The sequence below is a fragment of the Pseudomyrmex gracilis genome, unplaced genomic scaffold (assembly GCF_002006095.1).
Source record: "Pseudomyrmex gracilis isolate BER0280 unplaced genomic scaffold, ASM200609v1 scaffold_42, whole genome shotgun sequence".
NCBI classification, from domain to species: domain Eukaryota; kingdom Metazoa; phylum Arthropoda; class Insecta; order Hymenoptera; family Formicidae; genus Pseudomyrmex; species Pseudomyrmex gracilis.
In genome coordinates, this window is record NW_018020626.1 from 175,725 (window position 1) to 314,016 (window position 138,292).

The 138,292-nt window shown below is 37.2% G+C and overlaps 16 protein-coding genes across 46 annotated transcripts in view; 7 read left to right on the forward strand and 9 right to left on the reverse strand.

The window, feature by feature from the left end:
• LOC109853046 (short transient receptor potential channel 5-like) overlaps positions 1–1,887 on the forward strand; it is a 7,364-nt gene extending 5,477 nt beyond the window's left edge. Inside the window, exons 7-13 of the mRNA XM_020424756.1 lie at positions 1–23; positions 112–217; positions 360–661; positions 790–1,041; positions 1,154–1,269; positions 1,427–1,574; positions 1,721–1,887. The exon at positions 1–23 is cut by the window's left edge and continues 248 nt beyond it. Coding sequence (XP_020280345.1) covers positions 1–23; positions 112–217; positions 360–661; positions 790–1,041; positions 1,154–1,269; positions 1,427–1,574; positions 1,721–1,887 — 1,114 coding nt within the window. The remainder of the gene's footprint in view (positions 24–111; positions 218–359; positions 662–789; positions 1,042–1,153; positions 1,270–1,426; positions 1,575–1,720) is intronic.
• A 4,755-nt stretch (positions 1,888–6,642) lies between these two features.
• On the reverse strand, positions 6,643–10,237 carry LOC109853033 (max-like protein X). Of its 5 annotated transcripts, none has more exons than XM_020424731.1 (5): positions 9,767–10,237; positions 7,984–8,133; positions 7,515–7,909; positions 7,317–7,430; positions 6,643–7,225 (listed from the first exon to the last, which is right to left on the reverse strand). In XM_020424731.1, exons 1-5 carry the CDS (start codon positions 9,801–9,803, stop codon positions 7,169–7,171), a joined length of 753 nt encoding a protein of 250 aa, XP_020280320.1. In that variant the 5' UTR covers positions 9,804–10,237; the 3' UTR covers positions 6,643–7,168. The 5 variants fall into 5 exon arrangements, with proteins under 5 accessions (XP_020280320.1, XP_020280321.1, XP_020280319.1 ...); XM_020424732.1 differs by having other exon boundaries at positions 7,515–7,894; positions 9,767–10,233; XM_020424730.1 differs by lacking the exon at positions 9,767–10,237 and adding an exon at positions 8,223–8,864 and having other exon boundaries at positions 7,515–7,891.
• A 1,793-nt stretch (positions 10,238–12,030) lies between these two features.
• On the reverse strand, positions 12,031–18,551 carry LOC109853031 (F-box only protein 28). 10 transcript variants are annotated; one of them, XM_020424721.1, is made up of 7 exons: positions 16,627–17,385; positions 16,474–16,537; positions 15,516–15,799; positions 15,160–15,408; positions 14,896–15,091; positions 14,471–14,826; positions 12,031–14,330 (listed from the first exon to the last, which is right to left on the reverse strand). In XM_020424721.1, exons 3-7 carry the CDS (start codon positions 15,756–15,758, stop codon positions 13,947–13,949), a joined length of 1,428 nt encoding a protein of 475 aa, XP_020280310.1. In that variant the 5' UTR covers positions 15,759–15,799; positions 16,474–16,537; positions 16,627–17,385; the 3' UTR covers positions 12,031–13,946. The 10 variants fall into 10 exon arrangements, with proteins under 10 accessions (XP_020280310.1, XP_020280314.1, XP_020280309.1 ...); XM_020424725.1 differs by lacking the exons at positions 16,474–16,537; positions 16,627–17,385 and adding an exon at positions 18,361–18,551; XM_020424720.1 differs by lacking the exons at positions 16,474–16,537; positions 16,627–17,385 and adding an exon at positions 18,204–18,551.
• A 304-nt stretch (positions 18,552–18,855) lies between these two features.
• Positions 18,856–27,377, forward strand: LOC109853072 (carbonic anhydrase 2-like). 2 transcript variants are annotated; one of them, XM_020424815.1, is made up of 9 exons: positions 18,856–19,028; positions 19,814–20,065; positions 20,729–20,844; positions 21,424–21,764; positions 24,869–24,910; positions 24,991–25,152; positions 25,684–25,931; positions 26,160–26,396; positions 26,546–27,377. In XM_020424815.1, the coding sequence occupies exons 4-9, from the start codon at positions 21,716–21,718 to the stop codon at positions 26,801–26,803; spliced, it is 996 nt and encodes a 331-aa protein (XP_020280404.1). In that variant the 5' UTR covers positions 18,856–19,028; positions 19,814–20,065; positions 20,729–20,844; positions 21,424–21,715; the 3' UTR covers positions 26,804–27,377. The 2 variants fall into 2 exon arrangements, with proteins under 2 accessions (XP_020280404.1, XP_020280405.1); XM_020424816.1 differs by lacking the exon at positions 20,729–20,844.
• Positions 27,343–28,132, reverse strand: LOC109853073 (coiled-coil domain-containing protein 12). The gene is made up of 3 exons (XM_020424817.1): positions 27,911–28,132; positions 27,675–27,813; positions 27,343–27,607 (listed from the first exon to the last, which is right to left on the reverse strand). The coding sequence occupies exons 1-3, from the start codon at positions 28,036–28,038 to the stop codon at positions 27,434–27,436; spliced, it is 441 nt and encodes a 146-aa protein (XP_020280406.1). The 5' UTR covers positions 28,039–28,132; the 3' UTR covers positions 27,343–27,433.
• Positions 28,133–28,340: 208 nt separating this feature from the next.
• On the reverse strand, positions 28,341–32,032 carry LOC109853071 (SWI/SNF-related matrix-associated actin-dependent regulator of chromatin subfamily A-like protein 1). The gene is made up of 12 exons (XM_020424814.1): positions 31,589–32,032; positions 31,102–31,494; positions 30,925–31,040; positions 30,726–30,835; positions 30,511–30,645; positions 30,272–30,449; positions 30,019–30,182; positions 29,777–29,941; positions 29,536–29,694; positions 29,325–29,432; positions 29,049–29,223; positions 28,341–28,950 (listed from the first exon to the last, which is right to left on the reverse strand). Exons 1-12 carry the CDS (start codon positions 31,590–31,592, stop codon positions 28,519–28,521), a joined length of 2,139 nt encoding a protein of 712 aa, XP_020280403.1. The 5' UTR covers positions 31,593–32,032; the 3' UTR covers positions 28,341–28,518.
• A 141-nt stretch (positions 32,033–32,173) lies between these two features.
• On the forward strand, positions 32,174–37,614 carry LOC109853070 (thyroid adenoma-associated protein homolog). 2 transcript variants are annotated; one of them, XM_020424811.1, is made up of 14 exons: positions 32,174–32,438; positions 32,604–32,744; positions 32,818–33,552; positions 33,642–33,748; positions 33,811–34,120; positions 34,196–34,441; positions 34,522–34,884; positions 34,971–35,252; positions 35,324–35,518; positions 35,671–35,861; positions 35,945–36,500; positions 36,637–36,790; positions 36,880–37,139; positions 37,224–37,614. In XM_020424811.1, the coding sequence occupies exons 1-14, from the start codon at positions 32,220–32,222 to the stop codon at positions 37,527–37,529; spliced, it is 4,065 nt and encodes a 1,354-aa protein (XP_020280400.1). In that variant the 5' UTR covers positions 32,174–32,219; the 3' UTR covers positions 37,530–37,614. The 2 variants fall into 2 exon arrangements, with proteins under 2 accessions (XP_020280400.1, XP_020280401.1); XM_020424812.1 differs by having other exon boundaries at positions 32,252–32,438; positions 32,609–32,744.
• Positions 37,615–38,362: 748 nt separating this feature from the next.
• Positions 38,363–93,746, forward strand: LOC109853060 (uncharacterized protein CG43867). 10 transcript variants are annotated; one of them, XM_020424776.1, is made up of 21 exons: positions 38,363–38,688; positions 43,260–44,589; positions 77,399–77,461; positions 84,134–84,301; positions 84,626–84,811; positions 84,957–85,168; positions 85,790–86,021; positions 86,218–86,389; positions 86,486–86,722; positions 86,952–87,243; positions 87,341–87,614; positions 87,724–88,113; positions 88,268–88,441; positions 90,590–90,882; positions 91,077–91,410; positions 91,552–91,791; positions 91,885–92,015; positions 92,128–92,257; positions 92,356–92,565; positions 92,631–92,766; positions 92,891–93,746. In XM_020424776.1, exons 2-21 carry the CDS (start codon positions 43,549–43,551, stop codon positions 92,953–92,955), a joined length of 4,980 nt encoding a protein of 1,659 aa, XP_020280365.1. In that variant the 5' UTR covers positions 38,363–38,688; positions 43,260–43,548; the 3' UTR covers positions 92,956–93,746. The 10 variants fall into 10 exon arrangements, with proteins under 10 accessions (XP_020280365.1, XP_020280366.1, XP_020280368.1 ...); XM_020424777.1 differs by lacking the exon at positions 38,363–38,688 and adding an exon at positions 43,068–43,133; XM_020424782.1 differs by lacking the exons at positions 38,363–38,688; positions 43,260–44,589 and adding exons at positions 63,570–63,860; positions 68,193–68,552 and having other exon boundaries at positions 92,891–93,743.
• A 1,474-nt stretch (positions 93,747–95,220) lies between these two features.
• Positions 95,221–96,917, reverse strand: LOC109853063 (N-alpha-acetyltransferase 20). Its single transcript, XM_020424790.1, has 6 exons — positions 96,505–96,917; positions 96,373–96,397; positions 95,931–96,021; positions 95,696–95,825; positions 95,465–95,601; positions 95,221–95,397 (listed from the first exon to the last, which is right to left on the reverse strand). The coding sequence occupies exons 1-6, from the start codon at positions 96,555–96,557 to the stop codon at positions 95,312–95,314; spliced, it is 522 nt and encodes a 173-aa protein (XP_020280379.1). The 5' UTR covers positions 96,558–96,917; the 3' UTR covers positions 95,221–95,311.
• An 87-nt stretch (positions 96,918–97,004) lies between these two features.
• LOC109853062 (probable signal peptidase complex subunit 2) lies at positions 97,005–98,412 on the reverse strand. 3 transcript variants are annotated; one of them, XM_020424786.1, is made up of 4 exons: positions 98,304–98,412; positions 98,105–98,219; positions 97,645–97,949; positions 97,005–97,454 (listed from the first exon to the last, which is right to left on the reverse strand). In XM_020424786.1, the coding sequence occupies exons 2-4, from the start codon at positions 98,183–98,185 to the stop codon at positions 97,211–97,213; spliced, it is 630 nt and encodes a 209-aa protein (XP_020280375.1). In that variant the 5' UTR covers positions 98,186–98,219; positions 98,304–98,412; the 3' UTR covers positions 97,005–97,210. The 3 variants fall into 3 exon arrangements, with proteins under 3 accessions (XP_020280375.1, XP_020280376.1, XP_020280377.1); XM_020424787.1 differs by having other exon boundaries at positions 98,129–98,219; positions 98,304–98,409; XM_020424788.1 differs by lacking the exon at positions 98,105–98,219 and having other exon boundaries at positions 98,269–98,405.
• A 278-nt stretch (positions 98,413–98,690) lies between these two features.
• On the forward strand, positions 98,691–108,468 carry LOC109853053 (DNA polymerase theta). Of its 2 annotated transcripts, XM_020424763.1 has the most exons (22): positions 98,691–98,801; positions 98,904–99,345; positions 99,615–99,845; positions 99,935–100,188; positions 100,308–100,440; positions 100,501–100,702; positions 100,902–101,097; positions 101,190–101,359; positions 101,562–101,829; positions 101,995–102,325; positions 103,002–103,143; positions 103,222–103,465; positions 103,555–103,696; positions 103,783–105,658; positions 105,794–105,999; positions 106,194–106,395; positions 106,494–106,675; positions 106,769–106,888; positions 107,083–107,418; positions 107,574–107,838; positions 107,925–108,148; positions 108,324–108,468. In XM_020424763.1, exons 2-22 carry the CDS (start codon positions 99,043–99,045, stop codon positions 108,459–108,461), a joined length of 6,165 nt encoding a protein of 2,054 aa, XP_020280352.1. In that variant the 5' UTR covers positions 98,691–98,801; positions 98,904–99,042; the 3' UTR covers positions 108,462–108,468. The 2 variants fall into 2 exon arrangements, with proteins under 2 accessions (XP_020280352.1, XP_020280353.1); XM_020424764.1 differs by lacking the exons at positions 98,691–98,801; positions 98,904–99,345; positions 99,615–99,845; positions 99,935–100,188 and having other exon boundaries at positions 100,317–100,440; positions 100,542–100,702.
• Positions 108,469–109,273: 805 nt separating this feature from the next.
• LOC109853044 lies at positions 109,274–111,911 on the forward strand. Of its 3 annotated transcripts, XR_002250073.1 has the most exons (7): positions 109,274–109,444; positions 109,976–110,154; positions 110,251–110,415; positions 110,563–110,848; positions 110,931–111,193; positions 111,432–111,500; positions 111,589–111,911. XR_002250073.1 is itself a non-coding variant. In XM_020424753.1 (6 exons), coding segments are annotated over exons 1-6 (1,428 nt in total). In that variant the 5' UTR covers positions 109,274–109,443; the 3' UTR covers positions 111,816–111,911. The 3 variants fall into 3 exon arrangements, 2 of the variants coding, with proteins under 2 accessions (XP_020280342.1, XP_020280343.1); XM_020424753.1 differs by having other exon boundaries at positions 110,931–111,500; XM_020424754.1 differs by lacking the exon at positions 110,251–110,415 and having other exon boundaries at positions 110,931–111,500.
• A 3,218-nt stretch (positions 111,912–115,129) lies between these two features.
• On the reverse strand, positions 115,130–124,944 carry LOC109853055. The gene is made up of 5 exons (XM_020424768.1): positions 124,707–124,944; positions 119,683–119,843; positions 119,320–119,483; positions 117,389–117,557; positions 115,130–116,154 (listed from the first exon to the last, which is right to left on the reverse strand). The coding sequence occupies exons 1-5, from the start codon at positions 124,716–124,718 to the stop codon at positions 115,962–115,964; spliced, it is 699 nt and encodes a 232-aa protein (XP_020280357.1). The 5' UTR covers positions 124,719–124,944; the 3' UTR covers positions 115,130–115,961.
• Positions 124,945–125,362: 418 nt separating this feature from the next.
• On the reverse strand, positions 125,363–130,436 carry LOC109853054 (nucleolin 1). 2 transcript variants are annotated; one of them, XM_020424767.1, is made up of 4 exons: positions 130,221–130,436; positions 127,925–129,556; positions 127,658–127,744; positions 125,363–126,823 (listed from the first exon to the last, which is right to left on the reverse strand). In XM_020424767.1, exons 1-4 carry the CDS (start codon positions 130,320–130,322, stop codon positions 126,668–126,670), a joined length of 1,977 nt encoding a protein of 658 aa, XP_020280356.1. In that variant the 5' UTR covers positions 130,323–130,436; the 3' UTR covers positions 125,363–126,667. The 2 variants fall into 2 exon arrangements, with proteins under 2 accessions (XP_020280356.1, XP_020280354.1); XM_020424765.1 differs by lacking the exon at positions 127,658–127,744 and adding an exon at positions 126,924–127,460 and having other exon boundaries at positions 126,736–126,823.
• Positions 130,437–130,942: 506 nt separating this feature from the next.
• LOC109853043 (mitotic spindle assembly checkpoint protein MAD2A) lies at positions 130,943–132,602 on the forward strand. The gene is made up of 3 exons (XM_020424752.1): positions 130,943–131,159; positions 131,381–131,746; positions 131,843–132,602. The coding sequence occupies exons 1-3, from the start codon at positions 131,087–131,089 to the stop codon at positions 132,040–132,042; spliced, it is 639 nt and encodes a 212-aa protein (XP_020280341.1). The 5' UTR covers positions 130,943–131,086; the 3' UTR covers positions 132,043–132,602.
• A 100-nt stretch (positions 132,603–132,702) lies between these two features.
• LOC109853047 (protein vein) overlaps positions 132,703–138,292 on the reverse strand; it is a 290,727-nt gene continuing 285,137 nt past the window's right edge. The window contains exon 9 of the mRNA XM_020424757.1: positions 132,703–137,788. The gene's annotated coding sequence lies outside the window, so the exon portion shown is untranslated. The remainder of the gene's footprint in view (positions 137,789–138,292) is intronic.

Genomic DNA, 138,292 nt, shown 5'->3' on the forward strand with positions numbered 1-138,292 from the left:
GCTTCGTGGTCCACCCAATACTGGTGTGCGCCTGATAATTTTTATATAATTTAAAAAACTCGACTTTTCTCTTTCAAATAAATATATTCACAGCAATTTCGTTCTTTTCAGGATACGAAGTGGTTCTCGCTGTCTACGTAATATCGTACATACTTGCGTTCATTCGATTATGCATTACGGACGGTCCGGGCAGATGCTTCAAATCGCGCGCAAACTGGTAAGAATATAGACGACGTTTTGTTTTGCGTAATTTTTATCGAGAATAATTTTAATTTTTACACAAATTCAAAATCCATAAAAAAATGCACGATTTAAATATCTTCAATAAATATGATTCTTGTTGGGCGCGATATATACAGGTATGAGTTTATAATGCTCGTGCTGTTCGTTTTGACGTTTCTCTTCTGGATAGTTGCCGCTTTGGACGTCAGAATAAACGGTCAGCGTGATCTAGAGAGAAAGTATTGGCACAAGTACGATCCGACTTTAATAGCAGAAGGAATATTTTGTCTCGCGGCGATCATGGCGTTCTTTAAACTGTTATTTATCTGCCAGCTGGACTACGATCTCGGACCGTTGCAGCTTTCTTTAATAAAAATGATCAGAGATGTCATGCATTTTGTTGTGATATTCGGTATCATGATTATAGCTTTCACCGTTGGTAAGATACGCAACATTCAATCAAATGTATAAAAAAGCAACGAGCGGACAACAATTTCGTGTGTTTTTCGTTTGCATATATAATTCAACGTCGACGTATAAAAATAATCAACTTGAATCCTTTTTCAGGACTGTGTCATCTTTATCAGTATTATGACGGCATGGTGCAGACGGATGACGAGTCGAAACTGAAGACAGAACAAGAGAGTTCCTTCGTCGACTTCAAGTCCACCTTAAAGACTCTCTTTTGGGCGATTTTTTGCATGAGTCCGGTAGAAAGCGCCGATGTGATAATCGAAAACCTTCCGGGTGAAAGGGAGTCTGAAACAATAATCAATCGTCACAGCTTCACCGAATTTATCGGTTATCTTTCTTTTGGCAGTAAGTGCGCGTGTTTTTCTCTTCGTTCCTCATCAGCTAAATAATATTACTCATAAAATCACTTATAGCCGATGCGAGTCGCATTAATTATCACTTGTTTCGCATTCCCCAGGCTTTCAGTTTATTTCCGTGGTAGTCGTTTTGAATATGCTAATCGCGTGTATGGCGAACACCTTCACCAGAGTGACCGATAACGTCAACATAGAGTGGATTTTTGGCCGAACTGAAGTTAGCGAATTCTCATGCTTGTCATTTCTAAATTTATTTCTTACATTTTTAAATACGTTCTTACGCTCTCTCAGGATTTATAAAAAAAAAAAAAAAATGCAAAATTTTATTTAAATAAAAAAGAGAGAGATAATAAATATTAAAATAATTTATTCAGGCTTATGTTGATTTTATGCTGACGACCACGCTTCCACCTCCATTCTTCATATTCTCGATATTCACGGGGTTAAAGCCGATTATCGAGTACATTAAAGTATTGATTAAGCCACCACCCGGCAAACGAGCACGATGGGACTTTACAAATTGTTGATTCAAAGTCAGAATGAATCTGAGACAAAAAAACACAAAGTAAAAAAAAAAAAAAAAAAAAAAAAAAAAAGAGAAAACGAAAAAAAAAACATATTGCGTGTTAAATGCTTCATTTATTTTATAATACACTTCACACAGGAAGATTTAGAAGAAAAGAAGGACCATCATTTCGCATCGATTATGGCACAACTGGTGCAACGTTATTTCCGTCAGCATAGAGAAGCGGTAGAAGAAACGGACATGCAAAAATTGAGAAAGGAATTGATGGAATTCAGCAATATTCTGAAGGAAGCTCTTAGTCCGTCTTAAGGAACATCTTCGCGCGCGTTCTCTACAATATTATTTCATAATCTTTTATTCATACAGCAGTCAGAAAGCACAACAAGAGACACTCAATCTCTGTGTAATATTCAATTTTTAAGGATTAAAATGTATTTTATTGAGATATATAAAAATAAAGGTAGCTTTTTAGTATGGTAACAGTGTCTTATTGCAAAAATATGCAAAGAAATATTGCTGCATGAACGTTTAATCGAGTTGATTGCGGTTGCGTATTAGCGTATTACTCAGCATAGCCTTGAGATATTATCCGAAGAAAAAACGATGAAATACGCGTTGTGAATATTATACGTGCAAAAAGCGAGATAAAATTAGCAAGTTTACGTCGTTATGCAAAAGCAATTTCTTAGATCGAAAGATAGGTAATTTAATTCGTATGTATTTTTTATTCAAGAAATGTTAAAAACAGAAGGACATCTTCAACGAAGCAGGTGATAGGGGGAGGAGTCGCCTTTGATATCTCCAAGCATCCGTAACACTCATTAATAAATTCATATTTTTTGTTGTTGTTTATACATTAGTTGCTTCTTCATGTTTTCTTTGCTTCATTGTCTGTATTTTCTTTTTTCTTTGCTGGAATAACAAATAATTGTCCTTCAAATTTTAAAAGTTTATTCTTACTTGTACATAAGAACATAATAAAAATAAATATAAAAGTAAACATTAAAAACAATTCAGGACGATAATTACTAATTTTGAGAAATTAGTTTTTTGTTTCTCTTTCTCTCTCTCTCTCTCTCTCTCTCTCTCTCTTTTTTTATCGAAAAATAAACTAAGCCCAAAGAAAACGTTTTTTTTATCCCAAAAACGTGTGCGTTACATCTTCGTGATCTCGTTGCGAAACAGATCTTCTAGGATTCACCTCACGTTCGAGCGACCCTCGGTAATAATTTGCGGACGAACAATGCGTACGGCAATACATTTTACAGGTTCTATGTGTGAGATACTAACGAAGCATATTATGTGTACGTTTGTGTTAACTCCTCCTACAACTACCCTTAATAGACGTGATTGTTTCGTAATTTCTGCTTCTTGTTTCTATGTAATATCCATCCTACATACACACTGTAACCTGCCCTTTACTGATCGAAAGCATCTGTAAATTTGATTCTACGAATGTACGTGTATACGTGTGTGTTCGATCTCTTTCTAAAGTAAAAGTTGTCTAAATATTTACACGACATATATAAGTTTTCTTTTTAGTGTGACGTAAAAACAACTTACTTCTAAAGTTTGTCCGAACATTTTAGCTGTGACCTATGGCCATCAGATAACCGTGGCAACTTACTATCATTTTTTGAGTGTATTTGCACGAAGATATCATTTCGTCCTTTGACATTCTCAGTCACATAGTCTGATTCCCAATCTCACTTTACCTCTGTTTCGGGAGACATTCAATTGAGAATGTCACCCAAGAGAAACTGACTCTTTCTTTCTCTCTTTCTTTCTCTTTTTTTCTCTTAAAGAACTTTTTATATAGAAACAAGGGCGGACAACTAGATGAGATGTGGGTGGGGAGAGGAATAGAAAGAGCTTGTGAGGGTGCGCGCCGCGATGGACCGATGTCGCTGTCAGTTTGCACGCGACTCCCGTGCTATAAACACATGTTGGTGTCTATCATCGAAAAGCAAAATGCTATACCTCCTAAACTGCATAGTAATTTATTAACAACACAATCACGACTCAAGCAACTCAGATATTTCCTGCTAAAAAAATATGTCTGATATACAATATATGTTTGTATTATAGTTTCCCGAATATTTCAAAAGTTAAATATATGTTACTTTGTGATTCTCGTGTATGTGCAAGAGAAAAAAAAAATGATAGATTTGAAAGAAAATTGGGAACTTATTTAAGTGTTGCTGCTGCGGTTAACTACCGCGTGAAATTTTGACAATACAATTTTCCTTGACATCTAATTATCTGAACATCATGAGTTCAATAAACTGTACGATAGTATCTGAACGCGAATAATTTTCAACGAGCAGATTTGAGGAATGGTAGAATAGAATACGAATTGTGCGTTTAAGATAAGAGAAAGAGATCAACGTGGACGGGTGCTTTGAAATGAAAAGTCTGATGACACTCAATTTGAGTCTGTAGTGAACGAGAGAACAAGACAAAGATCGGTGATGCACACAAATCGAATATTCTTTCATTCATGAACCGTATTAGAATAATGAAAAACAAAATTCGAGAAGAACATTTGAAGTCTTAACGGCGCGAGTAGGTAAGAGAAAATTCTGACACGTTTAGTAATTATAAAATAAATATGTGGCAATTTTTTAATTTTTATCATATTTAAACTTATATTAAGAACGATATTTGTGCTTATCTTAAGTGTCTCATTTTGCGTTAAAGGTATTTAAAGTAACCCTCAACATAAGCTATTCCTCGATATATACATATTAAAGTAAAGTGCTTACAAGACGGATATCACGTTCCTCTTAAAGTAAGTTTTCCTACTATCATCAATCTTTCCATGATAGATATGACGCGGGTTATAGATTACACTACGAGAGAGAATTCTATTAATTATACAAATAACGCAAAAGACTCCTGTCTAAAAATATTTCCATTAAGAAATTCGAAATCTGAGGGTGGATTTTTGGTCGAACTGAAATCAGCGAACTCTCATGCTTGTCATTTTTACATTTATTTCTTACACTTTGAAATATGTTCTTACGCTCTCTCAGTTCTTTGTAAAAAACAAAAATGCAAAATCATTTCATTTAAATAAGAGAAAGACGCGTATAAAATAATTTGTTCGGGTTTATGTATAATTAAAATAAAATATATATGTTCTCCATATATTTTTTCAATACGTAAGTAATTGTTAAAGAGAAAAAACAATAGCATAGTTTTTCAAACCAAATGCGAAAGATGCGTGTATTGTTTGATGTTTTTGTGTGCAACTAAAAGAAACGCCGATATTTATGAGGAAAAGAATTCAGCGACTCTGCAAAAGCGGGATTTTTATGTATAAGAGAATGACGAGTCGGAAGTTCTCGTAAACATGCTGTCTACCACACAAAGAATTCCGCGTGTCATAGCATAATAAGGAAGTTGATGATCCCCTTGCGATCTCTGAAAGGTTTTATGCGAAAAGAGCTTACTGTTGTTTGCACGATTTTAATTTTTCACGAAGCAGGATGTTTCCGGAGCGTTAAAAGTATTATAAAAGCAGAGTAAAACTCGTAATTTTATTTGAAAAGAAAGAAAGTTTATTGCAACGTACTTCCCATTTTGCAATAATTTCCCAAATCTTTATAATTAATCACTGAATTAATCAAAAAGTACAAATAACGTATATATATATAACGTACATATATATAATAAAATTTTATTTTTCTAGTGCTTTTTATTTAAAATGCAAATTTTCTTTAAATGAGTATATAGCTCACAGTTTGTTTCTCTTTCAATATCAATTTCAATTCTTCAGATATTTTTGCGGTTTGTTAAAAAAAGTGTTCGATTTCACATCTTATAAGGTTTGCATATAGTTTAGCGTCAAGGACTACTCATTATGGCAGAATTTCTTTACATCTTATAAGGCTTTTGACCCGATGTATTATTGCAGTGTGCCCGACATAAAATTTCATCATAAAATTTCTCGAGCGTTGAAATATAGGAGATATTACTTTGACGAAGAAGAAAAGAAAGAAAAGGAGAACGTTTGCTATTTCACACAAACATTACTCTCTTTCTCTCATAAGCCAAGGAAACTCAATAAATTTTTATATTAAAAGAAAGATTAAATTTATGAAAAAGATTAAAATGCGTCGAATTTCTGTTGCAGTAATCAACAGCGCTTAAACCGACGAGATAAAATGGACGACAGGATTTCTATTTTTCTGGTTGTCATTCTCGCAATTGGCGGTCTAATGATGGTGACAATACTGCTGGCCTGCTACGCGTGTGTCTTTCGCGATTTGTGCTGTCGGTCGGAAAACAGATCCAAAAGGCGGCGCCATCAGAGTTCCCGGCGAGAATGCGATAATCCCAACAAAGCGAGATTAGACACGATACCATTAAACGATTACACGCAAGCGGATAGTATGCCCACCGAGTCCGAAAAGGTTTAAACAAAATCAGAAAGTTAAATGTTGAAAAACTTAAGTACATATTTTTTTCAGCAATATTTTTTATTTATTTTGTAAATATATGTAAATCTATTATATATATATATACATATATAACCACATATATATACATACATACATATATATATACAATATATATATGTTATTAATGTATTGCAAGGTACATGCAATAAAAGATCTGATAGAAATATTCAACATATCAATATAGTCGCTTATAACAACCCTATATCAATCATATCCTCTCTGTCTGTTACACATCTCTTTTCCATTATATTTATATAAAATAAACTTTTATTTATATTTTCTCCCGTTCACGCAGTCAGTCCTTTTTAAATATACCCGTAATGCATGCAACGTACATCTCTTCTGGTAACTTTTTATACGTTATTAATTTAAATTTTGTAGAGCAAAAGACAAAAATCTCTCATTTTGCAACATATGTTATTCAATAATTATCGTCACTATTGCGAATGATGATAAAACACTAATTTATAAATTGAGAAAAAATATGTTATTTGCTTGCAGCTCGTATGCAATTTTAAAGCAAGAAAAATCAAAGAATTCGCTGTAAAGGAATATTCAATATATAATTTTTTAAATATAAATTATATAAACTACTGTGTGATTTTAAAAATATTTTTTAGATGTCAGATACATTGCAAATAAATATCAGGCAATTGGTATCAATTCAACAGAGCTGCCCGGAGGAGTTAAACCGGGATGTCAATTACAGACCTTGAAGCTAGTGTTTGTTCATAACAGGTATATAAAATATACACACACTGTTATATAAATCCCTTCAAAATTTGTACATGATAACTAAAGCAATAACGTCACACACATATTGCATCAATGTAAAAAAATTTAACAAAAAAATTTCTAATATCTCGTATTTGAATCAGTTTTTCGATTTTGATAAAAAAAATCTCGCATCAATTACCAAACACTCAACTGTTACTAATCACTGATTAATAATCAAATAGAACAGTAATCAAATAAAAAAATAAAGAATTGTATTTCTCACTTCATTAAATCTTCCGCATTATTTCTAAATGTCAACATGTGTGTTCTTGATAGACTAAATAATATATATCGTAAGTTTTTTGGAAACTTTGTGCGATGTGTACTTTCTTCGAAGATGTATTCGACTAGCTGATTTGACTATTGAGCTGTTGTAGTACAGAAAGTACCACTTCACGCAGAGTCTGTATGTAGAGAGAAGAAAACAGTAATAAAAAAGCATTAGACAAATAAATATACAATGAAAAAAACCATACAAAACGAGGTTACTATTACCTGAGGTTTACAATGCTCTTCCAGCCAACTGAACACGCAAGCAGATAATTCCGCAAAGTTGGCTACGGAAACATTGCTAAACGTTTGAAAAAGACGATCCATTATTGCCTGGAACTGCAAGAAAATATTATAAGTATTTAGACATTACAACTTACTAGAATCATTTAGTTTACAAAGTAAAAGTAATTTATGTCTTACCACTTGAAATTTCATCTCGTCCGAAATCCGCATTTCCGCGTGTCCCGGTTGTGCCTGATGTGCTTTGACAATTTGCTCGTAATTGGCCTGCATAATGCGTAGCGCGACAACTTCTTTTCTCAGCGCGTTACGCTCCTCCTCCTGCTTCTTTTTCTGCTGCAGGAGAAACTGTATGTAATCGATGGACTTCTGAAGCACCGTAGCCTTGGAGATTTTATAGCCCGAGGAGTCTGTGTGCTGACAAGACGGAACCAAGTCCTGAAGGGAGTCGTAACCCTTCTTGATGGCATCTCGTCGTTTTTGCTCGGCCTGAGTGTGAGCCTCCCTCCTGCGCTCCTTGTAGCTTATAGTGGAGTTTTTGTTATCGCTATCCTCGTCTTCTGAACATTGTATTGCTTATTCGTATTGTTATTGCGCGCCCTTGTTACATCCGATTGAACGAATTGACGGTAAACCATCGTGCGCTTACCTGTATTGTGAGCAGACGAGGAAGGCGTGTTAACCGAACCCGTACTGCCACAACGAGAGAAGGTGTACTTTTCCGTTGGACTGGACGGCTCCAGCTTCATCTCGCTGTCCGATCCTATATTCCCACTGCCAGCACGCATACCCAAGCTAGCTGCTTTCAAATAAGAAAAAATAAAACCAAATATACGTATAAGAAAGATAAATTTACTCTTACATATATATACAATACATAAGCCTCACGTGTGTTGGTCGCATTAATAAAAATCACAGGCGAAAATATCGCAGCAGGTACAGAAACAGTAAACATCGGAAAGAATATTGCCAACATACACTGTGTTAAAAAGGTACATACACACACACAGAGTAGCTTATTATGTAATCAGTAAAATAAATATTTAAAAGAATTATTAATTATATACGTGTATATATATGTGTATATATATTGAATAAACACTGTTTTCATAAGTGCATAGGAAGCGCAATTTACATTACTGTGTTAATATTGTATATTGCGCGTTTATTTGAGATTGGAGCAATATATATCAGCGGTGTTTTATTTTTATCATAACGACTGTTATCCGCAGATAAGGATGTCGCGGTCACGAAAAAGCTATCTCTCTTTTTGTAACAACATACAACATAACATATCGTAAGAATCAAGGATTTCTTCCTTCCCTCGTTTTATTTCTTTACACACTTTCTCTTGAAAGAATTTTCTTTCAGGTAGCACGATGTTCTCAATATCATCGTATACAGAAACGTCGCATATATTGACGACAACGTATCAATATCTGGATTTCTTCTTTCTCTCCAAATCAATAACATTTGCTTTTCAAACGCAGTTTTTACATTTTACAAAACTCCTATGAAATTTCTCTTTCTCGATGAAAATACAATTTCTCTTTCTGTAATTTTTCATTAATTTAAAAAATGACTTAAAAGTTTACACATTGATAGAATAAAAAAGAACAATATCTTATTGATTCCTAATTTAAAAAATATGTATATATGTATATTTAAATGTGTTAGTAAATATTTTTGTTACTATCCAATTCTCTGCGTATGTTTAAAAATATTTAAATTTGCTCTTTTGTTGAATACGTGTAATAATGGAATTTGCGTGAAATATAGCGTACTCGATGCATTACCATAAATATATTGTTATACACAAATAACAAAACAAAATAAAATATACAAGTGTATTACAAATAATAAAACAAAATATATACATAAACATTCTACAAGAGCATGCGCCGTCTGTACGTAAATTTACTACCGAAGCAATTATTTGGTCAGTGGCGTGATAAGTATAAAAGATATTTTGTATTGAAATGTCGTGTTTATTTCACATTAATCAGGTGGGCAATTTTCTGATTGGTTCTGCTGTTATTGTATTATTATGCGTAATATAATATCTTCTATATTTACATCGCGGTCTGTGCGCGGATTTTCGATGTCGGACACATGGTGAAGGGAAGAGGGGGAGGGAGGACGATCATCTGTGCCGTCAGCAGGGAACAATGGCTGCGCTCGGAGAACACAACAATGCCGCACAGAACGTGTTATGATCGATCACGAATGTTTTCACTTCTACAGTCGAGTGGATGTGATTTGAGAGATTGCAATTGGATTGCATTCGATGATTTTTACTTCAGTGGGTTTTTTTCAAGCGCAGCCATCGCTCTCAAGTGTAGAAGGTGCAAAGCAGTGTAATATTACAGACGCAATTTTCGGAAAATCCGTGCGACACAAAACCGTTAAAGAAAAATCGATTCTTCACTCACGTGTCTCATATCCGTCCTTATGAAATGAATCAGCCATGGTTTTTGCGAGCCGATTGTCTTTGATTAAAGGGACAGGGAGTTAAAGCGCGCACATGGACGGTTACAATTGGAAAATGATACTACGGGTGAAATATCGAATGGGATATCTGGACATCACAAATTGGAAAAAATTGAGGATAATTATTGGTACAGGTGCGACGACAAAATTTCGAAAAGTTGAGGAACATTGAATGGCGCCAAGTTTTCCGATCACATCTAAATCACGACACTGCAAACAATTTCGATGTGCCTGTTTCACAACGACGCTTCTGCTCGGTGTCCACCATCTTTGACGGAGATGAAAACACTAGTGATTAGTACTAGCGGCAAAAATAAGAGAGAAGTCTCTCTCTCAGATACTAGTTCTTTCTAGTTTAACATGTCATTTGTATTTTATGTGTATCTATTCAAGATGAGATAAGTAAAACAAATATAACAAAAAATAAAGAAAAATTGAAAGAAAATACAACATAATGTAAACTAAATACAAATTATATTAGTGTGCGAGTTTCTTTATGTTTAAAATTTCATTTTTTTACTCTTTGTTTTTTTTTTTTTTTTTATCTCCTGAATACAAAATATATCTTATTCTTCTCAGAATGTAAAAAAATAAAAGAGAAAGGAGAGTAAGATTTCATTTTTATGTATATTATATATAAAAAAAATTTGTATTTGATATATGTATATTGATGTTTTTATCACTTTCGTGTTAATGCATAACTGCTCTTTTGTTAACATAAATGCCAAAATTTGCACAATAAAATTTAAATACAAATAGAACTAAACTTTACTACTTAACTTTTTAAGTTTTTAAGAGAAAGTTGAAGAGAAACGCGTCAAAATTACATTAGATCTAATGTAGACAAATGATAATTCAATATATTATAACTTTGTGTGTGTAGTTGGATATAATAATAAAATGAATATTCGCAACATTATGTTAAATTATGTTTATTGTAAGGTGTATCTAATATATATATATATATATATATATATGTATATGTATATATATATTTATTTACAATTGTCTTTTAATATACACGTAAAACCATTTAAGATAATATATTTTTCATACACTCTCTTCCGGCGTTACAGCGCTGCCCGTAACGCTCTGGCAAATTGTGTTTCTATATATCGTTTTGTTTTTTTTTTCGTGAAGTGTACACGATTCCGGTTTCATTGGGTATTTGTCTGTTGTCTACCTGAGGCAAGGACTGTCGCTTGCATCATATGCTTGCGGATAACAGGCTTCGGGATGAAGCGGATAATACCGGCAAAATTGTTTTTCTCTCTCTTTCTCTCTCACACAGCTTCTTCCCTCCACTCCTGCAAACACAGCATTCTACCGTCTAGGAAATTAATCTACTCCTAATCGCGGCGTATATCAATTGCTATACTCGATCATACGTCTAACTTAGATCCATATATGTAGCATACAGTTCTACGTTTGTATCGTTTCGGGGACGGATTATGTCGGAAAGCCGAGAAAGAGCGTAAAACTATTTAAAACGACGACAACGTGCGGACATTCTTTGAGATGTCAACGTGTAAAGTGGGTGTAAACGTGAGGTATGTTTAAAGCCGAGTTGTGCACCGACAATAGTTGACCAACTCCGGTTAACATTGACGCACTCGACCACTGTGAGGATTACAATCCTAAGTTCATATTCGTTTTTTTTTTCTTTTAGGGGCCCGAATGACAAGAGACAGTCTATGCAATTTTTATTTTCCGAGGATTTTATCTCTTCCATATGTGCAAGTATACATATATGTATATATGAGAAATCTTCCGCCACTATTTGGACTTTTATAAGCGTTTCGAAATTTCCGACATATGCGATTTAGCTACGCCCGCCCCCGCAATGTGCTATTCAACGTAACATTAAGTGAAGTTTATATGCTTGTTTTGTAGCCAGAAACACCTCACGTGTATTTTTATTTTCGGATAAAGGTCACTTTCCCGCAGTTAAATCGATAAAGCATCACATCTTAAATTCTCAAGTTCAAATTTTAGTATTATTCCATATAATATCTCTCTCATTCTCTCTCACATACATGCACACACATCACACATATGCAACGCGCGTTCTCTCCCCGTTATATACTTATCACACTCTAAGTTACCTCTGTTTTCATCTTTTCTCTAATTTCCCTTTTTTTTTTTTTTTTTTTTTTTTTTGACATCGATAAAAAATTATATATATGTATATATTTATATATCATATATATTTCAATAATTATTTTATCGTTAATTAAAAATTGTTCAATCAATTAATTAATTGTTATAATCTTATTGTTCTTTTATAGTATAAACTAAAGTATTTTGCGTGGTCTACGTATCTCGACAAGTACCACTCATAATATATATACATACATATATAAATATATATGTATATTTTTATAATGTCATTTACTTATTTATCTTTATTTTTCACTTTTTTTTTATAAGTAAAATCATGAATAAATCACAATATTTAACTACACTTTGAGATAAATTGGATGATCGGTGCAAATAAGACCGTTAATTGCTCCTATCCAATAATCATTCCTCCCCGCAAGGTAAAATCGTCAAAGTTCCGGAAATGTCGCAATGTACTCTCAATTGTTGCAATTTACGAACATCGTATGAACGCTCATCACATACTTTTTTTTTTTAAATTATAGTATCCAAATATATATTCTCATAAATATGAAAAAATTTTCGACAATTTTATTAATAACAAAAACTCTTCATTTCCGCATTTTAATGTACAAAAATGGTATGATACCCAATTTGTTATCTAAATAGAATATATCTATAAATAATTGTCTACTTCTCTATTAATATATTGCAATGTGTACACCATCTTATTTAAGTGCTTGCGAATAAGATGGCGCATTCATAAAAATAACTAACACCCCTTTCGGGTGATATTCATCAACATTTTACTCTTTTATAATCTGAACTCGCATCAGACATTTTCTGGTCATCTCGTGTCGTAAGACTGGGACGAAACTTTTTTTTATCGTACAAGTGTTTTTTTGATTTCATCTGACTACGTGAACTCACTCGATCTAAAGAACGCGGTTGAACACAAACTATACTTGTATTATAATCAGACAATTAAAATCTAAAACGGCACATCTCTAAACGTTTGTTTCAATCAATTTTACAAATTGAGCGAGCTTAAATACTCAGGATGAATTGATATGATTATTTAGTGCATTTGTAGTACCTGCGCGAACCAGTCTTAATCAGTCCTCTCAGGTACTTTTTTTTTTAAATCGATCAGCGAAACGAAATTTGCTTGAGGCTAGATTTCAACTTTGTACGCGAGTTACCACAAGCTATGTTGTACAATTTATACACCATAATAAAAATGATAAATAAAATGCACAAAAAAAATTAAATATACAATTTCCTCAAAAAGTTAATTTTGAAACAAATATGCTAATTTTTCTATAGAAGCCAGCATCATGAGATTTAAACAGTTCTCTCTTTCTCTTTTTCTGTCTATTCTCGTATTGTCCTATTCCGCCATACATCAGTAAAAATGCAATGTTTAATTTTTGTTCTAGCAAAGAGAGATGATGTACCATTCCGAAAATCAAGATAAAAACATTTTTAATTGAAGAGCAAAATGAAAGGCGAATATCTCGTCATCTCACTAACGTTGATATTTAAATATTATGTGATATCGTTATTAAATGCATGACAAACGCGATTTGAATCCTCTCTGTTACCTTTGAGTGTACCGCAGCATTAATTGCAAAAGAATTCTAAGAATTCAGAAAAAATTGATCAGACGTTACTTTACGAGCAAAGCGAATGATCTCGGCTAGGCTTCTTTAGAATATTCATATCAACACGCGCCGTGTGTGTCGGCGGTAATAAACTTCGTCCGTGAGATAATCAAAAAATCCACCTTATAACTGTAATCTCTACACTCGCGGCAATCAATTACGGTTAGAATTTCCAAAACGAGGTTCGTTGCGCGAAATGCAGGACGTTCAGTGAGGAATTTTGTACTTTTCTAAGATCATATCGGCTTGCTGGCATAAAGAAACGCGCGTAAACCATTATTAGAAAGTCTCCCATCTTCGGAAACCTATTGGAGAGACTGATTGAACAGATATTTGTACCATGATCAGTGTTATCAATTTATATTTTTGAGCGCTTGGCCTGACGAGACTTGGCAGTGCGACGTGATTTTTTCGCGGCATCGCTCGAAGTTTCCTCTACGGTAGTGGATTTCCGTTTGAAGGATATTGAAGGCACAGGAGCCTTTGGGGGTGCCATTTCCGTCGGCGTCGACGTGGATTGCGTAACTATGGGTTGCAGTGCCACCTCGGTAGGTCTGTGAGCATCCGGGATGGGAATAAAATCGTGCTCCTCACCAAGCGCATTCGACAACACTCCCTGATTGGCTAAAGCGTGCAGATCTTCCGTAGGAACTGGCATTGACTGGCCACAGCCTACGCACACTGGTATTGCTGGTGACTTGGATCGCCAATACTGTAACTCGGTTTTGCATTTGTTCAATTCCTAAAAAAAAAAAAGACAATTTATAAGTGTTTTTTAAACAAAATATTCTTCTTGTATTTGCATTTAAGAGATCATAAGAGTAAACCATGTTTAAATACAAACTATTCCATCTTCGATTAGATACATTTTTGTAAAAATACCTGTAGGAGTGTGCTGAATTTTCGCGATGTCTCTTCATTTTTCTTATCATTGTCATCCAGTCGAGTGGCGTACTCGAGAATCTGTTTCTGTTGTTCTGCAATTTTTGCCTTGCAACTTCTCAAATCCCTGCGCATTAATGTCAGCTGATTGTTGTATCGTCTCATGCCCTGTTTGATTTTGCGAATCCGTTTTCGCAAGACCATATTTGATTGCGGTGGCGACACATTAGAATCCAAGAGAGCAGGATCGTCTGACGGAGAACCCTCTTCTTCACCAGTATCGCCCGTTTTTCCACCGCTGACGGTCAAAGGCGCAGAATCCAAGCGCATAAATGATTTACTTACACTAGAAGAAGCTACAACACAACAGTTATTTTTAATAAAACCAGAAAAACAATGTTAAACATATCAGCAATTTCACTCACAAGAAAACGTTCCTGCAAGATCGAGAAAATCAGCACCAAAGTACGGTATTTCCGGTAATGTCGGTTCGATGTGTTCTTTGAAGTATTCCATGGCCATAGTACTTAGATCAAACAATTCGTCAGTAACCTTGTAAGGTTTCGATAATTTTGGAGTAACTTTTATATAATGTAAGATGCGATAAACTTCGTCTAGTATCTGAAAAATCATGTTAACATTAATTGAAGGTTTTCTATAATCATCTTTTAAACATTTCTTGCACTTACTTCACCCGGGAAGAAGCAACAGTGCTTTCGCTCGATATGCTTGCCGAAGCTCATTTGTAATAAGGTAAGTCGCATGTGCAAAGTCTCTATGATGTCCGACTCGCATGCCAACGGATGAGTACGACGCGCGGATTCACGTCTGGGCATTTGCGCTTTGATAGCCTGAAAACGGCTCAGCATTTGACCTTGTAGCTTTTGAAATGTCCAGTTTAGTATTGATCCGCAAATGCGATCAAATTGATGACAAACCTACAATAAAACAAAAAATTGCTTGATCATACATTTGCTTACCGAGCGATATAATCAAGAAAGATATCGAATAAAAATATTAGCAACTGCATTTAAACCTGACTTACCAAGCGCATATGAGCCACTGTATTGTAATCTAAATAATTAAAGATTTTTTGCAGAATTTCGAGAGGTAAATCCAAGAGATTTACATTGCGCACTTCAATGGATTTTCCATTAGATGTACTGGACGTGCTTGCTGATGGCTGTTGTTTCTTTAAGGAACTTGTTTCTACAACTTCACTCACTGATCCACCACTGCTGCTGCTGCTGCTGCTTCCCATGTTACTTGACTGACGAGTTGATACCATTTTGTTGCTTTTCAACAAGTTTCAGTAACTGTACTCAAAATCTAAAGTAATTCAAACAAGTTTTTCTCCAGAATAACGCACATCAAAAGTAAGTAACAAAATGAGAAAAAAATATGTATATACATACACATAAATAGAAAAAAAGAAAACTATATACACACATATACACCATTGGATAAAAAACATTAAGTAGAAAATTAGTCAGGTAGACAAATAAAAATTTCAAATGTTATTAATTTCACATATTTTTAACATTTTTCTTTAATTTCTTTAATTTAATCCTTGATTTACAATTAAAAAACAAATTTATGAAATTTAAAACAATAAAATTATTATTTGAATAGAAATACATGTTTCTGAATAGTGTCATTTTATATATAAAAAATAATTTTTTGTGTTTATATAAAAACATTTCCTCTCCCAAAAGAATGTGAAATGAGAAGAAATTAATTTTAACAGCAATCTGTTTTAATTATTTCCAAGAAATTTGTGAAATGTTTCTTCTTTCTGCAGAAGTTGTTCAATTTGACCGTAATAAGTCACTGAACTTGCTGTTATCAGATCTAGAGACTATACACAAACATGTAGCAGATAAGCCAATATTCAGAAAAACGCAAATTGAACGTAATTATCTACCTAAAACAGACAAAAAGCCAGAAAGTTTGCACGAAATAATTACATCTCTGACTGAATTAGTTGGAACAATGATTCTTACGTGAGAAAACCGATTGTGCTTTGTTACAGGATTCGTTTTTAATAAAGCATCGCGACCGTTTCGCCTTCAGCATAAAATTATTATTCATAATAACTGTACTCGAAACGAGCAAGCTATCGCAATAATATCGCGAAAACGATTTGTGCGAATCACCTGCTCGTTACGAATGTTCCGGTCTGGTGTGTGTGAGCATATTTCAACCTTGTACTAGAATATACATGTTCCAATCGAAAATGAGATTGGAAGAGTCAACTCTTCGCGCACACGATCCGACACGCTCGGAACATTTCGACCGGTAATGCGTGATCGAAGAACATTCGGTAAACATTGAATTGAAATTCGATAAACAACGGCAAACACTTTAAAAAGCAACATCACGTAAACAAAGACATTTAAAAAAAATGGTCACTCGTGAATGTTCACTATACTGATCATCGCGCGTTCGAATCGACATTTCCCGAGCTCCAAATCGCTCCGACGTTGTTTCGATCTTGGTTGATCAGGTTTTTTTTTTTTTTTATCCTCGATCAATTTTTTTAAGCAGCCACTGTGAGGATAGACAATCAGTTGTCGATGTTAATTTGCTGATGCGGTGAACAAACGATTCCGATTAGTCACATGCTTTGTGTAAAGCTCGCATATCGCAAACAGAGATCTAACGAGGAGCGATGCGGCTAAGATCGCGGTTAATTATCCAGATCGTATCGGTGCAAGGCGACATTAACGGTCACGAGAAGATGTTTGCGAAGGGTCGAGGGGGGGTACAACATAAAGAAAGAGAGAAAGAGAAAGAGAATGAGAAAGAGAGAGAGAGAGAGACCGAGTTGCAACGAACAAAAGGTCGGAGTCGAGGGACAGGTTGCGACCAGCCGTCTTTTTTTTTTTTTCTTTTTTTTTGTACTATAAATGCGAAAAAATCATACATCTTGTATGTAAGCGGAACGGCTGTTCCCTGATTGCCAGTACCTGGAGTGTATCGGCGTCAGGAAAACGATCCCCGAGGTATATCTCTCGATCGCCGAGGTATCTTTCCCGGCTATCGCTCGTAGAGAACAGCGGGGTTCGCGGCCTGAACCGAAGAGGTATGATCTTTTTGCCCGCCACCGAAGATGAGAGAGAAACGACGACCGAGACGACGACGACGACGACGAGACGTGTAGGGAAACAAATGCGGGGAAACAAACCGAGTGACCGTGCGCGAGTAAAATCGATGCACTCGCGATCTTCTCTTTCTCCGTTGCAACCGTATAGCTGGTCGTTGAGAGCGAGATCGGAAAGAAGAGAAAGAGAGTGAAAGAGAGCGAGAGGCTTGAGAACTTGAAGGGAGACGATGTGCCCCCCGAGTTAGGCAAGCGGCAACGATCACTGTATCCGCGTTGGCGTTTTCAGCGACATTTTGACGGAGAGACTTCCCCCCGTCTCGCTACTCCCCGCTGCCGTGTTCGTTCTCGCTTCGTTTCACTATCGAGCCCTCTCCTGCGCGCTCTCTCTCTCTCTCTCTCTCTCTCTCTTTCCCTCTTTGTCGATCTTCTTTCTCTCGTCCTCTTTCGCTCGCACGTTTACTCTTTCGCGTTTCCTTTCTCTCTCCTCTACGTTCGAAAGGCTCGCGCAATTATGGCGCGCGCAATCACACACATAACCACACAATAACCCGGAAAAAACATTGCGCGTTCAGCACATTTCGATCTCTCTTACCCTATCCTTTTTCACTCGCACTCGCAACTCTTTACCTGCTCTGCCCGTTTAACTATCCTCGTAACGCGCTCTCCTAAGGGTGCCCCCCCGCAGTGTGCGCTGCCGCGATTTCGAGACAGAGCACCGTTTCTCTTTCTCCCCCTCTCAATCTCTCTCTCTCGTTCTCTCTTTCTCTCTCTCTCTCTCTCTCACTCTTGCTCTGTTCCTTTCTCTCTGTCCCTTCAGGAGAGATTGTGGGTATCGAAAATAAACGTTGTCACTGGCTGGCTCCTCGCGCGCACGCAATATCGCGGACAATGGGAAGTACGCGGGATCCACGCGCCGGATTCCGCGTGTGGCGGCCGTTGCTACGCTTCGAAACGGCGTACCGAGGCAACGCCGACGTCGACGCTGACGACGAGCAACGGCAATGCGCACATATGTATGACTGCGACGAGAATACGCTCGCGCGGACACGCGTTGATGCGTGTTGTCCCGCGTGCGAACGTCCACACGAGACACGCGTGCGCCTCTTGATTGGTCGCCGGTCGCGCTTTGGTTAACGTTTCAGGATCCGCGTGAAGATAGCGACACAAGTCGACTCGCGCTTCACATAGGGAGGTTTTCGTTCGCTGTAGTGCCCGCTTGCGTTTGATGCGTGCGACATCTTGATCCGATTTTTTTTTGTTACATTGAAAACGGAACAACGCGAAGTAGAGATCGGCATCGAACAAAAACATCGACGACGGATAAGAATATCGCTAAAGGACGAACATGTCAAGTTGAAAAATGTCAACGATACTCGATTTTGTTACTACTCCAAAAAAACTTTGTCTCCGCAAAACTTGACGAGAAGTTTACAAAACAAGTTTCTCACACATGTATGGGCAAGTAAATTAATTTAATTAATTTAACTTTTAAATAAAATATTTTTACAACAATTGTTTGCAATAATTCGTTTAATGATAAATGAGAAGAAAACGACTATACAATACGTAGATGGAGTTTCCGTATATCACGCGTTTTTTCAAGTGATATTTTTCTCTTATCGCAAGAATGTTAATAAATCTTAATCAATCACCGAACGTGGACGTGTGATTGATCGCTACGGGGCGCAAACAAAATTATTTTGAAATTATTCTTTTATTTGATTTATCTGTGTATATATAATCGACCATATATATATATTAATACATCGTAATAAATCGTTTAAATGTTATATAATACACACTGCGCGGAGTGTGTTATATAAAATTCAAATTACGATGCGTGATAAAAAAAAAAAAAGAAAATAATATACCGGCGCGAAGACATCATGTGAATTTGACTGATCGCGATATTAATTATCGCGCACACAAGCATGAGGATATCGTGTGGCACACGATTTATAATTACTAATTACTAACTTCACCTCTCGTCACTTCTCGTTTGTAACCACCAACTCGTTCGCCAAATGCGAGAAACTACATCACGCACCACACCGATGTATCAACAATCGAAATAGCCACAAATTGCAAACTACATCGTGCGCACATTAGCCACACGATTGTTATCTCAATTTCTGACGTTGTGCAATCGCCGAACAATAGTCGAGCAAGCAAACACTATGCGCCTTCGTCGTTCACTTATGTATTGTTAACCGTGACCAATTGCGCTAATTTTCCAGAATTTTACCAAGCAACCATGATTCGTTCCGTCGTCAAGACATCTGACTGGATTTCCTAAACCTAAACGGCGTGATGTCTCACGTTGCACGTGTGCAAGACCGATTAATTCCTCTGCTCTTCATCGGCTGCGCGAGGCGCTCGCGTGTGTTTGAGAAGTTCGAGTTGCATTTAAAAAGCCAAGGACACCGAACCGAAGAAACTATTTAAATAATGGTTTTGAGTTTAACGCGCGCAACAGCGATCCTCATCGCGTAAGTACAATAATAATATGAACGCGTTTCGCTCCCAACGTGCGTGCGTTTCCCCGTATCTTTTTAACACACGCAGAAAACTTATAAAAATTCCATCTTACGATTTCCAGTGTAAAATCAATGACCGCCTTGAACAATAATCCGTCCTTGCTTTTGTTTTCCATGTGCTATAACGCCAGCAGATTTCTACTATAATATTTATTATTGCGAAACACTTGCGAAATCAGACCTGTTGCCTGCGCTGCTTTCGATTATGAAAAGTTCCTGTGCGTCATTTAGCGCCGCCGCGAAACCCGATCATCGATATTTTCCACAAGAAAAGATCAAAATTTTACTTAACTAACACGACGCTTCATATCGCTCTCTTCTTCTTATTTAAACGACATAAAAAAAAAAATTCACGTAAAACACAATAAGTACTTATCGCAGTGCGCGTAATTTTAGTAGCAAAAGGACATTTTGCGATCGATTATAACATTATGTCACACATACTTGTTGCGTATCTTTCAAATGAGTATACCATATATTTACATACATACCATACAATCGTATTTTAATGCGTCCTATAATCGCAGCTCGTCATTAATGAAATTTGACGATAGAAACGTGGTTACATTTTTTCATATTGATGATAAAAACAGGATGTTATTAATCTTTCAATAGCCAATTTGGAAAATGAGATCGAGAATTGTATAACAAATCAGTCGGGAATTACACGATCGCTAAGAAGAAAACCACAAAGAATTATTTCGCGGAAACGGAAGTTGAAATATTAAAAAGTAAGAATATAAGAAAACTAAGTAACATAAGTTATGTATTAGGTCTACCAGAAAGTTCTGTCCGTTTTTGGAATAAAACAAAATACAAATTTTTCTTATCGTCAATAAACTTTATTAAATAATATAATTGCCATTATTATTAATGATTTCTTGTCAGCGTGAGGGCAATTTGTATATCCCATTTTTGAAAAATTAAGAAAAATTTGTATTTTGTTTTATTCCAAAAACGGACAGACCTTTCCGGTAGACCTAATATTTATCATCACATATTACCCGGATATATTGGACAAATTCCTGCTTGTACTATCAACTAACGTTTAAGATAAAACAAACGTTTACATATAAAAATAGAAAGCAAAATGACTTACAAAATAACTTACAAAACGTACTATAACTACAGTTGTATCGTGTATAGAGAAAAAAAATACAATATGTAATAATTTAAATTAATATAAGAACATACATTATTGTGTGCAAGAAACACGAAAAAGGTGCGATTTATTATCAGCCGCTGATTCGTTAATTTAATGTTCGCGAGATGATTTTTCTTAATTGCTCTTTGATTCTCTTTTTTCGCAGAGTTGGAATCGCCCCTCGTAATCATTACCCTCGACATTAATTTCATGTCATCATGAAGCAAATCGTTTTTCCCTTCCTTCTGTCGACGTGGTCGTGCGGAGTCGATCGCACGCCGCAAAATAGAAGCGACTCTTATTTAACATGGTCGACCGAGCCGGCAGCATTCAGTCTACCACCGGCCGCAAGAGAGCATCGGTATTTCTTGGTTGATTCCTCGACGAGAGTCAGGATTCAGTGAGTTGCCACTAGTGCCTTGGAATTTCATGGTGTAAGCCTGACGGGGTGAACGATCATGGTGTTGCTGTTCTTGCTTATTTCGCTTGGCCTCTTTCTCCTTCCAAGTGAGTCTCCGCTTGAATACTTATTAGCAATCGGATAGGATACATAACTCTTTCGCTCCGGACTTGTCTCAATATTGTCCCTTTTACAAATCTGTTCTTCCTTGGAGTTCGACAGTTTCTTTGTTAAATTGTGTCTCGAATCTCTGAACTAGAGAAGCTGCGCTGTCTCTCTGTCTTACTTGTCATACTTTGTTACTTAACATCGATTATTTTACATTTTACCATTTTGTTATATAGATTATCGTGTAATTTCTTGCAATTATCGTTAATTTATGCGCAATCGTATCGTAAAGTAAGATTGGCGAGAGCGAAGCGTGTTAACTTAAACCGTCATATCATCGTAATATGAGAAGAATAACAAAATTATCCGGAAGATAATGATATTCTAAGAAATTTATATAAAAGTGAGCTCTAAATGTGTAGCGTGATGACAACAGGATGTATCGTAACGTAGAAATCATTAATCGTTATTTTTTAAAGGTAATTTTTCTTATTTTTAGTAATAAAAATTTTAAAAACTTTTTTTAATAATAAAAGGAGATTTTTTTTATTTGTACATAAAAAAACAAAAAAAATAAAAATTAAAAATAGAAACTGTCTGCTCTAGTTTCGATGAAAATCAATGTACGTATAGAGATAGTCGAGTTAAATTTGTAATCAGAGAACATTGTTGCTACGATGAATAATAATATGTATGTGTATTATGAATTAAGAATTTTTTCAAATGTATTGCATAACGCAACATTGTTGCTACAATGAATAACAATATGTATGTGTATTATGAATTAGGAATTTTTAAATATATTGCTTAACGCAACATTGCATGGATGCGCATTGAAATTATCGCCGCGAATGAAAAACAGAGCATCTGGCAAAGAATACAAAAGAGAAGTTAATTAACAATTCCAGCGTTGATTTTCAAATTTATTCTCAATATGTATGTGATCCATTCAATTTAATATTCATATAACAAAGAACGCGATATTGTTTAACAACTCCTCTCACGTCTTTCATATAAGTTTTTCGCATAAATTGTATCCCAAGGTATAAACAAATATATAGGAATGTAGCTAATGATAAGAATAATAATGATATCATACGCACACGCACACGAGCTCGCGGAAGATGAATTTGAAATAATGAATTCTTCGCGTTTAACCGTGTCGGGATTGCGTAGTTTCTGAGATTTAAATTCGCGACATTGCGTTTGTGCGCTTCTGCCTCGGAAAATAAGAAACGTTCCGATGGAAGATTATAGAAGATTCAAGAAAATTTTCTTCCATCGAAAAGGAACATATTTGAAGTTGAACAAAATTGATCCAAAGCCGTTGCAGTTTTCGTAATCTATCGCGCATATCACGAAATGGGTGTTGGTTGGTTTTTTTTCAGATAATTTGATATCACACACACACACGCATCTTTTCTCGTCGTAAATTGATAAAAGTCAAGATCATCCGAATATGATGCACTCTTTAACATTATCGTTTATATATCAATTTTATCCGATTGGCTGTTGTTTTATAAACACATATTTGTTTTATAAATATATATTCAAGACTACAATAAAAGTCTATAATTTAAAAGAAAAGATTCTAAAGAAAAAATTCTGAGTAGTCACATAATCTCCAGTGATTATCGGCTTACGTCGTAAAGCAATTCTGTTTCACTTTTGCCGCGACTATATCGTTAAAACTAAGTCTGTTTGAATTCTAAAAAAAAAAAAAGTGTATCATTCATATGTAGATGTCACCTTATGAAAGACGTTTAATGAATAAGCGAGCGGAACTTGAAAAACTTACTAAAAAACCTTTACTTTGCTTTACTTTAACAAACTTAAAACAAACAAACTTACTAAAACAACATGTTTTACCGAACATTACTTTGCGCTTATGTGATGCAAATTTTCGATAAAGTAAAACTAATTATTCGTCGTTATAAAAAAACAAAAAACTAACTGCGTTTAACGGAAAAAGAAATTTTATCAATAAGAACAAAATCATCTACAATATAATGCACAATTCACCCGATCCTGTCAAATCCAATGTCACAGGCACGAAAATGACAATTCGCATAGACACGTAATATCGATCTCTACGTTATTTTATTCTACAAAATTCATGAATGTGTTATTGTGCCTTCACGCGAATATTCATCGTCCTCCAAGTTAAATATTCGTCAATTATCTATTGTTAGAAAGACTCTATGTACGCAGTAGTCTTTTTCACAAAATTGGTTTGTGACTTAATAAACATTGGTTATCACTCACGTTTTTCTTTCTTACGTCAATATGATACGTGTATTCACGGACGATAGGTAGGTATTCATTCATTCTTTCCGAATATTATTATTTGCGATTAGTTTATTATATCTCAATAAAACGTTTTCATCGATCAACACTGAAGTGCGATCGGAAAAGAAATGTTTACCCCCCTTGTTAGATATAAACCGATATGTTTCCTGTATTACGCGCCTCACGTAATCGCGCAACAATATAGATTTTGCATAATGGAAGGATGGACGTCGAGGATGCTCATCATTCTCAAGACAATCGCTTTAAATCAGCCAAGGAGTTTCAAGCAATGTCCCCGTTGATGGTCCCCGCGTGACCATTTGAACTAAAGCGAAAGTCGAGTGTGTTTCTCGAGCATCATCACTTCGTCGCAAGTGTCGAGCAGATGTGAATCGCAACAACGTAGGATGCCTATACCAAGCGGAAAATCGCACGTTAGAAAAGAATTAATTAAGACCGTTTTCTTACGCATAACGAGCGCATCGGCAATGACTAATTTGTATTTCGAGACGAGGAATTCGAAATGCGCTTTCAACTTCTGAGAAAATTTTCCAACGTATTTCACAGACTGTCTGTTCGTTATCATTTGCTCATAAAGTGTATCATTTACGCACGTGTAAGAGTAAATCCATAGTGTTTTCTTTTACTAACTGCGCCAAGTATTTATTTGAACACATAAACACATTTATAAATTTTCTTGGAGGAAAAATGCTAAGTAATTTAATTATCCACATTATGTACGCGGTTTTTTCTTAAACTTTCTAATTTTCTAATGTGATTCATAAACTTTATTCTAACAAATATTGTTTCGCAGGATTCTGCCTCGGTCATGACTTTAGCTACGACGGGAGTCACGGTAAACAGTTCGAAATTTGCTATTTAAAGTTCAAATTTACACTTATATTTTTATATGTGTGAAACGATCTCTTTCTGTAGGTCCGTCGCACTGGGGCGAGGACTATCACGCGTGCATTGGAAAACACCAATCGCCCATTAACATAGAGGAGCACAATGTCAAGAACGTCAGTCTGCCGCCATTGAAATTGATCGGCATTGACAGTCCGTGCTTGTCGTTTCTGACGAACAATGGTCACACAGGTGAGGATTTCACGGCTCGTCTGATCGCATTCGATACACCGGGAAACATTAGATTTGTCATTTTTTTGACCGATGTCATGTACAGGCTTCTTGCGTCTATCTTTAGATATGGGAAATTTGAGACGTGATCGTGTTCACGAGTACGTGAAGTAAAAAGAAAAGAAAAAAGAACCGTCTCTTCCCAGTGTAATCAGAACGAAACGAAGAAAGAAACGGTGTACCATATGATTACGATTATTGTAGTCTATAAAAAAAAGTCAGGTGAATTGTGTGTGAACGGTGAACGGAGGAAACTTATATATAGCTATATATACAAAAAGTTTGTATGAGCGGTCGTTTCTCAACGGGCATTAAACACGCCGTGAACGAGCTAATCAAGTTAATACGTAATCGGGTTTTAGATGCGCGAAGATACACTTGCTTCTAATACGCAACGTCTCTTACATAAAAAAAGATATACACACTGTAGAGGTTGTGATAATTATCGTTGCCTGTTACAATGTTCTTCTGTTACTGTGTTCTTCCGTTCAGTTATGCTGAAGAGCAACGAATCCGTACGGCCGATGTTAGCGGGAGGACCTTTGGGGAACGGCGTTTATGTGTTCGAGCAATTACACTTCCATTGGGGCGAGAACGATCGCGAGGGATCGGAGGACTTAATTAACAATCGCTCGTTCCCGATGGAAATGCACGCAGTGTTTTACAAGGAGGATTACAAATCGATGAACGAGGCTCTTAAACATTCCGATGGTTTGACCGTTTTAGCGTATTTGTACGAGGTAAAGTGATCATTTTTTGCAGAAATTTTTTATTTTTAAGAGATATATTATTTAATTTTTTTTTTTTTATCAATTTATCTTACGTACTCTTGATCTTGTTTGTTGCATAAAGCAATATCACTCACTTATTGAGGTTTTTCTATTATTATAATTATCATTTAATATATTGTTTTATAATTTCGTATCTCTGTAGAAGAAATAAAAAAAAAAAAGTAATACAATTTTTAGGTAGGTCCTTTATCACATCCGACTTACGAACCCATCGTAGAAATGCTTCCCGACATAGAAACGATGGGTAAAGAAAAAATGTTGGAAGAGCCATTGTTGCTAGGCAGATTACTTGTGCCCGATGTCGCGAGCATGCAGGACTACTTCACATACAACGGTTCGTTGACCACTCCACCTTGTCTCGAAATCGTTACGTGGATTGACTTCAAGGATCGTCAGCAGTTGTCGCATCAACAGGTGTCCTGACACATTTTTGAACATTATACAGCACAATTTATTGCAAATTAATAATCTGCACGAAAAAAAAGATCTGACTCAAGCCGCGCACATGTACATATATATATATATATATTTACTCAAAATTTAACGCTTCTATTTGATTTCAGTTGGCTGCTTTTCGCGACTTGCGCACATCCGACGGTAACAAACTGACCCACAACTTTCGGCCGGTACAGCCTTTGGAAGATCGAATAGTTCTACAGAACATCGATACGAACGCAGTACATCAGAATGACGACGCGTCAAAGAACGTTATTTTCCACAACCATCATTTCGGTGACCATTCTGGACAGCACAATCTTAGAGTGCCATTCTCGATTATCGCATTAGGAGCTTTCTTGGCGATTCTTTTGATCGCTATATGAAGACCTTGATACGACATGTTCTAGTCAGACGTTTTCTTTTTCACAATTGCTGTATCTATTTCTAATCCAAACACACGAAACAAGGAAAATCAAGAAGCTTTACTAAATGGATGTAGTTTTATGAATGTATGTGTTGTGTGTGTGTGTGTTTGAAGATTAAAAGGTAATAATTAACTGCTTGTATGTGACTTTATGAGAAGAGTCAACTATTCGATGCCTGTATTTGAGATATACTGTATGTGATAAAGTATATTTTCAGCAATTATTTATTCTGGAATGTCAATACTGATAATAACACATATAGTAGCTACCATAGCGCACATGTATATACATACTTACTGTGATTGATAGCGATATAATTAGCAACTGAAATGGTTGCCTTGAAATTGATAAAGTTGGATTGCCATCGTTCTTATTCGAGCTCGAATAGACAAATATATCTACTCAAAAGAGCTATATCTCTAATTTGCTTATGTGTCTACTAATGCGTATACATAAAAGAAAGAAAAAATAGAACACGATGTTGTACAAGGAATAACTGATTTTTGAAAATATATATTTTAAGAAAAGTACACATATACAAATATAAATTTCTCATAAAATATTCACATATTGATATAGAAGATTTGCTTATCCCTCAGGCTCGTTTACGTAAGCTGCTAGATTTTGTTGACCCTGTTTGAGACGCATTCTCACTTCTTCCGCTATCGCCTTCTGCGTTCTCCTTTCTAATATCTCTAATTTTTTTGCTATATCTCGCTTCAAATCCCAATCGGGTTTTCTTGGCGCCAAATTGCTTATATCCTAAATAAGCAAATCAAGAACCATTTTTTTTTATGCTTAGCAAAAGAAACCACATTTATTTACTTACTAATTCCTCAACAACCACTTTGCTCTTCGCCGCGTCCAATTGTTCCTTAACTACGGTTTCCACATCTCCGGGTTTTGCATCTTCTATCATGTTACTCTTCAAACCTTCATCCTGCGGCTTGTAACTTCGGAATTTCGGCCTGAAAAATACAAGATTTTGAGCAATTTTGGCGATAATTTGAGGTTAGTTGAAATTAAACGTCGATTAAAGTTGTCTTCAGAATAAGAGATTTATACTTCGGTAACGTTTCGATCATATCCTTTTTATTCTCCTTGGTCTCTTCATTTTTTCTCTTCAACGCCTGAAGTCGCTCCTTTCTCTTTAAAGCTTCTTCCTCCAGTGAACCGACTTTTTCATCTGTCATTTTTAAATTGACTTTCTTCACAACTCAGTTTACAGATGACGCTTGTCTCGGCTATCAGTGTCAGCCAGTTGTGCGCAGAAGAAGTAACTAGTGGTAACTAGACTTTTGACATGCAGAGGTGGAAACAAAAAACTATTTTATGTCAAGTATATAAATAATACTTTTACAAATTTATCGCGTGTGATTATACAACTGGATTTAAACTTTTTTGACATAAAATAAGCTTAAATTCTTTTAAATCTCTATACATATATCTTTCATAAATAATTCTGTTTTACAGGCAAAATTGTTAATTTGTTTTATTGCAAACCATCTTTTTTAAATATCGTTATCAATTCCTGGAAGAAAATAACGACATGCATAAAATACAAACAAGAGAATAGGAAAGACATACAGAGAACTGTTTTTATAGCAAAATAATTAAATAACAAATAAATTTGCGAAAGAGTATTTTAACATTCAGATTTAAAATAACTGCAATTATATCATATTATCCCAATTACAAGAGTCGAAACATTCTTCATCAATTTCAAGTAATTCTTCGAAGTTGCTTTTAGATGTTGATGCTTCCGGATCATTTTCTTGCTTAATAAATTCATTTTCTTGCTTAATAATGTCTTTCATATTTTGGGAATCTTCTTGCTCTTTATCTTGTTGCGATTGCGTTCCTCCAGAGGACGAGGAAGTATTCAGAAAATAAGTTGTCAAATCTTGTTGTCCGGTTTCTTTCTGGATGTCAACGTTATCTATTGACAAATCGTGGTCGAATCCAGCTGCATTCAAAACTTTCATTTTATTCTTAATTAACGGCCATATATAATCGTCTGCAGTGTCTTTCGCTACCAAATATTGGATTATAACTTTGTCATTTTGCCCGATTCTGTGCACTCTGTCTTCTGCCTGACACAAAACCTGTATGTGTAAAATAATTTTGTGTTAAATAAACCTAGTACATATTTAATAATATATATATGTGTGACAAAAACAATAGTTGTAAATCAATAATTTACACCAGGGTTCCAGAATAATTCAGCGAAGACTACTAGACTTGCGGCCGTTAATGTAACGCCAGCATTTGCTGCGGTAATTGACAAAACGGCCGCCAAACAATCATCATTCTCCTGAAATGTATCCACTTCGACTTTTCTTTGCTCTGGAGAGGTTTTGCCATCAATTCTCACATATCTGAAAAAAAATTGTCACAATTTTAACACATTACAGTTGTAAACAAAAATTAAACTACAATGTCGAGTATAGAGATTAAAGAATTATTTAGAAAAGTTTACCGTATGTTCATAGAGTCAGCAACTTTGCAAATGGCATCCAAAACTACTTGATGATGAGCATAAAGAAGACACTTTTTTTTGTCTTCAAATAAATTCGTGACATACTTGCTATAATATTGATGTTAAATTCCACAAAATAATCATAAATTAAACAACTTTTTTTAATAGTAAAAACAGAAAACCATGTGAAAATATATTAATATATATATACCACACTGCCTTTAATCTTGCGAAACCAGACTCATTGTAATACTGCAATAGAGCATTATGCCGTTCTAGGGCTGTGATCTTTTTTTGCAATAGTTTCGACATCTCCTTCATTTGTTTGGTGCCAGCTTTAATTAAATCAGAATCTAACACAACCACTTGTCTAAAATATATGTATGTTTAAAGTAAATACACAAATTCTCTTTAGAGTATGACGTCACAAAACATTAATTTTGTTCCAAAACCTTATTTTAGATGGCAATTGATTTAATACATTAGCTTTTAGCCTTCGAATCATACAAGTAGACTTCAATAGCAATTGCAATTCCTGTAAATTTGAGGAACCAGTAAAGTCCCAACCAAATGTACTTCTTTGTCCTGCGCAGTATCGTATACCATAGTCTTCGTATCTGCAAAGTCATTTTCAGAATTATTAAGCATAATTGCACATGAACATAAAACATACCCACACATAAAGTTCTATTACCTCATAAATCGCGGGGAAATAAGACTGATCTGAGAATGCAATTCGATTGGTCTTGACAGAGCTGGAGTTCCAGTGAGCAGCACAACGTGGCGAGCATGAGTGCATATTTCTTGAGCAGCTTGAAATCTTGCAGTCTTATTGCTCTTCAAGACATGTGATTCATCCTATATATAATTCAATATTAAAATATCACCATTCAGGATAAACTTGATAACAAAAACTTGTATTATGTATTTAATTAATTTATATATACCAAAATAACAAATCCAAAAATATGTTTCTTGAAGGTTTCTATAGCTCGTACTAATAACTCATATGATACAATAGTAATCTTTGCATCTCCGATACAATCTTTTGCATTTAAAAAATGATGAATATAGTGTGCAGGTACAGACGGCAGGAACTCATAAATTGCTTCAGACCACTGATATCTAAACAAGATAAATTTTTAACATACCTATTGCAATAATGTGAAAAATAAATAATGAATACCTGACTGATGAAGGAACCACAATCAAAAGAGGCCAATTCTCTTTAAAATAATGTGCTATGCCTAATGCTTGCATTGTTTTCCCTAAACCCATGTCATCTGCAATCATGCAACGGCCGCTTCTAGATATACCATAGCTAGAATAAATTTATTATTAGAACAAGAGATAAACATATAAACATAATACATGTGGATGATCATATAAAACTAAATTTACCAAACACCATCTTGTTGAAATGGCATTAAATTACTTGTTAATTGTTCATCAATTTTTGACAGATCTGGTGTTGCTATTTGCTTGTCTAATTTTAAGTTTTTTTTAAATATCTAAAATATATATATATATATATAAGTGTTTCAAAGTTTACATGTTCTTTTTATTAGTTAATTTGACAAATTTTGATGTCTATGATTACCTGAAGAATATTCTCTGGTATTTTTGTTACAGATATCCTAGGGTTATGACACATTAGTTTCTGCATCAGAATTTCATAATCATTTATGTGAAAATTCCATATTCTAGTTTTTACATCTGTAAAACATAATACACATAAACATTTACATATAAATTATCATTTAAATCATATACATACCATATACTCTGCTTGGAATTGTTTTAAATGTCTCAATAATTTCAGGTACAAATGTTGATAGTTCTACTGCAAATCTATCATCAGTGGTCATGTAACAATTTCCTGTTACAAGTGTTTTTTTATTAAAGAAGTTTTTTGCTTCAATAGGACTGAAACGATTGCTTGGTCTTTCTTGTCTTATAATATTTGTACTTTCACTGTGTCTGGATTGTTCATGCATTGGACTACTTCTAACTACTGTATTGTCTTTGATATTTCTGTTCTCCTTGTAATTGAATTGATCATGTAATGAATTATTTTTATATGTCTTTTGTGCCCTTAATTGAGCTTCTTTTCTTCTTTGCAATGCTACTAAACGCTTCTTCTCAATTTCTTCAGGAGAGCATGGTTTATCTAAAATATGATCATATTTTACATACATGCGAATTGATTATTTCTCAAACATGAACAACAAACTTATTTTACATATGTATTCAAAAATCTTTACCCATTTTTTCTCCTTTTTCTGCCTTGTGTCACATGTATCGAATATAACCTTCCCTTCTTCTCACGTCATGTAAACAACGTAAAATATAAACACAAAGAAATGACATTAAATTATTACTGTCAATATTTTACGATGTTGAACATAAAAATCTCACACACGTGTCGCTGCTAAATAGTTCTATGTGTTATATATTTGTTTGCGTAAATTTATGTATTGCGCACGTATGTTTTGAAACATCAAAATTGAAGTAAGATCCTAGAATATCTGAAGTTTGGTTTGGTGCAAAAAATGGCTCAGTGGATTGAATTAAGTTAGTCCATACGCCATTTTAGGATAGAATATCTGAAATGTCACGTCAAAATCTAGTAACCATACCCAGAGAAAAGATTGAGAGCCACCGAATTAAAGCTCCGTCGCCACTAAACGTGCAATTTCATGCAGCAAATTTTCGCTGCTGGCGAAGTTCCAACTACGTACACAGGCGACACTGCAACACAGTGTCCATTAGTATGAGAAAGAGGATATCAGTGTGTCTCACTTAACACTACTTGTTAATTGTTTATCAATTTTTGACAGATCTAGTGTTGCTATTTGCTTGTTTAAATTTAAGTTTTTTTTAAATATCTAAAATATGCTGGAAAGCACCCATAATATCATGGTTTTAAATAAAATGCAAGAATTTGGAAATATGAACGAGATAGAACTGTACAAACTGTTAAAGGACTTAAGAATTTTGAAGCAGCATGGCAAGATAGACAACGATGAGAACATCTCACAGCAAAGTGTCAAATGGCGAAATACTTTGGAGTACGATGTTTTGGAAACATGTGTTAGGCATCATAGCAAAGAGGTATGTATTTTTTAATATAAAGTTTTTTTGCAAAACTTTATATTATAAAACTATTTTATTATTCTCGAAGTAATTTATATTTTATACACAATATTTGCTTTAATAATTTATAAAATATTAACGTTGTATAAAGAAAAGGCAAAAGGTTTTTTACATTGTTTACAGTGTAGATTGGAGACATTGGCATTGTTAGTAGAATCGAAGAAAAGCACAATGTATTTTACACGCAAAGAACTTGAGATGATTTTGCTGTTTTTAAAACATAATTTGTGTGAGAAAATGGAATATATACCCTTTATTAAGAAGGTAATAATAATATACAAACCATTCTTCCTCTTTTTCTAGAAAAGTTATATAAATTATTCAATAATATTTATAGGCTTTAAAGCGGCTGAAAGATAGCCTGGCTGTTTTGCAGAGACAATTAACACAAGAAGAAAAACTGAGAAATCATTACAAAGAACATGTTATTTTAGATGATACACATGCTTTGACTTTATCTTGTCAACAAGCTGAACAAATTAAACAGAATATAAAAGATTATACTACATTTTATATAAATCTGCGTGACATTTGTGTAAACAATTTGTATCCGGATGCGACATACAATCGCAGACGTTTCAGCTTACAAATCCTTTTGCTCATGCAACATCTTCTTTGTGATGAATTCAAAGACATTAAATGGAAAAAGAAACAAGCCGAAACAATATTTCAGTGTTTGCTACTGGATACGTATGAACCTAACAAAGAAATGGCATATCAAATATTAAAATCTGTAAATAATTTTGGTAATGTGGATGTGGTAGAAACAGAAGTCAGATATAACTTTAAGGAAAACAATAAGGATATTTGTTTATCAGAGTGTAAAAATCTAACGTTCTTAGACTTGGGTTTGGAGTCTCAAGTTCGATTGATTATCAAAACTGCACTTGCATTAGGCAACAGCATAAGACCTATAGATAGCGTAACAGCTGCGTATATGTTAAAAATATCTAAGTTGTCTCCTGTTATAAAAAATGTTTTGCAAAAGTATAGTAAAGAATGTAGTATAGAGGATAATATTAAGGATGCAGTAACACTGCAACTGGTGTCGCTGCTATATGAAAGATTGCAAGTATGCATATATATAAAAATATAATATCTATTTGAATTAAGAATATACACGTATTTATTCCAAGTACAAATTATTATTCTTATTTGTAGATAGCATTAAGTTTAGCAAAACAGAACATAGGAATGGCAATTGTTAAGTGTTCCTTATACGGGTACTTATTCTGCATGAGGAGTTTGCTTTCTGACTGTGACTTGAGGTAAGATGCGCCGCTTTATTAATTATTCGATTAACAATTAATTCATGTAATTCATATTTCAGTGAAGCAGCAATGGATAAATCGTGGCAAAATATTGTGGCTAATATTATATCGTTGTGCTTCGAGTTGAGCCACGTTGTTTCTGTAATAGTTAACAATTCTTCACCAGAAGGGCACTTGCCAATGGATTTGAAAACATTGAATTTTAACGACAATGTTTTGTTTTCCGAGAAAGAAATTTTAACGCCGCAAATGGTGCTACTTTGTTCTTGGCGTACTGTCAAAGAAGTCAGTCAGTTGTTTGGACTGCTAGCCACCGAGGCGTCGATACAAACTGACAATTCCGCAAACAGTCTGCTAACAGGGGAACAAGTGAGATTTACACATATATTATACATATATTTTTTATGATTATACAGAACTTGATACAAAGACATATGTTAATAGATTGAACGTATAATGAAGCATTTGGTGTCATTGTTGTGTGAAACGAAACATCGAGGTGCTTTCGAACAGGCATACGTTGGTTTTTATCAGTTATGCACACGACTATGGCGATTGACAAATACAACTTTGAATTCACTTCCCATGCATTGTTTGCACGATATTTTGCTAGGTATCACTGGATTAATGCCAGGATATTCGAAATTATGCGCGACGAGAAGAAGCGCGGGTGTTCCATTTATGATACAGGTATGAAAAAAAGTAAAAGATACAAATTATGTAAAAAAAAAAAAATTCAAGAAAGTAATATCAAATTTATCTTTAAACAGGCGGTATTGTCTTCGAAACCGAAAATTCATGATATTACAAAGATATCCGCGTTTCGCTCGGTTATGCAAATCTTACTGCAATTTACGAATCTCGAGAATACAAATAATTTGTTAGGAAAAATAAAGTGTATAATGTACAAAAACACAATATTTTCCAAGTACGAGTATTTATCGGAATCGGTAATGGAAAATAGAAACGAATATTATGCGGACGTCAAGCTTGATGTTACTGAAATAAAGACCCATTCAATGAATATTCTTAGAGCTTTATTCAGACATTCTCAACTTGGAGACGTGGTCAAGGATTACATCGCGGATGGTTTGATAGTGGCATTTAAAAATTATGATAATAAGACATGGGCAGTAAGTGCCACACATATATTTTGTTATATAAAAATATAACAGTTCATTATCACATAGAGAAAATAATTTCTAATCGGAATATATAGGAACGTAACGCGGCCACCTTATTGTTTAGTGCGCTTATAATTCGAGTTTTCGGCGTTCAGAGAACCAAAGATCACATCAACTTGACAACGGATAACAAAATGACGGAGAGAATTTTTTTTGAAAGATATCCCACTCTCTTGCCTTTCATCTTGAACGAATTGCGCAGTTTCGTATCAATCGATGATAGCATAATAAAATCGAACGTGCAAGCAATTTTGTTATTATTGTCACGATTGTATATTACGAATTACCATTTGAACGGAACGGATATCGCTTGGAAGGTATTTATAAACAATCCAGTCTTTCTGCTGTCTATTAAAAACAAACGACGTAATGACAAGTTTGTTTAAAGGTAGATGAATTTGTTAATTTGGTATCGACATGTGCCAAAAGCCCTGTGCAAAAAACGCGTGAACTAGCAGCTAGAGCATTGGTGCCGTTGTTAACGGAAAGCACAGCTCAGAACATTGTAAAGAAGTTATTTCTAAGTATCCTAGCGCAGGATACTCGGCTTTCGGCAAATCTAACACACGGCTATCTATTGCAGGTAAATAAAAAACACTCGAATCTTTTACTCAAACTTTAAAATAAAGATATAAATTACATATAACTGATTATATTGAGTACAACATAATTATAAATTTACATAAGAGTGAAATTTTTTATTTATAAAACTGATTCTTTTTTTAATATCCGTAGATATTAGAGATCTTGACAAGATTGCCGTCCGCTGGCGTTCAACTGTTAAAGTCTGACGTTACAAATTTCTTGAGCGCAGCTGATTGGATATTAAAAGGTTTGGAGAGAAAAAATAATAGATTTTCTTGTTTTCCATTAGCTACCGTATACATCGATATTCTCCATGAATTATACAATTTGAATAAAAACAAGTAAGATAATCAATAAATATTCAACAAATTGTTATATAAATTCCAGAATCTGTCTCTCTCTAATGTAATTTTCGTATTTTCAGAATTGAAAGTTGCAATATGGAGGATATACGATATATCCTGCAACAACACTTAATCGAAGAAGATGTATTAAGGCAAGGACCAGGAGAACAAATGTATAAAATATCTGCTCTCAGATTCATATTTTGCGTCGAAAAACATACAAATTTTTCACAAACAATGTGCAACGGGCAAAGCACGACGTTCAGCATATATTCGCGGCTTTTGATTGCACCAGATGCTGAGATACAAAGTATGGCGTGGAACACCATTTTTGAAATACTAAAAAAAGAATCTTGTCAGCAAAGAAAATTATTGTGCACTCACGCTATTCGCGTAGTTGCCGATTCTATCGAAGACATGTACAAATATAATCCTAAATTGCAAGATGCCATTTTCGATTTTTTATATAACTGTATAACGGATACAAATGTGTGTTGCATCACCGACAAACGTAAAGTTTGTAGTTTAATTCTGAAAAAGTTACATTCGCATGACGCAAGCGATATTTATTCTCAACGTGTTAATTATCTAAGATTGCTGGGAAGAAGTATGGCAACGCTAATCCACGAGTTAAAGGTTTCTTTTATATTTGTTAAATGTTTTCCCGACTGTTTCTAATTTTTAATTTTACATATGTACTGTGTATCTCTTTCTCTCCCCCCGAGAAATATAAACTCTGTCGATATACATATTTATATTTTTTTAATTTAAGGATGAAAATTTACGGATGGAACATGAAGAGGATATTTATAGAAAAGTCTGTGACAGCAATTGGATCGGTTCTATAAGTGAAGATATCAGATCCTCCGTTTTTAATGTGTTATACGATCTCTTTCCCAAGGACGACATTGATTCCGAACATTGCCGTACGTTTAAATCGCAAATACAATTTGAATTACAAACTGTCATTATTAATCAAATTACAGATTGGAAAGAAAAAATTATTTTTGTGTAGATACCACATTGGATTGGTGGACAGTGTTGTTACAATTATTGGTTGATGATAATGTGAACATTCGATGCGAAGCGTCCAAAGTGATTTGCAAAATCGAGCCATGCAACGAATTGGAGTGTATCGAGAGAACCTTGCTGATATTTTTTCAGAAGTTCAATCAAATGATTGCAAACAAACATCCCGGAATTGCGATAAGCGCTCTTTTCTGTTGGAGTGTTTCGTTATTTGGTGATGAGAATTATGAAATGGATGAAACGGATGTAAGCAAAACCATGTGCGAGATAAAAAACAAAAACAAATTATGTCATGTGTGTTAAACTTATAATTGAATTGTTTATTGCTAGGTATTCAACAAATGTAGAAACTACGATGTCTTTGAACCTGTGAGAATATCGGAACTATGTTTCGATTTGACAAAATCGATAACACAACGATATTCCATTGATACCACGCTACCATCGGACGCTGTGAGATGGATGAATTATCGTTTAGATACCGATTTCTCTGAAGTATCGTCTTTTAAAGACATAGTACGTTCTTTTAAGAATAACGTACCGATACTTGAAACGAACCTGGACAAAATTTTAGATCCGACGTATAAAGACAAATTATTGCAAGTTTTAGCATACGAAAAATACTTGTCGTTATAATGGTAAGTATACTTTTTTACCACACACACATGTAACAAAACTAATTGTAATATATAAATGTAATAAAATTTACGCATTTATTATGTTAAAACCTGTACAAAAGAAATTAAATATATTTACACACAAATTTAAAAAAAGCATTTAAAAAAATTAAATACTCTTTTCAATTATTAAAAATTATTATTAACTAAAAATAATTATTTTGTCTACCGCACAGTTTATGTATGTACAAATACCTCTACAATATTGAAAATCAATTGTTTTGCTATTCAGTAACTTTGTTTCCATACTTCGAGAATCGCAATATCGTTCTTCGATAAATTTCAAATTGCATCAATATGGAACGCGCAGCGTTGGTGTACACAACACGTTGCGCGGTCACGACGAATTGCAAGCTTTATGTTTTTTATGTTTGTTTCTATTTAAAAACGTGTTTTGCGTAAAAATTATCGAAAATATTATCAAAATTACTTATTATTATTGACGATTTGCACGGTAATCGCGCGGTGAGATATAAAGTTGTTGCACATCTCTCTTTTCATGTATACAAAAATGTCATCTATAATTAATATAATGTCGTTATTATTAAAACTTATATTTTTACACGCGAGGAGCGCGTATAGTAGCGTGTATATTTTTATAAAATAATATATATATTTATAATCAAGAGATGTGAGAGAGAGAGAGAGAGAGAAAGTGTCGGAGCGTGTTAAATTTAGAGGAAAAGCTTTCCGCGGCAACCGCGTGACGTCGCCACTGAACTCGGCTCGCAGCGGCGATAGCCGAGTTCGGCCGAACGAAGCCGACTCGCACGCGTATTTCGCGACGCGACGTGCTGCCGTACGATCATCCGTCGTGTACCCGTTCGCATGTTTTTTCAATTTTTTGCGCCCACGCGTCGTGACCGTTTGTTTTTTGCACATGTCGATGTTCATTGTTCACGTCTAACTGGTGACAGCGCGTCGGCGCGCCTCCCGCCGGTTGTGAAAGTCCCGAAAACCAAAAGGCGCATATACCCTTTCCGCGTACTACACAACACGGTGTACGGTGCCCGTGGGTGCTGCGGCTGGTGCTCGACAGAAGGAGGAGGCATGGAGTGTGTTCAGTGTGCTCGTTTCAAATTGTCACGGGCCGTTACCTCAGCCCCGCTCGTAACAAGGTGAGTGAGTACGGTTTTTTTTTTTTTTTTTTTTTTAATCGGGTCGCGAGTTCAAGGGTTCTTCTCGCGAAAGTCGAGACAAAAAAAGAGCGAGAAAGAGCGAGAACCCGTCAACGAGAGACAGTTACATATATACATACAGAGGGAAAGAGACAACTTCCTATGCCGCCTTCCTATTCTAACCCCACTCTCCCCTTGCTCGTCGTTCGGTACCTGACCTACTTGCGCGGCGAGCTGTCATCCTACGGTCGGTACTATTCCTGCCCGCCGACCCTTCGCCGGCGCCTCGCCGATGTCCATCTGCGCTCCGCGCGACTTCCCCTGCGCGAATCTTCTCGCGGAAAAAAGGACGGCAGATCGTCACCGCGCGCGGAGAGTTGCGTGAAGGGTGGACGGAGAGTGGGGACAACGAGAGAGGGCTGCACGCGGGGACGGTGAGAGAAATACGGCGGTATGTAACATATACATATTTATACATATATATATATATATATATATGTATATACATATACAGTGAGCATAAGAGCGGAGGCAACACGACGGCGACGACGAGAGAGGAGAACGAGTTTGAGAACTGGCACCGCCGGTCGGTCGGTCGATCGTCGTCGCACCAGGTGATTCCCAAAACGCGTTATTTTCCAAACAGTGGAATGTGTTAAACAGAGTGCCGCGATCGGAGTAACGGCGCCTCCTCGATCGCTTCTGTCTCTTTCTTCTCGTCCCGCTATTATGCTTTCTCTCTTTCTCTCTCTTTCTCTCGATTCCTCAATCGTCTCAGCTTGTCGTTGCTCTTATATCCTCTCCTTCCGTTTCTCTCTTTCTCTCCTCCCTCTCTCTCTCTCTCTCTCTTCTCACTCTTTCTCTCGTGTCTTCTCTCCCTCGAGAAAGGTCATCGGTCTCGAATTCATCTTTTGTCCGCGCCTCGCGCGTTTTCTTTCTCTTTCTCTCGTTCGCTTTTCGTCCCTCTTTCTCATGACAAACTTCTCGGGTTTCTTTTAACGAACGTCTACGCGAGAAATTTACGAGCGCTTCGCGGAATCGAACGCGTCGCGCCGCGCCGCCGCGCGTCGTATCGACGTCACGCCGTCGGTGCGTCGCGACGTCGGTTTTCGCACTGATTGCACACCGTGAATCTTGGCACGGACCGGACAAACGGTTTCGCAACAGCTGATGTCAGACGTCGGATTCGTTAATATCAAGAGTAGATCTGAGATCAAGATTCGTGGCGGCGCGATTTTTTTTTTTGTTTTGTTTAATAGTAAACACGCGAGATCTTAATTCGAGATCTGTTTCATCGTGTTTCGAAACCGCGATGTGAAATGTGTCTTTTGATCGATCTGTTGTTTTGTTGCAACGAAAAATGAAAACAATTTATTTGTGTTATAATATATTTTGGAAGATAAAGCGTGCATGCAAAAAGTATACTCGGATAAAAACCTTGTTAACTTTTGATAACACGTAAAAACGCAAACGCGATCAATAACAAACTAATCATAGTCAAGTACGAAAACGGAACTGGAGCGCGCTTGTATAATCGTTTGAACATTGATGCGCGTAATATTACGTTACGTAATATTATCTGATTATTATCGGAGACGTGTGTGTGTGTGTTTTGTTTTACTTCGTACGAGAAAAAAAAAGCGTGTCTCTCAATGAAACTTTCGGAGCGCGGAAACGTTTCGCACGCAACGATCCGATATCAATGAGGTTCAAACACGCGCGAACATACTCCATCAACACACTTCGGTGTGTAAAGATATCAATTTCACACATGTAAACGTATATCTCGATGTGTTACCCACCGATATCGGTCGCCGTGTAGAAGAAAAGGATGTGTGTGTTGAATAGAGGAGGGAGGGGGGGGGGTGTGCAAACGCGACCCCGAGCCGAAATTTGTCGCCGACACACAATCGGCGGCATCGGAACGCTCTCATTCGCGTGGGAATCCACGTCTCTCGCGCGTACATACGTTTCACGTGCCGCCGGTCTATTTGTTTTGCCGCGCCTGCAGCGGTAACCCGCCCTCCCGGGCAGCGTTATTTCGACAATAACGTCGCGCGATCACGCGACCGACCGGACAGAAGAACGGCGTAATTTATGCAAAACGCGAACACGGCGCTCCGACCGGCCGGCCGGCCGCGGCCCACGGCTACCCGCTTGCTTCGTGACTGCCGCTAGTTACGCAATGACAAAACAGCGTTCCAACAACGGCAATTGACTGTCGTTACAGTTGTTGCAGCAGGTACGAAGGAGGTGGATTTTTCCGATCGCTTTTGTCCGTCGCGTTTGGCTAGGTTGTTTTACCGCTCGTAATTATCATCGGGAATGAGTATGGAGATGAATGTAGAGATACGTAAATGTTATTTAAATTAATTAGATTATATTCAGGTAGATTGAATTTGTCGTATTAAGAATATCCCGTTAAATAATTTAAATCAGAAGTAATTAATGCGCATGCATCTCTAACGAGCAGGTAGTTTCGCTTTATTGCGGCGATTTATACCACGTTCTTGCATATTAACATCTTGTACGCTCGCCTCATAAATACTGTCTCTCTGATTAAATTCGATGTGTGTGTATGTGTGTGATTGAGGGAATACGCGTGAAATTGACACTGGTTTGTTTTTTTCGCGAGAGTCGTTCGCTATTTCGTGAGAGTTCGCGCGGATTTTTGAAAAAGCGGGTGAATACTTTCGCAATCCGTCGATGAAAGTCTTCCTCGTATACCTAATCTCGGACGAGGCTTTACTTCTTTACGGAGAGTATGCTAGAGCGAACCCTCGGTGATATAAAGGGTGCCTATCCGTAAGAACCTCTGAGATTGCAGAGAGGGCTTCCGTCGCGCCTCGTATAACGCGGAAATCGTTCGAAAGTTAATTTGAAATTTATTCATGGACACCGCGAGGGGATCGTCGAGCATCGCTTGCATACGCGAGGTATCGCGTCCCTCGTTTATATGGATACTTTGACCGATCTGACCTTTTTTTTTCTTGGGGGAAAATTTCGAATGTACGCTTTTATTATTCGTTGTGAGGTTTCAAACTTTCGGTATTATACTTATTTTTGTATAAATATATAATTTAAAACTAAAATTTTCTATCGCGTTTTGACGTGTCTTGACGTAGAAATGAAAATTAATTTTAAATTGCATAACAATATCGTTAACATGTGAAAACAAAGTTTTTAATCAATCGAAAACGTTTTCTGTTGTCTAACCGACGTTTCTGTTTATTCTCTTTCCGTTGTTTGTTTCCTACACGGAAAAAGCTTCGGTTTTAATTACAGCGTATCTCGCATTGGTTTGTTCTGATTTACAAATCCAGATGAAAATGTTCAAAACCGCATAAATGTAATTACATAAAGAGACCGTCCGACAAATTAACTACAAGCTCGTGAGAGAGGAGATTCAGTGACCTCGCGGCTGTTTAAAGCTAATTCACAGCGTGTCACATATATGTCACATGTCACGACACGCGAGTCACGGACTCACGTTGCACGTTGAGTGACAGATCATCGCAAGAGAGAAAAAAAAAAGTTAATATTTGTAATCGCTTTACGTTTTTCGTGGCAATCTAATTTTCTCTGAATAATCCCTCTGTATGTATATATATATATAACATCGGCAACAAACTTGCGACTCTTCTGTGTAATTACGCAATGGAGACTTTGCAATCGGGGGTCAGAGGAAGACTGTCCAAGTAAATTTGTACGAAATTTCATGTTCTAAATTCAGTGCAATTTATATCTACACGTAATTAAACAAGAAAACGTGTTTACTCTTTTTACATAAAAATTATTTCAAAATAAATATTGTTGATATTTTTATTTATTCATTTATTTATTTTTGTAATATTTATATATTTTTTTTTTTATATTAAATTCTCAATTTATGTGCTCGTCATTCGCTTCCTGCGGCAGCTCACAAAGGCTGGAATTTTTCACGAGCAGACTCGTCGTCCGTAGTAATTGCAGAACGTGCGGGACGAACTGGTGCGCTCATCCACTCCCTCCATCCGGTTTTTCATTTGGCTCCTTTTAACGTCGACCTTAAAATAAACTTTGCAGCCCTGCGTGCCATCTTTCCGCGTCGCACTTTTCTTGTCCTCCTGAGTTTCTGTCGGCGAAACGTCGGAAACGGCGACAGACGGGCTTTGGCGCCGTATCTTGACAGAATAAAATATTCGTAATAAGGAAAGACGCACCCTACGTGAGAAGACTCCCGCAATTTTTTCCCGCGTATTTCAAATTAAATCGTTAGTTATGCAAATCGTTACTGGCGTTAAATAAAAAGTAAGCTGTTAAACTGAACTTCGCGACGTATAAGCATAACTATAAAAAGCGTATCTCGTTGTAGCACGCAAGACGTACGTGAAATACTCGGGTCACACGAGTAGACACGATGGAGATCACGATATATCCCTAACAGCAATTCACATAAAAAATAGGTATTTCTATCGTTCGGCAAAACCGTTTTTACGATATCGTCGTCCCACCGTACTTTATCACCGCGGACTCCCGTATCCATATATCTGATATTTTTTAAAAAAAAGAAAACTTTTCTATCTTCGCAGGTCGCAGCGCAAGGCCCGTGTCGCGATCGACGATGACCGTACGAGCGTGTGAGGTAACAAGATGGCGAGGATGAGCAGACCCTGCTCCCCGAGCGTCGGTATCGAGTCGATCCCTCGCAGGAAGAAACCGATAATCCCAGAAGGGAAGGAGCACGAACGCGGACTGCCGGATGCACTGAGAATCCTTCGGCAGAAGGAGGCAGAAGCAGGCGGGCAGCAGCAGGAGGTGGAGGCGTCGTAATAAAAAGCAACTTGACAACGACGAATCAACGACGTGCGAATCAGGACGATGGACGAGATACGTGGCTCGTCGTCGGCTCGCCGCCTCTCTCAGATCCTCGATCCTATCACGCGGCTCGCCAGCGACTTCGGCTCCAACTCGGCGCCGTGCAGCCCGCGACTGGGCACTCGTGCGCACGATGCAACGAGCGCTGGGTCCGCTGCTGCTGGTCAGTCAGGCCCAACAGCTCCCGGTGGCGTTTCGTCGTCATCACGCGCAGGCCCGAGCGGCGCCTCGACGATCGGCGGATCCAGTTCCGGGCCCGACAGTCCACGATTGTGGCCGCGACAGTTTCGACAGGCTCCGACGCCACCGCCACGGCCTAGACACGCAACCGCCACCGCAGTCACTACCGCCACTACTTCCACTAGCACTTCCACCTTCGTTAACATCAATAACAATAATAACAACAACAATAACGCGAGTAGCGGCGCCGAGAGCGGTTCGGTGCCGCCAACGATAGTGCACACGAGAGACTCGCCTTACGTCAACGTGTCGAATCTGTTCTTCCACAAGGACAAGAGTTTCGCCGAGAGCGCCCGGAGTGCTGGCTACATCGAGCTCCGCGAAAAACCAAAATGTAGCCCGTACGACTTCACGTCCGAGTCGAGCGGTCATGTGGAATACGCGGACAAGAGAACATTTGTCGCGCCGGTTCAATCGGATCTGGCCTACGATGTCAGCAAGGATCCCGGCGGACCACTCTGCAGAGGAAGGACGAACTACGATCCAGGACCGTCCAGCGGCAGAGGCCACTTCGATAGAACATTCTCGTTCGACAGAACATTCTCCGGCAGACAACCGTCAGAACAACCGCGGATGTACGAAACGAGCAGATTGTACGTCGATCCGAGAACCGCCGGTGGCAATGTCGACCTGAAGAGAGAGAAGTTGGACATCAGGCCTGCGTACAGCACCTCCAAGAGCTTCGACGGCTACACCACGACAGTGGAGGAACTCAACTGGCAGGAGAGGTGTCTGGAGCTGCAATTGGAATTACACAGGAGCAGAAGTCAGGCGACCAGAGTGAGAGACATGCTTCGAGAAAAAGTAAGTTATGTTTTTTCTCTGAGAATTAATTTTTCATCTTTACAAAGCTTTAAATTATTCCACTTTCATTAAATGTCAATAATGTGACGGGAAGAATACGATAAAAAAAAAAAAAAAAATACATCGCGTTTGTTTGTTGATATTAGCCATTTGTGTCGAGAACTAATTGGAATGTAATTAACAAATTGTCCATATTTATACGCGGTGTGACAAACGCGAGTTGATTTAAGAGAGGAATAATTCTTATTCAGAATTTCGCCCGCGTGTACGCGTGACATACGTTAAACAAATTACGCAAAACGTAAGTACATGGTGCAGGGGACCGAAATATATATCACGTCATCCGAATTAGTATGCACGGCCACGCGCGCCGATTTAACGCCGTCACTTCAGATAAGGCACATAGACGCATCGCGTTGTTCGCCGCCGCCGGCTTGTTCTTGACGCTGCGAAATCTATGCCGATCGTTTGACGCGAAACGAGCTTCCGCGGACGTCATTGCACGGTCATTACTTTGAAGAAATATATTCCGCGCTATTTTGATCTCTCATTTTATTTTGTACGTAGAGCGTACCGCGACTCTCATGTAAAAATTATCTCAGGTAGTCTTGCAAAATTTATTTTTATTTCTTTAACTTTCTTTTTTTTAGAACAAATGAAAAACTTAAACATTTAAAGAGAAATATTATTTTAAAATAAAAAGAAAATTTAGTTAAAACAAAAAAAAACAGACTTTGTCTGATATACGTAGTTGTTTTTTGCATAGAACGACTAGACACAGCAATTAACCTTTGCTTACTATCGATATTGTCTTTTTCAGTCATAAAAAAAATTTTGTTTTCGCTTTCCGGTTCGATCTTCCGATGTTCAGGTTTGTTTGTTCGTTAGGTGAATATGCGGCTTAACGCAAACAAACTGCAGCGCGGAAAAGATATGTGCACGGTGTGGATCGCGAAATGGACGTGTATGAAACGCACGTTGACGAGGATTCAACGTCAGGCCGGAAATTATACGTCCACCTCGACGGACACGCCGTAATATCGCTGACAGTTTTTTTTTTTTTTTTATTTTTTTTATACGAACTTTTCCACAATATGTACCACACCACGCACTCCGTGCGCGTCTGTCGTTCGCCCGCCGCGTTGTAACGCTGGTCGTTTTTATTTCTCACCGCCAGCAAAAAAGGTCGGGAACTAAACGACGAATCGACAAACCGTATCGCGGAAACGCGCGTCTGTATCGCAGCACGCGGATAGAATGGATGATATTATCCTTTTCCGCGCACTTTTTCATCGTTGCGCACAAGAGATTTTTACGTAGAATAGATGAAGTTTGCAACTTTTTTTTTTTCAAGTTCGAATATAAATATGACATATCGAAAGAAACTAATCTATCTAATGCATTTGGCAAAAAAGTTTTCTTTCATTTTGATACGTATCTATATATTTTTATTAAATATTTTTGTAATAATATTTTAAAGAAGAAGAGTCATATTTAAAATAAATTGCAATTCCAGTGATGTCAGAATTGCAATGATCTTGTTTTGCGAAAAACTTGGCTTTTGTCTTGGCTCTTGTCTTTATGACGTGTCTGACGTGCGCACATCCAATCTCGTTGTATTTCCTCTCGTAACGTATCCTCTCGCTGAAAGCAAATGCTGTTTATATTATCGAAGCGGGGAGCCGTGCCCCGAAACGCATGCAAGATTCAAGACGAAATCCTTGATGTATCTCGGGGGCTGCCTTCCGCACGAGAAGGATATCCCAAACGGATTTACGAGCGGACGCAATAGGTTTTCGTACTCTCGCACGCGATAATCTTGTTTTGAATAGTAAACGCTTCTTTAATTCAAAAGACGAAATGTTTAAAAACAACGCACACGAATCGCAAAGATTTATAAAACATGAACGTTTATAGAACATAATTGTTTTTAAAATTAAAGAAAAAAAAACAAGTCATGAAAATTTTGTTTGTGGAAAAACTCTACAACAGTCACTTTACAACGTAAGGTTTGTAATTTTTTCGAAGATATATAAAATTTTTTGTGGAAAGCATGAAAAAGATAGAAAAATATTTTTAATAAAAAAAAATATTTTTAATAAAAAAAAATATTTTTAATAAAAATATTTTTCTACCAACGCTTATTTTTTATTCTTACTTTGAAGATGATATATTTGTAAAAACTTTTCATGTTTCATTATTCATTCAGTGAGAGTATGAAACGGTATATCTGCATAAGCAAGGTTTGTTTAATACACACGGGCTTATCTTCTTTACCGCCAGCGGCACATTTTGCTTATCGTTTTCCAATGTGCACGTGGTTCAACGCGCGTGCGAACATGCATTCCGGAGGAACGCACGTACCGTGTTGTATTTACGGAGTAAATAGGCGAGAAAGATGTGTGCGTGTATATGTACACAGAATCAATTGTGGATTATAAATAACGGCTGCGCTGAACTGGCCGTGACGTCTCATTATCTAGACAAATATACAATACACATAATATGACGGAGAGGGAGGTATTGTTCGAATGTGCATTACTCTATTGAATTCCACATCCGAGCGACGCGTGTACATACTAGAAGCTATCACGCGTTCTGACGCATGCATAGTGTGTCCCGCATCTAACAAGTCGATCTTTCATTCATGTATTTTAGGACTGAGAGACAGAGCGATTTCAGAAGGAAATCGCTTACTGGTGAAACTCGAAGAAAGACTTTCAAAGATGCAATTTTTTTAATACAAAAACTCTTTCTAAAGTTAAAATTAAATATTTGTATTAAATATAATTATAAATTATAGATTTTTTATATAAAACTGTAAAACTTGTTTTTTTTTTTTTTTTTTTTTATTAAAAATTAGGAACAAAACATTTGTTGAGTAAAATTGCTAACGTAGATCAACATGAACAAAATGATTGTTAAGTTATGTAATTTTCTCTCGTGCGTGTGTGTGTACATGTGTTTTCGAGCCTTTAAACGTTTCTGCTTTTGATAGGATTTTTGTCAGTAAATAAAGATACTAAAATAGAGAATAATAAAGCTAAAGACGTAAATAAGATAGAATTCTTGAAAAATTTTGTTCCCCGAAAGATTTTTCTATTTTTAATCGCTTTGGAAACGGAAAATTATTATCGATTCTGAATTTCGTCGAGAAATAGAAAATAGAAAATGTAAATAGAAAATGTTTCCGTCTAGAACACCCTATACGTGCACATGTAAGCATTAATATTGATTCCTTGGGTGGCGTTAATGGAAGTCCTTGCGCCAATACAGACGCTATATACGAGCCGTCAAATGCCAATACGGATTTCAAAGGACGTCTGTCAACGTCCGTAACATTCGTAACAGTTGACTTTTCAATGCTCTTATTTCCACGTGTAAAAACTTAATGAACTATTTTAAGCGAGACAGAAACTCATTTGTTATAATCCGCAAATGGCCGGAGAACAGAGCGGCAGCTCTTGCTCTAAATTAAAGCAGCGGTTACGGCAATTGTGCAATGTGAAACACGAACGCCAAAAGCGTTTTATTGGTTTCAGGCGTTTTGTTTTTACCCGGCGCAGAAACAAGAGCGCACAGAATAGAAATCGCGTACCTGTTTTTATCTTGTAAATTAAAGACACACAGAGCATTGGAAAGCGCGTGCTTTTTTTTAAATATCTCTCGCGCGCTCGTACGTTAATGAAACCACCGCGAGAAATTAAAATACGGTGAAAAAACGGTAATTTCGTCATTCTTTCGTGGTAACGGAACATTTAATATCGGTTTATCATTAAAACGATTAAAAATTTATATTACATAACATTGATTACCGCTCTCTATCTTCTCTTTGCTGCTCGTGCGTGTGCTGGTTCTTGTGCTAATGAGTTTTCACGCTAATGAAGCCTCTCTCGGAGCCTTTGTATCGATTTTGCGTTACGCGTTGCAGATGAGAAAGGTTTTTCCTTCTTCCTTTATGGATGTATGTCCCTTTTGAGACACAGTTCCATCTTTTTTTTCATCTTCTTCCTCCCTTTCTCTCTCTTTCTCATGTACTTTTCTAAGCTTTTCCTTCATTTATTGATGTTTTCTCCTTTTGGGACGCGGTTGCCACTTTTTTCTAATCCTCGGTATCCCGTAGGAAACTTTAAAAAATTGACGGAGAGAGAACTGTCTAGCGCGGGAGAGAAAAACGCGCGATTGGGGCTGGGACAAATAAAGACAGATAGTCGACTCGTCTCTCTATCGATACAAACGACGGACGCATACGCCCGGAATCTCCCGGGAGAGAGAAACCTACGCGCGCGTAGTCAGACACCGGTTAACATTGCCGGTATGCGTGAAATATCCGCCATTATCTTGATTTGTGCGCGCCTACCTTGAGTGCGTACGCCATATTTCGACCGGTTAATTCGTCGAACGACTTGTGCACTGCTGCCTCTGAACAGTAGATACTACCTATACTCTTTAACTTTTTATCCTAATGGATTACTATTGATGGCTTTCGCACGTGCCGCTTCAGTATCAATGTAGTGCTAAAGCGATTGGTTCCTTTTAATCGGATTGAAGATAGTACATGTTTCGAATGTGAAAGAAATTACGTAATCAGATCATTGTTTAAAAATTATTTAAAAATAACTATTCAGTATTTAATTTTATATAAGAAAAAGACTTTTTTAAAACAATAATATAATTCGTATTTGTGTTATTATATATGTATATAAAAATAAGAGATTTTCGGTGTACCTTTGGAACTTCACGGTACAAAATTCAGAGCGCAAATTCGAGGTGCGTATTACAATCTCGAAAATCAGCATTGCAGCGTTTCTCATTCAGCGTATTGTTGCACCTGATTTCCTATTCTGGAACAGATCTCTAATCAACGTGATTCTACGGAGAAAATGATGTATTTAAGAGATATGACAATTTTGGTTCATTTATCGTGTTTATTATTCCCTTTGAATTTTTTATCGCCGACTCGTGACAATTCGCGAAAATAATTTAAAATGTTCCGCAAAGTTGAAATTATGTCATCGAACAATTTTCTCGCGGATGTGTATAAACATCTGTCTAGTTGTAAACGGTATCAAAGGAAATAGGTTTTGCCGTATCTCTTATCGATACGTGAACTTGGTTTCTGATGTAACACGTCGCAGGAACAAAGCGCAAATGCACACACGTACACGTCCGTTTTGCTTCTGTGTGTACGTTTGATAAAGTAGGTAGACAGAGCGAGACAGGGAATTACAATCTGAGAAGTTCTCGTTGTAACGGACGCCTGTGTCGGATAGGATATGGTGCCAAGAGCCACGGACATTGCGCCCAATTAGTAGTTAAGGTTACGCGAAACTTTGACGAAATTCAAGTTTCGAGAATTGCCGTCGAGGATTAGGATCTCATACTTTAGCAAGGCGATGGCAAAACCTTTTTAAGTTGTAACATCATTTACGGAAAGTCCAAGAAAGTTTTATTAAAGTAAAATAATTTAAACAAACATTGAACATTCGAGACACACACACACACTTTTAGCATATTAGTACAATACATTAGTCTCAACGAATAAAACGGATGATTCAATTGCCGGCGGTCGTACTCAGGGAGCTCGATCCGTTTTTATAGTTGGTCATGAATTTTAATTAATGCGGTTAAGTTACACGAGGTCAAGTAGATTAATTGGGGCCGTTGTCGGTTAAATAGGACAACTTATAATTTTTCGATGGCGACACTCATCTTGCGTGGTAATCAGGATTTAATGTTTAAAGTGACTTTCGATAGAATGTTTTTATAAAATATTGTTTATTCGCATAAGATATCGTTTGATATGACAATTTTATTATTTGCTAGATATAATAATTTGAAATACATTATAATTTTAGAATAGAAAATAATTTTAAATAAATAATAATTTACGTATTGTTATTATACGATAAAAAAAAAATATATATGTATAAAGAACTTGAAAGTTCTATTTGTGAAATATACTTTTTAATGAGGACATGCATATTAAGTCGCTTGTATCATGAGAACGATAAATGATCTCTTTCTCCACTTCTATTATCTCTTTTGTTCCTGTGTACTTGCAAGAATGGCGCGGCGCCGCGACGTCGAGTGTTCTGTCTGGCTACGGGCAAACTTGGACGTCGCAAAGGAATTGCGTCCGAAAAATAGTAAGCCATCGGTTAAACGTAGCTTCCTTGACTTTTTCGTATTGTGCTGCGGTCTGCTGTATTATCGTTTACGAGCGGAAAGAGGATAACAAAAACTGTTCTAGCCAAACCCTCTCGGTAACAACTTCGATATTTTCTCTGAGATATCTATTTCTTCGGATAAGAACAAAACAACGCGATAAAATAAATAGAAGAAAACGCGATATCGCGTGATTACATGTATCCGATATTGTAACATGCTTTATTGCGCAGCAGTGTTTCTAAAGAGCATAAGACTACTAAAATTTTATGACTATTTTGAGCTAATCAACAAGTGAAGTGAGCATAAAACTGTCATTTGTATATATATTTTTTCATGTATTTTAATGTGTTGTGCCAGTAAATCTGTCACCGCGATAACAGCTAGTATGTACGTCTTACAATATCCGTATAATACACATGATGTACATATGAGAGATGTCAGAAATAATGCATGAAAATCTATTTACGTGACCAAGATTGGTGACATCACTGTAGTCACGTGATTAAGATCAATGACCTTACCGTAGTATATACATAATATAATATAAGATATAATATTACAAATATATAATAAATTATATATATATATAATATATATATATTTAGTCACGTGACGGTCTATATGTGAAATGCGGTTTCGGTTACATCATTTTTTTAAAAGTCTTTGATCTGTCGTGATTGCTATTCGTTCGCTACTTCTCATCGTTCATTCGCTCGGTCTGTATGCTATGGAACTCGATAAAATCCGTCTCGTCAATGTCGAGGTACGCGCGACCGAGCGCATTTTGGCGAGAATTGATTAAACCCAGTTTAACCCTTCGTTTGAGCCCCCTCGTGCCTCGTAATCGTAAATTGGGGCGGTTCTCGTACTTGTAGCGCTATATCACCCGGCCTGAAAAGCGCCCGGTCTCTTTCCAGGCGACCTTCTTGAACTTAAACTACTACCTATGTATCCCGAGCGGATTTATATTTATACGCGAAAGTTCGTTTATTTTTAAATTACATCGCGGTGAAGTTCAGCTCAGTGCGCTAAGTTTCTTACGCTTCGGAAGCATGATGACGGAAATACATCGGGCGAGATCGCGCGGAATGTAAAAGAATCCTTAAAAAAAAAAAAAAAATCCCGGTTATCGCGAAGCCGGCATCCAATTTCGCGTTTTCATACTCCGCGATCCGCATCGCAGAAAAATGACGGCTCGCGGGATCGAGATTTTACGTAAATCTCGAAAGTAAGTGTCTCACCGCGGCGGGGAAGGAAAGCATTTTCACCGTGCCGTCGTGGCGAATATAACGATGAAGGGACAACGGAGGGATCAAGACACACTGAGGGGTTGTTCGACCTGACGTACGATAAAGCGTGCGCGTAACGGGCCGAGACCGTGTTCTACGGATGGACTCTTTTTAACCCGAGGGTGTGCTTGAGAGAGGTGAAGAGAGGAGAGAGGGATGAGACGAACACGTTAATATCATTTGCCCGCCATGTCGTTCCTCATTCGGCCGCGTCGTCTACTTCGTGTGCCCAAATGTAATATGTAATTTGGAATTTTAATAACGTGGGGACCTTTTGTCACGGGGTTGCTCGTGTACTGGGATGTTTCTAGGGAAACCTCACGCGAACTTTATATATGTCAAAATATTCTTATAAAAAGATGTCTTATTTATTCAAGTTTTATTTTAATAATTGTTGACCTCTGCCTTTTTTTCGGATACATAGTTGATTCTACGTATTCGATTTTTTTACATACATAATACTTACGATGAGATACAATGAGAAACTATTGTGTCAGAACGTGCGCGTGTAACAATTGCCGTATCTTTCCCCGTCATGTGTTTAATTGATAATTTCCACATATTTGTTCGAAGGACATTCAGCTACCTGTTGTCATGATACACCGAGTATGTTAGCAGCAAATTCGGTAGCCTGCACTCAGTGCGCACTGAGTGCAGGCTACCGAATTCGCTGTTAGATCTTTCTTCCGTTTTCGTGTGAAAACTTGTCATAAAAAAGGTATTTTTGACTAAAAACTTTTTTTGAAAAAATCGATATATCTTTTCATCTCGCGTTTTTGTCATATATAGACAATCGTCGTTTTGCAAAAAACTTGTCGTTGGGCACGGTAGAGAAAAAAAGGAGAATTTGCGACTTTTCGACAGATGACATGAGCTGCGGAAATGAAAGGACAGGCTCCGGTGATTAAAAGCCCTTGGGCGGCAATTGATTTTTCTCTCGCGTCTATTACACTCATCTATATCCAGACGACGATGGTGGGTCACGGGTTTGTCTACAGGGTGTGCAAATATTGACGATGGTTATGCAAAATATCGCGGTCCATCCGTTTATTAACCGAACTTGAATAATTTCGCGCGACTGATAGGCATGCGCATTTAAACGCATGCGATATATATATATAACATACATTTTCAACGAAAAACATCTAGCTTGACGTTCGTTTTGAAATATATACACAATATATTTGACAAGCTTCAACATCCGATATAGTTAGCGTGTAATTGATTATGTTTGTGTATGTTGCTTTGGTCAAAAATAATTTTGATACAAATTTTTTCGGGACGCGGTTTTTGAGAGCAATTTTGTGTTTATTGCGCGCACGGGTAGATATATTGTTTTTTTTTTTTTTTTTTTATTTTTTAGCACGGCATGAGAACTGTTTCGATTGGCATATCCGTCGAACCGCACTACCGCGACCTAAAACTCACGTTCGTCCGATCCATTTATCCCTGCAGGGAAAAACAAGGAGGAAAAAAGCTCGTATTTATTGGCTTTGCGTCGCGACAGTTACATATTGCAACGCGTATAAGCCGAGGCCTCTCGCGTGTTACAGCTCGTGGATCACGAAGTGCGTTTCATTGCTTTTCTCGCGCGCTATGCTCTCCGCGCGTGTCAGCGTATTTAAAGACTTCACGTGGAATGAACGCTTATTTAGGTTGAATGCTTCGTCAAGAAAAATTGGAATGAAACAAATCTGTTTTTTTTTTTTTTTTTTTTTCGACAATTTCTATCGAACTACCACATATATTACATTCATCTCTACATTTTGTTTCTATGCACGTATCTTTCGATTATTTTTTCAAAATGTATTTTTTTCTATGTATATATTTTCTGTATTGTCTCAAAAATTGATCTTTTTGAGATGTATATTTTTGACGTTTTATTCTTTCTCCTGCACAACCATTTTTCCGTACTATTAAAAATATTTATGAGATACTGCAACTCGCACGACAGCCTTATGTTTCTTCGAGAAAAGATCGATATTTTAGCAAAGGGATAAAATGGAGCACGCGCGCACGCAAAAGATATTCTCTGTTAGATTTGCAAGTCCGAGAGAGGAAGAGAGCTCTTGTTCCCTTGTATCTTCTGTGAATCATACATCTCTCGTAGTTGCTCCTGACTCTCCTATCCATCTTTCTCTTTCTGTTTCTCTTTCACCGTATCCTTTTTTTGTCTACCCACCTCCCTTTGCGTCTACGTATCGTCTGTCGACGCCGTCGAGTACGACAAAGTAGAATTTCAGCACACGGCACTTTCGCCCTCGCGCGCGCGCATGATAAGAGCACCTTTCTCTTTTTCACGCTTTTAGACGGAACCGCGAGAAAGAAATGGAGGTTTATTCGTGTTATGTAATCGTTAGAAGTGATATTTCACACAAACGTGAGTCTGGAAAACAGTATAAAATCTGTAAAATATTGTGAATGATAATAAATTATTTGTGAGTTCAAAAATAATAATAATTTAATGCATATTCGCGAAAAATAATCAGCAAGATATAATAAATATTGTTTTTAAAGTAAATAGTTTTATTGAAAGAAAAAAATAGAAATTTAAGTAATATTTTTTCCACATATAATTTTTCTTACAAAATGGAAGTGCGCGTGTGTGTGCGCGAGAAGACAGTATTGGAATTATTTTATAACAATTTAAAAACTTCAATAAAAACAAGATAGCTGAACTGACAGGTTGGAAACCATACGCAGAAAGTTTCAAAGTAAAGTAGAAATTCTGTTCGGCGACGCGAGAATTTATCACGGCCACGAATCTCTCGATTCGAATCCAATTTTCGAGATATACGAGGCCACGCACAATTTCCTACGTTTTTCGGATACGTCGGGCTAGGTTTTCTCTACTTTCACTTCCGCGGCATTCTTCCCCTTCTGTTTACCGTTCAGTATTTGTCTGTCAAAAAATGATATAGTGATCCACCGTGGTTTAGGTGGATGAAAGCGTCGATTTTTCTTCCGTTGATTCTGCTGTACACAGTGACTCAAAGTTTTTCATGCATCTAAAGTCGGAAGGATCTTGGCGCAAGAATTTATTCATAAAATTTTGATAAAATTAATGAACGAATCGCGATGATTTATGAAATTGTTCTTAATATCTCTTCAAATTACTTGGGATATTTGTTTTACATATATAGAAAAATAATTATCATTGCTTATCATTTGCCCTTTACATGTCACACTTTTCCGCTATTCAACGGTCTCCCGTCGTCGTTCTCGTCTTAATGGAAAACAACATGCAATTATCGTGGACTGTCTTTTGTTCGCCGGCGTTGAGAGATTTTTAAAAGCTTTCATTTTCTTTTTCTTTCTTTCTTTAGGTTCGATTAACACACCCCCTTTGTTTTTCGTTCAAGGTCTTGCGCAGCCGGCCGTTAGTCTCTCTCTCTTTTCTTTTTTATTTTGCGAAAAAAAAAGTTGATCGTACGAGCAGATCCCATTTAGCTCGGAAAGTTATCTCGAGTAACTTTATCGGTCGGCGGAGAGAGCATACTCTCTTCGCGCTTTGTTTTCCACTTATCCTCGGATGTCTCTTTTTCCCTGACAGCAATTTTTCATTGACGGCCACTTTTAGTTTTCCAATTAATCCGCCGATATAGAAGCGGAAAATCGCATTACTTACATGCACTTTGAAGTGTTTTCACTATATATATATTTCGACTGAATGGTGAAAATGTAACGCGCCGTTTCAGGAAAAAAAAAAAGAATCGCAAAAGAGAAATCTAAAAGCTTCGCGAAATGCGAGGTGGACAAGAGGAGAAGCGAAAGCGAATTACGAGAGTGAGCGACAGTCGGAGATTTAATAAATCAAAGCTCTTTTTCGGCGCGGAAAAGAGAGACAAACCGCCGAAATTTAGCAATCGCGCGGATCGAGAGCGGGAAAATAAAGAAGAAATTGGCTGACCAAATGGGACCCGCGGGTATTGAGACGGGGGGGTGAGTAGTTTAAATCGAGATAAAGAGAGAGAGAGGAAGCAAAAAAAATAAGGTAGTCGATGGGCTTTTTATCGAGTGATTTGGTCAAGCGGCTCCCTTCGGAGCGATAAGGGGTCGTCGATAGTCGTCGAGACGAGAAGAGGAACCGACCGCGTCTTTCCTTTCTTCCGTCCCTTCTTCCTTAGTCATTACTTCATCTCGCCTTGTTACCTTTCTCGTTTCTTTCTGCCGGGAGAAACTTTGTGATTTAATTGAAAAGAGATTCATCGTAACTCCATTCGCGCGCGAGCGGCGCGCTCTCTTAATCCGCGGTCGGAACGACGAGCTAATCTACCCGCCAGTTTTGCGGATTTCTCGATACGACCGCGACTGAAGAGAATCCTGTTAATAGAGAGTTTTCGCAGTTGCGTGCTTTGTTCGTGAGATAAACGTTGCTACACATACATATCTTTTCATACGTGTTATACATATAAATAACTATGAGTCGTGTGGGAACGCAACTTTTATCTCAGATTTAACATCGTTAATTTAGTGTGTATACACTCAGTCTGCACAATAAGGACTATTTCGCACACCGAACCTGTATTTTACATTAATCCTTTTAGATTAGGGGCGAACTACACACTCCGAAAAATACAACAAAAGCATGATTTATCACGGCGTCGCGACTTCTGTTTCTCATTCCGAGAGCTTATTGTATATACCTGTTTTTTGGATAACTTACTACTTTATCATCGTCTTTCATACTGGAAAGAAAGATTTGTCGTGTGACGAATGTTGTCACGCGAACGAGCTGTCGGAGGGTGTCACGAAAAATCGTGCGAGACATCTGATGGAGAGAGAGAGAGAGAGAGAGAAAGAGAGAGGAGGAGGAGAAGGAAGGCGCGAAAAAGAAATTTTCCCTTGAAAATCTCGAAAGGAGACGGGCCGAAGACGGGAGAACGGGTGGTAGTCCTCTATTGTTTAACTTGATAAATGAAGTAGTCGGGCGCTCGGGAGCTCAATGCCGCCGGCCGGCTACACAATGCAATGGCGGCGATATATATTGTTCCGAGTTAATTCAATGCCGGAAACTAGCTCCGCGTGTGCCTCGCAGGTGGTAGACGTATAGACGCGCGGTGAGTTAAATATACAATATATTTTAGGCGATTGTATCCGGCCGTATCCCCGGGTCGTTGGCACCGTTTTTCTCTCGTTTTCGCCGTCCAATTGCGCCGTTCCGCGCCTCCTCGATCGCAATCGACGTTACTACCATATCGTCGCGCACGGTGAAACTACTTTCTCTTTTTCTTTATTTATCTAGTCGCGCAGAAAGTTTTTCACGGAAAATACACGGAATAAATCTGTTATAAAAAAAAAAAAAAGATAATAAAATAAAATATTTATTTGTCTTACAGCAGAGGTTTACTTGTTTCATTATATGTATGTATACTCATGCACAACATTATTTGTCTTATTTTCTTAATTAACGAACTTGATAATTTTCTGGTGCAAAAATATCACTGCTTATTTATGACTGACTGTATAAAAACGAAAACGGTACGGTTTTTCAACGCGTTGCGAGCGTTTATCCAGTGAAGTGTCCATCGTCGCAATTACGATGTGATAAAATCGACCCGAAGCAGCGAACGCGGGAATACGCGCTATAAATCGACGAGAAAAGGGACGAGAGGAGGAGGCTGAGGAGAGAGAAAGAGAGAGAGAGAAAGAGTGAGCGAGAAAGAAAGATAGCGCGAGTGCCCTATCATCGTACTCGTCACGATCGGGTCTTCCTGCTTACGAGCGACCTTTACGTGTGGATTAGGTGAGAGAATCGTAAAGTGAAAATCCCCCTCTTTTACCCCGATCGTTCCCCATGTATTAAGAGTAAAGGGATGCCGCGCGCGCGCGCGCGCACACACACGAGAAGAAAGACTTTACCTTCCGCACCGGGAAACGATCGTAAGTTTTTAAACCGCCCCCTGAAAAATTCAGTCGCGCGAGATTAGGGTCTCTCCCCTTAAATCGTGATATCTTAGCCGTTCCACTTCGCTTCCTTTTGTCTCTCGAGCTGTGTTTCCCGTAAACTCCCGCGATATATCTCGCGTTTGTTTTGATATTGCGCGCGCGAGCACGCGTTTGCGAAAGCAGAGATTGAAAACGAAAAACAATGTCAGTATGTTTTTTACCGTCGCAAATATGAAGAAAGGCTCATCGCGACGATAATCGTGTTGTTTTTTTCAACATAAAAACTATAAAGATAGTAATTGATTAAAAAGAAAAAAAAAACAAAACAAATACAAAATTAGTTCTTGTAATTTTTTGCAGCGAAGTAAAAAGAGCAAAAGCGCATTTTCATCAAGCGCGCGCGAGAAGAACATTTACGACTTGGCTGAAATTATTGCAGTTTTGATTCTTTATTCTTCTGTAACTCGCGACTTTGCGCTAATGAACGATCGAGCGAGAGCAAGCGCGGATAAGAGAGGTAATGCAAATTGAGATACGTACGTATACTCGCGCGCGTCGCGGAATATCTTGCATGTAAATGGCCGGGACGGAGTGCAGGGCAGAGATAGAGCGAAGATTGGGCCGTGACGTGCGCGCGAGCGCGCCTCGAGTGTCTTAATATCGCGGAGGATGCCACGGAGAGAGGCAAAACTTCGTCTTCATTTTCATCCTCATCGTCATCGCGCTAACTTCCGAGTCTCATTTTCTTGGATGTATTTACCGTTCGACGTGGATATTTAGAATTTCGCGAATGCATTAACATCCCGAGAATGAGGGCCAGTTTTGATGAAAGATAACTACGCGGGAAAATTTCTCTCTCTCTCTTTCTCTTTCGATAGTGATATCAGTGATATTTTAGCAGGTTTGAACCCGCATGAAAAGTACGGCGATATGTGAAGAGATGAATAATTTATATCTTCTTCCTTTGTTTTTGTTTTTGTATTATATAATGATGACAACAAAGCGGTGTAAGCTGTGTTGGAAGAGGATTTACGTCTAACAAGCTCACTTATAAATTTTAAAACCTTATGAATTTTTTTGTTCATGAATACGTAGTGTGTGATCTTCTACACAAATGGTAGGGTGGGATAAGGGTTTTATCTTATATTTTGTACGAAGCGCTTTCGCAGCGCTTTCTGTTGTTCATTGTTTGTTTTCTCTTAAACAGCCTTGTTGCGTTATGTATTCTGTCAGAACTTCTGTGTTTTAGGATGTGAAATTTACATCTCTCCCAAGAACTTACATTTTAGGTTGTAAAATTTATATCTCTGCTATACTTCACTCTCTGATCCACTCTTTCTTTCTCTCTCTCTTGCTGTCTCTCTTCTCTATTAGCGGAGCAGAGCGAGGTTTAAAGGGGCTCGGCAGCGCACGTTTTCCACGCCGGGGCTTATTAACTATAAGTGTCTGTTCCCGGTAGTGCTATTTATAAAATTAAGACTAACTTTCGTCTCTTCTAATATACGTGGTGCGGCAGTAACTCCGCGCTTTTTCACTCTCTCGCCGCTCTTGTCGTCGGTTAGTAGAGAGAGCGGTCGCTTCTTACCGGAAGAGCGTTAGGGCGAAAATAGCATCGAAATAACGAAGATCTAGCGGGGACCGGCGACGTCACGACGGATTTATGGCAATATTGTCAGCAGTAGTTGCAGTCCGACCGTCGCGTCGTTGTTGTGACCGTGTCGTCGCGAATTAGGCAACCCTTGCAGAATTCATCTAGACTCCAGAAAAACAATTCTCTTCCCCGGAAGAGAATTTCTCTGTGCTTTTTATGTTCAAAAGAAAAAAACTTTTGCTGTAAAAGTCGCGAACCGGCAAAAAAAAATAATCATGTATACAGCATCGACAATCTTCGTTCTAATGTAATTAATAATATTACATGATGAAGAGTTCTTTTTACATAATTTAGCCGATAATAAAAGAGTTATTGGAAGAGAGAGAGAAAGGGGTTCTAAGTGAGAAACGGAAGTAGCGGCACAAGAGAGCTTTATTGGAAGGTACGCGCCGGTAATTATCCGAGCGCGAACTGAATGGTGCGATTCGTATCCCGGCTCGCGTATCCCGTACCGTTTATGACAATGACAAATGGCTTCTTCGACGATTCATCATCCTTCTCCCCTCCGGGTACACCGTAGCTGTGCGTGCCGCATCTTTGACGGCGTTACCGAGCGCCAGATAGCTACCCCGTCTGGTCCTGAATGTCGTCAGACGTTCCGCGGATTTCTTGGCTTTTGCACTTTCATCTTCCGCGTCTTTCCATTTCTCTCGCAGTTGCAGTTTTCACTGTTTTCATGTGTCGTGTACATTTCTCTACACTTTAATCTAGAGAGAAGGAGAGATAAATATTCTCTAAAATATATGGATTTTAAATATAATTGTATAATGTTAACCTTCAGTGGCAGACATAAAAAATGACCTACGAGTTGTCCAGACGGGGAGATCCACGCGACTTTGAAGTTTGAATATCTCTACAAAAAGCAATAATTTTTCGATTTTTTTTTTTTTTTTTTTTAATCGAAAGGTCGAACGATTCAGCGTCAATCAAACTTTTATTTAAAGAAGATCATTTATTTTCTGATTTCTTTGAAAGTTTGATAAGCAAAAATCGGTTTACTCTCGTGTAACTAGTAAATAATAGGGAAGAGATTTAAAAGGGATTGGACACTTGTGTGGGAGACCGAAAGGTATACGTATCTTCCGCACTGAATTAATGGCCACCTCGGTCGTATATCTAATCTCCTTTACTCAGATTAGTATAGAGACGAATGATGTGTCATTGGTCGGGCATGCTCGTACGTTATTCGGCACGCGCCCGCAGACGCCGGGAAATTCTCTCGGGATCGTAAAATCGAGTTCGCGCGGATACATTTAATCGTGGATTTCTACTCTGTAACGTTGTCTTACACGCGAGTGACGTCATTGTCACCGCCCCCTTTCTCTCTGTCTTTCTGGCTCTATTTCGAAACTGGCTGTACGCCCGTTTTATTACATATGAACGGAGCGGAACTTCCGCCTCCGCTAAAATCAATTACCGGTTAATTATGCGTCTTGTTACGTTTTGTTTTAATTATAAACTAATGAAAAATTTAAATAGAAAAGTCTAATTACAAAACGCTGCGAGTATAGGAGCGGCTCTGATAACAGAAAGCGGGAATCTTTTCTGCTTCATTAAATTTGCATTTGGAAGGACGAGCTAATGTTATGGAGAGAGTCACTCCGACGCGCTGTTCCATCTCCGCGGTAACGACGGCAAACATAATCAAGCATATCTCGAAAATGAATCAGCTCGAGGTTCGCCGTCGGGATTTTAATCTCTCTCTTTTTCTCTTTTCATTTTGACAGATATTAATAATAAAAGCTCTCACCCTCACAATAAACTATAATATACGTATAGCATATTAAATGAAAAAAAATATTTAGAGTGTAGAGAGCTAGCGTGCGTATCTTTATTATTAATACACAATATTATTTTAAAATTATTAAAAAGGAATATCCTTTTTTGTTAAAACTTCGTGATTTAATATTTGTAAAATATTCAGCAGGTATTTTTCGAGACTTTCCTCCGGGGTTGGTGAAAGAGAGATAATCGCGAGGAAATGCTGTTTACAGCACACACCGGGGGAAGTCGTGCGTATTTGTAAATGCGCGCATGAATAGACCGTTTCCGATTCGGAAAGGACTCCCAACAACCTCGATTTTCTCGAGCCTTATCGAGTTTCGAAGATATGCCCCCTTTCTTTCCTTCCTTTTTTCTTCCTTTCTTCCTTACCGCTTGCTAGTTTGGACTACGATAAAAGTCCGTAAAATTAAATATTGATTTTGTTTGTGAGCAATGGCGGTGCGGCGCCTTGCTTTTGCGTCTCGACGAAGGAAGATCCTTTTGACCTGCGAGAGTCTGTGTCGCGGATCCCAAACCAAAATTCACTTAGGCGAACTTTAAAAGGTTTGAGAGCAGAGGAGGAAGCCCTTCTCCTGCAGACGCGGAACCCTTCGCCTTTGCCTTCGGAGCGAAGCGATTTAGCTGCTGTGACGTATTTACACCGCGAGTGTAATTCCAGACGTTTATTTGAGCCGGAAATATTGAAACTTTAGTTGGTTGAAGAGCTACTTGAAAATGACGCTATATTGATCACAAGAGAGAGAGCTAATTTTCTCGATCTTAAAACATATTTAACTGATTTAATAGATTTTAATTTTACACTTTGTAATTCCCCGCGATCCTCTTCCCGCGTAAGGTGAAGAGATTATTCCGCGAGTTTGGGACATCGCGTACGTTATTGGATTAGCTCCGAAGGCGCATTGTGTGTATGTGTGTGTGTGTGTGTGTGTAAAGAACTTTCTCAAACTCGTGGCTCACGCTATCGCGGTAATGCGATAAGGGTCTTGGAAATTATTACGGTCACTAGGAATTTCACTAAAATTCTCGGCATTACTATCGCTCGTGCAAAAGGCACCTCTCGTGTGATAATGATGCCGACGTCGGTCGCTGCCTGGTTAATTCATTTAGACGGGATCGATTAATCAAGCTAAAAGCTCCCCGCGTGACAACTTATATTTTCGACAGTCACGTTTCTCCACCACGTGGCCGATATTCCAATTTAAACGGAAATCTCGCGCAATCATCAATCGGAGATGGTATCTTATTTCGACTATTACGGGCCGAACAATTCGCGACTGGCATTCGAAAACAACGACGACTATATATTTCTCATCTTATCACGAATGCGTTCGTGACGCGACGTAACATCACGTAAGCAACTGCGTGTAAGTCCGCCATTGACACGTCGTACGATCGCGGACTGTTAAGTTCCTTCTCGCCTAATGAGCACTTCCGGCGGCATGGATGCGTGTCTTGGACCGGCGAGATGGAACGACAGCAATAAAGATACACGGGCGCGGCGAAAATCGTCGTACTGTCGGAAGGGGACGAATTTGCATAGACATAAATCATCACGTCAGAGTAGAATTGTTCGTTTGTCCGTCTCTGATATATTATATTATCTGTCATATTATCATAATAAAAAAAAAAAAAAAGATACATTGCGCGAATGTTGTATACAAAGAGCGTACACAACCTCGCTATACAGATTTGTAAATAGCTCGTTGTAAGATAAGCGCGATTATACAAATTTCAAGATAGTTTTTTATACATAATTAGTCAAAAATAATCGTCGTTTGTATTAAACAAAAAAATTTTTTCTCTTTGAAAAATACATCGTTTCGCATATAGAGATAAAAAGAGGCGTATTCGCAAACTTTAGAATTTCTCGAGTTATATCTGTCGTACTTGTCGACTGCCGTTTAATTTGTGCCGAAATCTCTCGGATTCGGCATTTAACTCGCACATTCCTCTACGTCACATGTGAGTATTACTGCCATCGCTAGTTCGTCGTCGACGACGACGACGACGACAACGACGACGACGACGGTGGTGGTGATGGTAGTAGTAGTGGTGGTGATGGTGGTGGTGGTGGTAGAAGCGTCGGCGGCGGTGCTGCGCTGCGCGCATGTGACGTATGCGCTCGACGCAACTCCCGGCATCGGTGCCACCGCGACAGAGACGTGCTTCCCCTCAGTAGTCCGTGGTACGCGATCGGGGATTTACGTTTCGCCCTCTCTCTCTCGTCGTGGACATGCGATCCGCAATTCCGCGATCCTATAATAACGCGTCACATTGATCCGTCGACAACCGCAAAAAAGATCTCACCCCGGAATGTGTAATGCAAATTACCGTGAAGAGTAAAGGGGAAGAACGTTATTCAGGGAGAATCGGAGGTTTATATAGCAGATACACGGAGCGATATTTCGCGTCTGTCAATATTTCGGATGAGTAGACGGAGCATTATTTCGCGTCCACAAGTGACGAAGCGCAAGGCGAAAGAGAGGGTACGTTTAAAAACCGAGACACGATAAGTACTCGCGTTGCAAACATAATCCGCACAGTTTCACGGATGAGTTTTTTTTTTTTTTTTTGTATTTTCCGATAATGTAATACATACAGAAATGCAAATTTAACAGATTACACAAAGCAAAGAATAACATTGTCGCGTGGGTTGTTGAAATTGTGTCTCGGCGATTAAACGTTATCCTCTTCTTCTTCTTTGTTTGATTATTTGATCGATGCAAGATTATTCAATCGATACAAGTTTTTTTAATTTAATATATTAAAGAGAACTGTTTTTATCTTGACTCAATTTATTTTTTTTCATTTCATTGGTCAAAAGTACGTATTACATCCAAGAAACATTGCGACTGTTGTAATTTGACATAAGAATTAGTGCACTTAAGTACACTTCAAGTGAATACTGAGACACGCTGAGAGATACTCGTGTTAGATTGTGCGATAAACACGATTATCGTGCGGGCGTCTTGTACATGGTTTGGAAGTTAAGTTGATTGTCATCACGCGATTATGTTCTTATTTACTATCAAAAGAACACGAAATGTTTTCTGTCTATGAATCACTGTTATTGTCTGAAATATACAACGTGAAGATTATTTAAAAAAATTATTAGAGATGTATTTTAAAAGATATAAATTTTAAATTGTTTTTTATACATTTATTTTTAATATATTTTTTTTGCAACTTTTCAAATATTAATAAGTATATCGAAAATATTCGATCTTTGATTGAAAATTGGTGTGAAAGTAACGTAACACAAAATATCAGTCGCAAATTAAATTCAATTGCGATAATATAATAAAAAATAGAACTGTCACTTTTGTATCACGTGTCAAGTATAAATAGAAAGGTTTTATCTTCTTCTCTTGGAGCAGATTATAATCTACTTCGTATTATTAAGCAATCACCTTCTAGAAGCAGTTGTGTTTGAACGACGGTGTTAACGCAATTAGCAGCTTCTTTCTGTCGAGGCAATGTCAATTAGCGGATACGTCATACAGAACGAAAAACAGGAAATGAAAAGAAAAGAAATCAATTTTTAACACAATTGTCATTTGATTTTACAATATTAAGTATAAATACGAGCTCTACGCACACGATGTTAAGTCAATTGGTTCACAAAAGTCAAACTTTGGAAGATAAATTAGATGATAAAATCTCATATTCTTGCGAAAAGTAGTTAAACTTCAACTAAATTTTAATTCAAGAAGGAGAGCGTATAATTTCTGCGGATAATTATACGCAGAAAGTGTCAAACTTGAAAGACCGCGATAAATGGTGACTTTTCTCGAGTTTTTTGTCGATTTGCCTCATTAAAATTTTAACCACTAACTTCGAGACATCCTTCTTTGTAAAAACCAATTTCATATTGCCGTGACGCAATTCATCAGAAGTTTGTCCTAGTTGCGTGCAGTTCTTTTTAAGAACTTGTTACACAAGTGAAGTTTTGGGTATCCGGATCTGTTTATACCGCTTTAGATCGTCGCTTGCGAGAACGTAATGCACGAAAATTTTGTCGCAATCTCGTGCGTCATCGTCTTTACTTTAGGACGCTTGTTACCGTTTTCTTACATTATTTATTACTCCTCCATTACGTTAAGTTTGTTTCTCCAGTTGTTTCGAATGTTCCTCACGCCTGTTCTCAAGAAAATCTAATTTCCCGACCGAAATAAATATCTCTTCCCCTTTTTAAACGCCGGTTTGCGATAAATCCCGGAAATAAGGGTGAACGAAAATTAAAGATCACAGAAATTAAAAAGAGCCTCCAAGTATACTTACATGCTTTTTTTCATCAGCGGAGTTTGTAGAATGTTATTTATTTTTAAAAGTTCTAGTAAAAAACTTTTTTTAATATTTAAATTATTTATTTATGTAAATTTAAAAAGTTTTAAACTTTTCACAATATGAAAAATCATATTTATATGTATATGTTATGCTTTAAATATATGTGTGTTACACCGAGAGTACTCGTAGTTATTTTAGATTCTCAGAAACATTATGTGGCGCTAAATTTCTTCAAAATTCACTCTAAAGAGCTTTTATTTAAAGCTATTACCGCTCTATCCGATTAATTGCCGGCTTCGTGTCGAACAAAATGCTTCTTGATTCCACCGAAAAAAAATTACGTGGCCTTTTCGCTCTTTGATCAAAGCTAACCAATATATCCGCTTTACGGGGAGGTAAAAGCCGACGCGCGGTGGTATCTATTCCAGGTGGTATCAGTCGCCGGGCATTTAGGGCCAACCTCTTTTTCAATTAAGCTTTGATCATGGGTCATCGGGATATATAGACCGAGCGCGCGAACCGTTTCGCCGACAACGGAGATTTCAAACGAATGTCACCCCGATAAAAAGAGAGAGAGAGGAGAGCCAACGAGACACGAGCCGTTCGTGAATGGAACAAAAATCTCGGTTGGATCGGAATCATATGTCGCGTCAGCGCGCCAGGCAGCGTCTGAAAGGCGCGTTTATATAGCGCGTCTAGCGCGTTCACGCGCTCTATTCGAGTCTCTCGCATTTTAATTGGGAAACGTGTCTCCCCGAAAGGGCTTAAGTCAACTTCTTCATTTATTCAGTCATGTGTTTACTTTTGTTTTACGTATAGACAGACCGGTTTACGTTCCGGAACTTTGCTTTTAATTCTGAAGTCAATTTTTTTGTCAAAGGAATTGCTAATATAATATAAAAATTGAATGTGAAACGATATCTGTCTATCGAATATAGATATTTGTTTTCTATTTATGTTGGATTTCATATTTCTTACCGCTTGCAATTGGTTTGAATGGAGAGATGATGAAGTTAGTAATTTTCGTTCACTCAATTACATGATTCATCACTCGTGTAATTATTGATAGTACGTATCACGTGTTATCACGCAACAGACGATGCAGGCATTCTGGTCAATATTGAACGAGCCTATCACGAACGAAAAGGAAGAATTCCGTACGAGAGAACAGGCGGCTAGAAATTGTGGAAGGTTAACTTTTCCGTGTAAGAGATACTTCCGTATCCTTTTCGATGCTCGTTGAAATCTTTACACGGTGCCGATACGCGTATACCGCGCGACAGGCAAGTTGCTGTCAGCGATCTGTCGTCTATTTGCTTGCCAAATATCGGAACAAATCGAACTTTAACGAGGGAGATACGATGAAGGCGGACTCGGTGATTGCTACTACCCAAGGGGGAAAATAAATATTGATTCTCTCCCATCGCGGCAACTCGTCGCGAAAATTAGAAACCGTCCAAGCGAATAATTCTAATCAATATCGGAAAAAAATGGCCAGCGTAGTGGCTGCGATGCATATCCATAATTATCTACTGATACAATCGCGTGGTCGGTGATATATACCACTGTAATTACATCGCGACAACACAAAAAACACGTAGGTACATATTTGTTTTTTACCTCTCCAGGCACAATTTATCGTCAATAATAACATGGAGTGAGATATATCGAGTTTGTTAAAAGTTTGTTTTTTGAGATTCAGAGTTTTTATACGTTTTAGTGCTTTTTAGAGACAAGTAAAAAAACTGCTTTCTTTTTGTAAAAAAAAAGCGAGATAAAAGACTATGTACTCAAAGTGTCTATCATCTTATTTTCTTATATGGTACATACTTATTATATACAACTATTTTTTGCGCAATGTGTGAAATAAGATCTCAGAGTTTGATTTTGTGAAAGCTGTTTGAAACTTCTTCAAATTAGAAAACGCGGATTGTCAAGTCAAAAATAGGATTTTTTTTGTTCTCGTCTCGTGACTCAATTAGTCGAACACGAACGTGTTTTTATACGCATTCCCGGATAACGCGCACCCCCTTTGTATTTTCTTTTCCGATTGTCCGTGAAGTGTTGCACCGACTAAACTGCATCGTGAGAGACGACAGGCGGCGGGCAGGAAACGGCGCGTTTCTTTCTAGAAATCGCGCCTTTTGGGACTCCCAAAGCGAGGCTTAAAAATACCCCCCGTCCGAAAATAGTCGTATGGAGAGAGCGACGCTCTCGACAGTCCTCGATGATGACGCCTTGTGACGATGGCAGGTCTCTTTCGCCCCCGCTTGAAGATTAGCTCCTCTTTTTTGTCGTTTTGCGGCGTCTCCTTTTTCGAAGGCTTTCTCTGGAGTCACGCTGCTTCTCAAACCTTTCTCTCACGGAAAACACGTTTCCTACTTCTACTTTGCGATTCAACACATGTGACAAAAATTGATAACATCGTATAAATAGTAATAAATATAATATATATATATATATATATATACATAGAAGTATGTGTGTATGTATATGTACGTAAATTAAAACAATATCAAATATAATTTTAGAAATATTTCAATCGCGTACACATTGCGTATTAAAAAAACTCCAATCAAAGACATATCTAATAATTTGTGAGAAATTCGTATCAGAGAGACTTCAAGCATATTCTTTACATATCAATCTACACGCGATTACCGTACACGTGTATTGTTACTTGTAATGTGTCGTGTGACATGGTGACAGTGATTGCAAGATGACAAAACAGTGACAATATTTACGACCACTTGATGATAATTTCGATCCGTGTCGTGCTGCAGCTCTCTCATTCGAAGTAAATTGATAAATAGTCAATGATGCAACCCGTACACACTGAGAACAACAACACCGCTTTGGACATGGAATCCCTCGAGGAGATGCTTCGCAAGGTAACGTAGTAATCTTGCTTTTGTTTTGACGCGGATAAATTATCCCACGATAAAATTAGTCATTAGACTTATTTTCTCAAGTTTTATATATAAGATCAATGCACTAAGTGTGTAATAAGTACTGGGGTGTAAGATTGAAAAAAGCACAGGTATTTTCAGAACACCCTGTATAAGACGGATCGTTATATTTGTTTGTCTGTTTGAAGCGCGTCTGAACGCAGCGCGAAATTTCCCTCAGAGAGGGAAGAATTACGCGAAGCGTCGCGGACAAAAGAGACTTCGTTGGTGGAGAAGCGGGTTTTTAACTGCGACTTCCTGTAATGTATTCCGTCAGGCATCGCTGAATGGACCACTTAGCGAGCGTCCACACTTCGTCACACGTGTGTGAATGTCCGTGTATACGTCGCGATAGGGTTAAAGCGAGTTCTCTAGCCGGCGCACGTTAATGGCTGCCTCGGTGAAACCGTCCGAAAAAGCGACGAGAACACATAAAACAACCAGTTTTTCCAGCAGCTAAATCAGTAAGCTTTTCTCTAATTACACTAGAAAGGGAAATCGCGTCTTAATTAACAACATCAATATATTTATACGTTAAAAAGAATACATACATCTATATTAATCACATAACTAAAAAAATGTAATAAATATTACATCTAAATATAATTAAAAAATCTAACTATAAAAGTATTTTATTTATAAGAAAAAAATGTAATACTTCTTTATATGTATATTTTGATTATTATACGTTTATTTATTTTTATTTTTATTTATTTTTTAATTTTTTAAATTTTTGTTTATTTAAGAAAAAAACTTTTTTATTAAGAATTTTGTAGACGAGTTGTACTTTTTCCGAGAAACGACAGGAACTGATTTTCTTCTTTTGGAAATACATACACACACACACACACACACACAAATTTACGATGTAAAACACATCTTTTGATGAATTCGAACGAAATCTTGGATGAATTAAATGTACCTCCAATTTTGGCAACTGCAAGAATTCCTATTCACACGTCTTGCCGCGGGAGCTAAATTTACTTGACGTTTATGACATTTCTATTAATTCTCTCGTTAACGTTCCGCTCATTGTAATGCAATGTCTGAGAAAAATTCTTCAATGCTAGCATTACCGTTCTCCCATATATACTGCTGTCAGACACAAGTGTCGTGAAACAAACGTCAGATGTAAACGTAGCATGAAGCGCGCGCTTTATATCGTATATACCCGCTGTTATTGTATCTCTATAGCCGCTGTCGCGCGCAAGTGTTACAAATAAATGTCAAATAAAAAGCTACCGGAAAGCTAGCTTTACATTTTACGCGACGTGACATTTTTATCTTCATATTTATTTCTCTCTTTCTCCCGTCTGTTTCCTCTCGTTACAGACCCACAATATGCCACGATGCGTATAATAAAAAATACCCAGTTTGTTTTCTACGAGCTGAATTATTTTCGATCCTCAACAACGCGCACAATTAAACTGCGGCTTGGCTGAGAGATGGCAGAAACAATATAAAAAAAAAAAAAAGTTCACCAGGCACTTAATTTCTCGCAGTTTCACGCCGCGTTACGTGTTGCGAATTTAGGAACACCCTGTACAACAGGCGCAAATTTAAGCCGACGCGCTGCGGGTATTGCCCGCAGAGGCACCGGCGCAATCTTTCGCGAATTATAATGCAAAATGAATTCGCGATATGGCGGAAGGGTTACGGAATAATAACTCGACCCCTTTTCCGCTCGCGGGATGTATCTATAACTCGCGCGCGGAATGCATAATCCAGCACAGCATTTGCATAGCGGGATGCCGGTAAGTAGCGCGCGGTAACGTAAACGTAAAGCTTAAATAACGTCAGATACATATATATATGTGTGTGTGTTTTTACATATGCGTGTATGTACATAGTTAACGCGTGGCCATTTGCCCGCGAAAATGGAGCAGTTAATTGTCCTTCCGTTACTGTGCAATTACGTTTGTCACACGGGATAATGCCGTTTGTTGTGCCTGCTGGTGTACTGCTGTAATTACTTTTGTAATTAAGCGTTTCTTCGCGCGCGGATCTCTTCGAGCGACATTCTCGCGGCTTTGATATATACCGAATTTCAATCTCTTCCTAATTCACCCGTAGGGCTACGAGTGCAATCGATACGCCTGCGGATTGGCACGCTATCTGGAAAGAGTTAGAGAGAGAGGGTTTCTCGCCCTACTCTTGAAATATCGAACTCTTTTTTCACCGGTAGGTATTATCAAGCAAAACGTTGCGAAAAATCGTCTCGAGATACACTCTTATACGTTTCAGTTTTATTGCATTTTATTTACTCGAGAATCAAATAATTCTTTTTAGTTTACCACAATGGTGAAAAAAGCTTCAATGTTCTCGCAACAATGATAAGCTTTTCTTAGCTTTATTATCGACCAACACTTTTGAAATTCACTTGCGCGTAGAAACGAATCTCGGTTTTTTGTTTCTTTTTGTGCAAACTCCGATCACAGTTCCGTTTTCTGATTCATAACGCGCAGCCGAGCATGAATCAATCTTTCTCTTAAGAAGAAGAAAGCCTTTCTTAAGGTTGTATCGAGAGAGGGACTAAGCGAGAAATATACAAAAGCAAGGGGGGGTAAGAACTCTCAGTTTTATCCACGAGCAGACATTCGCAAGTTTCCCAAAGAAGGCGTGGGAGCGATTGGAGAGAAAGCTCCTTCGCGCGGGCGGCAGAAAGCTTTTTTGGTCGCGGTTACCGGGTAAGCGGCTTTCCGTTTGCGGTATAAGGATGCGTATTATCGACCCTCCTGTCCAACCGGCGCGGCTGGCCGAAAAATATTAATCCTGGCCGTCGAACGCAGAAACAAGTTGATGGGGTGGATTTCTCTCGTTGGTATATATATATCGGAGGCCAAAAGAGAGAGAACAAAAGCTGTGTGACTCACTGCTTCTGTTGTAATTGAAAAAAATATGCTTTGTCACGAGAGATAAGTCAAAATCAATTTTCACGTCCGAATTCAATTCTCTCGAACAAGAGAGAAAACTGAATACCTTTTTTTTTCTACTTTATATTTTGGACAACGAGAGTTATTTGTGAGAGATATTTTACTAGTTATTTTTTGTTATGTAAATAGCGTGAACGCTATCTCGTGTCATATAGTTCGTAGATATTTGAAGAAATAATGTCGCTTCCGTTATTATATGGTGCATTTCCTTTTTTCTACAGAAAGATATATCACCAGAAAAGATTTTTCTTGCTCGAGCAATTGTTGAATGCAACCTTTTGCTTATTTTCTTGTAATATTAATTGCCGCAAATCAAATGATTCTTAGTGCATCAATCAACGATTATAGAAGTTTGCAATGAGAATTGGTGAGTGTTTTGTATGGTATATTTGTTTTAGGTATGTTACATAGAGAGTTTTTTTTGAAGATATATTGTATATTATGTAAAAGAAATACGAGAAATATGCATGTACATATTACATCAGAACGTAATTTGTAAAGACGCTAAAGGGCTACTCAAGATATTATTAAGTGGGTAGATAAAACTTCAACGCTATCTTCTGGGTCGAGACCAAGACGCGAATGGAAGGGTGGAAAAGGGAGAGGTGGGAGAAAGCGGCAACTCTCGATGTACCGATTGGCGGAAGTTTCTGCGCCTTTCAGCAAACTTTTCCGCACTTCTCACCAGTGACGTAGAGCTGAAGCGTCGACGGCACGATCTCGTGTAGAACCGAGATCGTATGTGTGCGCTCACGAGAAACGACGGCGAACAGTCGCTATCCGCCACCCAAGCGCGCTCTTTTCTCTCCCCCGCCTCTGAACCATGGAGCGTAAAAGGGCAATAAAACACACGGGACGCATCTGGGTTACGAGCTTTACAAGGCACTAGCTTCTTTCTTTATCTCGTGCCGGGGCCATCGTTTCGGCCCTAAGCGATTTCTCGAACGTCTCTTCTGCCCGCGTTTTCCCGTTCCGTAACCCTAGCTTGTCATTCCGTCGCGCTCAGGGTCGGATTTTCGCTGACCTCGTAAGCCATCTACTGGGGCACTTGTACGTATATTACGAAATGTAATATTTGCTAGATAGACACAGTGGATATAACATGTATTGATTTCGACGTTATTGTTACGTTTGTTTCCATCGCCTTGCAATTTTCCTATTCTTTTCCCATCTATTGTTTTCTGAAAATAAATCATACTCTTTTTCGATCTTGATCTTTTTTCAAGTTATGTAAAGAAGTGAGGGGTGTCCTCCGGTTCAATATGATAAAATCAATGATGACTTTTTTCAAGTCTCTAAATGAGATTTACGCAATGCGAGTACATCGAATATAATTTTAACGATATTGATTTATACCATACATTGTACAACTTTGACACCGTTGAATTAAGTTTTTTTTTATCTTAAACTTTATTTTATTCTTTAAACGTTTTTTTCTGAAGCTATCAAAATGTTTGTGTGAATCGTTCGCGTTTTTTTTTTTATGCGTTCATGATGTTTGTGCCAGAAGAGATCCGATCCTGAGTCATATTCTTTGATCGTTCTGTCATTTTCAGGATGCTCCCCCGCACTTACTTTCCTCCGACACTCTTCAACTTTTTTTTCCTTCCCTCTCTTGTCATCAATTGAGGGAGAAAGTAGTAGTCTTAAGGTGGTTCAGGTTCTGCCTCTGTTACTGCACACATCAAACAAGTTTCAAAGCATCTGCGTCTCCAAGTCAGTGTTCTCCGGGTATTTTATGACTGCGTACCTCCCGGCTTGTAAACACTCAGTTCAAGTACTGTCGAATGGGATCCTTTTAACTTTACACTCTATCAAAACGATCTCGACGCCGTGTAATGTCGGAAAAACAATAACTTTCTAATTCAAAGACTTAAGCAATTTGACACGTTAAGTAATTTGACAAACAAATAAACTTCCTTTCGAAATTTGGATAGTCAACGGAAACGGTTTTGTTATGTGTACAATTTCTTGTCACATTTGTCAAATTACATCACACACAGGCATATGTGAAATTAAAACCGACGTTACGAATATAACAAACATAACCAGCTATAAGACGCGGACTGATGCGCTTAAAGCTAGCGCACTTTTCTAAAAAAAAAAAAAAGGCCGAATTATTCTGTGATACACATAGAACATCAAGCACGTGCGAATAGCGGTTGGCAAAACTTCTATATCGGTCGTCTCGCGAATAAATGTCGCAGTTACAAGGATTGCACTGGAAATTGGACACGTAGGCGCACGTTCCGCTCTTGCGAGCTGGATGCACCAGCGGGTGCAATAACGATAACGGTGATCGCACCAACGCGCGCGCGACAATGTTACGTGACGATGACGGGCGGCAGCGACGTTACGACCGCGATAATAAAGAGATACGAGAATTAGCTCGGCCAAACGGCCGAAGATGATATCCCGTTGGTTTCCTTGACCATTTGGCTTGAGCCTTGCAAATGGAGAACGCGGATTTGTCTGCTGAATGCAATCACTGTGCGGTTTAAAAAAAATACGTGCTTTATACAGGCTGTTTTATTATTAAAAAAAAAGATTAGAAGATTATTTTCTCTCTACATTTAATATTATGTAATTCATATTTTTTCTATTATTGTGATAGAGAAAAATTATATAAATTATATAATTGTATAATAAAAATACATCGTATCTTAAATTATAATCAAGATCATTTGACAAGATTTTACTTAAATTTCATGGATATTATGTCTAGTTTTATGGGTTGAAAAACTACATCTATTTCATGTTTTTAGTATTTATGTTATTAGTACGTACTAGCATTAGCATTGCAAATTATCTTATTATTCACTGACAGCCGCAGGCTTACAAATGCAAAAGCGACCGTGGCGATTAACATAAGCGCGACGTTACGACGGCTTATTCGTCATGTCTGTTATTAATATTAATAGACAACTAAATAAGGGTTAAATACCACGAGATGTGGATCATCGGGAAATCTCGTCGTACTGCGTACGTATCGACGTAATTCTCTTCCCTCGTTCATGACCCTCGCGGTGAGACCGTCCGTACGTTCTCGTACCCCTTTTCTGGGGTTGACGTAGTTAATATACAAGGCACGCGGGAGAGCGATCCGGCTTTTCGACCCCGGGATTTCGTTATAAATAAGGGTCGTGTGCACTCACCGCAGAAGAAGAAACGTTAACGTACGAGGTGCTAACGGTTATACATTTTTGTCCTCGTTGAGCTAATTCCGCCGGCTATTACTACTCGCTCGTGCTGAGACCAAAGCCCGAGTATTCGATATATATAGCGGAATCTTTCCGCAACAGAGAAATAAATTAAACCTACAATCGAAAAACTTAATGATCGATCCGTTTACTGTCGTGGAAACGACACATTTCTCGTTGCTTGTGAGAATAAAAATGTTACTTTTACAACGTGCACTTTTTTCGATATCTTGGAGATGCAAATAAAAAAATTAACAAGTGCAAAAATTAACGTAAACAATGTATTTTTTTCAATTTTGGAGAAATTCACTTCACATTAGTGCAAAAAAATAAACAAAAGTAAAGAAAAACAAGAAATGTTTCGACAAACAATTACAAAGTCAAATTCTGGCTTTAGAGATTAGTAGGGGGGCGCGCCAGTGTGAAAAATATAATGTCACATATACCTATGTAGATATATATTTATATGTAACGATATATTTAATAACAGTCTATAAGCGTGTCAAGAAAGAGGAGCGCATGAATCACATGGCCGGACATAATTTCCGCATCTGTGTTTTTTCCCTTCGCGGGAAAAGAAACTAAACCGGATTGCCGTTTTTTTTTTCCGCACCGCCTCGTTTCTCTCCCTGAGGTACTTTCCGTGATTCTGTCCGCCGCACGCGACAGCATCGGGAGTCGGTCATAAATTTTCCGCGCACAAAGCGAACGAAATTCAAAAAAGTACCGGACTTCTATGCTCCGCGTCACGCGAGCCACCGATAACATTAACGAGCCAATCCTCGCGACGACGTCCCGGCAGCGCGCGCGCGCAGGATCTTCCGACGATCGAAACGTGAAAAGGGTGTGTTATCGTCCCGCTGCTTTCGCTCCCTTTGTGCTTTATGCACGGAGCCTCGACAAATTATGGGAAACCTAGTTGACTATAAAAAAAAAAAAAAAAAAAAAAAATATTGTCTCTTACCTTTTTTTTATACATCATATTCGCGAATATATATTTTTATCTGTACGATGACTGGAAACATTCTCGATTATTGTCCCATCATTTCCTAAGATTGTTTCTGTAGCTGTGAAAAATCAAATAGATCTTATAATTAGGAATAAAAATATACATGTGTGTGTGTGTTTGTGTGCGCGACAGTTAAGTTTCCGTATTCTAAAAGTTATGTCAAGAGAGAAACGCGAGATGAGGGAAACACGTGCGGAAGGAATACATATGAGTCACGGATATTGCGCACATGCTACATCCGAAATTTCGCGGATTAGTTCAGTCGGTGACACGTACCGGTGTCATCTCGGTGTCGCAAAAAGCGGAATTTCACCTACTGACGACAGTTTGAAAGATCCCAGAGAGAAGCGACGTATATTCCCTTCTGCGGCTTAATGTACCAGTCGTTCTCCTTCCGGGCCGTCCGTTTCACCACCCTCTTTTGCGCGCCGCGGATTTCCCTTTCTGGCAGCGCGGCGTGTCGTGAGAGCGGCGTAACGTGCCGAGAAACTGTTTTCTCTTCTCCGCATTAGGAGGAAACGTTTCTACGTTTCACTTCAGCCTCGCGCTCCACACTCTCTTCTCTCCCTTTCGTCTCTCGCGCCCTTCATGCTTTTTTCTTTTCTCTGGCGACGCCAGATGCTGCTAACTGCGCCCCCCTTGATGAGATCCTGGTTCCCTTCGCTCTTCGCCTCGCGCTGCAACTCGCATCTCCTCCTTCTGTTCCTCCTCCTCCTCTTCCTCTCTTTCTGCCGATCCATCTTCCTCGAAAAAGAGATCGCTACACGGCTGCTTTATTCGTACGAGCAAGCGAAGGAGAAACACGGATTCTTTATATTCGCCGGCTGCTCTCGTTATTGCGGCGGAACTGATGATCACTCGTTACTACTTGTTGGTATCACGGCTAGCTGGCAGAGGTATCGCGCAAAAACATAAAGATTGTATCGCTAAGAAGAAGAGAAGAGCAATGACACGCGGCTCCCAGAGATGCAGTTCGATAGACGAATGCAGTTTCAACAACGATGTAAACGGAATTGTTACAAAATCGCGAATCGTGATATATATATCTCGTGCGATTTTCGAATAAAATTGTTATTGATGATCTTCGTATGTATTCACAATCTCGAAGCGCTGATGCGGTCCCCGCACGCGGGTCAGCTTCATTAAATTAAATCATCATTGAACCAACACACGCGGTATACGCCTACATGGACTTAAGTTTGACGAAACTTTCGCAAAATTAGATGACATCAAACTGCTACATCGTCGATATTACCTCGCTAGATATTTGATGATAACAAGCGAATCTCCGTTAGCAAAATATTAAAGAAGTTCTTGATCGAGACCCTTATTATGCAATCGGAGATGCGAAGAAACGGTATGTGCGAATAATAATTCATCTAATTATTATTCATGTATGCAAACGGCGAGTCGTTTATGTAGCCGAGACTTGCTACTATTAATCTAATAATAACGGGCAAATAATGAGCAAATAGCAGAGAAAGGGAGAAAAATGTGTACGCATTCCATAATGACAACGTAATACTTTACGTGGAGTAGCGAAGTGGAATAATTTACGGGTTAAAAGCGATCGTTTATCTCGAGAAATGCTATCAATCTTACGCGAAGCGACGTATCGCTAAAATGATCCCGCTTTTTGTGTTTCAGCTCTCCGAGCTCGAGCAGCGGGTGTTGGAAGCGGAGGGCAGGGCGGATGAAGCGGAGGACAAGGTAAGCGCGCAAATTTCACGTTATCGCGTGGATGTTTTTCTTCTTCTTTTTTTTTTTTTTAACTGAAATCTACAAATTGTATATCGAGCGTGTGCTGTAAATGAACCGTAAGGAAAGTCTCGAGGTTTTTATTTCGTCCAGATAACATTTGGAGTTTCGCGTCTCCCGCGTGAATCTTACGTAATAGCGCGCTATACAGACTTGTCTACGATATTTTCATATACCTTCCACACGCGAGCTAATCCTCGCTCCACCTAGATGAAATGAATGACACATTTCGCGCGGCGTATCCTTTGGAAAGGTTCCATCTTATCATCCTCATATTCTCTCTCTCTCTCTCCTCGGGGTTGTTTACCCTCATTCTATACCGTGCACTGGTGTTCTTTTACCGACGACGTCGAGAGAGAGTCGACCCGTTTCTATGACCTCGCGCGCGCGTTTCTTACCCTCGTACATCTAGCTTTACCGACGGACACCAAAATATCCCTCCGGAAATGGAGCATCCTACAAACCCCTACGAACCCGGGGTTACCAGCCGGGGAAAATAGCGAGTTGCGCTCAATTTTCACCACTCCGCTGATGATATTCCCGGATGTAATATAAAAAAATGGAGCACAGCTGATAAACTCGAGAGGAAACAAACACATGTGGTGCAAAAAATAACGTAGCGAAACACTGTAGCAATTTTGTTTCTTAGCATTTTGCATTTTACATTAATTTAATTTTAAGATAGATAGTTGTTTGTATAATTTCTCTTGTGGTGTTGTGCAGAGAATCGTACGTATAAAACACAACAGAACAAATTTGCGAAGTATCGAGACTTGAAACGTTGAAAAGTAATTTTCAAACATGTGAAGATATGTCATATTTGATAGACAAACATCACTGGATGTCACGCTAAAAATGAAATTACTATCCTTAAAATTTTTTTTTTGAGTTATTTAAAATTACTCATTTTTTATAAGACGTGGTATTGCAGAACTTTAACAAACAAACTTCTTTCCGTTATTGTATGAAATGAATTATATCGTAACTGAATCATATCATAATTTATCACATATTTACGATTAAAAGTCTCATCAGATCCTATTTTGCGAGATACGATGTGTTTATAGAACCGATTTTCTACAAGCTCTGATTCTAACTACAATTATGATTTCTTGTCAAATTGATTTATTGATTATTTATTGAATTATTGATTATGATTTCTTGATTTCACAGAAAATTTGCACAAGTTTGCTTCTAACTTTAGTCGGATCAAAATTCCTTTTATGTCACTTTAATGAGAGAGAAATCGATTTTCTCCTCCCTCTCTGTGCCTCTGTTAATTAAAATCTCACGTAAAAATAGGTAAGCGGGGTAGCTTTGTTATCGATACTCACAGGGAGAGGGCAAGATATCGATTAACTGCAGATGCGTCGGTGTCTGTCGGTATCCGTCGGTATTTCAAGAGAGAGGGAAAGAGAAAGGGTGAAAGCGCGAAAGAGAGGGTGGAAGACGGGGGGTAGAAGAGAAAGAGAAGAGAGAGAAAGAGAGAGCAAGAAAGACTGATAGGAGTAGCAAGATGGCCGTGCAACCGGCCGGCGAGGTCGTCGTTTTGTTATGACCCCGAAATTCGCCTCCGCGAAACCACGTGCATCCGCGACGGTGCATCGCGCGAAACCGATCTCGCGACAATTGACGTGTCGATTTTTCGTAAACGATTGGCAATCTGTCGCACGATCGCCGATCCGTCGTCGTCCGCGGTCGGGACGTCGAAGGTCGAGGTCGTTCCTGTTTCTGTTCTCATGCGTGAAGAACTATGGCTCACACCAGGTGACATCCATGAAAGGTAATCTCATGATTGCTTCAAACTGATTATAATTTTCGAGAAATTGAATTTTTCTTGTGAGCCTACACGCGCAAAACTTGTCTTCATTCGCGTCTGAGAATCGTGGCAGTTGATGTGAGTTGCTTTTTGAGGATTTTCAAATATCGTATCGATTGAAATTGTCAAGAAGTAGAAGAAAGATTATTATTCTCCAATGAAATCAGAGATAAGAAGAATTACTGCATTTGTTGTGTACGAAATCAAAATTAGCAGCATTTTGAGATAATTTTTGCTCAGAATTGTAGATTCTGATGCTGTAACTACACGAAGATGATGCATTCGGTTTGTGACAGTATAGCAGAAAATTATTATGATATATATATTTTATATTTTCCTGTCAACTACAGCATTGAAAATTACTTTAGCCGCGGGAATTGGATTATATATTTATTATAATAATATTGACAACGTTGCACAATGTTGCACAAAAATGTAATATGTTTATTCGCGACTGTTTTATTGCCAGTTTATTTTTTATTTTTATGTTTTGTGAACTAATTTCGGTTGATATAGAGAGAAAAAGAGAGAAAAAAAGAGAAAGACGCGCCAGAATCGTGTAGAGACACATTTCACATTTTACAATGTCGTAGTTCTGAATTCTCGTGAGAGATGACAAGCCTTATCGCGCCGTATTGTAGGTTGCTACTACACGAGAACAACGAGCGGCGGCGCTTGAGTGCGATATATTGGCTGCGACAGCGACTTAATGAGTCGCGTCTCGTGCAGAATTGGCTTACGGCCAGTGTATGAGTAATCCTCACTTCCCGCCGACATCCGCACATTAAATAAAACAAGGATGCGGTCTCCTCGTAATCTGCGGATCGTTCGAAGCAGGACCCTATTTCGCTAATTGTTTTTTTTTTTGCCGTATTTGTTACCCAAACGAAAGCGATGAAAAAAGAGATTAGAAGTATCTTCTTAAAATAAACTTCTTATTACTTGAAACGGTTGACACGCACAGTTTTGTATGCAGCAAAAAAACAGTTATTCTTAAGAATTACATATTAAAAAAAAATAATCAAAAGCTCTTCTCTCTCTATAAAAAATATTCTTTTAATAGTGAAAAAACTAAAAGTATTATTTTAGTGGTAAAAACAGTAAGATGTAAAGTCTCTCAAATACACTAAAAATTATATTACTTGCATTAAAAAAAATTTTATGTGAAACATTTATAATTATTATCGAATTGTGTAAGATTTTCTCTTCAATTGTATCAAACGTAATACGTGGTTTTAATGCATATGTTTATTTCATGGGAGCAGATACGCGTAACGCAGTAAATCAATATTTGTCGAATAAGGACATTGATCTCGCGCACTATAATGCATTTACATATTCGGAAACGGTTCATTTTGATAATATGATTTGATATAAATCATTTATATTGCTGTAAGATATTATAGTTTTTGCTGTAGAGTCATGTGCATTTTACGAGTCATAGATATTTCGGACATTTATATACCGATAATTTTATGACGTCGTCGCGTCGGAGTTCATTAAAAAAGAAATAATGTCTATTTTTTGTTTTTGTTGTATACTCTTCTATTCTATAATTATTGATTTTTTATTTTATATATGTAAAAAAACTTAATATTGTCGAAATTATATATTTTTGCTCAGATGAGTTTATGATTAATTATTTAATTATGTATAAAATATGTTTACTTTATATATGAGATGGTAAAATAATAATTATTATTTTAATATTACTATAATACACGAATTAATAATATATTTTATCTCATTATTGGTGAATAATAATGTTATTATTATTATTTTTCATAAATTTGTAAACACAAGTGCTGTTAAATAATTTTATTAATGTAAATTATACGATAACAAACATTCAAATACTGTTGTATTTAATAATAGAAAATGTTTTTACGTGTCATAAAGGTCGGTGACTCATTTCGGTGTAGCGGTGGTGTGCATACACCGAATATTCAAACGCAAAAGTCACTCCGATTTCCTTGAAGCTTACTGTCAAAGCGCGCATGAGTCGTCTTTTGCATCTTCTTTCTTTAAAAACCTGCGCTACAAGTAGAGCAAATCGATAAACTTCAAGACGATTTCAAGACGGAACAAAAGGAACAATCTTGCGACTCCAATTTGTTCGGGATCCCATCTGTACTTCGATTCTTTTGTAATCCCATCTGTGTCGATTCTTTTGTGTCAGAAGTTTTTGATTCAAATTATGTCTGATGAGCCTCTTATTGTGAAGTTTATGAAAGTAATCAGAAAAGTGATTTTTTCTTCACATTTCGATGTATCATGCGATACTTTTTCTGGTCGAGTTAGCCATTATGACAAGACGCTCTCTTTGAGAGGGTGCGAGAGTGTTCGTTCTGCCTCAGGGTCGTCGGCTTGACCCACGGTGGTTGCGCGTCGCGAGTATATGCATACGAGTAGCATCCACAAATTCTCCCATTGGCCACGAGCCAAAGTGACTCACCGCCTCTAGAAAACCCCCGCAGTTTATGTACTTCTGCGTTCGTTCGCTTTGCTTCAGTTCGGCGCGATCTTCACCAACGTACGGCCGAGAGAAACTCTGCACGTGCTGTTTATTTGTGAAGTTCGAACTTCTTTTGCTCTTCTTATTTGAGTTTGTACCGCGGCGAAAATCGCGCAATCCCGAATAGAAAAGTTCTTCTCGAACGAAGAGCACCTAGAAGAATCGTTGAAGTAAAAAAGAAGAGTTAGGGAGAAAACTGGAGATACGTATAAAAAGACTTATATCTATCATGGCTGCGCTCAATCGTGGTAAGACTGTGCAACAGGAGTGACGATTAATTACTAAGCACAACATAATCGTCACTGATTTTTTTTATTTATATATGTGTCATGTGTATTATATGAAGATTATTGTTCTAAAATTATTTTATGTATATTATGTAAATAATTATATATATTTTTTAATAGAAAACCTAATATTTGAATTACTATTATATTTCGGTATTATATTCAAATTTTAATCGCGTAAAGGACGCAAGAGTAAATTAATAACAGAGAGAAGTCTTAAAATTAAAGGTCTTTATTGATAGAAAATCGAATTTGCGTGAAAAAAAAAAAAACATTGACCCAATAGCATTGATAAAAATTGTTCGTACTGTTATATTACCTCTCGCTAAAACGAAATTCGATGATTGTTATTTTTTACCGATGAGCGCGCAGCGCAACGCGGCGCGTCGCGATCGCGAGGATGTGACATCGACGGGAAAAGACTAAACGCGCGCGTGAAAGCGAGCCAGTAGTGCGACGCGAGAACAGGACGTCGCGAGGAAAAACAGGGATGGCGCGCGGGAGATCGATATAAGTCGGGGTAGAACATATGTACAACGTGGTGGACTACGACGACGATCGCGACTACGACGAGAAGGCACATGACGGGAAAACATTCGGCGAGAGAGAGGATTTCCCCGTATTGATTTTCTCTCGAGTCCCCTTTCGGCTAGTCGCCGTGGACGTTCAGCTCGCTCTCGCTCTCTCGCACCCTCGCGTGGAGTTTACCGTATATATTTGCCGGGCCGTTAAGGCGATATCGATTTTTGACAGCTGCTCTCCGCAAAACGCTTCGGTCGCGTAATATACCGTGCACGAACGCCATACGTATCCGTACGTACAGTATAGGAAGGGTTCACCCCGACGTGTGCGAGCTCTCTCTCTCTCTCTCTTTTTCTATTTGTTTCTCTTTTCTTTCTATCTCCCCTTGTATAATACAACGCACGCAAAACACAATGTGACGTACGCACTCGTGCGAATACTATCCGCGCTTTTTTTTTTTTTTTCAGAAAACTCGTTCGTCGTCGCTCGTTGTCACAACGCAGTGAAACTCGGTCACTTCGTTCGGAGCCTTTGTTTTGTTTTTGCAAATATTCACATTTTCATTGAGAACTAATTGAGAATTACGTGATTACTCATCGGTTAACGTAGTAGTAAAGTTTGGTAGTCATACACATGCGTATTATGTTCCTGAACAAACGATTGTTCTGTGACAATTACTTGCAGTTTCTGTTTAACCCTGATTCGTGTTATCAGATGACTTTTTTTCTATGACGCTTCTTTGTGATGCTTTTCTGTGATGTTTCTCGCGTGACTCTTTCTTTTCTTCCCGCTCAGTGATTGTTTCTTTGACTCGCGATTATTGTAAAGAGAAGTTTCTCCGACGAACTGCTCGGTTCGTTGAGTTCTACTAGCTATGAGAATACTTGGTCTTTGTTATTGAAAACGGATGGTTCTGGAGTTCATTCGACAACAAACAAAGCGAACGTATGTAAACTGTAGTTTGGCAGATCAGTTGTTCTCCTTTGCGAAAGGAAATATAACGTTGCGGTGATGTGAAAACACTTAAAAATATATATTTACATTTTTTAAAATCATTATTTAATAGTAAAATAAAATATACTTGAAATTATATAAAGAGCGACGAAAAATTTAAGCACATTTTGAGAATTAAACTTTTTAGAAAAGAATCGATGTGTGTGCATACACGACAGAAGTATACATATGAAATAGAAGTATATATATATAAATGTACATATAAATGAAATTTTAAGATAACTGATAGATTTATCGTTGCAAGATCAATATAAACGTATTTAATGTATTCTAAAATCCACATTTACTTACAAGAGACATAATCGTACTTGACATTTTTCCGTTGTGAAGTAATCGATTTCAAATTATTCAAGAAAACCTGACAGAATAATTAAATCGAATTTATTAAGTTAGTCCGATGTCTCTCAGGAAGATTAATACGAGCACATAAACTATGAATGCTCGATCTCACTCTGTGTCTGCTACAGGTACGGATGATGGAGGAGCGGTTGGTGAAGGGTGAATACTGTCTAAGCACATCCGGCGTTGGTTCTCCGCCGCATTCGCTACCGTCTACTTCCGGTACGCAGAATGACAAGATCGAGGATGTCCATTGTGCCTGCATTTCGAAGTTAGAGACTCAAGTCGAGGAACAGGTATAGAGAAAAGTATTTTTATAAAATAAATTTATTTTTTTATTTAAATCCAGTTTTTAACTTGTCTTTTTTTAATTTAATCTACAAATATCGAAAAATTTGCGAAGTAAATTTTTGCTATTTAATATCTACGATCTAAAAAAATATCAAAACATATCTTTTTTAAAATTTTTTTAAATTTAAATAAATTGTTTGTAAAGATAAAACTAATGCACACCGTAATTCGTTTTTTGGTACATAAGATTACGATATCAGATAATTGCTCAAATGGGTGGGATCACTAAGCTATGTGTCATCTTATCAGTCACTGTCGCTTATTCACAGAGGCAACTGCGGTTACAAGATGCCAGGCAGGTAGAGGCAAAAGCAGCGAGAATAAAAGAATGGGTCACTAATAAATTGAGAGAACTGGAACAGCAGAATCAGCATCTTAGAGAACAAAACAATAAGTGCAATCAGCAACTAGAGTTGTTACGCAATCATATAACCAATATTGGACTTAAACCTCCCGTAAGTTTTTTTTTTTTTTTTGAAGTAATCAGTCATCGGAAAAAATTATAATGCAAAACTTTCGCAGAACTTTCCGTCAGAAAAACATATCAAGTTCTTCTAGCGCACTCGTCTGAGTTTTTAATGAGTAATTAAATAAATTTAGGCACCGACAAGAGCATCTTTGTCTCTGGAAGTGGATCCTACCTTGCGCATCGATCGTAGACGTTCAGAAAGTCTAGAAGGTACTCCGCAGACAGTGCCGGAGTGCGTGCAGAATATCGTTGCGGAGCCGCAAACGGGCACGAAGCATCGGAGACATTTATCCGCTTGCGGTACCATTCAACGAGGAATTGCAGCCACGAATATGGATTCAAGGTAACTCTCTTCCCGAGACCGTACCAGATACACACTTGCGCAAACGAACTGTTCTGTCTTATGTTATTCACGAAGCTCAAAAAACATTTCTATTTCGCTGCTCCTACGGAACACATTAAATGCACTCGTATGGCTCTCTCGTATTTCGATTCTCTTTAGGAGGCTTCATGACGTGATAGTGGCGCCCGAGTTTTCAAAATGTGGTACCCTGTAACGTCCTGAAACTTTCTGAGGGGACCCGTCGACCTTCCCCCCCTAATTACCTTCTTATTGTTACATACGTGTGTATACATATAATATATAACATATATGTTTATATATTATATACACATACATGTAAATATATTTATATTTTTGTATTTATTATATTTTATTTATATGGTTTATATATGTTATATGTATATATGTTATATGTTAAATGTTATATGTTATATGTTATATTGTGTTTATATGTTTCATAAAATTTTTAGATTGTCACAATACATTCTTAATTTTTATCGATCAGTGACAAAGTTTGAAAAGACACACACGTACATGACACATACGAGCATGATGTATAAGAAAACAGTTTCAATTCGTTTTGTGCTTTATGCTTGCCGCTTTTCTTTATTCTCTCTTTAGTCTGCTGTCTGAAGAACTGGCTGCAGCGGTGGAGAATCTGGTGATGTTGCCGAATATATCCGGTGTCTCGGAAGCGAGCAGGGACAGTGGAAGCTCGGAAGCGGTGCATGACTACGCCGAGATATATACACCAAGCCGCGAGGGCATGAATTGGCTGCAGGGAGGGCAAGGCCCTCGTCCACCGACCCCGCCGTTGCACAGATTTCCTAGTTGGGAGGCAAAAATATATCAGGTATGACATTAATCTTGGCTCTCTCTCCAAACGCGTGCATAAAAATAAAATTGTAAGATACTCTGCGTTAACACATCAACTCAAATTTCACTGTAATAAAATTCTTTGAAATGAAATTTTGTTTTCTATTAATTCGATTACTTTTAATTAGTAATTTGATTATAATTACTAATCACATCTCCGTGACGTTTTATAGGTAGCAGACGGCGGCCTTGGCATCGGTCCACCGACAAACGAGGAATCTGCACCTTCCACGATAACCAACACGAGTTCGTCGAAACATTCCCAGGCTACGGGACACAACTTGACAGCGCACAACTCTCAAGGCTATTGCGATATTTCTGTTCCAGTATACGCCACGGTCAAAGGTAGACTGCAAAAGTCAATTAAAGTTTTAAGGATAACTTTAAAAAAAATCGGAAAATATGTTTACTGTGTATAATATACATTTATACGTTTTTCAGGACGTGCTAGTCAAATCAGATCCATGCCTTTCGGTGACAGTTCCGACGACAGTTCGGACGGCGAAGAACACCCGAATCAAACCGAGACCAACACAAGAATCACGAATAGCTCGTCTGATAATACGGACTCCTCTCTCGGTAGTGGGAGCAGTCCTTCAAAAAGTATTAAAACAACTAGTAGTCTTAGCCCTGCAAAAAGAAGCTCAAGCGGCTCTCCTAGTAAAAGCGTAAAACGTGGTGAGTTTAATTGATATACTAGTCAACAATTGATTGATTAATAAATTAGTTAATAATTGATATATTAGTTTTTACTTTTATATATTTAATTTTTTTATAGTATATATACTATGGACAACATTTTTTTATGCGGTGAAATAAATTTAAGCGTCCAGATGTACAAAAACAAAATATTGCGTGTACAAAAATGTATTTGACATTCAACAACTTTAAGTTTGTTTTGATGCAGATACTTCTCTCGAGTCAGGATTGTCCGAGGATTACGCAATACCTCCTGACGCGCTCAGTTCGACATCTCTGGAATCGAGTATGCCTAGTCTGCTGATGCGCGTTTCCGGTGAAAGTCCAAAGAGACAGGAATCTCTGGAGAAGACAGGTCACCTGGCTAAGTTGGGCGGCAAGTTAAAAACGTGGCGAAAGCGATGGTTTGTTCTGAAAAACGGTGTGCTGACTTACTGGAAGAGTCAAAATGACGTTAATCGGAAACCTCAAGGTCAAATAATTTTGGACGAAGTATGCAGGTATGCATACGCAATGTAATAACTAGAATGATTTTAAAGAAACTCGTTTTTAGAAAAAAAAAAAGAACAAATTCGATCAAATATGAATATCTTTCAGGATTAATAGAGCTGAAGGCGCGGCCACTTTTGAAATAGCCACCGGTAAGAAGACGTATTACTTAACCGCGGACTGTATTGCCACGATGGAAGACTGGATAAGAGTGTTACAAAACGTGCAGAGGAGAAACGCGACGAAACTTCTGCTCAGCAAGGAAGATAACAAACCGACGATACAAGGTTGGTTAACGAAAGTGAAGAACGGTCACGCGAAGAAGTGTTGGTGCGTTCTCATCGGCAAGATGTTCCTTTATTTTAAGTGCCCCAGCGACACGGTAAGTGTCACGTGAATCATTTTCAAGATATATCTGAAAAATATATACCGATTAAACAAAAACCGTTCTAACACGTTTCAAGCGAACAAAAATCATTTTATGTTTTTAGAATCCCATTGGTCAAATCAACATGAGGGACGCTCGAGTAGAAGAGGTGGAGCACGTGTCAGATAGCGATAGCGAAGAGAGAGACGCCGAGTGTCCGCATGAAAGAACAATCGGTATCTTTCCGACGCATCAGGGACCGACGTATTTACTGATGCCGCACAAGCAGGACAAGGATAACTGGCTCTACCATTTGACGGTGGTATCCGGAGGCGGACCGAGCGCCGGTACACAGTACGAGCAACTAGTGCAGAGATTAATGGAGACCGATGGCGATCCCAGCTGCGTGCTGTGGCGACATCCTTTACTGCTGCACTCAAAAGAAAGCATCACGAGTCCGCTGACTAGTTTAACTTCTGAATCCCTGCAGACCGAAGCCATAAAGCTCTTCAAGGTTGATATTTTTTTTTGTGATGAATTTATCTGCAATTTATTTTGTCTTAAATTATAGCAGAAAACAAAAATTACAACTAAACTTAAAAATTACGATCAAAACAAACAAGTCTGATACTTTGTGTATGATAACTTTATGCAATTCTCGTATTCAGGCCTGTCAGCTGTTTATGTCGGTGGCAGTAGAGCAAGCAGGTATCGACTACCACGTGGTTCTAGCACAAAACGCATTGCAACAATGTTTAGATCAGCCTGAACTTCAGTCTGAATTTATATGTGCACTGGTAAAGCAGACAAGTCGTCACACGCAACACCGTTTGGGCGTACAGGTAAAAAAGGCCGCAAGACTTGTGTCACTGGGTACTGCGCGCGTTGTAAGTCCTGCTTATTGTTTAACAAAAACACTTAACCATTCTGTACCATTTTTTAAAGTTAAAGCGATATACTCATCGATCGTTCATTTATCAAAACTCTCGGAGATGGATCTCATCTTTGTCTCACATGCATCATTGAACCGTTTCCGGTATCATTTTTTTCTCATATTTCTTTCGACGTGCGGAAAATGGTACACACCGAGTACGCTTAGTCAAGTATTATGATTAATTTATTCTCCTCTGGCCGTAGAAAACATCAAGTAGTGGTTTGGCGGGAAATGGTCTAACTCGGAACTCGATGTAGCACTTAATAACTCGACAAGAAAAAAAAAGCGTGTTGCTGCTAATAATAATACTTGACCAAGTTCGAAACGACTATTTTAATTTTAACAAATTTATATATTGACACATTTAATTCTAATTTGCCGCTTTAAGTGTGCTGTCTTTTAGATTCTCACTTTATTTCGGTCGCATGCGTTTACAATTTTGTTACATCACGATGGTGTTGAGTTTCGTTTTACTTTCACCATATATATTTTAATATTTATATACATCATATCCAATCAAGTTACCCTAACGCCCTTCATGTGAGCCGAACATATTTCGACGATTCATAAATTATATTATAGTCGATCATATATCATATCGCATAGTATATATACATATATATATAATATATAATTTAATATATAACTTAATATATATAATATATAATTTAAATATATATAATATATAATTCAAATGAGAGATCCGTCAAAATACGTTCCGCGCTACACACACACACTTGCAGAATGGTATGTTGGTGTACATGAGGACACACACAGAAAAACTTTTTTAGATCTTTTTCTAATTTGCCATGAGTTCCTTTTTTTTACAATAGTTGCAATAGTTACTTGGATATTCTGTTTGAATGCTGCTTAGAAATATAGACTTTTTATCACTGAAATAGATTAACAAATGAAACACTCTTATAATCCTACAACTTTCCTTAGATCGCATCTCGAGCGTCAATCAAAAGACAACGAAAAGATGTGTATAAAGACATAAATATTATGAGAATGTCTTTTATAGACATTTTTCAAACGTCTTTTGGATTTTTATATCACTTAGATTTTTTCTTATCCGTTTTCCAATTTCCCTTGCTTCTTATTTACATCCTTTCCCTCTCCTTTTATTTACATCCTGTTTTCCTTTTAAATTGATTTAAAAAAAAAAAAAGGATACATGGTACGTAGACACATACATTGTCCTGAATATTGGATCGCAAAGTTGCGAAGAAAACGGCCTTGTTCGTCTTATGTAACTTCAATGAATGTAAACGCAACGCTTTACTACAGCTGGTACGGTAAACTCACGCGCTTTAGGAGCCTAAGAGCTTTTTTTCATTTACGTATTTTAATTTTTATGCGATTCTAAGGATTTATATATCGAGATATACGCGTTTTTCATCCGATTAACATAATGTAGAGTGGTGTATTGGAATTTCGATTTCTCGTGCTTTTATTTACTAACGATAACATGGTTCGATTAATCTATTGTTTAGGAGCACAAATTTCCTAGTAATAAAACGATTTTTTTTTGTATTTGAGAAATCGCAGTAAATTAATAATAAAAAGAATTAATAGAAAGTTATCGTTTCATAGTTGTAAATTTTAAATCTCGTAAAGAGTATTTTTGTCTTTTTCGTTTTTATATTTTTTTCTATTTCAATTTTACGCGAGTTTATAACGCGAGAGTGATTTAAATTTTCGAGAAAGTATTCTGTTTTTATTTTGTGTTATGTATTTATATAACATTTTTTTTAATACTTGAGAGAATTGCACACATATTATTTATACATATATGTATACAATATTTATACAATTTTTATAAAGCAAATAAGTGTTCACTTATCAGTAAATCAAATATGATAAAAAAGAATTGAAAGGTAACTAAAAACGGCAACGTATTGTACATAGATGAATATCGAGATGTGTCATCATTCAACTTGCGCGTGAGTAAAACGTATCGCGTTTACCTTTGGACAATGAAAAATATTAAGCTAGGATCGGCCGAATATATATAATACAGGGACCGTAGTAGTATGCCAGCATACCATTGCAGCAGCTCCTCCTCTGCGCCACGCAATCGCTCTTCACCTGCGATACGCAAAGTCCCGCGGCAAATGGCAGCGGTGAAAATGCGGACGCGCAATCAACGGCCTCGACTTCTCACAGTCCTCCGCTCACGCAGGGCCACTCAACCTCCACTATCTTGGACTGCAAAACTAATCCCGCGCAGTACGTGCTTATCCAAGGGTGGCAACTCCTGGCGCTCGCTGTCTCGCTCTTCTTACCTAGGAACAACCGGCTACTGTGGTACCTGAAATTGCACCTGCAGAGAAACGCCGACACCAAGTGAGTGACAGCCGATCCAAGCGAATCGACCATTGTGGAGAAAAGAAATTGATAGAAATTAGAAAAGAGCGAACAAACATGTTTGAAGAAGAGAAGAGACTTTTTACACACATACACTTTTCCGCAATGATCGATTCAATTTGTTTAGTGCTGTTATTTATCTTGCGTCACGTTACATTACGTTGTTACATCAGAACGGAATGCGGCAAATACGCGGCTTACTGCGAGAGAGCCTTGGAGAGAACTTTACAGAATGGCGGTAGAGAGGTAAAACCCTCGAGAATGGAAGTGCTGTCAATCCTGATGAAGAATCCGTATCATCATTCGCTACCGCATGCCATACCCGTTCACTTTCTAAACGGCACGTACCAAGTTGTAAGCTTCGACGGTAGCACGACGATAGAGGAATTTTTGAACACCTTGAATCAGGAGATCGGCTGTAGAGACGTTCATCAGTCCGGCTTCACGCTATTCAGCGATGATCCGATCGAAAAGGATCTCGAACACTTTATTGATCTACAAGCGAAGGTTTATAAAATTTCTATATTTATATACTCATCGCTTATATGTAAACTTTGTATATCATTATATTAGAATTATTCGAATCTTTTAATTAGTTCGATAAGACTCGATAAGACTCGAAACTTACTTATGTGAATTGTATCTCAGCTATGCGACATCATCTCGAAGTGGGAAACCGCGTTACGGGAGAAGGGCTCGGGAAAATTCGAGAACACCAGAGTGATACAATTGACATACAAATCACGCTGCTACTGGCGGCAAGCTGCTAAAATGGAAACGGACAAAGAAAGACTTCTGTTATGCTATCAAGTGAATCAACAAGTTGTGCAAGGAAAATTTCCTTTGAATCGTGAACTCGCTTTCGAATTAGCATCATTGATGGCACAGGTACGATTTGTAACATGTGTCGGATATGTGTTACGTTGCACACTTAATTACGTTAATTTAAACAATTTATAAATAATAATATAAATTTTACAGATTGACTTCGGGGAATATAACAATGATAAGGCACGCGGTAGCGGTGCCAATCCGCACCATCTCGTACTACAAGCGTTGGATAAGTTTTATCCGTTACGCTATCGAACCAATATTACTGCCGATCAATTGAGGTGAATGATCAACAGTTTCCTTCAACAATATATATATATATATATATATCTATTTGTTTAAGTATCATAAATTTTCTTTTCTATTTTACGAAATGTTATTTCTCCACACCAGAGAATTGCAGGAAAAGCTGCAAGAAAAATGGATCGCTTTAAAAGGACGTAGTGTATTGGATTGCGTTCGTATATATCTCACATGTACCAGAAAGTGGCCTTTTTTCGGAGCTACCTTGTACCAAGCAAAAGTATAAATAAACAATAATTTATATAATATAATTTCAAAAATAAAGTCCGTGATGATTCGATGATGTAATTTGACTTGATTATAAAAATGACTTTTCAGCTGAAGCAAACCGACCCTGTAACTGTTTGGATAGCAGTATCTGAAGATAGTGTAACGTTGCTCGAGTTACAAACAATGGCGGTCATGTGTCGTTACAATTATGCAAATATAGTGACATTCGGTGGCTGCTTAGACGACTTTATGCTTGTCGCTTGTCCGGATGAGGGTGCGGCCGAGCAGAAACTTTTGTTCGCACTTTCTAAACCTAAAGTGCGTACACATAACATTTATACGGGTTGGAAAATGTTCATGTGTTTACAATTAACAATTTTCAGATTTTGGAAATAACACTACTGATCGCTGACTACATGAATGCTCTCGGCCACGCATTACCGGGCACTCCTCAAATGAATACTCTAACTCGCAACGGATCACACCGGTCTATCAAATCCACTTTGAGACCCGCGACTGGTCGGTGAAAAAAGAAAATTTCTAATTTTCCTTTTTATAGCTCTCATAACATATTACAAGTAAAAAATCTTCTTTAAATTTGTTTAATACGAGAATGGTGCCTAGTAAACATAATTTTTTACAGGTTCAAGCTGTCTTCCAACTCAACCTGATATATTGAAATCGACACCAGATCACCAAAGACCTTAATAAAAAAAAAGTCTGGGCGCGTTAGTTTTCGGAAATACGATGGGATTTCTTGTGTACGCGCGCGCGGAAAGTTTAAGTACGACGTATATTTTATTTTGTCGTTTGTATATTACATAAAAACAACATAAAAGTGCAGTATTAGTATTGTATACACTGCGGCGCAATCGCAGTTTATGGCAGGTCGAATAATATTTACGTTTATGTCGTGTATTTGTGTAAATTAGTATCGACACTTGTAAAACCGCATCTCTCTGTGTAAATACTTCATACGGTAAAATACAACAAGCTATCCACGCGAAAAAAAAAACGTGCAGATGGCTTGAAAGAGTGGTGACTGAAATCGAATCAAATCGATTTGCAACTGCCTAAATTAGTACGCGCGATTACAACATCGAATAATTTGTATCTTGCTGTTAAGTATCAAGCTGAGATTTTTGCTACCGTATTTATATACCAAATTAAAAACTATATATATATATATATATACACAAAAAATAAACGCGTAATAAAAATATTACGTGAACGATGACGTATTTACTTATTGTGTATATATTAATCGGGGATATATATTAAATGTTTAGAGATATAACGGAATACGTTTTTTCCTAATTTTTTAATAAATCGAACTTAATAAAAATGTTGCGACCATGCGTCGTCGTTATGTTATATAATTTTCAAACGCACATTCTTCTACTTCCAGTCGAAGTTTTCGCATTGCTATCCGATTTGAATCAGAAATTTCATTTCATTGAATTTGTTAGATTTTATTTTTATTAAAAAGCATGTACGCTTTGTTTTTTGTTACAGTTTTAAAAGCAGTTTATGTAATCTAGTTAATTTAATTAAAAATTTTATTATATGTCTGCATTAAAGGTGTTTAAATTTATTAAAAAAAAGAAAAGAAATAAAATGAAAATTTTAATTTAATCGAAAGTTTATGTGCTCAAAAATGAATAAGAATGTAAACTCTTTAATTTGGTGTGATATAACGATCAACAAACGAAGAAAAATCCGATATACTGTTATATCGACTTCGATAACAGCTAGTCTCGTATCTGATATTTAAGATGTAAGGTAAGCTACTGCGTTTCTTTTTTTGTTTCGTACAAGAATACGACCAAATAGATGTAATAATATTGGAAACGTAATTTATTATTGAAAATAATTAGCATATCGGCGTGTTTCTATGCGCGTATTTACGTATGCAACACCATATTAAAATTATACGTGACGGTCATAAGTAATGTCCATATATCGATAATAAAAGAAGTTTTGTACTCGTGTTCCGACGTTGTGTCCTACGTAACTAATAAACGTCTTCCTTTTAGCGATTACGATCGGAGTTGAGAGTAGGGCTTTCGTGCAATACGTACAAAACTTCTGCGGTTTTGTAATTTTCGAGATTACGTATTAATCACGCTTCTATCTCGAGCACGTGAAACAAGCTCGAATACAGTGTGAAAATCTCAATTTCCAGAATCTCCGTAAAATGTCTGAAAATCTCAAAAAGCGTCTTTACGATTTTACGATCTTCGGACACGATGTGTGTCTATGTTGTCCAGAAGAAGTATCGACGAACTAAACGCGTTATAATCCAGCTTTATTTGGCACATCGTAAAAATCGTTTGTACGGATAATTCGAACCTCAGACTACTGAGAGCAGTACAAAGATATGCAAGATCGACATTTTGTCCTTAATTTTTTATATATCGCGATATATATATATAAATATATATGTATAGTGAATGCTATATTTACGTGGGTAACTAGGCACCTTATCATGGACGTAGTTAAAGAGTCGTACGCGTAACTATATTCATTCATTCGTGTAAATATATATCATGAGAACTTGCGTTTCTAAAGGTAGTAGAATCAAAATAGGCAGCTATAGTAATTTACACAATCGAGCTCTATCTGGATTACATTCTTATCGAGCCTATCTTGTTTTACATTTATATTTATTATTTATTCGTACGAAAAGAAAACAGAACGAGCGATATGTGCGGAGAGTATTGTGTATTATTGTACAGAGGAGAACAAATAAACTGCACATTAATACAAACTATTGAGTACATGTCAATGAATTGATCACTGAACTCTACTTCTGATTAAAGAGAAATTGCATACAGTTTGATAAGATAGAAAAAACATAAAAAGATAATTTTAAACACATTGCATTGTAATCATTGCAGATTTTTAATTATGTGATGTATGTGTGTGCATATATATATATATAATTATATATATATATATGTATTTATATATTTATACAATATCAATTTACTCCGTTTAAGTCCATCCTTTTTGCACAAAACTTGAATAGAAATGTTTATTTTGTACACAGAGATGACTTCTGTCAGTCCACTTCTTCTGGTCTCACAGGATGTGTTAATGGTATCATAGATTTTTTTTTCACATCTCTGGATAACGCTTTCCTCATGTCTGCAAGTAATGATAACTTTATCTTCACATAAAAATGTTTTGAGTTCTTTGGAAAAGAAAAACTCACCATATGCATCTTCGTCTGGATCTCCATTGTAATATTCTAATACTGTTCTATATACAATATATCCTAATTGTTGATACATTGTAATGGCTACTTTATTGCTCACTCTGACAAAGAGATCCACAAAATATGCTTGTTTTCTAATTTAAACAATCAGTAAGGAAATATTAAAGATGGTGAAACTTTTATTTTCATTTGAATAATTCTTTATTCAAATAATAAATATTAACTTACTTTTCCGACACTTCCTCGAGAAATTTCATCAACATTGCGGCAAGACCTAGTCTTCTGTAATCTGGAGAAACTGTGAGAGCTGTTACGTGACCGTGCCAGTTTTCTCCATGACCTTCTGCCTTTCCCATGACTTTGTTTGATGATTTTTAGATAACAATATAGTAACTTTAAATTGCAATAAAAAGAAGTACACTTTATTATGAGACAAACACACTAAATTTGTAAATAAACTTACTATAACCCATAATTTCACCACTCGGAGATTCTGCTACTTGAATATATTCTGGCCAATGTGCAAGATAATGCATATAAAACGACAATCCATACTAAATAGAAATGTAAAACATAACACTAAGGACTGCATATAAAATTGTTAAAAACTATCTAAATAATACATAATTTGTACTCCAAAATCTTAGTTTATCTTGTTTTTAACTTTTTGACAGCCATATAGTTTTATATTTAGATAAACTTTTATTTAATTAATTTTATGAATAAAATAATTTTACAATAATAACCACTTTGTTTTGTAAAATTATTTTATCCTTATGCTACAAAATTTTTTGTTATTGGCATAGCTTTTATGTTAAAATATAGAAGTATTGTTTTTTCTGTACAAACATACAAATTACATAATTCTATACTAATATCAACGTCTACAATTTATTAAAGGATACTGTTTCTGTAAGAGGATCCAGATTTCTAAAATTGTAAAACAAGTACTTATTTTCAAATAAATTATCTTTTTTTCACTAGATATTTTAGGTTAGATTAAGAAACAAACTATTAAATGTATATTAAAAACTTACACATTGTTAAATTTAAACAGATCATTGCACGTAAAAGGCCTCAGTGTCGTCATTTTGAATTGTTTCAAGATTTTCTATTATATATTAGGTGACTTTTTCTTTTCAGGTACTGCACTAAAATTGAGCAAAACGTAAGAAACCCTGACGCTGACAATTTGAAATCTATAGAACAGTTGTGGTTTAGTTGACCAATAAGTGTAGTCCATAAGCCTTTCTGGACGTGTGCTTAGCCTACACTCCAATATTCAAAGGTAGAATAAAAACAGAGAAAAGACTGAGAGTGGCCAGGGCCATGTGAAAAACTGTAACAGTCGAATAGTTAGGTTCACATTTGGATTGATTAGATTAGGGTTAGGTTAAGTTCACAACCTGAACGGTTTGGATATGAACCTAACCCTAACCGATCGAGATGTGAACTTAACCGGCCAGGTTGTGAATTTAATCGACCAGGTATGAACCCAACCGGTCAGAATGTGAACGTAAACAACTGGGATATGGAATAAAAAAGATTTAATATTTCTTTTATTTAACATAATAACAGTACATGAAAATGAATATTATCTGAATTCACAGTTTTAACACTATTATATGTAAATTGAAAACAAAATGGACCTTATTGCAAATTTTAAAACACAGCTGAAAATCTGTGACAGTACTTATTGATTCACATAGAGAAGAACGGTACCAGCCGGATTGTAAAACACTGTTACTTCTCTTTACGTTGCGCTGTTAGACTGTCATGCATGCTTGTCACTACAGCTTCTACCAGATCCGTAATCACCACACCGTTAATGTCAATAAAATTAGCAACAGATTTAGTTACAGTAGTCTCGTTAATAGCGCCAGAAGATGCACTCCTGACCGACAACACCAGGTTGTATTTGTCATCATACTTTTTTAGATAAGAACTGGCCTCCCAGATCAAATCAGGATTGAAACCTGCTGGATCTCTGAAAATGAGAGTTGATACAAATTTTTTTCAGGTTTTTATTGGACATTTAGTATTAAATGTATCAAAAAACTTTACTTAATGATATTAAAAATTATATTAATGGTAAATGAATAAAATTTATAGAATAACAGCTGGATCTAAATGCAATGAGTTGAAAAAGAATAAAATTAGTTAGGAAATAGATTTACCTTTGGATCATAACTACAAATATTCCTTTTTCTTTATATGTTGTATATAATGTCAGAAGTCCCATTAAAAGGAAATACAAAGAAACACAAGCTACTAGAACAGGCTTGGAAGCGGGAAATGGATATAAATAATCGCACAACAATGCTACAATAGCTATTGTAACAGCGATTCCACAGAGTGCTAGCCTTCCATCGAGAAGAGCAAAGTTTTCTATATAATTATATTTCCTTATAAGTACATCCTTGACTGCATCGTCCAAAGCATTCTTAACAGCGGAACCATCCCACTTATTGATTTTTATAACCTGCACAAAGTATATAAAAGATAGTTATACAGTCTTTTTGAAGAAAGATATATATATGTACATATTTTATGTTCAAACTATGACTGGAAAAAAGTAAAAATGATGAATTCATTAAATATTTCTATTAGAACATATCACTCCAAATGTTGACGTACGTGGCATACACAATATGACCTAACCTGACATTCGGTCGGCATATTGCGGATAAGACAATCAAAGAACCATTTATCACACATCGATTACTTTTTGTGCGGAGCATATGTGTATTGTCTGTGTACAAAAAAAAAAATTATTTCAGTTATTGAAAAAGTAAACTTACGGAATTGTCTGTTGCAACCATTGCGAGACTATAACCTTTTACTTTTTCTCACTTCCAATATATGTATTAAATTGACAAACGCAAACACACAAGTGCCAACAGTAATAAAGAGATAAAGAGAGATATTTTGATTGGTTGTTGAAATTTAGTGATTTCTACGGAGTTTATTTGCCAATAGCTGAAATATTTTTGTTCAGGAACACGCGAAATAACTTAAACGATAAGAAAATCAACCAATCACAAATTGGCATTGTTCTAATTAGCTTACATTTGAGAGAGAAGACTATTTGTGATTGGTTGATTTACTTATATGATTTTACAATCGGCTTTATTCGATCTCGTTTACATAAAATCGCACGGTCACAAATGTTCCCACAATTGCATCAAAGGGAAAGTTCAGTTTGAACTGGTGACAGCACTTGCTCGTGACAGTTTTCAAGTCAATTTAAAATCTCGTCTCGAACTTAGCGGTCAAAACTTGTAAAAGACTCAAAGAAGTTAGAAAGCTGATGTGATGGTGACAGTTAATATCGGTTTGTTTGTGTTAACATTGAGGAATAGAACAGCAATTTTGAAAAAGAACCAAGTTTTACGAGAAGAAAACAAATAGTGATCCGTGTATTTAAATATTTCAGAGTTTTGTCGAACAGAGAATAAAAAGAAAAATAAAAATCAGAGAATGAATCCAACTTCAAAATGAATTTCGAAGACTATCTATATATTTCCGAAAGCTGACGATAGAAAAAAAATCTACGTCTAATACTCCGAAAAGGAATGATTTTATCATCAAAAAGTCAAAATCGAAGGAAAACGAGCAAAATGGTCATTTCGAAAGATAAACACTCTGGTGTAATTGATAATATACAGAAATGTAAAAAAGTTAATAGTCGAAATCTTCGTAAAAATAAATCTTCTAATAAAGATGAAAATAAAATAGATGACAGCGATGTTGCACTTTTAACAGCCAGCAATGGCACATATGAAAAAGAAAGCTCGAATGTTATTTTGTCACCAGCTGTTACTACTCAGGATCGATGTAAATTGACATCATGGAATTTACCACCAAATATTCTTCAAGTATGATATAAATGTTTTGTAATGTAAATACTTTGTCGCAAGTATCTTATATATGTCTTTATGTTTAATTGTTTTGTCACTTCACAAATTATTATAAAAATATTTTTAAAATTTAAATAAATTAAATCTTTGTTATTACTTGTATATATCGTAAGATAAAATTTTTCTATTTTTGATATTATATAAATTACAATATTTATAATAAAGAACTTTATAGATTATATAGATTTAATAATCACATTAATTGTTATATTATTATTAATTTTTAGAAATATATAGCTCGTGGAGTAGGACACATGTTTCAATGGCAAGTGGAATGTTTGTCAAATCACCAAGTAATGCAAGAGAAAAAAAATCTTGTATATTCAGCACCTACATCTGCAGGAAAAACTCTTGTTGCTGAAATTCTTTTGATTAAAACTGTTTTAGAGAGAAAAAAGAAAGTAATCTTTATCTTGCCATTTGTTTCTGTTGTTAGAGAAAAGATGTATTATTTCCAAGTAAGATATAATTAAATTATTACACATACATACAGTAAAAACATTAAAATATTATAAATATCTTGAGTTTGATTTGATAATTTTTTTAGGATTTGTTGTCTGACATTGAGATAAGAGTGGAAGGATTTATGGGAGGATCAGTACCACCTGGAGGATTTGCTGCTACTCATGTTGCAGTAGCCACTATAGAAAAAGCAAATTCTTTAGTAAATCGCCTAATGGAAGAGAATGATTTGAGTAGTTTAGGTGCAGTGATAATAGACGAATTACACTTACTAGGTGATCCAAATCGTGGCTACCTTTTGGAGTTGTTGTTGACAAAGTTAAAATATATGACTCTTCGGTAAGCTTGTTCACATATTTGAACTTAATTGTATACTTAATTTAAAAAAACACAAATAGAATTCTTTGATTATAATTATGTGTGATTATAATTATTAATTATGTTTTAACATATTTTAGTAATGATGATATCAATATACAACTGATAGGTATGTCAGCTACATTGCCAAATTTACCTTTGTTAGCCAAATGGTTGAATGCTGAACTTTACAAGACTGAATTTCGTCCTATTCCTTTGTATGAGTATTGCAAGGTAAACAAAACAATTATACTAGAGATTAATTTTTATTTTGAAATAATTTTGTATTTATAGATAGGATCAAATATATATGACAACACATTGAATCTTGTCAGAAAGTTAGATGAAGTGCCAGAATTAGGGAGAGATGCGGATAATATTCTACAGCTTTGCATTGAGACAATAAGTGACGGTAATAGTGTGTTAATTTTTTGCCCTACGAAAAAATGGTGTGAGAAACTGGCGGAGCAAATTGCCACAACTTTCTTCAAGTTAGGTCTGTTTTACTAATCTCCAATCAAAAGAAATCAAAATTTATTCATATTATTTATCCTTTTCTTCTCGACATAGCAATGTTATTTTATTATTAAAAAAATTTTATTATTTAAGAAAATTGCAAAAAATATAAAAAAGTGCGATTAGAAACAAGAAATCTTTATTTTATACATTATTATATTGTTTTTACGTTCGGACAGGTTGCGAAGATACTAGCATCGGGAAAATGTTAAAGAAAGAAATCAAAACCGATTTAATTCATGAAACTTTAGAGCAACTGAAACGCAGTCCAAGTGGCTTGGATAATGTTTTAAGAAGTACAATTTCGTTTGGCATTGCCTTTCATCATGCTGGACTTACGATGGATGAGCGCGATATCATAGAAGGATCTTTTAGGTGATGATCGCTTTGATTTTCTTTTGTTTTCAGCTAATACAAATCTTTTGTTGAGTGTTATTGTTAACTTTTGTGCTATTTTCTTATTCTAGAACAGGATCTTTGAGAGTACTTGTAGCAACGTCGACATTGAGCAGCGGCGTAAACTTACCTGCCCGAAGAGTAATTGTGAGATCGCCTCTGTTTGGCGGCACTCCGTTAAATACTTTAACTTACAAACAAATGATAGGACGTGCTGGTCGTATGGGAAAAGACAGTGCAGGTAAAATACTGTATCGAATAACACAGAATTCGATTGTAATACAATTTTAATAAAAGGACTTTTAAAAAAAAGTTTAAAAATAGTCACCAATAAGAAATATATATAATTAAGAGTTATAGTTGTTTTCTGAATTAGGGTAACAAACACGGAAATATTGAATCCATGATAATAATAATAATAATAAAAATATTTAACTTTTCAGGAGAAAGTATACTAATGTGTAATCCGAGCGAACGCAATGCAGCCATGTCATTGCTTTCCGCGACTTTGGATCCGATTGAATCTTGTCTCAACGATTCTACGCTGCTAATAAGAGCGCTGTTAGAGGCAGTAGCTAGCGAAGTTTTATATACGTTGGAAGATTTAGAATTATATATTAGTTGCACTTTACTGAGTTTAAGTGACCAGTCTGACATACGAACTTTCTCCAATGAAGCGATGAAGTTTTTATTGAATAATGAATTTTTGTTGTAAGCACTTTTATTCAATTACTACAACAAATATATTCAGTAGACCTAAAATGTTCAGTTTTTTTTGCAATCTTTGAATATCAATAAGTTTCTTAAAATTAAAAATTAATTATATGTGTTAATACATACGTATAACTTATGTGTATTATGTCATTCGTCACGCAGATTACAAACCACAGAACGCGAATCTAGATGGATAGCAACAGCGCTTGGAAAAGCATGTTTGGCTGCATCTGTACCGCCTCGAGAAGGACTGATTCTATTCGAAGAACTCCAGAAAGCTAGAAGATGTTTTGTTCTGGATACGGAGTTGCACGTAATATATTTGGTAACTCCACTTTCTCCTGGATGTCAAATCGGCACTGTCGACTGGATGACGTTTCACGAATTATGGAACAGTATGTCAGAAAGCGAACGCAGAGTTGGAAAACTCGTGGGAGTGGAAGAACGCTTTGTGATGCAAGCCATTAGAGGAGTTGTCAGGCCCGGAAAATCGGTAATTGCTATTTTTCCGAGGTAGCGGGTTTTTTTTGTTTTTTACTAGCACAACACAGGCGCGCGCTACGCGCACGCTATTGTTATTTTTATTTAACGTGTTGTCAGTGAACACAACCTGTCACCGCGATGACAGATAGTATATACGTCTTATAAGCCATATAATACACATATGAGAAATGTCAGAAATAACGCATGAAAATCAAACTCAAAAAATAGTGAGAGAGAGAAGTGGAAAAACAACACGTGACTAAAGTCAGTGACCTCGCCGCGGTCGCACGACTGCGGTCAGTAACCCCGCCAAGGTCGCGCGCCCGCGGTCAGTGACCTCCCCCCACCAAGGCCGCGCGGCCGAGGTCAGTGCCCCGTCAAGGCCGCGCGGCCGAGGTCAATGACCCCGTCAAGGCCGCGCGGCCGAGGTCAGTGACTTCACCGCAGTCACGCGACCGAGGTCAGTGACCCCCCCCCCACCAAGGCCGCAGGCCGAGGTCAATAACCCCGTCAAGGCCGCGCGCCCGCGGTCAGTGACCTCCCCCCACCAAGGCCGCGCGGCCGAGGTCAGTGCCCCGTCAAGGCCGCGCGGCCGAGGTCAGTGACCCCGTCAAGGCCGCGCGGCCGAGGTCAGTGCATCATTTTTAAAAACTCTATAATGCAAATATTTCTTTTCTGCATTGTAGTTGAACATACACAGAAGATTTTACAGTGCGTTGGCGCTGCATGATTTAGTGAAAGAAGTCCCGCTTAACGTAGTTTGTAAGAAGTACAGCTGTTGTCGTGGAGTGTTGCAAACTCTGCAACAGTCTGCTTCCACGTATGCGGGTAAATTGACTTAATAAATCATGAATGATCTACTTTGTAGAAATATTTTTTACGACAAAAGTCGCTTCTTTATTTCAGGTATGGTCACACAGTTTTGCAAACAGTTGGGATGGGATTGTATGGAATTGTTGGTGAGTCAATTTCAAACGAGATTGCAGTTTGGTGTCTGCCGAGAATTGTTAGATTTGCTGCGTTTGCCGATGTTGAACGGCTTACGAGCAAGAAGTCTGTACAAACAGGGAATTACATGCGTAGCAGATCTGGCCGTTGCCAATGAACTTAACGTCGAACGCGCTCTCTACAATGCTCTTCCTTTTGAAAGGTGGAAATGAGGCTATTCGCGTGTTACTTATGTCAAACGAGTTGCATTTACAATATATTTAAATATTTCTTTACATATATACATTTTAGTGAAAAAGAACACGAAGGAGAATATGCGCTCGAAACAGAAAAGAGAAACAAAATGAGAACAGTATTTGTTACTGGACGAGACGGTCTCACGCCGCAACAAGCTGCAATTTTATTAGTTCAAGAAGCGCGCATGTTAGTTCAGGTTGTAATATGTTTACATTTTATAAGCGAAATCTAGTTAAATTGTATATATCGAAATATATAAAATAAAATGGATATTATTTACAGAAAGAATTGGGACTTGAACAACTGCCGTGGGAACAGAATGAACGATCTTTACAAGTGAATACTTACTCAGGAAGTGCTGAATCCAGCATGAAAGAACGAAGTCAGACAGAATTGACTTTAAGAAATTTAGAACGCACTAAGACAGACACTTTAATTGCGCAAATCTCGGCACATGAAGAGCTTGCGAATAACAAAAATACAAGTAATGAAGAAGTTAATTTGAAACAGAGTTTATGTAAAGAAATCAATGAGGCCGGTGTATCTGACAAGAAAGAAACAGTATCAACACATTTAGATGAAGTTATTTTGTCACCCGACATGTTAGAAGATAATAAAGATTTATCTTTTTTTCTCGATTTGAGTTCTCCTGATGTGACTTTAAAAAATGAGCAATCAAATACTGAAAACAACAGAATTACTGAAACTAGTGGTTTTAAGATAAAAAGAGGTAACAAAGATTTGCAAAATCCTGCTTTAAATTTTGACGATAGACCTAACAAAAAGTCACGGATTTCCGACGATAATGCGGTAGATAAAAATATGAGTGGATCTATTTTAAACGATTGTAAGTCGTCGAATTCGAGAAGTCCCAGTTTATTCGATGATAGTTTGAATCTCGACACTCAAATGTACAATATTCTCGAACAAAATGTCATGGATATTGCACATTTGGAAGATTCTAAATTATCCGCGAACAAATTGAACGCCACAAATACGTCACAGAAAACATCTGCAAATTTAAATGCCAACAATAATCAAGTAAGCAAAGAAAATGTAAAAACTGTAGAGACGGTGCATTTGCAGTCGAGAACCAGTATATTGTCGTGGGGTGATGATTCGTGGAATTGCACAGAAGGACTGCTGAAGCACATGGTTCAAGGTAACGATCAAAACGGTAAGAATAAACTGCGTCAATCCAAAAATGCCGTAAACACACCTAAATCCACCACGTCGCAATATACAAATCACAAAAGTGCCAAGTCTTGCAATAAAAAAAGCAATAAAAAAAGCGCGCATAAAACAACGGGGGGTATTATACAGTGTCTTGCTGTAATCAAGGAAAAAATACCGCATAAACCTAAGTTACCAAAAGTAGCAGAAGTGGAGTTTCCTGCGGAAAATCAAATTATTACGGAAGAAAAAATATCCGAAGATTTACACAAAACCGTGATGGACGATATCATTGTTGATTCACAGCTTTACGAAACTCCTTTCAGCGAAAATCAAACGAGAACAAAGTTAGAAAAGATACGTAAAATGCGTTCTCAGAAGATTTCAGAGGAAATAATAAACGAGGAAACAAATAATTGCTTGAACTCTTCTACAAGAAATATAGCGGGTGGTATAATAGAAAATAAGACAGAGCCACAAGAGAAATTTAAAGGAATTTTTGCACAAAATTTATTATTTACTGCAAATTGCAGTTCCGACAATGTTGTATGTAACTCTGAAGATGAGATGAAGATTGATTCGAAAAGATCAATTTCTATGACTAGAAAGCAGTTGAATACTTTGAATAAACATGTAAATTCAAAAGTAGACATCACGTTAGAAACTATTAATAAAAAGGATGTACTGAACGAAACGACGGATTGGAACACATTGAACATTGTGAAAGTTGCAAAAAGTAGAGCGACTTTTAATCTGTTCAAGCGCGAAGTATTGAAAAAGCAAAGTATTGCGATAGCTTTACATTGCAATACATACGTAGATAACACAAACAATATAGGCTCAAAGATCTGCGCTTCTGATCGGAAGGAGAAACAAAGATCCAAAAAGTCTGGAAGTTATACGCATGAGGACAAAGAGATTTGTGGTGCTGCAATATCCTGGGAGAGCAATATTGCATATTACATGTCATTTAGTAATTCACAAGGTAAACAGATGAAACAAACTAAGACAAACTTTTTTTGTTGCACGTATACTACATTCATTATTTTTAGTTGTTAAATTATTGAAATTGTTTTGATAACATTTATATAAACTGCATAAGTGTTTTAATTTTGCACAGAATCAAAAGTCTCTGGAAAGGAACAAATAACTCTGTTGAAAGAGTTATTTTCTGATACAACTTTGTACATAAAATGCTTTGCGACAAAGGATATGTATAAACTCTTGTATCAGTGTTGTGCAATCTCCGCGAAATGTAGATTTCTCGATCCAATAATAGCGCATTGGTTGTACACTAATGATTTTGAAAAAACTTTCAACGAAATGGTAAGATGTAATAATAATGATTAGAAAAACTTTAGGAAGAACCGAAGTAATATAAATGTGAGAAAGTGTATCAATTTCGATAAAGTTATAACAACGAAAATTTATAAAAATCTACTACTTTAAAAATAAAAGATTTATTACGATGATTTTATACACATAAAATGACGCTGATAAGGTTGTTTTTTTCCGAATAGACAATAGAATATTTTCCTCAAGGAAATTTCATAATGAAACGTATCAATTCTTGTTACAACTCGGGTTCAAAAATAGATGTGCACAGTTCTTTACCAGATGAGTTCAAGTCAGCAGCAAAAGCCGTGCTCACATGGCACATAACAGATAATGTCATGACTAAGTTAGAAGAACTTAATCCTGTTCTAATTCATACATTTAGAGGTAACAAATGTTTACATATATATATCTTTATTTTAAATTACATTATAATTTATTATTATTATTGCGATATACATTTGCAAATGTGTACTTTGTTTCAGATGTAGAAATGAGAATCGTAATTGTTTTGGCTTGTATGGAGTTATCGGGCATTGGTGTGAGTCTAAAATCGTTACAAGAACTGTCGTCGGTTATCTCAAACGAGATGCATGTGTTAGAAACGAAGGCTTACGAGTCGGCAGGTAGAAAATTTAATTTTTCATCATCGAAGGAAGTCGGTCAGGTCCGTGAAGAAGAAAATTAAATCAAATGATATATCTATGCCTTTGTGCATATTTATAACAGCATAATACGTAGATTTGTGTACTTATTACAGGTATTAGGATTGTGTAAAGACAAAAAAGTCAGTACAAGCAAGTCTGTTTTAGAGAAATGTGACAATCCGATATCGAGCCTTATAATTTTATGGCGAAAATTAAATGCAACAAAAACCAAAGTAATTATGCAATGACTAAAACTTTGTTCTAACGTACTTGTGCACATATCTATTTTGCTACGTACTTGCGCGGCAATATATCAGATTAAAACGAAATCTTTATCTAATTGATGAGTATAACAAATTTATGTTTATATAAAATTTATATCTCTTACATGTATTTTTATATATGATATATATTTTTCTATCTGTAGATGATCTATCCGTTATTACATTTGGCCCAAAAAGAACCTCGTATTCGCGGTAATTGCATTACTTGTACGATGACGGGAAGAGTTTCGATGCATGAACCAAATTTACAAAATGTGCCAAAGGATTTTAGTTTTGGGGATAATGATTTCGTTATAAGCGTAAGAATGGCATTTGTGCCAGCTTTGGGCAATATAATTCTGTCTGCTGACTATTGTCAACTTGAATTACGTCTCTTGACTCACTTTTCGCAAGACTCAACACTGTGCGAGATTATGAGACAAGAAGGTGATATTTTCAAAAGTATCGCTGCTAAGTGGAATAATGTGACAGAAGAAGAGGTATTTAGTACCAAAATCCGTAATAATCAATATAATCTGATTATCAATGTAATATCTACCGAAAATTCATATATATATTTACTACTTATACATGTTTATTGTGCATAAGTTCACATATTTGTTGCTCATATTTTTTGTTGCTTTAAAATGTCCAGGTATCCAATAAAATGCGTCAACATACTAAACAGTTATGTTACGGCATGATTTATGGCATGGGAGTAAAATCTCTAGCCGAAACATTGTGCGTAAGTGAACCTGAAGCTCAAGAGTTTTTAGAATCTTTTATGAGCACGTATCCTGGCATATATAAATGGTTAAACGATGTATTAGAAGAAACACATAACGATGGATATGTGATGACGTTATTGGGAAGGCGCAGACAGTTTCCGGATTTAAAGAGCGAAAAATCATCTGTAAGAGGTAAGTTAATCACCACCCGCATGTAAATACTCTATAAATAATTTATATATTATTCAACTAATTGTAAGTCATCTATTAAATTTTAGCTGCAGCAGAACGACAAGCTGTAAACACTAAAGTACAAGGCTCTGCAGCAGATATAGTCAAGAAAGCTATGATAACTATAGAGGAAAGAATGAGGCATAGTTTTCCAGATTCAGCCATTGTATTTCCCGAAGCACGAAACAATCGCAAACTGCGAAGCAGTCGAGAGATGCAACAAAGAGGCGGATATCTAGTTTTACAATTACACGATGAGCTGCTGTATGAAGTAGGTGTTAAATAGTAGAAGAAAAACATTATTCTGCGTTATCCTTGTGTGAACATATATACATTTGTCAAAAATATTAAAAAATTATATTTTACATTTTTTGTAACATTCTACATGTTACATTTTTGTTTTTTTATAAATATGCAAAATAATTAATTTTTTAATGATACCTCAGGTAAATTTAGCGGATCTGAAAAAAGTAGCTGCAATAATAAAAGACTCAATGGAAAATGTTAGCCAACTCACCGTACCATTACCAGTAAAAATCCGAGTTGGACCTGCATGGGGCGATTTAACCGATTACCAATTTTAGCACGAAATTCTAATCATAGTAATATAATATATTTATATCATTCTAAAAATTTTAATCGTAACATATTTATATCATTGTGTTTTTAAATTATTATTTGTGTTTTTATATTTTCATATTTTTTTAAGATTGAGAGAATTTAATTGTGAGAATTTAATTGAATTGATATATTTTTGAAAATTATGTTAACATGTAGTAGAGACATTTTACATATATTTATCTTTTATATTTATAAGATTTGTAAATATTCTATTATTATTGTTAAAATCTCAATTTATATTATTTATTATTTTCGTAGTAAATTGAGGTTCAAAATGAATAAGAATTGTAAATAATTTATGAAATGTGTACGAGTGCGTGTAAAATCTACTATTTTTTGATGAAGTACTGTTTTAAGAACAAATTAATATATATACTTGAATTGTTAATATTTTTCTTGATTACATTTTATGAATCGATATTTAAAAGTAAAACTACTTTGTTTTTCTCTCAGTTTTTACCTAAATAATATAGTCTTATAAATAACATTAACAAACAAAATTTGTAATAAAAAAAATTGTACTAGCGATAATTAAATATATTTTAAAGATATATAGAGTTTGATTTTATAATGATGAGCAGGCTCAATTAATACTTATAGAATTTATTTCTCATCAATCACTGTGATCAGAACACAAAAAGCAGATTTTTAGAATTCAGATTTTGGAATCTAAAACAGTTTTGACAGCCCTGATAGACCACGTGATATTGTTTCTAGAAATACATGATATATGTTCTGAAAAAGCGAGAAGCTACAGGTTGACTATGTCTCTTATATACAGTAATCATAAGACTGAAAATCAAGGCTCAAACTCAAAACAGCGATAAGAAGTTATAACGCTTGTGTCCTCTGAACAATCAGTATCAATTAATATAGTAACTTTTATTACTACAATCAAGTGAACTTTTGGCAGTGTACAATTAAGTAAAATAATAAAATTAAAACAGTAAGTAAAATTTTAACGATAAAATCAATTGTGAAAATATTTGAATTCCTGTGTGTTGCAAAATTACATTTTCAAAACAATTCTTGCCCGCCTGTTTACTTTCATTATTTAACGCGTTCAAGACATCAATCACATGGAATAAAAATCTATACAGAATCTTCTTATTAGAGATTTATTAGAAGTGAACATGAAGCTTTTCTCTTCTCTCTTCTCTCTCTCTATATATATAAATATCTGTGACGAGAATTTATGTCGTTTTATAGGAAATTCTTGGATGATTAATTGCGCGATTTTGAAATGCATTTTTTTGTTTGCTTCTTATATTTCTGGGCTTTATAAAAATCTAAATATTATCTATTTTAGTAGTTTAGGCAAAAAAATATTTATTTTAACATAAATTTGAAGCGTGTCTTGTTTGTGATGTTGTCATTCCAAGGTGACCGTAGCTAGTAATTATTTAGAAGCTGTAGTAATTATTTAAATGTCGTTAAAACTTCTGTTGAAATTGTCTTTTCAAATTTTGTTTTAAAGTGTACAAGTTCACATTACGTCAAGATACGTCTCATTACAATCACGAAGTATCACGTGTAACTATGATAAGACGCGTCATGCAGCGGGACTCAACAAACCAAGACCATCAAAATTTAGCCGAAGCAAACGAAATATATATGACTGCAAGGCAAATACCTAGCTTTATAGAACTTTTAGAAGTAATGATTTATCTTAGCTAGTTATTTTACAACCGCGCATGTGTTTATTATAAATTACGTTAATATTTCATAATGTATACTTAATACATATTTTAGTCAGATGATGTTGACAGAAGAACTCAATTATGTATTAGAGAATTAATAAATAAGAGTGAGAACACAGAAATGTTAGAGTATCTTCGAGACAATCGTGATGAGTTTTTGCAACTAGCAAGCCGTGTAATAAAAAAAAATCCAAAAGAAACACTACAAGAGCACATGGTTGTATATTATTTATTCATAGCAAATACGCGCGCGTGCATATATATATATATACGTATATATATCTGCATATATATATATATACGTATATATATCTGAGTATTTAACAGAAATCATTAATTTAACAGTTCATATCTTTTTTTTTAGTGTGCTACATTATGCCTATTAGTTCGGTTAGTTTCCACTGATGCGGAAGGAATTATTGATTTAATGGACAATGACACAACCTTTGTTAAAGCAATCATAAATCTCTTACAATCATACGATGTGTACAGCAATAAAGATTTTGTGTATTATTTTTCCGCATTTCTAAACGCAGTGTTGGACAGAATTCAAACAAGGTTTGAATCAAACTGGAAAAACCATTTATTAGAATTGGGAAATAAGATAAACGAAGAACTGTCTTTGGAAACGCTTGAAAATGTTGAAAGAGGTTTTTACTAATTAATAAATTAAAAGAACAGAATTTTATTTGTAGAATTTAAGTAAGTTATAATAATAATAATAAAAATTAGTTGCAGCAATATATAGAGCTGATAATATGCATCCAACGCCGGAGTTTCAACAAATATCGGTCTATTTACGCACTTTGCTTAATCTGAAGTGTATGCAGCTAACGCAAACGAACAATGATGTTCTGAGACAAATATTCGTAGTAAACGAAATATTTTTAAAACCACTTATTAAAGTTGTGATAAAAATTTTTAGAAAACACATAAAAGTTCAACAACATGTTACTACTTTTTCTCAATGGATGTTCATCGGAAGTTGGCTTTCGGTAACAATATTTATAAGAAGACTCGATTTATATAATGTCGAATCACTAAGAGAACCTAGCAAGTTGTTTCACGAAAATAGTTCGAGTTTCTTGAAAACAATGGATATTATGTACAAAATATTGTCAGAATTTACAAATATAGAACAAGACTCGATTAACCTGTTTTATCAATCTAAGATAATAATCGAAGCAGTTCGAAAAACTTCAGAACTACTTGTACTTTTTTGTGACAATATAGGTGTTCCACTGACGTTAACTATCATGTTACTATCTATATTTTGTCACATCGACAAACTACACAATGAAAGTAAGTATCTCAACTCTTCGCATTGCAAAGATGAGTTAATATTGTAATGTTTTTTGTATAGTGTGTATGTGATACGTTTTTGTTTCAGCTTCAGAGGATGAGAAAAATAAACTTGTAGAAGACTACTTAAGTGAATCATTACTGTACTGGACTTTCATTCTAGACAAATGTTCCTGGCTACACATCTTGGGGATTTTGGATTTATGTCCTACCGACGTTCAAGTTTTTGTACTAAAAAAAGCAGTAAATAGTTCTGTTTTACCCGTGCCAAGAAAAACACAGTTGATGAAAGTTTACAATTACTTACTGATATAATTGTTAAAAAAAGGATCAATGTATATACTTGTTTATATACTTGTATTTTTTCATCTATATTCAATATTTATCCTTTATACGGTTTGTTTTCATGTAATCCTTGCTTTATTAAAACAAAATACAGATTTGTTTATTAGTTTTTTATAAACGTGATATTTTACTTAAAGATATCGTAAACTAATGAAAATATCATGAACTCTAATATAAAATTTCTTACAAACATGAAAATAGTAATTAGATTATTAATTATTTATTGTCCTCTCTGAATTAATTATTATTCCTCTCTTTTTTACAAAGCATTTATATTTTTGCGTTCAAATTGAGTTATCTTTGATTTAGTGATGCACATATGTTAGAAGATAGTATAAAAAACTGTGTGTGTGTGAATGGATCTTATAGAATTACTAATATATACATTGTATATATAGCACACATTATAAATGATTATTGTTTTATAACAATTTTATTTTATGATTTAGTATATGTTTATATATATAATATTTTTTATTAGAATATAGCCTATATATATCACTCAAACAGAACAAAACTTCCATTAGACGTTAACAGCTCCATGCGATATCTAATAGACGCCTAAAGAAGTATTTGTTCTGTGTGGTTCACAATCAGATACAACTTTATTATTTTTATTTCAACTGACTTTCTATCGTAACTTTGTATTAAGTACGTGAACTATTTTAATTTAAGTCTTTTATTTAATCAAAAAGTTTGTTTTATATTGCACAAAAAAGATATTAGAATCTTATGTTTATATAATTTTTGCAAAATAATTTTAAGATTTAAAGTATCCTATATGTTCTGCCGGATAATTAGACTGCTAAACTAAATAACTAAGTACTCTACTAGATTGGTGTCACAGTGATAGGAGTGACAAAGAGACAAAAAGATAGGAATGCGCAGCGCGCGTTCAGACTATATGAACACTTTGTAAGAGTTCTAAAACTCTAATCTCGGATAGAGTTGTGAGACGCAGACGAGGATTGCGCTGATTGGTCGCCTTGCCATCTCGATTATCGCAATATCGCACTTCGATAGTCTTCAAATTATAGCCAGTTGAGAAATGCGCGCCATAAAACATAGAATTGGATTCAAATGGTGTTTTACTTATCTCACGTTTATTGTTGTTTGAAATTGTGAATTTTGCGCACGGAAGATTTATCATCGCGAGTATTGAATGCAAAGCGCGTCGGTTATGATCGCAACGCATGAAACACGGCTTGAAGAGACACTTGTAACTGCTTAGTCATCGCGATTGAAGAAAACTAATTAAGAAATGATATATAACGATAAAAAAGAGAAAGGATGTGAAAAGAGGAAGGAAACCGGTTTTACACACACTTATTATGTATATATAGATATTGTGTATAATAATCTAAGAATAAATTATAAATATACATGAAAAAAATGCATGTTACAACTATAAATACAAAAAGGGTGACATAAAAATGAGAAAATATCCATCTATGTTGCGTACAAAAACTACATTCGAGATTTTTTTTTCGAACACGAGCTAAGCGATTTTCAATATGTTTGGAAACAATCGGTATAAGTCGCGATCTTCAATTAACGTGTCAATATTATCACACGTTTGCAGCAATTCGCTGTAACAGAGGAACCGCGTTGATTGATTCTTCTCAATTTAATATCCTCAGGAGTTTCAGGTTTTGTGGACTCGTTCTTTGCGTAAGACACAAAATCCCACATTTCGTTTGCTTTCAGTTGCTGCGTTTTATAGTCTCTCCTTCGCTTCGTGACGAGATGAGGAGCAGAAGAAGCACAGGCGTGAAGAAGCGAGATGCCCGCGACCGAGGGATCCGGCAAGGCAACCGGGTAACGGTACATCACACAGACTCATCGGAATTCACAGTGCGCGCTCTATTCTCCATGTACATACTATTTACCCGTCCCGATGAGCGGGTTCTGTCCGGTTTTCTTCGAGGCTTCTGCGTGCGCGCAAGCAGGGCAATCGCGTCTATCGCGCCGGGGGAGAGACTCGCGTGTAACAACAAGCGGGGCAGGAAGTAGTGCGCCCGGTTTTGCCCCCGTGAGTCGCCCTGATGATCTTAACTTCTTTCTGTCTCTCTCTCTCTCTCTCTCTCTCTCTCTCTCTCTCTCTCTTTCTCTCTCTTTCTTTCTCTCTGGGTCAGCAGGCTGAAGTCGTGTCGACAACGACACACTCCTGGCAAACGGAAACCGTTTAATGACGCGATGTTTAGTGCAATTGCTACTACGCTGCAAAAAACGTTAGTACATAAAATAAATATATGTATAAAAAAACGAACACAAAATAAAGATGACTAAAAGATATGTTGATTCTGTTTAGATTCTTTTTAGCTATCTTAAACATATCGATTAACATCCGCATTAAGAGTATTTTATACATCAGTTTTTTAATTACAAATATATTTAACGTTATAATTATATATTAACGAATTACAATATGAGTTTTTTCTTATTATTGCTGAGGAAGTATGTTTACATTTCTTCTGAGTACGACATATATTGCAGATACGAATTCCATCGTCGTGTCCCTTTAATGTCTTCTAACAGCGCAAAAAATCTGGTTCCGAGAGGGTAAAAGACACGTCGTAAAGACGACGATATTGCTCGTTTGGATTGGTCTGTCGGCAATTCTCCACCGATTCTTCTAAACATGTTTATTTTATTGCGTTTACGCGCGCGCGTGTGATATAACTTTACGACGACGTCGGCGCTGGATAAGCTCGCGTTGACAATGCCCTTTCTGTCGCTTAACACTCGAGCTTCATCTGACGCGCCATTTGCACCTGCTCGGAACCGGCTCAGGGAGGCAGCGAGTCTAGTGAACTCGATCGAATTCCGAGACCGGATTCCACGAAACAACGGCGGTCGTCCACCGGTGGCCCGATTTGCTCTTTCGCTTTATCGCGGACAGAACATGTGTTCTCCCGAGACACGAGAAAGAAAGAAGAGTGAGAACACGGAGAATGCTCGAACCGTGTTTGCGCTCCATTCGTGATAGGATACACCTGTCATTTCGTACCACAAATAACGATACGTCGCTTGAGAATTATTGCGCGCACGCTAAAGTGTATATTCTTTATTTTTGAAATATGAAAAATGTAGGGTATTCGAAGAAAGTGGGTTTATTGCAGCAGAAACGCGCATATCTCGTTGCTTTGATTTGCTTTACTTTTATGATGGGTATCACAAGTAGAAAATTAGAATGCGAGTGATAAGTAAAAAAGACTAGCGTGAAGAGCAAATACGGCTCGAGTGGGAATGTAAAAAATGAGCAGATCGGTACGACTTATGTGTATACACTCTTGTCACTTCTCTAAAAAAAAAAAAAAAATATTCGAAGGTCTTCGAAAAGATGTAAATTTCACAGTTGAGCTTAATTTGTTGACGAAATCCATCAACTGCGACAGTCTTATCTTTCGTGATTTGTTTTTTTTTTACGCATAAGATAACGGATTCATCACGCGCGATTGGTTCGTAATCTTATAAATTAGTCGATCATCACAATAAGTGCAAGATGACGCAAAATATATATATTGCGATGAGACGTAATTCCGCTAGAAGTATCTCTTTCGAGAGAAAATCCGGTTAGAGGTACATTCCGTTCTACGACCATTAACCCATTAGTAGTTTCCACTTGCGATAATTAGTTTTAGATTACACGAATCATCTCATGTGTTTAATTTTGAGATGACGCATCTCTTGAAAACTCTTCACGATTCATAAAAATATGTAAAAGAACAAATTTTTTATATATCTAAAAGTATATTTAACACAGTTTGAGAGAAATTTGTTCGTTTGAAATATCTAACAAATTTATTCTAACAGCTGATAATCGATTAAAAAAAAAAAAAAAAAAAAAAAACTACATTAATAAAAAGTATAAACTTCGTGGCCACACAAATTCATTTCGCACAGTCACATATATTTACCGGATTTCTCTGGAGAAGAATAGTTCTCTAGCGTCGTGTGTGTCAATTAAATTTAAGCCGTTTGCGAGGGCTCTCTTATAACGCTCGAAATTGTTCGTGACGTCCGGATAGGACGCGATGTTCACTATGCGAGTTCTCTTGTCCCGACAGAGAATAATAAAATCCAAAAGTGTGTTTGTGCGGATTCGACGAACAATTAGAAACTCGGTACGGCCGGCGGCGCGTCCGTTGACGCGCTTGCCGAATTTCTCGGCTTGCAGACGCAACCGCTCTCCACCAACACGTAATCCTGGCCGGTCAAGGTCACCGGACCGAGAGGTATTACCAGGAACAGGTAGGGCACGTACGTCTGCGTGCACTCGCCGTGAACCACGTCGCATTCCTTTGATCTGAAACAACGAGAGAAAGAGACCGATGAAAGAGATTCTGCTGGGTTCGTTCACCGGACACGGAGAACTGCTGTTTACGAGAGTTGCATTTCACGACGAGCGATTCCGCGGCGATCGCATACGTAAGCGTTGCTGACATAACTTCGGGAGCGTAATATATTCACGAGATTGTGAAAAGAGATGTACAAGGTGTTTGAAATTTTTGGACACAGTCGAAATATAAGAGTAGACTTAGGTCACTCTTGGAACACAGAAAAGTCATGTACTATTTTTTCAAAATTCTCAAATTTTAAATTAGTAAATTATTTAATGAATTATTAATGTGAATCAATGAACACACACGGAAAGCAACGGCTCGAACTCTGTAGGCGCGTGTAAAATGTGATTTTCAAAAAAAAATCAAGAAAATATCAATAAATCAGCTGATAGTTGATAACCGCACATTGCTAGCTGTGTTACTCCGCCTCTCATTACTAGAAGGCTGTACGAAGCGATCCTTCTTTATAACTGAAAATCACATGGTTTTACATCATGAAAGAAATAAATTTTTGTCGGTAAAAAAATAAACAGTAAAAAATGATTTGATGGTAATTCAACGCACATATCACTGCGACGGTGTGTGTTACAACAGGGCTAGGTTGATTTATCTGAGAAGGAATTTTTGTGATTAAAAAGACCTCAAAAGTAGGTGTATGTCGATCACGAACACACAGTTGTAGAAACCAGTTCACCCTACTGTGCCACATACGAATTAATTCAGCAAGTAAGCGGCCCAGAGGTGAATTTCAATCTGGCCCGATGTCCTGCCGATCTTATAAATCACCGTTCACAATTTCGTGCGATATATCCCGCCGATAAATAGTGACTACACACGAATTCCATTTACATAAATTACCCACGAAAACTGCTTCATCTCTTGCATCTGAAAAGATGAAATATAGACGGTGTCTCGAGACCAACGAATCATTTTATAAACCGCAAACGAATTCGAAATCAATGTTTATTTAGCTAAAATTTCCAAAACAACGAGAGTTCTCACAAACGGATCGCGTGTGTCACGGATAAAAATTGATAAAAAAAAAAAAAAAATAGTTGCTACTTTCCGAAGATAAAAATTGAGAAATAAGAAATTTAACGTTGAAGAAGAGACAAAAGTGCTGACAAAGAGAATGTAGAGAATATACAAACGGTGATTCGAAATTCTTTCGAGAGAATCTCGCTTTTTGACACTCACTCGCAGACCTCAAAGACAACCTGTTGCAGAAGATCGGGGAACTTCTGAACGATTGTCACCGGTTGTCCGCTAGTCAGGCTGATGCCGTACATCGGCGCCGTGGTGTTATATCTTGTCTTGCAGAGTCTGGCAGGCGAACCGCAACTTTCCTTCGTGGAAAACGCACGGCCTGAAAACCCAGTGCGACGATTACACGTCACACGATAATAGAATATTTTTCTCCGTTATAATCCACACACGTAATTATTAAATATAACGTGATATACTCGGTGCTGATGTTGCCGCACATTTTCCTTATTACATACTTATTCGCACGACGCTGTGTTTAACATAGTTTATTGCGGCTTATTGACACTAGAACGTTATAATACGGTATAATGGGGAATAGTCCCGTAAGAATACGGGATTCATGTAAGATCTATTGAAAGATTAAAACAGTATCTCTCGCCCCGAGAGTGTATATAATTCATTACCACTTTGCCACTGATCCATATCCGATGGGTAAAGATTCGTGCGAAAAAAAAAAAAGAAGTTCATTCTTGAGCAATATCAAATATTCATGGTTTTTAAATATAAGCGATATGTTTTAATTTTTTTATTTCACTTGCGTGTCAACGTCACATATCGAATCCTCGTGCGCGCTCGAAGTTGAAGATCAAATTTATATAAAGATACACTACTCGTATTTTGAGAACTAGGAGAAAATCCAGGCGAAAGAAAACAGAGAGTATCATTAATACATCGAACGTTGAAGCGAGATTCGCTCTCGGAATCAGCGGCCTTCGTCGAGTATTCCGAGACGCGAGCCATGTGTATACCTACGTGTATACACTCAAAACGACGACGAGTGGGTCGCCGGCGGATCCCGTTATGAGCACAACGAGCGATAACTGTATTGGCCGGATAACACGGTGCCTTATTATCCGCTCGTCGCTGTGCCACCGATTGGCCTTTAATCGTGGAAAATCGACCAATATCGTCGTGGCGCGATCGCGGAAAACTTATTTTCCACGGGCGGGTATTATTTCCCGGCGCGAATTTCGCAAAAACCTCGACGACCGATCAGAAACACGAAGCGGGTTCAAAGCGGGTTTTCGTGTCATAAGAACAGCTGCGTTGTAACTCAAGGCTGCAGGGCACAAGCCACGATCATGAAGCAACTTCGCACGACGGTCGCTGTCTACCTCGCGACCGGCTGTTCCAATTTTCGCGTGGGGTCCCGCTCGCGACGACCCCCAAGCTGACGTGCGCGTTGCGAACTTTTTCGAGGCCTTCGCCCGCGTGGGAACAGGGTCGTTTTATGGAAATGTTCGCGTATTACCGAAGCGCGCGAACACGATCTAGCGAACGGAATTTCGCGATCGATCTTGGAACTCGGTAAGAAACACAAAAAACGTAAAAAAAGACTCTCTCTCTATTTATTTTATTTCTTATATTATAAATAGAAAATATTTGTACAGTTTTTATTTTGCTCTTTTATTTGATTGGTAATTTAATCCTCATTCTCGGGGTTAACTCAATAAAGATAGGAATGTTTAATTTATTATACTTGTTTGCGAAGGTCAAAAGCGTTAAAGATGTTGCAGATTTTATCATTTCTAAGCTCTTCCGCTTGTGCTTGACGCGCAACATGAAATTATAAAATCAATTTCAACAGAGAGGCTTAGGAAGAGTGTAAGGTAGAAGGAAACGTATGTTGCCCACGTGTGCAGATATAAAACCGGTTAACGCGGGAGATTAATGAGATCGTCGATGTAACTTCTGTAGCGAATCATAACTTAACCCTTTATATTGCCACGCTTAAGATCAAAATAAACTAATTTAATATAGTAATTTAATATAGTAATCTGAGATTAATATAATAATCTCTCGATCGCGGTTCTCTAGAAGGAACAACGGGGAAACGCGCCGCGTTTAAAACTCGGACTTACCGTTTCGGAAGCCCCCGGCGATCGAGTAGTCCCCGTGAACCGCTTTGTAGTTGTGCAGAAGCGCATGCCTCGTCAGTTCGGGATCAATCGGCCGTGGCTGATGCGATCGCGCGGTTCGACTACTGCCCGCCCAGAGATTCTTGAAGCTCCTCGATATCGCGGCGCTGCAAGAATGATGGCGGCACACATTCATCCTTTTTTTGTTCGTTCTTATGTACATTTTCTAACGAATTAATTAATTTACACAAAAAAAAATCTAACCGTTCCGACGAAGAACATTTTCAAAGAGTCTTGAATAATCGTTTGTCATGTTCGTTTACTCGTATTGTTTTAATTATAATTGAAAAACATGTCGCTACTTACGCAGGATACTGCATGTTATTCGGTCCTAAACAGTCATCGGGATCGGTGAGCGCGTCGCCCCACACGTATTTCAGATTTATACCGTTGCCCTCGCACTTATTGGCGCCGTATGTGTACGTAAACATCGTGATAAGAAGTACAAGACCGAGATATCTGGACATCTGAAAATAATTGTGTAAACGTGTTTCGATCATAAATTTCTTTTACGCGTGCAAGTTATCGCGACAAAAATTTCTTTTAAACTTTAAAAACCGTGTTTCGCGAGATATTAGCCGATTTGAGGCGTTTTCTCGTTACAGACTGAGATTCGATAGGTTGTCATTGAGTAAGTATACGTGCGAGAGAGTAACTGAGGTAAAACGTATAAAATAAACTTTCTCTTAAAACGTAAGGTTAAACCGACGAAAATGATACCTATCATTTCTCGCTTGCCACTTAGATTACATCTAAAGTGATAGTTTAGCAGAAGATCTTCACGTGCAGATATTGACGCGTATTCCGGCGTCATTTGCAGCGGCAGTTCAACACGATGCGCGACGGCATTAGAGACAAAACGAAGAGTCGCGCAAAGAGGAGCGCTATCAGGCCGCGGGCGCAATTCTGTTTTTTTCTCCGAGAAGGTATTATTTTCTTGTTAATCAGGATCATTGATATTGCCTGCGATGAGCTCACGCCGCGTCAGCGTGTGTAGGCAAGATAAGGATGCAGAAAGGTGGCGCGCGAGCGGAGCGGTCTCGGAAACCGAGTTCGCAAGAGGTCAAGAGCAAATGACACACGCAGGTGTGAGCACACCGAAAGAAAATACCGCAACTGCTTCCTCAATCGAAGCCGTTGTGCTGAACGTGTGAATGGTGTTCTTTGAGTCCTCTTCAAAGTGAACCCTGCACAAGTATTTCTTACAATTTTTTTTTAATTATTTGTTATAATGAGAGTTATCGCAAAAAAGTGAATGAAGATGTAATTTAAAAGGTCGAACAAAGAAACCAATTTTTATTATCTTTTAAAAGAATATTAAACTCACGTGACTGACAGAATTCTTTCTATGTGGTCAAGTCTGTTCCTTTATTTTTCGAAGGTGCCACTTGAAAATAATTATAGTCGCTGGAGAAAAAGAGAAAAAGAAAGAGAAAGAGAGAGAGAAAGAGAGAAAGATATGTATCTGGTTTCTTCACGGTCAATAATATTCTATATATATCTATACCGTGCATATTTGTAAAAAAAATAAAACTACAATTTTAACGAAAATTGAATATATCTGATTCTCGCTTATTTCCGATTATATTTTTTCTGTTATCACGATGTATGTTATATATTGCTCCAATTAATTAATATCGCTCCTTTTACTGTACGAGCATCGTACATACGCGTGTATACAAAGAGCAATCTGATGTAACGGACGATCGTCGATGTTCGCCGGGAAATCACCGGTTCTCGTGAGGCTCGCCATCATTTCGCTCTCGGAATCCGCGTCGAAAGGATTTCCGTTTCGCGGATGAAGTTTACCGTGAAAAAAAAAACTCGCGTTGTGTCGACCAGAATTCTCGATTTTTTCCCTTTCGAGACGTCCCGTCTATGTTAAGAATCGAGTAAACAACGAAGGGAAAGAAGACACACAGAGAGTGAACGCGTCGGGAGAACGCGAATTGGGCAGAATCGATTACGATTACGGTCGCGCAATTAATGCGCGCGACGCGCATAATTAATTCCGCATATGCTATTCGGGGTTTCTAGGTTGTGCTGGGACCACGCGAAATCCGTTATTCCCGCTTATTTGCTCGCAGCTGTGCACATTACACGAGTGAAAGCGATCTCACGTTCGGAAAAGAAGCTCATCGATCGCCGCAGCGCAGACACGTCGCATTTTGATTGCGAATTCCCGCGTATTCCAACGTCCGCGTTTCCACACGCGGAATAATAATAAAGCGGAATTGCCTTTCAAACGTTTGATGCGAGTCCTCGTCTGGCGAGGTTCACAATTAACCCTGGCACGGTTGAGAAGGATTGATACACACTTTCGCCGCGATTCGTTTATTTCTCGGGGAAAAGAAAAAAAATTATTTCAGAGAAACATTACGCATTATACATTTTCATTTATTCGAATCGGAATTGAACCAGAGGTGTAGAGAAAAAAAATAATATAGAGAGTTCCTAGGCTGACTAGAGAGCGTATAATTATTAGAAGTGTAGAGTAAAAATATCACGAGGCGGATTATCGCTTTTCGGAGAACGATTCCGGCTGACGTTTGACGGACATTCGAATAACGAACGAGCCACGGTCAACGGGAGAGCAAGGAAATCATTAACGGATACCGTCCAAGGTTGGTCAATGGCCGTGACCGCCGAGAGCGCTCGCGCAGTTACCTGTTGCCTCGGTAAATCCTTGAGATCTCCGACATTGATCTCTCTTTCTCGTCTATCGTATATCGTCCGCGTAATCGGTCACGGTTCGTAAAATCTTCGAATTAAGCGCAATTAACGATATACACGGAAAACTAGGACGAAGATCGATCGATCGTTACGATAGTTGATTTGTATCGTTGAAATTAAACCGCGAGAGAAAAATAATTGGCACAGCGCTACGCAATAAATTTGCGCAACGGTCAAAGGATGATTACCTACTCTCGTTACGGGCCGAAAATTTCTTCGTCGAACCGCGCGAACGGAGAAACGTAACGTTCTGTTATCGTAATTTGTTCTTTTCGCTCGGCCGCTTGCTTTTGAACGATATTACTCGCTTCTGGAAGCGTAACAACCGAGCGCGCAACCGTCGCGGGTTGCTTTTTGCAAGTACGAAAAAAGCGCACTCTTCGCTTGATTAGCGTTACGATTAATCAAAGTGCCGGCGGTGCTTCCCGTAGCGCGATTCATTTCGCAGATTGGCAAAAAGTCGGGAAAAAGATCGCACGGGGAGCAGAAGAGAAAGAGAGAGAGAGAGAAAGAGAGAAAGAGATGAATCTCCGATCTCGCGCGATCTCTCGTTTTCCATTCTGATACATTTATACACCCGTCCCGCTGTATAACGTTACTCCATCGTCGCGACCTTGCGGTTAATTAAAAGCGTTCTCACGCCGACCGGCGTGTACCTACTTGGATCCGTGATGCGAATCGACCGATCACCGGGTCTTTTTACGGTTCCTTGCTTCGTCCTGGATTTTCGCACGGGAGTCACGGTGAGATGCGTCGTGCATGTGCGATTCATCGCGCCTGCTTCGAATTCGCGACACGGCTGATTTAGATTTTACGAGGAAAAGTTTCTTTCAAAGGAAAGAGTGCACGAATTAACGGGGGAAAAAAAAAAGAGAAAGATGCGACTGAAGAATTGATAAAAAATAATTCAGACACGGTATTTCAGATCGATTGCAAATCGTATCTATATAAAAATTGTTGATTCGATGACGTCTGACAAATGCATAGACCGTGTCTCGGTGCGTCCGAGCATGTCGCGTGGGCAGATGGTGTAAGAGGAAGAGAAGCGAGACGCGCACGTGGGAATCTGAACTTGTGAGAGAGCCCGTAATCGAGATCTTCGCCGGCTCCGCGCTGGCGGCGATTTCGGGACGGGACGCTGCAATTATTCCCGACAGAGATTTCTCACGTAGGTCTGTGTGTAATATCGTCGACCGGGCAAGTGTATACGATTACCGCATCAAATTGAATTTACCTTCGCAATCCCCGTCTTCCTCGTCCTCATGAGATATCAACACCAAAAATCAATTTTTTCAGAAACATGTTTTCGAATGTGTACATTACTTTTGTTTCTAATTTTACAAAGCGTATAATTTTAGAATATAATTTCTTCAAACGTACACTGACCTCATTTGTACGTACTTTTTTCTATCGTCTTAGTAAGATTTTTTAAATCTATTTTTCTAATAAATTTTTAAACAATTTAGCTGATATTTTTCGCAATTATGATGGAATATAATAAAAAAAAAGTTAAAACGTAATATTAAAAAAAAGGTTAAAACGTAACCCGACAATGATCAGAGAAATTCCGTCTCTCCGTTTACTTCGAGAAACAGAATTCCTCTACGGTCCACGCGCAATGCGTCACCGAATCTAACGGTGAATCGTTGAATCGTCCAAAACGTCGTTTCCTCTCGTACAAGTTCGGACATTATCGAGCATACGTTGGTTCATCCTCAATAACGGTATATGCGTTTTGGTGATTCTTTCATGAATTATTAAAATTGCCGTACTGTTGAATTCCTTCTTGATCCGACAAATATGTCAAGGTGACTAAGTTTTAACTTGACGCTCAACAGTAAACAGTGCAAATTAATTACGCGCTTACATTTATTTTTACAAGAGAACGAAAAATATTTATAAAAAATCATAACAGAAAAAATGCGCGGTTCAAGCTCGTAACAGGAACAAATCAAACTGTAATCTACTGTCAGACATTAAATATCGCAATTTTAATATTGTCAATATCTATTTTGGTGTCAAACAATAATGACACTATTTTATCGGAAACCTAATAAATTTAATCATTCTACGACATTTATTCTGGCATCTAGACATTGTGTAATTAATTTTATCGAAACAGAATGCGGGAAAGAATCTTCGATTGTCGAGTGTTCACCACGAAAAGAAGCGTACCGAACGCGTACCTCGCAGCCTGTGCAGCTGTGCGGTAAAACGTTATACCTTGGATAATAAACGTCCAAGGCATAACCAACCGGCCTTTTAAGTACTCGAACTCGACCGCGCGATGATCGTTTCTTTCGAAAGAGCGCTTCGTTCCCGTCTACCAGCGCGCGAGCGTGAATCTCGTGTTTCTCTCAAACCACACGAAGGGTGGTTTTCTGACGGTTGATCCGAATCCCTGTGACAAATTATTGACTCAAGATTCGCACAGAAATCTGAATGTTTTCAGTGAAAAACAAACAAGATCGGTTTCTTTATTTATTACGGATCTCATTCAAAATTCGCGAGCCTCGTTAAAAATCAGCAAACCACCTGTCCTCGCGTTACATTATAACATACATTTCAAACAACCGTTCAGTTCTTCTGTTACTCACCGTGAGGAACATTTGTTTCAAATTGGATTACAAGTCCTTTCTCGGCTTGTCCGGCGATTTCCGCGTTACATCAAAATCGACCAGGCCGTCCTTCAGTTCGGTGAAAGGAAAAAAAAATTCCGAAAAGAATATTTAAAATTTGGGCACACCAGTCTTTCTTTCTCTCAAACACCGCTCATGTCACTGCACCGGATGTCGAGTGAGGTCGAGCACCTCCGTCCTCGCAGGTGGATGTCCAGAGGTTGACTGTAGAATCGTAAGTAACCGCTCTCTGTGCTTGGGCAGCGAGCCGGGGCAAAAGAGGGGATCTCTCTCTCTCTCTCCCTCTTGACCGGGAAGAAATACTGGTCCCCTGTTTTGCCTCTAAACCTTTTTCCGCTATACTGATAAAGAAAGAAGACAATCTCCGGAGTAAAAGAAGATAGTCTCGGTCGCAAATTCCTTTTTCTAACAAAATGTTACGACAGTAACGAGACTTCTTCTCACGTGATATCAGAACTGAGAAAATCGCGGTATTTTTCAAAAGAATAATCGCGTCGATCAGCTGACGGGTAGACGAACGCGATCAGAGAGTTGTTTGTAGAAAAAAAAAGTTACTCGCTCTATTAAGTAAGTTAGCAGAATTGCGCGTTCAGAATTAATTAATGTTTTTAATATGGCCGCAGATTTACAACTTTTATTGAATAATACTTGTACATAATAGAATAGAGAACAATAGCATTGGACACAAAATGACATAAGAAATCAGACAATACTGTTGATAGATCTGAGTCGAGAATCATAAAAAAGAGAATATATATATAATAAAAAAAAAGAGAAAAAATTTAAATTTGACACCCCTATCGTTATATATCAATGGAAGAGATTCTTAATTGTATGGCGCGCTTCTAAAAATTGTTTCTAAAATATAGAATGTAAAAATACAAATATCAAAACATATAATTAATATATTATTCATTTTGTATACCTTTCATATTGTGTTTAACTTTGAATTCCATATGTATCAAATATGTATAAAGTCAAATTGTCAAATATGCGCTATCATTAGAAAATTGAACTTTGTGACATTTTTTATATATTCTCTATATGATCTCTCAACATTCTTCTTCTTGTAGTAATAATTAACAAACTGAGTGATGTACGCAAAATCATCCAGCAAATATTATTTGTAATTGCAAAACTGCGTCTTGATCGGCGCAATATTGTTAACAACACGTTATCACATTTTTTTTTTAATTAACGTACAGTCAAACCCCGATAACTCAAAGCTTTATAACTCGAAAACCTCTATAAGACGAAAATTTTGTTCATTCTCTTCCGCTCTGCAAAAAGAAAAAAGAACTTCGATAAGTTAAAAGCTCTACAATTCGAAGATTTTAGCTCTTCCCTTGAGATTCGAATTGTCGAGGTTTGACTGTACTAACATTGATATGAATTGTTTAAAACTTATATTGCCAACAATGTTGTGCCGGTCTAAACTAAGCACATAGGGACAAAAAATTCACATCTATTAACTCACGAAAAGAATAAAAAAAGTGATATCTATTTTGCCAAATATTTAATCTGATGACTATTTTTAATTTAAATCAATTGATCACAATAGCATTAAGCATAGATGAAGTTTTACTACGCAAGAGTGATCAATGAATTTTAAAACACTCGCTCAAAATTGATAAATTTGACAATTAAATATATGCTTATATCGCGTAAAATGGTTTTTTATATATTGTATATATGCAAGAGATCACCGTCTCAATATTAATACAAATTAAACTGATTCAAAGTTGCCGTAAGTTATGTTTAAAAAAAATCTTCTGTTTGAAATTCTGGGGAAATAACACGTATCTTATTATAATAATCTTATATTCAGTACAACTGTCATTGTCCATTGTTGAACTTATTATCGAAACTAATCTAGGTACAAAGGTAAAGAATTGAAAGATGAAAATTTGAACGTGTGTTTAATAATCAAATTTAATAGAATTAACGGATGTATCTATTTGCCCGCCACGGTAACTGCCGCGTTTCTTCTTTTGTTTTTCGTGTCGGAATGACTTTCCCTTTGTGTATTTCAATGCTTCATTGGCTTTTTCGCCCCACGAACCACGCGCACCCTTCTGTTAATCAAAAGAAAAAACAAAAAAAATTACATATTTGTTGTTATTGCACAAAATTAAAATATATTTAGCAATAATACAATCGCGATATATCTCTTACCTTTTATATACACGTACATGTCCGTCATAACGTAAATGTCTATTTACATTAGTCAAAAACAAGCCTTGTATTTTGACGAGGTGCGTTCATGTCGAAACCACATTTATTACGTCGTCCTTCCCTATCCTTATTTTCTCCACTACCTCCCCCCCATGAATTTCTTGATCCGTCATTTCCACCCCAAGATTTTCTGTTGTTAAAACCGCCTCTGCCGCCGCCCCTACCACCGCCTCTACCACGAAAACCACCGCGACCTCCAAAATCATTTCTATTATTACCATCCCCATTTTTATCATCGTCTCTATTCCAACGACCACCACCACTACCACCTTCGTTACTCCAACGACCGCCGCCGCGACCACCGCCGCCACGTCCTCTAAAATTGCCGCGATCACCCTCGTCACGACCTCTCTTATCGCCCCTAAATCCACCCCTAAATCCACCTCCCGAATCTTGTCTTTTAAAACTATTATCTTCTTCACTTTTAAATCCACGTTTCGAATTTTGTTTGTTAAAACTATTATCTTCTTTGTTATCCTAAAACAAACAAGAGGAACAGGTCATACGCCCATAGAAAAGACAAATTTATTAAGTGATAAATTTTAACAATAAAAGTCTAATGAATAATCGAACGCAAACCGGTGAATGCACGGAAATAGTAAAAAGCATGGTCTCAAGCTTTTCAAAAAAAGGACGAGTGACCTGTGCCTCTTAATCGTTTTCCGCGCATTTACCTTTGCTTCAAATGAATTGTTAGCCAATACAGGTTCCACCTCGATATCTTCGTCTTTTACGCGCCGGTATGTGGCATTTAAGTTGAACTGTATACAAATCATTAAAAAACAATCGATAAAAAAGATGTACTAAATTGATAAAATGAGAAATTTCGAAAAAAAGATGAGATGTAAAAGCAACGATCGTGTCTTTTAAGTAGATTTTAATAATTAATTAATATCTCAACACATTCCACGAATAAGTCGAACAGTGCTCACTAAACGTACCTTGTCGTCTCCGCTTAAGCTACTATTAGCTTTCACAAAATTGCCATATTTAGTTTTCGGGGCTTTTGCAGCTATTGTTGGTTCTTCGTCATCATGTTTTCTCTTTACTGCTTTTGACGTTGTGGGAGTTTTCGTTGTTGCTTCTTCCTCATCTGAGTCACTTTCTTCTGAACTAGAATCCTCCTGTTTAGCTGGTGTTGGTTTCGCAGTTACTGGCTTAGCTGCCGACTTTGGTTGTTCTTCTTCGGACGAGTCCGAATCAGAATCAGAAGATTCCTTAACAGCTGCTTTCGATGGTTTTACCAGCGTAAATGTATTTGATGTCGTATCTTCTTCTGAATCATCTGAATCTTCGCTAGAAGATTCCTCTTTTTTCGATGTTTTATTAGGTTGTGCTGCTTTACTAGGTTGTGCTGCTTTAATAGGTTGCGCACTTGGTTTCTGTGTCGGCTTCTTCTTGTCATCAGAATCATCATCTGAATCCTCACTTGACGATTCTTGTTTCTTCACAGGTGCAACTTTAGTAACAGCATTTTGTTTAACAGAATTTGATTTCTTAGATGGAGGCTCGTCTTCTTCACTGCTTTCTTCGCTCGAAGAAGAGGCTGTTTTCTTATTGGCAGTTACAGGAGTTGATTTCTTAGCAGGTTGTTGCTTTTTTTCTTCTTCCTCTTCACTACTATCCTCGCTCGAAGATTTTTTAGCAGGCGTCGTCTTTGATGCTGACGATTTACTGACATCTGGTTTTTTCACTGCCGCAGGTGTCTCCTCGTCGCTACTTTCTTCGCTCGAAGATCCTTCAGAAGATGATTTTGTCTGTGTTAATGGTTCAGTAAAAACTACTTTCTTTATTGGTGAAAGAGATGATTTATTCGTTTCCTCTTCCTCCTCATCGCTGCTATCCTCACTTGACGATGATTCCTGTTTTGCAACTGGTTTTGCTGGTGTTGATTTATTCTGTTTTTGTGGCTGTATCTTTGAAGGTGCTTTTGGTGTGGATGTTTTGCTAGGATTTATTTTTTTGATATTAACAGTATTATCTTCACTACTCTTTTCACTCGAGGAAGATAGTTTTTTCTTAGAAACAGTTGCATCTTGTTTCTTAGCAGGCTGTTGCTTCTTTTCCTCCTCCTCACTACTATCATCTTCGCTCGAGGATGATTCCGTTTTTCCAACAGGTTTTGCTGCTGTTTTACTCTGTGCTTGTGCCTTTAAAATTGTCTTTACTGGTGTTTCTGATTTCTTTTTAGTCTTTTCATTTGCAGATTTTTTCTTAACTGGAGGAGTTTCCTCTTCGTCAGAACTGTCTTCTTCAGAGCTCTCTTCTTTCTGTGGAACAGGTGTTTTGGCAGTTACCTTGGCTTTCTGTGATGATTTTTGAACTGGTTTTTCATCTTCTTCACTAGAACTAGACTCTTCGGTTGTCTCTTGTTGTACTGCCTGTTTAAGTGGCACACCTTTGATTTCTACTTTTTTACCATTAACTTGTGGAGAGCTCGTTTCTTCTTCGCTCTCTGATTCAGAATCTGAGCTGGTATCATTTACCTTAGTTACGGTAATTTTTTTGGATGCATATTTTTGATAATATTTAACTACTTCAGCCAAGTCCGGTGTCGCTTTTGGTAGATGAGGCTACAAATCACAACATTTTGACATTAATTTTACTTTGACTTTTCCATAGTATTATTTTCATTCAGAATTATTTTTATAACTCTCGTCTTGTTAGTATCTTTTTAGAGGGGAGAAGTTAGTTTTAGATTTGTGTTTTTGGTAAAATCTAAATATTTTAGCCAAATCTGTTGTTGATTTTAGTAGATCAAGCTGAAAATCACATTATAACAATTTTAACTACGACTTTGTCGCCCAGGACTCCGGATGTCCGCCCAAACGCCACAATATATAACACAATTAATCAAATAGTATAATCAATAAATTTTTCAAACGTTCGACAAAAAGTTAATTCAACATTTATTTGTTAGTTAATTATTCAAATAAAAACAACGAACGAACAAATAAAACTCTACAAACTATTTTACGCGCCCAATCTCTATCAAATCTTAACTTTGCGCACGTGCTCGCGAGGTTCGACCATGCGTGCGGTCGATCAAAGCCGGTCATCAATCGCATGCGTTTATGAAAAAATCACGAGAACACATCGACGAAAATCGCCGATCGTCGATAGTACGCGCGAACAGCAAAATAACCGGTGGAGAAAATTCCGGGACGTTCTTATCCACGTGGTGATGAATGGCGGCACACGGAATTCCGCGTGGCGTCAGTAATCGCCGGAACTTACCGCTTTCGTTTTCTTCTTGAAAACCTTCGCCAACGATTGATCCTTCTTCTCCAAATAATCGTAGACGAGACCACATATAAATAAATCGTCCACTGCCGTCATGGTGTTTAATATTATCTCTGTATTCGAAGAATTCAGCCACTCCTAACGGGTCGAAAAATCAGAATGAAGGAGGACGAGCTAAAAGAATTACTTCCTCGGCTTTTTCTGACTGCAATGGCGCTGGTATCGACCACGTTTCATGTAATATCACTAGATGAGCAACGGCTCTGTAAAAACTGTTTTACCAATTACGAAGTTCCCTATTCGACAGCCAATCGGCGAAGTCGTCGTGTGACGGGTAAAATGGATATCACTGCACATGTAGGCTGCGTTTCGATATTCACTGCCGGTACTAGAAATCTATAGCACATGTGACGTGAAGTATAGATTTTTAGTAATGGCAGTGAATAACGGAACGCAGCTTTAAGGATCGTCTACAATAGAGAGTTGTAGGCCGTAATAGTAAGAAATTGACCAATCACAGACCGAGTACAGAAGAATAATCGATTGTGATTTGTCAATTTCTTACTGTTACGGCCTACAGCTCTTTAAGAGCTGTAACAAATCACAATCGATTATTCTTCTGTACTCGATCTGTGATTGGTCAATTTCTTACTATTACGGCCTACAACTCTCCATTGTAGACGGCTCTTTATGCGGTATAAATTTGGCGTAACGAAGGGCGATTGGCTGCAGCTCCGTACGGTTGAGAGGACAGCAGCGAGATGTAACCGCTTTCTTTTTCAAATTCGCGAGCCGGTATCGCGTTGCAATACTTTAATTGTGTATAAACGCAAAAAATTGTGACTTAAATTTCTCTAATTATGACGGAGACGCAACAAAAAGCCAAGTGTATCACTCTGAAAGGCTCCGCCGAACTGGTTGCCCAGTATCTGCGTAAGTACAACTTTTGTTTAATTGGCGCTTGAATTGAATCTATAACCTCTCTCTGCCAGTTGCTGTGTTATTTCAACGCTTGAAAAGTTCCAGTAGAAGACTGACAAGCAGACTGGTTAAAGCTTATATAAAAAATTATTAATAGTTGCAATATGCTAAAAAATCTCAACGGAGGCAAATTGAATAATTCGTAAATTAAAGAAAGAATGATTTTGTTGCAGTTTACGGGGTTAACAGTATATTATATCAAAGAGGAGTATACCCGCCGGAGACGTTTCAGACTTCCGAGCACTTTGGTTTATTTATTTTTACATCTACGGACAAAAAGATCACGTCCTTTCTTGATGCCGTCCTAGAACAGGTTCAAGAGTGGCTAGTGCAACGAAAAGTGCGCAAGATCACACTAGTCATAACGAATGTTAATACAAAGGAAGTGTTGGAGAAATGGGACTTCAAAGTTGATTATGAAGACAACCAGAAAACAAACGGAGTCGACAGTAGTGTCAAGGCTGATCTGCCTCAAGTAGGAACAAAAGACATAAAGACAATACAAAAAGAAATACGAGAAGTAATGCGCCAGATTACAGGTAGCGTTCAATTACACAGAAACTTTGAGCAAAGATTTTTTTCTATATGTAATTGTACTAAAAGTTTGAAATATAAAATTATTTTTTTTTTTTCAGGCACGGTCAGCTTTTTACCACTTTTGGATTGTCTGTGTTCCTTTGACATACTCACTTACACAGAACCTGACTGTTCCATTCCTGATCAATGGAATGAGACTCAACCTGTTTTTATTGCTAACAGTCAAGAGGTACAACTTAGATCATTTTCAACTTCCATACATAAGATGAATACTGTAGTTAGTTACAAAAATACTTGAGCTAACTTGGTTGCTCTTTTATATGCCATGTACTATTTGTAAATATAATTTTCATTTCATGGTGACTACATATGCATGCGTTGACCACCATCAGCTCCAAAGACTGCTAAGTCGTTTTGAGAATGATGGTTGACTCATGTAACAATTGTAATTGTAAAGCCTAAATATATAATATTATTTTATTGACAAATTACAATTATCTTCGACAAATTTGACATGAATATATTTTTTTAAGAAAACAAATTATTTTTTAATTGTGTGTAGAGTATTCAGAAAAAAAGATATTTACACAAGTGAAATAACGTTTAAACAATTTAAGTATTAAATCTTCAATTGACTTTCAAATATGAATTAAAAGTACAATTAATAACTCATGTTTTAATTACTTTTTATATTATAATAATTTTTATTTAAGAAATAAGTAATTAAAATTGATAAGTTTTTCTTTTTTTGGAGTACTCTAGACAGAGTTGGTATAAGTACAGTTCTAAAGCTGCTTTTTTGTATAAAAAAATAAAACTAAAAAAAAAAAATATATAAAACAAGTACATAAGAATGAACATGGTAAAGGAAATATATGGGACGCTAGCAAGAAATCTTGGCAGATTTTTTATTAGAACATAATTGACCATTACATTTAACATAGGAGTTACATTTGGTTACTTGGCAAAGCATGAGAGATACGACTAGAATGAAGTATTTTTGCTTGCCGACGCTCGGTAATCTTCTAGCGCGCCAGCATTTTCCAGTGTAATAGCTTCTCTCACACAAACTCCTCGTAATCATCCTAATTTTCACTCGTTTTCCCTAACGATTCCTCGCGTTACGTTCTATCTTGGAGCCTAAAGCATCCTTAGACGTAAGGTCGGAATCGCGCGAATAATTCGAATCGAGCGGTCACGCTCTTTTAATTCAAGCGAATTGTATTTTACAAATATATATTTGTAGGCCCCGAGAAAAAAAGAAAATGATCAACGTAACATGTTCAGTCGTAATCTGCCTCGCTCTCAGGTGTAAATGGAACTTTGTAATAAAATCCATCTTTGCGCCTCATACACGCTATTGTTTGTTCGCGATGTCCGATACTCGGCATTCGATCTCATGACAAATGTAAATATACAAAAGCAACTGTCTTTTATTCGACTAATTGGCTTGTGCTTTTTGAAGATTTTTTAAATACGTTCCTCTATGTGTGTGCAGTATACACTTCAAGCGTGTGATAAAATAGATTGTGTGTAAATTTTTTGTGCGAACAAACGAGAAGAACATTGCTTTCAGAGGTGCAAATTTCTGTGCACACATTTCTTGCAATCTTAATTTTGATCGTAGTGTGGTATTTACAAAATTATTTAATTTTGTACATTTTACATTTTTATTCTTATTCTATGTAATAATTCTTATTCTATGTAACAACGAGCGAGTAAAAACTTAAAAGCACGTTTCATTAACAGAAGAGAAACGTCAATTCACTTCGAAATATAAAGAGAACGAAACAGTTTTTATTGCGCAATATATATTTATTAATCAAACGCGACGCTTTCTCTTCAAACGGTAGCCAATTATCGGAATAAAGAAATAATTGCTTCTTTTTTTATTTATATCTGTCACTCGGTCTCGGTCGAGATACGATCGAAAAGGATCGTTCCGGGAAATATCGACCTATGCCTCGATCAGTACTTCGCCTTGTTTTTATCTCTCTTATAATAATTTCGCTATTAAAACGTTAATACTTCGTGCTGCTAGAATTAGCCATATTGATTCACAATTGCGTAGTCTCTTTGTCATGGAGACTATCGCGGAACGCAAACGTTCGCTTTACGCGTCTCAACTTCGTCCGCCTCGCTCGTTTATGAGACACACGTACGATACTTTTGAGAAAACAAATGTTTTAATTTTTTCTTTCCAAGAGATTATATTGATTATTTAAGCTTTTTTATTTAAGAAAAATATATTCCGAATTCTCGTGATTCATTGCAGCAATTGCATTGAACTTTTCTACAATATCCTACTATGTAATTCAAAATATTATCAATATTGATTAAGAATGCAAATGTAAACAAAGATCGCACAATTTAGATTAGAGACCATTTTAGTTTCCAATGTTGCAATATTGTTCAGATATAACAATTAGGTTTTTATTAGAAAGTTTTCCTACTCGAAGTATTCTTTTCCTCAAAAGCACACGTGCGGTTTTTTACGCGCCGAAGACGGACACTTGCAATAACTCTCCGCACTCAAAAAGCCGTACGTTCTTTAAGTGTGTTCTAGACTAGGTTTGCTCCGGATTCGGTTTTTTTTTTTTTTAGCTCACACACTGCGAAAGCTGCTGGAGATACGCTGCAGTTTTACAAACGTCCCGCTGGTTCGCGACATCACGTAAAAGAGCGACAATGACGATAACGAAATTCACCCGGGGGGAGTTTCTTGTTTAAGTTGTTTCGCGAATGTAAATTAGCAAAACATGGAAAGTGTTTATAGTTTAGAAAAAAATCCGTACAAAAGAAAACTTGACGTTAACGTGTATGTAAAGAAATTTGTTTAATTTACGAGATTAATTTAATGTAATGTAAATATCAATGCTTAAAAATATTTTTTCAAACTTACAATAGACCAGATCTCTCATTGTCGCAAATCGCGCGATATAACGGAGCGGCGGAAAAATCGCGTCTTCTCGAATAACATTTTTACGCGGTAATTCTTCTGGTAAATATATATACCGTAGAAACGTGTCTCTATTAGAAACATTGAAAAATAAACAACGCGAAATAATATACAATATTTTACAGTAGCGCTTAGAGTATATCAGTGACTAGGCGTCGTTCCCGCGAAACGGGGATTAAAGTTCGCGGGAAAAAGTGTTATCGATCGGATTATTTGAATCGCATCTCTCGTACGTACGTACTGATCGCGACCGCACGATTTTATCGAAATTCTTCCGATCGGCAATTTCGATCGGGAACTCGTGCGTGAGAGAATAGGAATCGATTGGTGGAGAGTATATTGCAATGCCGATCGCGCCTACGATGGCTGTGAACATCCATCCGGTTATAATTAATCGATCGATGCGACGGACGCGCGATGCTTTTAATCACCGTTCTGCGGTCCCGTCCCCACCCCGTGGACCGAAAATCGATTCTCTTCTTTATGCGTGTAAAATCGCGCCGCGATTGCAGCGCGGTCGCTCCGCGCGCGATTGCGAGGCGACGTGCGCAAAAAAATGGCACACGCCGAATTGTCATTTTATTTATACACTTCTACTTAAGTTTATCTTTTTTGGACTAACGCTATATCGATTTACGATCGTTCTTCTTTTTTTTTTTTTTATGCATAAAATATCATAAAATACATTCTTTCTTTTGTTCACTATTCGCGAACTCGCCGTTCCGTCTCGATGATCGAACATATTCGAACGCAGTCGCAAATATCAAGCTGACAAGTCGGATAGCTTTAGAAAAGTTCACGTCTCGGTTGAATGTCAACAAATTAATTCAAATAATAAAATTATCTCTCTTTAATTAACGTTACGTATCTCCTCCTCGTTCGTGATCTCTCATTTTGCTTTTTATTAAAAGAGAATTAGCAAAGAGATTCGCTTTATATATCTCATTGTACAATGTATCTCGCATTGAATATGGCAGTAACGTATATCAAAGAGAGAAAAAACGAGTTTTTTTTTTTTTTCATAAATTACATATCAAGAATTATGTGGAAATATAATACAACGAAAATGTGATTTTCATATCAGCTTCCGGTCATTAATATTTCCGATATACCGTGTCAATTCGAAACTCGACCGTTCGACGTTTTGCGAGATACCGAGACGTTGCGGCGAGTATCTCGCGATGACTCACGATGACTTTCATACAAATCGTTCGATAGGTACGAGCGACGAAACGTATTCAACGAAAAAGCACGGCGGCACTAGTAAGCTTGCACGGACATCATACGCTACAACGATCTCTCTTTCTTCCTCCTCTCGCTCGAGGATCCTTTTGGATTTATAGCTAAAGTCGGGCGAAGTGTGCGTCTCCCTTTCTCTGTGTGTGTATATATGTATATGTGTGGTATGTGTACTTTCCGCTTCTCATCGCGTGAGAACGGTACGGAACACTTCGCTCGCTCGTTCGCCCACAAAACTACCTATACGTAACCGTGTATGTTTCTAAAATGTAAAAAGTGAGCGCGAGCGCGTCCGTTCTCGTCGACGGAAACGCGAAAAACGGGGAGCGGCAGCAGTCCTCCTCCGTCTCGGTGTTTCGATCGCTCGAGAGTTGATCGCGCCGCACCGGATGCCTAAAAAGGGGATACGAGGGGTTATTTTGTACAATAGAGGCGTCCTGAAACGCATCGTTGAGGCCGAATTTCTTTTCGGCGAAATCTTTTCGGAAATCGCGAAGCGCCTTTTCTCCGCTGACCAGATCTTCTCTACCGCGTATCTCTCGGGCGAATAAGTAAACGAATATTCCTAATTGCTTCACTCTATATCTTGATGATTTTAATTTTTAATTTGCAAAAATGTAACGTGAAAATGTAAATTTGAGAAAAAAATTCGATATCATCATTTTTAAATCATTAAAAACTAGGCACAAAATAAAAAATTAAATTTTATCTCTTAATAAGAATTGTTTATATTCATGAAGATAATAATTGACGGTAGCGATTACCGTGAAATCGCTGAGATTAGAATTGCTTTGGTTTTGAAATGGTTTAATGGTTTAATGGTGGTTTCTTCAAATTGTTACCTGGTCTCTTTTATACACGCGAGTAACACGAGATTAATGAGCGAGATTAATTGTCGTTTTGCGGCATCAACTAAAATATCCCCGCAAGTGCCTAGTTAGAATTTCGCTGAAACGGCTCAAATAAATTTACGGACATTTCGCTGATTAAAGCTTACACTTCTGTCTGTGTAAACAGAAAATTCGGCGGTGCGCGTTAGTTTTGAGCGCCCGCAAAGATATCCGCGGTTTCCTTCTGCGTAAAATTGTGATCCCGAAAATCCTATTACAGTACTCGGGATCATCCTACCTCTTCCTGCAATCCCGTAAAATGATATCATGACATCCCCGAAGTACCCAACGTTGATCTGCGCGTGTCCCATGCTTTGGTTTTACGACGGGCTTTTCTCTCTTATTCCGTTTTCCCTTCTGCAAACCTTCCTCGCCGGAAACGATTCGAGACCCTTCGAACACAATTCTCTCTCTCTCTCTCTCTCACTCTCTCTCTCTCTCTCTCTCTCTCTCTGTACCAGAAATTACAAGTGGATACACTTCCGCTTCTCGATTTGTTTTCTTCAAGGCCAATTTGGTTGGACATGACGCACGTGACATGAATTTCGGCGAGTTGCAAATTCGAAATATTCTGAAAGAGAGTATCGGCGAACGTCGGAACTTGATACGCGCGCGTTATTGCGATCTCTTCTGTCACGAAAACTCGCGAATGTAATTTATCGCTGTAATTAACAAAAAATTGCATAAAGCTAATTTACTGATACCAATTCTGCGAAAAGATTTTCATCGGAGTATATTGTAGTAAGTGGTGGTGATTTAGTTCGCAATACTCTCTTTCACACACGTTTATTTGCATAATGTGTTCTTTTGCGCCTTCTTCCCGTGGAACGGGAAAACTCGAGTTTTTCTTGCAGATGAGGTGACTGGAGTGCGTCATTGCGAAGTTTTCTAATCCCGTTCGTGTGAACGTGGTGTTCTCCTTTGGGCAACGTGCGAGTACCGGGTGTGATGACAGTCTGTAAGCAAACGGTAAGAAACGATTCAATCTGTGATGTTCTGTGAAATAAAAAGTGTTGAGAGCAAGAAGAAAATGTTGTCTTGATTTTTTCCAACGCTCTCTCGTCCTCCTCTCTTCGTCCATTCTCGTCCTATATCACGTGATCCAAAAAAAATAAATCTTTTCTATCCTAAATTCCTCGACGTATTCCTCTTACATTTGTGTGTGTGTAATATACGTCTATCTGCTTGAAGACAAAAAGAACAAAAAACAAATAAATTTTGTATACGAAACGTGATAATAAATTAAAGTAAGAGATTGCGCTCGTCGCGCGTTTTCGAAGTTACCGCACACCGCTCGAAGTTCGACAATCCCGGTCGGTTTGGCCAACGTGTGTAAAGAACGTGCGAGGGAGAAAGGGGAGAGGTACAAGAAGACGGTACAGTTTTCCACGAAACTTTCCTCTCTCCTGTCGTGGCATCCGCAATATCGTTTCGATACGGTTGTTGCTCGCGGTACCGCG

What these genes read in the sequence shown, in the direction of transcription:
- LOC109853033 (XM_020424728.1), bottom strand. Translation starts at nt 8,310, where the DNA reads ATGTTGGCAATATTCTTTCCGATGTTTACTGTTTCTGTACCTGCTGCG. An exon ending in TATTAATGCGACCAACACAC is followed by an intron (nt 8,134 to 8,222) that starts GTGAGGCTTATG and finishes ATTTGAAAGCAG; the next exon opens with CTAGCTTGGGTATGCGTGCT. An exon ending in CTCGTCTGCTCACAATACAG is followed by an intron (nt 7,910 to 7,983) that starts GTAAGCGCACGA and finishes AATACGAATAAG; the next exon opens with CAATACAATGTTCAGAAGAC.
- LOC109853031 (XM_020424725.1), bottom strand. Translation starts at nt 15,758, where the DNA reads ATGGTATCAACTCGTCAGTCAAGTAACATGGGAAGCAGCAGCAGCAGC. An exon ending in CAGTGGCTCATATGCGCTTG is followed by an intron (nt 15,409 to 15,515) that starts GTAAGTCAGGTT and finishes GTTTTATTGTAG; the next exon opens with GTTTGTCATCAATTTGATCG. An exon ending in GTTGCTTCTTCCCGGGTGAA is followed by an intron (nt 15,092 to 15,159) that starts GTAAGTGCAAGA and finishes ATGATTTTTCAG; the next exon opens with ATACTAGACGAAGTTTATCG.
- LOC109853072 (XM_020424815.1), top strand. Translation starts at nt 21,716, where the DNA reads ATGGTGTTGCTGTTCTTGCTTATTTCGCTTGGCCTCTTTCTCCTTCCA. An exon ending in TGGCCTCTTTCTCCTTCCAA is followed by an intron (nt 21,765 to 24,868) that starts GTGAGTCTCCGC and finishes ATTGTTTCGCAG; the next exon opens with GATTCTGCCTCGGTCATGAC. An exon ending in TTTTAGCGTATTTGTACGAG is followed by an intron (nt 25,932 to 26,159) that starts GTAAAGTGATCA and finishes TACAATTTTTAG; the next exon opens with GTAGGTCCTTTATCACATCC.
- LOC109853073 (XM_020424817.1), bottom strand. Translation starts at nt 28,038, where the DNA reads ATGACAGATGAAAAAGTCGGTTCACTGGAGGAAGAAGCTTTAAAGAGA. An exon ending in ATGATCGAAACGTTACCGAA is followed by an intron (nt 27,814 to 27,910) that starts GTATAAATCTCT and finishes TGTATTTTTCAG; the next exon opens with GCCGAAATTCCGAAGTTACA. An exon ending in AAGTGGTTGTTGAGGAATTA is followed by an intron (nt 27,608 to 27,674) that starts GTAAGTAAATAA and finishes TTGCTTATTTAG; the next exon opens with GATATAAGCAATTTGGCGCC.
- LOC109853071 (XM_020424814.1), bottom strand. An exon ending in CAATTGCCATCTAAAATAAG is followed by an intron (nt 29,695 to 29,776) that starts GTTTTGGAACAA and finishes CATATATTTTAG; the next exon opens with ACAAGTGGTTGTGTTAGATT. An exon ending in GCAAGATTAAAGGCAGTGTG is followed by an intron (nt 29,433 to 29,535) that starts GTATATATATAT and finishes TCAATATTATAG; the next exon opens with CAAGTATGTCACGAATTTAT.
- LOC109853070 (XM_020424811.1), top strand. Translation starts at nt 32,220, where the DNA reads ATGCTGGAAAGCACCCATAATATCATGGTTTTAAATAAAATGCAAGAA. An exon ending in TGCTATATGAAAGATTGCAA is followed by an intron (nt 33,553 to 33,641) that starts GTATGCATATAT and finishes TCTTATTTGTAG; the next exon opens with ATAGCATTAAGTTTAGCAAA. An exon ending in GTCTGCTAACAGGGGAACAA is followed by an intron (nt 34,121 to 34,195) that starts GTGAGATTTACA and finishes ATATGTTAATAG; the next exon opens with ATTGAACGTATAATGAAGCA.
- LOC109853060 (XM_020424776.1), top strand. Translation starts at nt 43,549, where the DNA reads ATGGACGAGATACGTGGCTCGTCGTCGGCTCGCCGCCTCTCTCAGATC. An exon ending in CGGATGAAGCGGAGGACAAG is followed by an intron (nt 77,462 to 84,133) that starts GTAAGCGCGCAA and finishes TGTCTGCTACAG; the next exon opens with GTACGGATGATGGAGGAGCG. An exon ending in ATTTTGGACGAAGTATGCAG is followed by an intron (nt 87,244 to 87,340) that starts GTATGCATACGC and finishes AATATCTTTCAG; the next exon opens with GATTAATAGAGCTGAAGGCG.
- LOC109853063 (XM_020424790.1), bottom strand. Translation starts at nt 96,557, where the DNA reads ATGACGACACTGAGGCCTTTTACGTGCAATGATCTGTTTAAATTTAAC. An exon ending in TGGATCCTCTTACAGAAACA is followed by an intron (nt 96,022 to 96,372) that starts GTATCCTTTAAT and finishes ATTTCTATTTAG; the next exon opens with TATGGATTGTCGTTTTATAT. An exon ending in CTCGAGGAAGTGTCGGAAAA is followed by an intron (nt 95,602 to 95,695) that starts GTAAGTTAATAT and finishes TGTTTAAATTAG; the next exon opens with AAAACAAGCATATTTTGTGG.
- LOC109853062 (XM_020424786.1), bottom strand. Translation starts at nt 98,185, where the DNA reads ATGTGTGATAAATGGTTCTTTGATTGTCTTATCCGCAATATGCCGACC. An exon ending in GGTCATATTGTGTATGCCAC is followed by an intron (nt 97,950 to 98,104) that starts GTACGTCAACAT and finishes TACTTTGTGCAG; the next exon opens with GTTATAAAAATCAATAAGTG. An exon ending in TTTGTAGTTATGATCCAAAG is followed by an intron (nt 97,455 to 97,644) that starts GTAAATCTATTT and finishes TCTCATTTTCAG; the next exon opens with AGATCCAGCAGGTTTCAATC.
- LOC109853053 (XM_020424763.1), top strand. Translation starts at nt 99,043, where the DNA reads ATGATTTTATCATCAAAAAGTCAAAATCGAAGGAAAACGAGCAAAATG. An exon ending in AAAAGATGTATTATTTCCAA is followed by an intron (nt 99,846 to 99,934) that starts GTAAGATATAAT and finishes TAATTTTTTTAG; the next exon opens with GATTTGTTGTCTGACATTGA. An exon ending in CATCGAAGGAAGTCGGTCAG is followed by an intron (nt 106,676 to 106,768) that starts GTCCGTGAAGAA and finishes TACTTATTACAG; the next exon opens with GTATTAGGATTGTGTAAAGA.
- LOC109853044 (XM_020424753.1), top strand. An exon ending in AAACACTACAAGAGCACATG is followed by an intron (nt 110,416 to 110,562) that starts GTTGTATATTAT and finishes CTTTTTTTTTAG; the next exon opens with TGTGCTACATTATGCCTATT. An exon ending in CGACAAACTACACAATGAAA is followed by an intron (nt 111,501 to 111,588) that starts GTAAGTATCTCA and finishes TTTTTGTTTCAG; the next exon opens with CTTCAGAGGATGAGAAAAAT.
- LOC109853055 (XM_020424768.1), bottom strand. An exon ending in AATAACATGCAGTATCCTGC is followed by an intron (nt 119,484 to 119,682) that starts GTAAGTAGCGAC and finishes TCATTCTTGCAG; the next exon opens with CGCCGCGATATCGAGGAGCT. An exon ending in CGCCGGGGGCTTCCGAAACG is followed by an intron (nt 117,558 to 119,319) that starts GTAAGTCCGAGT and finishes CTGGGTTTTCAG; the next exon opens with GCCGTGCGTTTTCCACGAAG.
- LOC109853054 (XM_020424765.1), bottom strand. Translation starts at nt 130,322, where the DNA reads ATGACGGCAGTGGACGATTTATTTATATGTGGTCTCGTCTACGATTAT. An exon ending in TCAAGAAGAAAACGAAAGCG is followed by an intron (nt 129,557 to 130,220) that starts GTAAGTTCCGGC and finishes TGTGATTTGTAG; the next exon opens with CCTCATCTACCAAAAGCGAC. An exon ending in GCTTAAGCGGAGACGACAAG is followed by an intron (nt 127,461 to 127,924) that starts GTACGTTTAGTG and finishes TGTTTGTTTTAG; the next exon opens with GATAACAAAGAAGATAATAG.
- LOC109853043 (XM_020424752.1), top strand. Translation starts at nt 131,087, where the DNA reads ATGACGGAGACGCAACAAAAAGCCAAGTGTATCACTCTGAAAGGCTCC. An exon ending in ACTGGTTGCCCAGTATCTGC is followed by an intron (nt 131,160 to 131,380) that starts GTAAGTACAACT and finishes ATTTTGTTGCAG; the next exon opens with TTTACGGGGTTAACAGTATA. An exon ending in AGTAATGCGCCAGATTACAG is followed by an intron (nt 131,747 to 131,842) that starts GTAGCGTTCAAT and finishes TTTTTTTTTCAG; the next exon opens with GCACGGTCAGCTTTTTACCA.